The 144,179-nt window shown below is 42.1% G+C and overlaps 4 protein-coding genes and 2 pseudogenes across 4 annotated transcripts; all 6 read left to right on the forward strand.

Annotated features, from left to right (window-relative positions):
• Positions 1–16,649: 16,649 nt before the first annotated feature.
• On the forward strand, positions 16,650–17,859 carry LOC117270679 (trace amine-associated receptor 1-like; annotated as a pseudogene).
• Positions 17,860–31,606: 13,747 nt separating this feature from the next.
• Positions 31,607–32,599, forward strand: LOC117270680 (trace amine-associated receptor 1-like). Its single transcript, XM_033648416.2, has one exon. It carries the CDS (start codon positions 31,607–31,609, stop codon positions 32,597–32,599), a length of 993 nt encoding a protein of 330 aa, XP_033504307.2.
• A 10,552-nt stretch (positions 32,600–43,151) lies between these two features.
• Positions 43,152–50,492, forward strand: LOC144466482 (trace amine-associated receptor 1-like; annotated as a pseudogene).
• Positions 50,493–60,900: 10,408 nt separating this feature from the next.
• On the forward strand, positions 60,901–61,893 carry LOC144466501 (trace amine-associated receptor 1-like). The gene has a single exon (XM_078173564.1). The coding sequence runs from the start codon at positions 60,901–60,903 to the stop codon at positions 61,891–61,893; it is 993 nt and encodes a 330-aa protein (XP_078029690.1).
• A 20,231-nt stretch (positions 61,894–82,124) lies between these two features.
• Positions 82,125–83,117, forward strand: LOC144466502 (trace amine-associated receptor 1-like). The gene has a single exon (XM_078173565.1). It carries the CDS (start codon positions 82,125–82,127, stop codon positions 83,115–83,117), a length of 993 nt encoding a protein of 330 aa, XP_078029691.1.
• Positions 83,118–103,346: 20,229 nt separating this feature from the next.
• Positions 103,347–104,339, forward strand: LOC117270681 (trace amine-associated receptor 1-like). The gene has a single exon (XM_078173566.1). It carries the CDS (start codon positions 103,347–103,349, stop codon positions 104,337–104,339), a length of 993 nt encoding a protein of 330 aa, XP_078029692.1.
• The last annotated feature ends 39,840 nt before the right edge of the window (positions 104,340–144,179 follow it).

Consider the following 144,179-nt stretch of genomic DNA (forward strand, 5'->3'; position numbering starts at 1 on the left):
TGTTGGTGTGTGTCCGTGTTCAGTGTGCCACTGTGCAGAGCCTTCAGTCTTCATATTTAAATAATCAACCCCACCTACCATACCATACCTAGCATAATTAATACAAAGGTCTCTTGTCCAATCAAATGGGATAACACTATTCTGTTTGCATGTGATATGAGTAATAACACGCGCACACACACACACACACACACACACACACACACACACACACACTGTGTTCCTTCTAAAATCTTGGAACGCCTCATACTACAACTAAAACGTATATCCCCAAGAGTAGAGTGAATACTTAGGATAGACCAGGCCAGTTTCCGTAAAGGCTGCAGTACAGGGGAAAAAGTACTGGCCCTAACCACCTACATCGAAAACGGCTTTGAGAGTAAGCTCAAAACAGGGACTGTGTTCCTTGACCTCACAGCAGCCTACGATATGGTCTGGCGTAAAGGCCTCCTGCTGAAACTCAGGAAAGTGCCCCCTGCCTGGGCAACAGCCACAATCCAAACTCTGCATGTATACTGCCAGATATTAATACATACTTTCAACATATTGTACCACAGTAGCCAGAACTATAACTATAATATTATTACTTTCAATAATGTTGTTGTAAGCTACTGTCATTACCTGCATCTCTCTCTCTGTCTCTCTCTCTGTCTCATTGTGTCATACGGATTACTGTTAATTTATTATGCTGATCTGTTCTGTACGACATCTATTGCACGTCTGTCCATCCTGGAAGAGGGATCCCTCCTCAGTTGCTCTTCCTGAGGTTTCTACCGTTTTTTTTCCCCGTTAAAGGGGTTTTTTTGGGGAGTTTTTCCTTATCTGCTGCGAGGGTCATAAGGACAGAGGGATGTTGTATGCTGTAAAGCCCTGTGAGGCAAATTGTGATTTGTGATATTGGGCTTTATAAATAAAATTGATTGATTGATTGATTGATTGATTGATTGATTGATTGACTTGGGACAGACAATAAGTGCATGGAAAACACAGAAAAATGGGCTTCCTCAAGGTTCAGTTCTCTCCCTGACCCTGTTCAACATATACACAAATGACCTGCCCATCACCAGATCCCACAAGTTCATCTACGCTGATGACATCTGTTTGGCAACCCAAGCTACTGACCTGGCCTCTTTGGAGCAAGTGCTCAATGAGGACCTTGCAAAACTGGACCAGTACTGCAAAGCCTAGCGCCTACAACCAAGCCCAGCAAAAACAGTCTCTAGTATTTTCCATCTTTGAAACTCAGAAGCTGCCAAACAATTGGACTTGCAAACTTGCAAGTCATATTCTGTAGCAGAATACTGTGCCCCTGTCTGGTCCAGGTCACCCCACACACACCACATAGGCACCCAACTTAACTCCACTATGCAAATCATAACTGGAACTATTCGTTCAACACTGCTCCCCTGGCTCCCTGTCCTATCTAATATACTCCCCCCCAACATCAGACGAACTGAACTCACGTATAGGATGCTCCAAAAGGTCAAAGACTCCCTCCATTTACCAATCCACACCGACATCTTCAACCCACCACCTGCTCGTCTCCGATCTAGACGACCAATTTGGAAGGACCCCCCCACCCACTGACTTTGATGCACTGTCTGCCTGGGTGACTGAATGGGAATCCAGAGACATCCCAAACAAACATCTAGTGTCAGACCCGACTCAACCAGTCTCCGGCACCAACCTCTTATGGAGACAGTGGTCCACCTTGAACAGATTTAGGACTGGTCAAGGTCCCTACTTGGCCAGCCTTAACAGATGGGGGAGCAGCTTGAGCCCAATGCTTGTGGAGAGGTGCAAACCATGGAGCGTATTATTGAAGCCTGCTGTCTCCAAAGACTAAGAGGAGGTCTAGTCTCCCTTCCACAATATAGATCAAGAGGCTACTGCTTGGCTTGAGAAATTTGCATTCGCTAAATTAATAAAATAATACACTAACTGTGTGTGTGTCCCCTTAAGTCTGATTTATAAATTTTAATGTAACTTTTTAAATGACATATATGATATACTCCACTGTATGCCGATGTAATAAAAGTACCTAAGTACCAGAGAGTGGGGAAAAAAAATTGATACAGCATAGTCTTGCAATATTTTGTGTGGCAATATTGTATCAATATACAGACGCCGAGTATCAATTTTTATCTTTTATTTATAGTTATTCATTTATATATCTATTCAAACTTTATTTAACCAGGAAGTCCCATTGAGATCAAAGGTAGCAGCCAATATAAACACATTTAAAATGCAACAAATACAATATAAAATACAAAAATCCACAATAAAACAACAGCTATTCAAACATAGTGGCCTCTCAAGAAAAATATGTACATGTCTCTGTCACCAAACTCTTTGATGAGTTTGGTGACTCATCATCTATGATGCCCTTAAATTCATTGATGGATAAAAGTGTTTCTAATTTTAGATCTTTCTGGAGATTGTTCCATGTCCAAGGTGCATACTAGGAAAATGCAGTTTACCCAGATCTGTCAAAACCCAGGGTACATTAAAAAGCATCCACCTGGAATAGCGTAGCTGGTAACTACCAGAGCTAACACACCAATGGGTGCAGAGTTAGTTTGCCCAATATTGCTTTAAAGATAAAAATAAACCAGTGCTGTTTTCTGTAAATGGTCGAATATGTCCAGCTCACCAAATCATAAAGAATACATGATGATGAAGTGACTTTGCATTTTTAATTAAAAGTAGAGATGCATGATATACTGGATCAAGGCTATGTAAAATGGAGGAGGTTGCATGCATATACAATATGTCACCGCAATCAATCACAGACAGAAAAGTGGCTTTCATGAGTTTTCTTCTTAGAGCTGAAAGTAAAACAAGACTTGTTTCTAAAATAAAAGCCTATTTTTACTTTAGCTTCTTAACTAGAGTAGCAATATGTGTATTAAATGAAAGCTTGGCATCTATCCATATACCCAGGAACTTGTATTAGGACACTCTTTCAATGGATTTACCATCAACTACAAGCAACTGTGAGTGAGCTTTTGAGAAGACCATAAACTTTGTTTTCTGAGCATATAAAATCTATTCTAAACTCAGCAGAGCAGTTGGTAATGACTGAAATGCAGTCTGAAGCTCTTGCACTACCTGCATTATAGAGGGGGCATGCATGTAAATGATAGTGTCATCCACATATAAATGTATTTTTGTTGGAATGTCTTCACCCAAATCATTAAAAAAAACAAGAATACAAAATAGGCCCCAAGATGGAACCCTGGGGGACACCTTTAGTTGTCTGAAGAAATTTCAATTTATGGCCTTCTGCATAAACACATTGAGTACGATCTGTGAAATAATTTTGGAACCAGTGTACAGCCTTAGGTCAAAAAGAAACATTCTTTAGCTTGTTTAGGAGTAGTCTGTGGTCCACTGAAGCCAAAGCCAAAACTAAAGTTTGGAAATCGGGCGGTAATTGATCAGCTCTGAGGGGCCTCCACCTTTAAGTAAAGGGAGAACATAGGCAGCTTTCCAAATTTTAAGAATGGAGTTAGAGAGAAGACTCAAATTTAAAAATGAGTAATGGGCTCAACAATAATATCTGCTGCCACCTTTAAGAGATAAGGATCAAGATTGTCTGGACCTGCAGACTTTCTGTGGTCATTGTCTCTCAGAGCTCTACAAACTTGTAAAACTGAAATAGGTTTAAAATGAACAGACTAGATTTTCATCAGCTGCAGCATTGGCAGAACGTAGAACCGATTTATTTACATTTAAGGTATCAAATATACCCAACAAAGCCCAAATAAAATGTTCATTAAACTGAGTGACCATGGCAGCTTTGTCCTTTATTTCATCTGAGCCAAACAGAATTTGTTCCGGGAGGCTTGAGCCAATATGTGTACCATATAAAGATTTAATTGATTTACAGAATTTTGAGGGGTTATTTAAGTTCTCTGTAACTGACTCAAAACTCTGATTTGGACTTTCTAATCATGAAGGTACACTTGTTCCTTAGGGTTTTAAATTTCGTCCTGTCAGCAGAGGAGTTTGAAAATCTAGCTTAGGCCCAATATTTATTTCTTAAACAAAGCATTTCTGAGTGACTGCCTGAGAACCAAGGATTGTCCCTACTGCTGACCCTAATTTTCTTAATAGGAACATGTTTGTCAAAGATAGACAGAAAAATGAGTGAAAGTATTCCCATGCCAGTTCAACATCCAAAATCGGAGTAACTCTGCTAGTAGTTCAAGTCATGCAAAAAAAAAGAAAAAAAAAAAGAAAATGCTCTTCAAAACCTTTAAAACATCTTTTAAAAATGAAACATCATTTTACCTTGGAGATTTTTGTACTCCTGATACAAGCACTTGCACAATGATCACTAACATCATTGCAAAATATGCCAGTGAAGGTGTATCTATGGGATGTATTTGTTATAATTAAATTCTGCAAGGTAGATTTATTTTGTGCCCTAGGATTTGGCTGGGTTGGTTCATTGATGAGTTGCACAAAATCAAGGAGTCGCACAGTTCTTTAAAACAATCTGAGTTTCCAGAAAGCCAATCCCAATTTAAATCACCCATAAGAATGAATTCAGAGTCATATTATTTCATGTAGGATATCAGAAATCAAATGAAGAGCATCTTTGAAGCAGGCGGGGGCCTATAGCAGCCACAGTGATATAAGAATCCCTTAATACACCCACTTTAATGGCCATTATTAATTTTTGGATACACATTTTAATACAACTTTTGTGCTAGAACAATAAAATCAATTGCCTTTTCAGTCCACTAGATGGTGCTGTTTTTTCCTAGTGAGGTCAGCAGGGGTCTTAGTAAGCAGCATTTGGCAGGAAATTCATGAAAACAAAGTTGGAGGCACGAGGAAGAAATTAGAAATGCACAAAAAAATAAAAAATAAATAAATCAAACGTCTGGACTTATTTGGGATTTTTTTAGGAGGACTTGGATATGACACATGCAATTTCCAAGCAGTGTCATATGGGAATAAAATACTCTGGGAATACTACAAACATGAGGGCTCACCTCACACCATCCAGAGATAGCGTTAGCCACTGATGGCCAAGCTAACACTAAACCTGCCCCACCAAACAATCAACCAGGGGCATTGCTAGGAGTTGAAAACATCCGGGGCTTTAGCCCTGAAGTGGTAACAGTTTTTTACCTGGGGGTCCGGGGGTTTCCCCCTCATGAAAATTTTGAATAATTCCCTTTTAAACACGTGACTTTGACGTATTTTGACAAAGAATTTTGTCAAAGAATGAGCACTTGTCTTCTATTGGGCTGCTCAAATTGTTGGTTAAAAACCCATAAGTCCCCCAACTGGGGGACTTTGAGAATGACTTTGCAAACACAGAGTGAAACAACGCAGTAATCACGAGGAATATAGTGAAGCTGCACATCAAATTAAACAGCAAACCTGGGCTACAATGTTGTATAAACCCTTTTTACATGCCCCAAACACAGCTCATACAACAACTAAATAAACAACAACAAATCAAACACCATACAGCACCGATATCCTGACCCACTCGGCATATTTCGGGCTCTACCTCGATGCCACGTTATGCAAAACACATGCTGTTCATCTCAAATGAAAGCTGAGACGCCACCATTTCCGCACATATCTGCCAAAGCACGCTAAACCAAACCATCAGAGAGCTAGAGGCCAAAGAACAACAACAGAAATCTTTTCACCAAAATATATTTGTAATATTTCTCTTACCTTGTTGTTTTTGCCATGAAAAGCTCATTCTGCCGGTAAACATTCCTGGTAGATGGACATGTTGTGTTCAAATGAATCCGAGCGAACATGACAGGCTTTAGGTTCCGGGGGAAAAACTGGCACCTCCCCCACAACGGCGTTCTGCTGACTCTGATTGGCTTACAGTACTGTCAATCTCGTTTTAGTGGATATAGCGTCATTCTATTGGCTCTAACGAATCAAACGAGGTGTCAATCACTCAAATCGACCAATCCGTTGCGGAGATAGAGCCTCCAAAGCACAGAAGAGAAAATCTGCTTCACATTTAGATGGTGTGTATGTGGTCAGTTTGGAGTGGGAAATACATGACAAAAACGAAACGGACAGCTGTATGTGTACAAGACTAAAACATGGCGACTTTGTGCTGGCCACCAGTATGCACAATAAATACACTTGTAATACAGAGTAGCCTGCTGCCTCGCGCGCATCAGATTCAAGCTAACGTTAGAAGAAAAGGTGGGGCCCCTACTAAGGGGGTTTCAGAGCTGCGGAGCTACAGAGGTGCCGTTGCACTGGGAGGTTTAGGATGGTTGTCATTGCAAATGTATCTTTACAGCAGGAAGGGTGCCGTTAACCCCATGGGCCCGAACGATGCATAGTGCGTCCAAATTCACACCTGTTCTTCTCTGTTGATTTTCTCCGCGACCGTGCGTCATAGCGAGAAGCCACACATATCACATGAAACAGCAGAATCATAGCTTTCCGACAAGACCAAGCACCAAGCACAGTCCAATGTTTTCACAGCGAAAAAAAAGACAGTTACAATAAAATGATGTATAACAGAGCTTTCATGCAGCTTTGCACACACATTACTTTTAGATGGATTACTCGCAAATGCAGGCTCACACAGAAAAGCCATGCATATCACATGAAAGCGCAGGACTAGAGCTTTCCAGTGACACCACACACATCATTGTGCTGTCATCCCATCATGCTATAAATACAGATTGATTGTCTACAAAATAAAAACCTGACGAATTTCTTTACAGTCCATCTTGTTATCAGTCACTTCCTATAGTGAGGAATATCGTATCTTACCACGTCTTAGGCTTGCGTGTGTTTCTCCCTGTCTATCCACATTGTAGTCCGGCTTTCAAGATGCAAACATCTCCATAGTGTCCAGTGACACTGGACACTCATCAAACTTTGTATGACAAGACCAGCGTACTTCACCCAATGCCCAAAATGTCCCCCCAATATATATCTGAAACTGAAAAACAACAACAAACTTTGTTTACTGCAAACAAAGTGGCAAATATTATCTTGGAGGACATCATTGCATGTTTCTTTCAGATAAAACACATTTTTGACTTGTGAATGAGTCAATGGAATTTCTTGCAATAATGAAAAAATACTGGCAATCATGTCCGCCTGGCACAAACCACATGTTTTGGACAACTGTGAAGTGACAGAATGTCCCAGCATCATGGTTCTTATATTGCCAGATTCCAGAGAGTCTCCCCTCTTCATATATGGCAGAATATGTCAACTTCCAACTTGCTATGCTGAGATACATGTAAAAATGTAAGAATTTAGTAACACAGATTTGTTTTTTTCATTGATATAAAAATTAATATAAAATACAGGCACATAGAAGGTCATGGAATGATGGCAAATCTGGTTAGCCCAGATTATCCTGAAAAAAAAAACAAGATATAGCATGTGTATGTAGCCTTTATAATGACTGTGATATGAGTTTAAAAGTAAAGGCAGTAAAAATACCCCAAAAACGCCTAGGGCCCTGGACTTCAAGATCAGTGGATTTATATGTGACTGTAATGGCACATTATCTCCCAGAGGACTGCTAACAGCTGTCTCACACTCTCCAAGAGCACCATATGAAAGTAACACTGGAGCAAACATTGCAGACCTCCTGCAAAATTCGGCACAAGAATCTGGAATCTGGAATCTGGAAACTGTTGTAACAGACAAAGCTTCTAGGATGATAGTTGCCATTCAGTTAGCGGGATACCTGCATGTGAAGTGTTTCGCTCATGTGCTTAATCTGGCCTCATAGAGGGTGTTAAATCTGGCAACAGTTCAGTCTGTCAGGTGTGTGCAGCATTTCTGACAGGTTTTATGACGGTGTTGGTCAATCATATTTTGCTGCCATAAAAATGATTAAAGTCAGATGAACAGACTGAAAACTTTGTATAATGAGATAAAACTGATGTTGACAAAGTTTTCCTTTGGGGAAATAATTTCAAGTTGGAAAAAAGGTAATAAATCACAAGATATTGCAATATATTTTATTGCAGTACTGCAATAAAAATTACTGCAATACTACAGAATACACAATATCACAATACTGTATCATGACCTAAGTATCGTGATAATATCCAATTGTGGGTCCTCTGGTGATACCCATTCCTACTAACTACTGTACCAATGTAAAATAAAAGTAACACTCAGCATAAAATGTCATTTATCACCGGGCCCAATTCCTCAATTAGCCTAAGATCATCTGCACTGCCTCCCCAAACAAAAAATAGATCATCAGTGTACCTCCAATAATACTTAATAAATCGAAGATAAGGGTTATGATTGTAAATAAAGTCCAACTCAAATTTCCCCATAAATAAATTAGCATAATATGGAGCCATCGGTGAACCCATAGTGGAGCCATGATGTTGGAGATAATATTGATCCTGAAACTTAAAGTAATTTTTTTTTGTCAAAACTTCTTTAGACAAAGACAACAAAAATTCAGCAGAGGGGTGCATTTCAGTTCTTTGATTAAAAAAATATTGCAGAGTATCCAAACCATCTCCGTGAGGTATGCTAGGATACAGACTGTTAACATCCATGGTGCACAACAAATCATTACATTCCAACTGGCAGTCATTCAGCTTGTTCAGAAAATCCGTAGTGTCTTTAAGATGCGAGGGCAGTGTGTAAACCAAGGCTTTAATATGAGAGTCCACATATTGGGAGAGTGGCTATGTGAGAGATCCCATACCAACACACTCTCATTCCAAGTCATCATATCCCCAATTTGTCAGTGGCCTTTCACATCCATATATTATCCTGTGTGTTTCCCTCCTGTGTTATTACCTGTCCGCATTACCCCTCCTCCCTTGTGTATTTAGTCCTTGTGCTGCCCTTTGTCTGTTGCCAGTTTGTTCCCAGTTGTTTCAGTGTATGTTCTAGCCATTTCCCCCAGTGTTTTCTCTGAATTAGACCAGATGTTTGAATTTTTGACCCTGCTTAAACCTTCTGCCTTTGGATTACTTTGTTAGTGTTTTTGGACTGATTATTTGTGCACTGGCCTCTTTTTTAGTTGTTTTTTGAGTTCTGCATCTGAGTCCTTTCTTTGTTGGCTCCAGTCTGAAATAGGTAAAAAAGCATGTGGTTAGGTTTAGGCAACAAAAGCACATGGTTAGGTTTAGACAACAAAAGCATGTGGTTAGGTTTAGACAACAAAAGCTTGTGGTTAGGTTTAGGCAACAAAAGTACAGGGTTAAGTTTAGACAACAAAAGCATGTGGTTAGGTTTAGGCAACAAAAGCACAGGGTTAGGTTTAGACAACAAAAGCATGTGCTCAGGTTTAGGCAACAAAAGCATGTGGTTAGCTTTAGGCAACAAAAGCACAGGGTTAGGTTTAGGCAACAAAAGCATGTGGTTAGGTTTAGGCAACAAAAGCACATGGTTAGGTTTAGACAACAAAAGCACATGGTTAGGTTTAGGTAACAAAAGCACAGGGTTAGGTTTAGGCAACAAAAGCACATGGTTAGGTTTAGGCAACAAAAGCACAGGGTTAGGTTTAGGCAACAAAAGCATGTGGTTAGGTTTAGGCAACAAAAGCATGTGGTTAGGCTTAGGCAACAAAAGCACAGGGTTAGGTTTAGGCAACAAAAGCATGTGGTTAGGTTTAGGCAACAAAAGCACAGGGTTAGGTTTAGACAACAAAAGCACAGGGTTAGGTTCAGGCAACAAAAGCGCAGAGTTAGATTTAGATAACAAAAGCACAGGGTTCGGTTTAGGCAACAGAAGCATGTGGTTAGGTTTAGGCAACAACAGCACAGAGTTAGGTTTAGGCAACAAAAGCTTGTGGTTAGGTTTAGGCAACAAAAGCTTGTGGTTAGGTTTAGACAACAACAGCATGTGGTTAGGTTTAGGCAACAAAAGCACATGGGTAAGTTTAGGCAGCAAAAGCATGTAGCCAGATTTAGGAAACAGAAGCATGTTGTTAGGATTAGGCAACAAAAGCACATGGTTAAGTTTACAAAGAACCATCCTGATATGGTTCAACATTCAACAGGCATTCCGGGTGAATGTCTGGGAATTGTTGGACCCATCCACCACCCCTCCCACCCAACCTACAGTATATGGACTCTCTGGTTCCTTATAGAAGCAATTCAACCTGATGTTATCCAGCGCCATAACAGGTGCCGTCCAGCTGTGTTATGAACTGATACTGCCTGTCTGCATATCTAGTGCTGCAACAAGTGCTGTCTGACTGATTGGCAGTGTGACATAACACCAAAAATGGTTACATCCGACTGCGTGACATACTGACGCTGCCTGGCCTATTGTACTGCTGCAAATGGTGGTTTTTAACATTAGGGGCTCTAGTTTCCCGGCGCAGCGCAGGGTGGCGCAGGGTGGCGAACCCCGCGCAGAGCTAGTTTCGAGCAGCGCAACCCGAGGCGCGCTCAGTTTGGTAGTTTGGCAGACCGAGGTGCGCTGAGATGGGTGTGGTGGGAGCGCAGCCGGTGTAAGCCGAAGTTTGGCTGACCGGCGGGCAGTGTGCACACGTCACCAAAACCTCACAGGCAGGTTTCCAGAATATCAGGCACATTAATAATGCAATAAATAGCCACAAAACCACTATTCAATGCAACTATCTGCAATCAGCACATAAATGTATCTCTATATCGACTGTCCCATCACATTTGATGTCAGATCAAAGGGGATTGGCACCGTTTGGCACGTTTGGCACGCTTGGCACGCGAAATGGAAACCCAACCTGATTTGATTAAACAGCTGCAAACTAATGAGTTCACGTCCCTCTCAGCCAACCACAAACAGCCACAACATCAGATAGGGAGTATATATTCAGCATCTGTCATCTTAGAAAAGTCAAAAGAAAAGAAACAGAGTGAGACTGCGAGAGAGAAAGAGAGAGCGCGCGCACGAGAGAAACACATCATTGATTTACAGTTGTGGTGACCTCCTCCCAGGCTACCTTTGCATCATCAGCCCGTAGAGATCTGCTCGCAGTTCCGTATATTCGGACACTGCGAGCTTGGACCTCCCGGACCAAAACATCAGTTTCCTCCTGGGAGAAGTTTGGCCGTCTGACACTGCTGCTCTCTTCTGCCATGGCGAATTGAGTAAACTCTCATTACGCCTTCACGTGGCGCATTTAAGGGCGAGGAGAGGGGCTCATTTGATTGGTGTGATGTGTGTAAAACCCACTCCACGCCTTCTCTCCTCCCTCTCTCCAACTTGCACAGGTAGGAGGGACGGAGGTGGGACAGACGAGTAGCTGCGCCAGCGCGCACGGTGTGCCAAACTTGCAAAATCCGCCTGGCCACACCCAGTTGGTGAAGCGCAGGTGCGCTGCACCCCCGCCTCACCCGGTCTGCGAAACTAGAGCCCTAGGTGTCTGACGCCAAAGTCACTGACAAGATGGTGGTATTCAACAACTTCAGAATGAGAGAGGGCTAGGGGGACAGGTAGTGTAAGCTGGGGAGGGGTGAACGGGAGCATCGCCATCAAATCTGTTGGAGAACAGATCAAACATGTCAGCCAAGTCCAGGTTCCCTGTTATCTGCTTGCAGCGAATGATACTTTGCATCGCTCTGTTGGACTTTTTGTTCCAGCTTCCTCTTGTAGCAGTTTCTGCCCTGCTCAAAACTCCCTTTTGATTCTCTCTGAACCTGTTTCACCTTCTCCCTGTGCCTGTTTCTCAAGGTCCTCTTCTCATCATTAAAGAGGACCTTGATGTCTCTGGTGACCCAGGGTCTGTTGTTCGGAAAACAGTATACAGCCTGTGGTGGAACATTATTGTTGTTGATGTACCCTGTTATACAATCCCTGAGTATATTACACAGAACATTCATGTCTGTTGTTTCAGAGCCACACTGTATGATTTTCCTGTGATCATCTCACCAAAGTTTTGCAGTTGAGGCAGAAGTGGGATCAGGTTGTGGTCCCATCTTTAAAAGGGGAGGGAGGGCTAAAGAGCTGTATGCCTTCTGAACAAGGGAATACAAGTTCCACAGCATTCCTTTCGCACCTCCCCGTGCAATTCCCGTCAGCCTGTACTGTCTGGAAGCTGTCTGCAGACACTCTGGAATCAAAAATGTTTTTGTATAACAACATCTCTGTGAAACACACAACTTCGCTCTCACAATACACTCTCACTTCTTGCCAGTGCTGCTAGGTTGTCCATCTTGTTATCCAGTGATTTCAAATTTCCCAGCTTACATCTTCTTTATCTTCTCTCAATGTTGCAATCCTGCACTTCAACTCATGTGTCTCCTCAAGTTCTTTTTAGGTCTCTCCCTTGCCAAAACGCTTGGTTGAAGTGACAACAATAGAACCAATCCTGAGGGAGCAATCTTTTTTGGCAGAGAACATGGCCACAGACTTGGAAGTGTCAAACTCTCATACCGATTAATCCACAGTCGACTGCAAACTGCCTCAGTGTGTGGTGAGGGTCACAGTCTGAAGCCAACAGAACCACATTTGGCAAAGAGAGAGAAGGGAGGAAGCACAAAAGCAGAGAAGCACTGCTCACAGCTCGCACAGCTTTCACAGCTCTCACTCTGGAGCCACAAGGTGGCTTGTAGCAATGACCTGGTGACCCCTACTCAGGTGGTAGCTGCCACACGACTCCACATAGTGACATTGGTGTAAGTCTCATGTCCAACTGCTCCTCCTGGATCTGAGCTTCAGCAACTGGTTGGAACCTCCTATTCAGTAATACAAGCCCCACTGAGGCTTAGATCAGGCAGGACATTTCTCCTAATCACCCTCCTCCAGGTTCCTCTATCGTTGTCCATGTGAGCACTGAAATCCCCCAGAACAACATAAAGGGTCAAAATATTTCTGTATGACTGCATCAACAACTGCCGCCGTCGGGTGCGTATCATACCACCAGGGGCAGTGGCTCTGTGCATCAGTGTCTGACCCCAAGATCACTGACAAAATAGTGGTATTTGACAAGTTGGGAGCGAGAACAGTCTGGTGTGTACATAGTCTGTCTGCACTTGGACCAAAGAAATTTTGCTCCAGTGGGTGAGTCAGTCCACCATTAAGCTGCTGACCTGAGGAGTTTGTACCGTAGTGATGTGCGGGTTGACCCAAAGCACATACAGTCCTGCTCACCATTATTGGCACCCATGAAGCTAAATACGTAATGTGGAATATCTCCTGAAGAAAATTAATCAAGTGAAACAACTTTTTTCTATAGAAAACTCGTGTTTGATACAAAAGAGCAAATGATAAACAACAATTTAAAACAATAAACAATGGGATGAAAAAATTGAAAAACTTAAAGCTTGCTGTGACACTGGTTTTGGCACCCTTTGCTATAAATCAGTATGGAAATACATTATGACTCACCTGTGGTAAATTACAAATGAGAATCACCTGTGATAAATTGTCTGTGCTCATGTGACATGAATTAGCCAATGAACGATGACTTCCGTGTTTAAAAAGCCACCTATTATTCCCTGTTCCTTTGTCACAATGGTGAAGACAAAGGAGCTGTCTGAGGACATCAGAAGTGCTATTATTAGCAAACACAAGATCTCCAAAGGGTATAAGACCATCTCCAAAGACCTTGGTATCCCTGTTTCAACAGTGCGTAATGTTATTAAAAAGTTTGCCAAGCATGGAACTGTCAAGAACCTCCCTGGACGTGGGAGGAAGAGAAAAACTGATGAGAGAAGTCTTCGAAGGTTGGTGCGAATGGTGGAAAAAACACCACGTCAAACATCCAAAGACCTAAAGGCCAACCTGGAACAGTCTGGGGTCATGATTTCAACAAGTACCATACGCCGCACACTAAACCAAGCAGGGCTTTATGGGCGAAGGCCAAGGAAGACACCATTGCTGAGGAAAAGACATAAAAAGGAATGACTGATCTTTGCTAAAGAGCACCTGGACAAACCACAATCCTTCTGGGAAAATGTTCTGTGGACAGATGAAACAAAAATAGAGGTTTTTGGCAATGCACACCAACAGTTTGTTTACAGACAGTGCAATGAAGCCTATAAGGAAAAGAACACCCTACCAACAGTTAAGCATGGTGGAGCATGGATCCATAATGCTCTGGGGCTGCTTTGCTGCATCTGGTATTGGAGGCCTTGACGGTATCACAGGAATCATGAAATCAGAGAATTACCAAGAGATTTTAGAGCGAAATGTCCTACCCAGTGTAAGAAAACTTGGTTTGAGTCGAAAATCATGGGTCCTCCAGCAAGACAAAGACCCAAAGCATACATCCAAAAGCACGCATGAATGGTTGAAAAGGAAAAAATGGACTGTTTTAAAATGGCCAGCAATGAGTCCTGATCTCAATTCGATTGAAAATCTTTGGGGTGAGCTGAAATCTGCCATTGGGGAAAAGAACCCTGCAAACGTTCAAGAGCTTGAACAAATTGCAAAGGAAGAGTGGGAGAAAATACCAGCTGAGAAGTGCAAGAATCTTATAGATGACTGCAAGAAATGTTTGGAGGCTGTCATCGCTGCCAAAGGGTGTGCAACCAAATATTAAAGAGGGGTGCCATTACACATGCGTTTTTTTTTCTGTTTCTCCTTTGAAATTACAATATGTAAGTTGTAAAAACAATTTTCTTTGTTAAATTACTTTGGACCTCCAATTTAAAGATCCTGATGATATAAATTTGGTACATTTCCATTTCTTTCTGAAGATATTGTACAGGTTATGCAAAAAATGAATGGGTGCCAATAATGGTGAGCAGGACTGTAGGTTCCACAAGCTGACCCACGGGTTGGATGGTTCGGGTAAGCTCTTTGATGATATTGCAGGTTTTGGGCAGACGGGTCATAAAGTGCCTAAGCAGCATTCAGAGTAAGTTATTAATACCTTACTTTACTGAATACACAGTGTAATGATCCAACTTCCATCTCCTCTTTCACTCTATCTGACTCTCTCTCTCTATCTCTCTCACACAGCAAGCAGCTTTATCATCAGCGCTCCTGTGCTCAGGCTTTCTGTTATTCGGTATTTGGAGGAAACCCTTTTCAGCTGTATCCTCAATCTAATTCTTTCAGTCACTAACTAAAGCTCATGACCATAGGTGAGGGTCAGAACATAGATAGACGTGTAGACTGAGAGCTTTGCCTTTTGTCTCATCTTCTTCTTTACCATGACAGTCTGGTGCAACACCTGCATGACTGCTGATGCCCTACCAAACTGCCTGTCCATCCCATGCTCCATTTTCCAGCATTTTCCAGTTGAAAGCCATCCCCTCAGACTTGTACTGGCTCTCATCGCAACTGCATAACACTCAGCTGTGAACTGCCCAAGTGTGTGCTGAAGTCCACAGTCTGATGAAGTAAATAGAACCGCATCCTCTACAAAAGCAAGATGTAATTCTGAGGTCCCCAATGCTGACACTCTCATTCCCCCAGGCTGCCATTGATATCCTGTCCATGAATATCCCAGACAGATTCCATCATAAAGGACAACTCCGGTAGTGCCATCATGGTAAAGAAGGAACTGAGCCAAAAGGCAAAGCTCTCAGTCTACCAGTCTATCTATGTTCCAAACCTCACCCTTATTAAATGAATAAGATTGCGGATACAAGCAGCTGAAGTGGTTTTCCTCCATATGGTGGCTGAGTTCAGCCTTAGACATAGGGTGAGGACCTCACACATCTAGAGGTATCTTGAAGCTGAACCTTCAAGTCGAAGGGGCCACTTGTGGTGGTTGGGGCATCTGATCAGGATGCCTACTGGACACCTCCTGTTAGAGGTTTTCCGGGCTCATCCAACTTGTCAGAGTCCCGGAGGTATACCCAGAACATATTGGAAGGGTTTTATGACTCATCTTGCCTGTGAAGGCCTCGGTATCCCCCAGAAGGAGCTGGAAAATGTAGCTGGGGAGAGGGATGTCTGGAATACCTTGCTTAGCTTGCTGTCCCAGTGACTCATTCTAGATAAGCAGATAAAAGTGGATTGAATGGACGGATGGTGTGATGTTACTAGAATCCAATAGCTTTATTGTCATTGTACAATACTTCGTACAACGAAATTTAAAGTGCAAACTTTCAAAGTGTCCCAGACTATAAAAAAAACAATATGCAAAAATACAATAAATAATAAAAAAAGCACAATAAAAACAATAAATAAATAGTGACACTCAGAGGAGATCTCAGTCTATGGCGCACACAGCCCACATTTTCATTACTTCAGTGCAGAGTTCAGTTCAGTGATGGCTCTGGCAAAGAAGCTGTTCCTTAGCCTGTTTGTTTTTGCCTTCAGTGTCCAGAAACATCTGCCTGAGGGCAGACACTCTATAGTGTGCACAATGAATGTACTTCAAACATCTAATATTACAATGCACTGCATACTCTAATGTAGCTCATATGACGGCTTTCACTCCTGTTCTTTATTTATTTATTTATTTGTTCTCTAATTTTGAGATATTTTGGGTTGGGAGTTGTCTAAATTGTGTCAATTTTGTCATTGTATCCTGGACTTATTTTCATAAAAAAATCTGAATAAAGAAATTCTTAAAACATTGTAATTTGAAATTGTTAAATCAGACTGAAGCACACACATATGATTAGTGTATTATTATTCATATCATTTACAGGCATCCCATATGATTGGACAAGATACCTTTGTAATAATTATGGTAATTACATTGCGGATGTTTATATAAATATCAAGTTTAAAGGTTCTGTGCAGTGACACAGTGTATGCGGAGACACACCATCACCAATGTGTCAGCTAACTGAAGGCCTATGGTATGAAAATTAAAAAACCTTTGTTATTTGAACTTAACATTTCTGTTTCTTACAAACATTGATGTTGTAGTTACACATGCTGAAACAGACATGCAAGTGTTTAGAAAATGTTGTAAATGCAATTGCTTAAATATGGAAAATTGAATTACAGGATTCTAGAAGCATGAGACCAGGCGTGACTATCAACGGGACTTACACTGTTCATGACGTGCATCCCTGCTATGAATTAGACAATACAACTTACGTTTTTACAAGCAATCCGTCCATAATATGTGTATTATTATATATTTTCCTTGGCTCATTGTCTGTTGCCACAATATGTGGAAACCTTCTTGTAATAATCTCCGTTATTTACTTCAAACAGCTTCACATCCCTACAAACTACCTCATCCTCTCTCTGGCTGTGGCTGACCTGCTTGTAGGAGTTTTAGCTTGTCCTTTCAGCATGGCATTCACTGTAACCTTGTGTCGGTATCATGCAACTTTATTTTGTAAAGTACGAGGAAGCGTTGATGTTACACTTAGCACAGCTTCAATTTTGCACTTATGCTGTATTTCTATTGACAGATATTATGCAATATGCCAGCCTCTCTCTTACAAAACAAAGATAAATAATCGTGTTATTGGGATTATGATCCTGGTGAGTTGGGGCATTGCTGCTTTAGTTGGGATTGGCATCATGGTTGCAAGTTTTTATCGAGGGAAATGTGGACAAAGTTGTTTAATTGATGCTGTATTATCAACCATTCTGGCATGTATTTTCTCTTTTTATATCCCAGTCATTGTAATGCTTAGTCTCTATCTGAGGATTTTCCTTGTAGCACAAAGACAGGCAAACAGCATCCAGAACACAACCTGTCAGAGCACAAAGTCTGTAGCAACTGTCAGTAAGATGGAGAGAAAGGCCACAAAAACTCTGGCTATAGTTCTGGGAGTGTTTCTCTTATGTTGGACTCCTTTCTTTTTTTGTATGACATTTCTTTCTTTTAGTAATGGTTCAGTGCCAATTCCTGTATTTGAAACACTCAACTGGATTACACTATCAAACTCAATGCTCAACCCTTTTATTTATGCTTTCTTTTACAGCTGGTTCAGGACAGCTTTTAAAATGATCATTTCAGGAAAAGTACTTCAAGGTGATTTTTCTAGCTCAAAACTCTAAACTTTAAATTTGTGTCAAGCAAGGTGAATTGGATTATACATTTGTCTACAGTTACATGCAAAAAATAAAGGCTTGCACAATTAAGATTATTGTCTCCTCTCCATGTACTCATTTCAAATGAAAAAAACGTTACAATAAGTTAAATCAACTTATATATGAATGTGAAATTGTTGAGAATAGTTGGAATTATTACAACAGATTTACACAATATGCATTAAACACATGATACAGTATAGCACAAAATTATTGTAGAACTTGACAATATATATTTGTAGCTTTTTTTTTTTTCTGGCTGTGACAGTCTTGCCAGATTATGTAATCAAGTTAATGCACTTCACAAATGAAGTTGTGGCCTTTCCATGCATGACAAGATCCCATAATGATGTCCTCCTTAATTGAAATGATGCTTACATAAAAACTATTCAGAACAAGAAAGTGTTTTAATGCCTGTACTACCTGATTTGTATTAACTGACCCACTGGTTGTAATAATTAATAATCTCTAAAAACTCATAAGTGTGGAAGATCACTAACAATTAAGAGGTAGGATCACATAAACATAATGCCAGCAAAAGGCACACTTATGATGTAAAGGATAAATGTGGGGTTTTATCCTACTAATATCATGACCATTTACCTAACATTCCATATGAAGCCATATTATAACACTAAATACAAATTGTTCATTTATTATTTTTGCTTATTTTATTGGTGCAAAAACACTGCATAGTGAGTTAACAGATTTAACAAGGATAGAAATAGAGATAAAAACCAAACAAGATCGAAAGTAGTCATAATAATTACAATTATTATCTATATGACTATCATGTAGTTAACTTGATTTATATCAGTGTAACAGCTGAATGCATCAGGGGAAATCTGTGACATATGACACACATTCATAAGGGTTACACCCCGCCTTTCCAAAAATAGACCTCCATTCTTCGTAATGGCGGGATTTCCCATTTTTTCTACAAGGCCCCACTATACCGAATATTGGGGACAACGCCCACAGTTTGTCAACAGGTGCCTCCAATCAGCCGCACACTCAATCACAGATCCGCTCCGACCAGCTTCCCCCTGCAACTATAGCTCCACTCGGCTTATTGTTGTCATGGATAGGCCTACATCGTTGCTTCTAGCTGGTGATATGCTGTGATAAGGCTTTAAAATTGTAGCCGTGGGTGTATGCTCATTATATCACAGTTAAGAAACAATCAGATTGACTGATTTCACCTTTCCATTTTATAAATGCATTTAATATATTTACTCCAACCAGAAGCCAGATTATCAGTAGTCTGTCTGACCAGAATGTGCGAGTGCGGCCGGGAGTACGGCCAGGAGTGCGGCCAGCAGTGGGGATTTCAGCACCACAGACAGCGCACGTAAAAAGGCTTGACAAGCGTCTCCTTTTAAATGTGCTGCTAGCGAAATTATACATAATAAATGAAGACAGTGACATATTTTCAATAAAAAACAATGAGTTGAACATTCGGAGTGGGGGGGTTTGGAGTGGGGGTGGTTCGGAAAGGCGGGGTTTCGAAATGGAGGGCTGTCCCCAGTCATAAGTATGATGGTATATGAAAGAATGAGTAAAAGGCATCACACACACCACTTGCTTTGTCTCCTTTGAGATGCAGGAAATCTGATCCCGAAAGATCAAATTTCAAATAAAACATAAATTCCCACACACACTTACCACCTCCACATTGATATCCTTAAGAAGCGTCAATATCTTGGTCACACTGACTTTCCTCAAGGTGACACAGTGTTTAAAACATCTTATAACAATATGAATATATTATAGTTCACAGCTGTGCTGGAGGTGTGCATATTTTTTCAAAGTTGATGGCAAATATCCAGTAAGACATAGTCCAAAAATACAATACAAAATTCCTGTCCCAGGACACTATATTTATCCATATAAATAAACAAAAACAAATACACCAATGAGATGATATGAAGGTCCATCTTTATGTTAATTAGTTTATATAATGGTAAGAAAAAATCTTATAAATGATTACCCAGGAACACTCCAGGTTTATGGCCAAAAGGTGTGAGATTCTCTAAAGCTAGGTTTATGTTACAGGGCTTAATACTGAATTGTGATTATTACTCCAGATCCCATTTCTCTGCCCTGACTGTTCACATCCATGTTTGAAGTGACCCATATCTGACATCAGTGTGAACACCCTGAAATGCCTCAAATTTAACCAATATTGTCACACACATGCACTTTGGAACAAGAAATCCCAAAGCAACATATCCTGTTATGGGAGCCAATCTGTCACACCCAACCTGTAAACATATCTGTTATGTATGAGTAAGATACTATTCTGTTTTACGACATTACGACATTTTACGTCAGGGTTGTTGAGCTTTACCAATGATGGTGGATAAACCGAGACGGTCCACTGCGAGTCAGTTTCCTGTATCAGTGTCACGTGGGGTTCGCGACCACCACGCCCCTTTAGGAGACTAACAGCAGGTCCTGAGTCCATTGACTTCAGTGGGAGAAATGAACGTGATTACAGATTATGGCCGATTCTTTGGCCCCATAGTCACGGAAGCAAATATTGGACCCATTTATCACAAGCCACATATCTTCAGAACATTCCGACACAAAATGGCAAAAAATGGCAAATTTCAGATGGACAAATCAGGAGAAAATTTACTTTGTTCAAGACCTGTCTCTGTCTCAACAACACACTCTCGCGAGATCTGGCAACAGATATCTCCTCTCTGGTGCTGAAATCAGTGCAGTTTCACCAAAGATACTGATTAAAAAAATATTTTTTTCCAGCGGACATCTTAGTTACAACATGATTGAGCTAGCAAAGCAGTTTTGTGTTGCTATGTGTGGTATTTATTCAGTTTTGGGAAATCACGATGTCTAGAAAGCATCAGTGGCTGCAGCTGACAGGGACAGCTAACAGCAGCAGCAAAGGTAACAGGACGTCATCTGTTAAAAGCCTCCCGTTGTCAGATACGACATGAAACTACTCCAGTTAGCTCAATCATGTTGTAACTAAGACATAAAATATTTTTTTCACGGACCGTTTATTTATTTAGCTTACGGCCAGTAAGGGTACACACATGTTGACAGAAGCGAGGTTGGGGATACTCGTCTTTGATTGGCGGTTCTCCATCGTCTTTGATTGGGGTACGGGGGACAACGCCTACTTAGGAGACCATTTCATACAATGGGAGTATATTGTAGGTGGGCCATCTTGTAGTAATCCAGTATCTTTGGCTTTACGTGTGTGTGTTTGTGTTGGCAGTACGAATGGCACAGCGAAGTAAACGGCAGGTATTTTTTCATGCAAGACTGAAGCCGAGTGAGACTCGTTATTCTTACACCACACAAGAATATAACATTTGGCAACGAAGATGGCTGAGCTTCCTTACCTCCACCGGTGCTGTTTTTGTCTGTCCCCGGCGACCCGCCGGTACTGTGGTCTGGATGGCTGGAGGATTTCAGCGTCTACCTTGAGGCCATGGCTTTGGACGACATCCCGGACAAGAGGAAGGTGGCGATGCTCCGTCATTGTCTCGGTACGGAGGGTCAGAGGATATTCAGAGCCCTCGGCTACGCGGAGACCTACGAGGAAGCTGTCGCCCTCCTCACGAACCACTTTGCCGGCAAGCAGCGGGTGATTCTCTGGAGGTACAGACTACAGAAGCGGCTTCAGCGGCCCGGTGAGTCCGTCCTGAGTTACGTCCTGAGTTATGTCACGGACCTGCGGGACCTGGCGCGTGCATGTAACTATGGTGTGCTTATTGAGGGTACATTGTGTGAAAAAATCAGAGAAAAACTGCTTTTGGAGCCGGATGACTTAACACTGGATGACGCTCTGGCTAAAGCCATGCAGGTTGAATCTGCGCTACAGCGCTCCACCATGTTGATTGACAGCTCTTGCCCCACCCACATCCACACGGGCTCTATCACACAATAGCTCCAACCTATGGAAAGTCAAGAGGGTCAAAACAGCCACGACTCAGATGAGTGTTTTTCCAGTGCAGCAAAACCGCAGGCAGGGAAACAGCCGTAATTATGTGACTTGCAGTAATCAATCAATCAATCAATCAATTTTATTTATAAAGCCCAATATCACAAATCACAATTTGCCTCACAGGGCTTTACAGCATACGACATCCCTCTGTCCTTATGACCCTCGCAGCGGATAAGGAAAAACTCCCCAAAAAAACCCCTTTAACGGGGAAAAAAAACCGGTAGAAACCTCAGGAAGAGCAACTGAGGAGGGATCCCTCTTCCAGGACGGACAGACGTGCAATAGATGTCGTACAGAACAGATCAGCATAATAAATTAACAGTAATCCGTATGACACAATGAGAGAGAGAGAGAGAGAGAGAGAGAGAGAGAGATGCAGGTAATAACAGTAGCTTACAACAACATTATTGAAAGTAATAATATTATAGTTATAGTTCTGGCTACTGTGGTACAATATGTTGAAAGTATGTATTAATATCTGGCAGTATACATGTGTGACAATAGTCATATGTGTATAATAACAGTAGAAGTATGACTAATGACTAATGATGGCAGCAGCAGCAGGAGGCATCTGGCAGGACCACTGCAGCAGCACAACCACACACGTCACGCTGTCCAGGCACCGCTGCGATATGAGTTAATCTGAGAGACAGTGGAGCACAAAGGCTCCGGAGAAGAAGCCGAGTTAGTGACATCCAGAATGGCCGAGTTAGCAAGATGCAGTAATAGAATACGAGAGAGAGAGAGAGAGAAGGAGAGAAGGTGCCCGGTGTATTATAGGGGGGTCCTCCGGCAGACTAGGCCTAAGTCAGCCTAACTAGGGGCTGGTACAGGGCAAGCCTGAGCCAGCCCTAACTAGCTTATAAGCTTATAAGCCTAACTAATAAGCTTTATCAAAGAGGAAAGTCTTAAGTCTAGTCTTAAATGTGGAGACGGTGTCTGCCTCCCGGACTGTAACAGGAAGATGATTCCACAGGAGAGGAGCCTGATAGCTGAAGGCTCTGGCTCCTGATCTACTTTTGGAGACTTTAGGGACCACGAGTAACCCTGCGTTCTCAGAGCGCAGTGTTCTGGTGGGATAATATGGCACTATGAGCTCACTAAGATATGACGGAGCTTGACCATTTAGAGCTTTATAAGTTAACAGTAGGATTTTAAATTCAATTCTGGACTTTACAGGGAGCCAGTGCAGAGAAGCTAAAACAGGAGAAATATGATCTTGTTTCTTAGTTCCTGTTAGTACACGTGCTGCTGCATTCTGAATTAGCTGGAGAGTTTTTAAGGACTTACTAGAGCTACCTGATAATAGAGAGTTACAGTAATCCAGTAACTGTGCATCCAGCTCGCATAAGACACGGGCTCCAAACTGCCCAGCCCGAGGACTAATATGCAGGAACTGTTTAAAGGCCAACCATTTTGCCAGAGTTTGTAGATCTCCTTCTGCTGCCCACCATTAACCATGTGACTTTTAAGACATGGACAGTGCAGCTCGGAGATGTGAGCCTTCCCTTGCTGGTGGACACAGGGGCGGCTGCGTCTCTCCTCAATCTCGGCACTCACAACAAGTTTTTTGCACACCTGCCACTGCAGCGGCCCTCCACTCCTCTGCTCGGATACGTCAGCTCAAGGATTGGGATTTTGGGCGTCCTCCAGATACAGGTGCGATACGGACCCAAGCACATTCCTGCATTTCCATTTCACATTGCGAAGCGGGGTGCCAGCATTAGGGTTCTCATTGCGTGACAACAGCGGCTCACCCATTCACTAAGTCATCTCCACCTGGGAGCAGATATGGCCAGCTCTATTTGATGGACTGGGCTGCCTCACAGCTTTTACACACAGGCCCCTCGTGAACACAGAGGTGCCCCCGGTCATACAGCCCCTGCACTGGATTCCCCTCGTGTTGAGGGATGAGGTCACAAAGGAGCTGAAGATGCTGTTGGAGGCAGGCATTATCGAGCCAGTCAACGCTGCCCCCTGGATTTCAAACCTTGTAATAGCAAAGAAAAAAAACTGGGGGGCTGAGAGCCTGTGTGGATCTACGGCATGTCAACAAGGCCATTATTCCAGATCGGTATCCCTTACCTACCTCAGAGGAGCTGACCACTCTCTTCTACGGCTCCACGGTCTTCACGAAGCTCGACCTGAGGCAGGGCTTTCTTCAGGTGCCCCTTCACCCAGCCAGCAGGGACCTGACAGCTTTCGTCACACATGCCGGGGTGTTCCGGTACACCCGGTTGCCATTTGGGCTTAACTCCGCCCCCAGCTGTTTCCAAAAGGTTATGACCACAATCCTTGCTGGTATCCCTGGGGTGACTGTGTACTTGGATGACATCGTGGTCCATGCCCCAGACAAGCAAACTCACGATGAGCAGCTCAACAGGGTGTTTGCGGCCCTCCAGAAGAACAATCTGACCCTGAACGGCTGCTGCCGCCATTGACTTTGTGGGGTTTCGCCTGTCAGCTAAGGGCATCACACCTCTCCTGTCAAACGTCGATGCCATACATCATATCCCTGAGCCCACCTCAGCTTCCCAGGTAGCCTCGTTTCTAGGCATGACGGCGTACTACCTCCGGTTTCTGCCCCATTATTCTCAGACCACCGCTCCCCTTAGCCACCTCCTCAAAAAGGAGGAGCCGTGGAATTGGACTGCAGCTTGCTCAGAGGCTTTCAGCTCACTAAAGGCTCAGCTCACCACACCCTCATCTTGGCCCATTTTGACACGTCCAGCCCCACCCTTGTCACCTGTGATGCCTCAGCTGGAGCGGTGGGGGCTGTCCTCTCGCAGACACAAAACGGCGTCGAGCGGCCGGTAGGGTTGGGTTGGTATGAGGAAAAAAAAACGGTCCGTTTTTTGTGAAAAACCGCATCAAGTTGGTAATACCGGATTTTCGCCAGTTGGGGGCACAATTGACTCATTTAAAATAAAAAACGACCTTAGGACAATAGAGTGACAGTAACACGTTGTTTCTTTTATTCCTTACAAATAAATTTGCAGGTTTAGCTTACTCAGTCAGTGCAAACAAGGGTTGCCTCCTTCGTCTGGCTCAAAGCCAAAGTGTTGCCATATTGGCACATTCTTTGGTTTCTTCGAGACATTATCGACTCCCCGTCACTGTTAAACAAACTCCTGGCTACAGTAGAGGCCTCCGCGCATGCGCAATTGCACCCCCTAGCTCAGTCCCTGCCCCACCCCCCTCTCTCTTCTGCTCACTGTGCGCTTGGCGAAGAGGCAGACACAGGTGCTCACAGACTCGGGTGTACTTTAAGCGGAGCGGACTCCACGAGGAATGTCCGCAGTCATTCGGGCTTCCATAGTCGAGCGCACTTCCGCGTTGTATTTTCCTGTAAAAATGTTGATGAAAAATCCCCGCGATGTGAAAAATGCATGCCGAGCAGTCTTTTGTGTGACACTGGTGCGCAGAGCGGAGTCCGCGTGGTTGTAAAATCTGAGCTTTGCACGCACAGGGCTTGCAGACGTCCACTTTTTAGTCCGGGCGGACCTCTGTGGAGTCTGCTCCACGTACGTTCCGCCATAAAGTGACATATGCGGTCTGGTCAGTCTCAAAACAAAAAACCCAGTCCAAGACGGAGTACCGAACCAAATTAGTATTGCCGAGAATCAACCCAACCCTAGAGGCCGTTTGCCTTTTCCTCCAGGGCCCTGAACCCCGCTGAGCAGAGGTATTCAGTCGGCGAACGTGAAGCACTAGCTTGTGTCTGGGTGTGCGAGAGGTGGCGCCTTTCTCTGTACAGCCGCCAGTTCACCCTCCGTACAAACCACCAGGCCCTCACTACTCTGCTGTCCGCCTTGGGCAGCGGCCACAGGCCCCTCCGTCTGCATAGGTGGGGGGAGCGGCTCAGGCAGTATGACTACCAGCTCAAGTTCACTCCAGGTAGTGGCAATGTGGTTGCAGACCTCCTCTCTCGGTCGATCGACACCTCCACTCCAACCATTTCTCCTGCCACCTTCGAGGAAGAGCCCGAGATCATCCAGCTGTTGCACGGGCCCCTGCAAACAGTGGTGTCATTGGATGAGCTGTGGCGGGAATCAGAACAGGACCCACTGCTGTCTACCCTGCGCACCTACATACGGACTGGATGGCCTCCACGGGTGCCTGAGGATCTTGCCCCATTTGCTAGGGTGCGACACAAACTCTCTGCTGGGGTGACTCTGTGTCTCCAGGGGCCTCTGCACTGTGGTCCCAAGTACCCTACATGCACGTATCATGGCAATGGCGCACAAGGGTCACTTGAGGATAGTCAGTGTCAAGCAACGATGCCGCGACCTAGTGTGATGGCCAGGTATCGACCGCGACATTGAGACCATGGTCAAAGACTGCGAGCCATGCCTCCTCAGTGGGAAATGCAGGCTACCGGCTGCGACGCCCCTGCAGCCTGTCCTGTGGCCATTCCGCCCATGAGAGCATCTACAGCTCGACATCTGTGGTGAAATCCACGGCCGAGGGGTCCCGCACCACCAATGCTGACTAGTGGTGGTATACGACCTTCACTCAAAATGGCCCTAAGTGACCCCAGCAGGTAGAGTCAAGTCATTATCGACATCTTGGACGGCCTGCTTGCACGATGGGGCTTGCCACTCACTATCACCACAGATAATGGACCCCAGTTTGTGGCAGCACAATTCTCGGACTTTCTCAGTGGGAAAAGGATTAAGCACATCCGCACAGCATACTTTCACCTCCAGGCCAACGGGGGGGTTGAACGTTTCAACCAAAGCCTGAAAAATGGAATCTGAGCACATCTGTTCCAGGGCTGCACATTTCAGACTGCGCTCAATCAAACACTCTTACACTACAGAGTGAGCCAGCATACAACAACGCAGGCTTCTCCGGCATCCCTCATGTTGGGCCGTGAGATGGACTTGCCACTGGGCAGACTCAGGCCCTGAGATGCAGTGGCACCTGAAACACTCAGCGGCCGAGATGCCGCTCAAGCAGCAGTGAGGGAAAAGCAGCGGGAGATGAAGCAACGTTTTGATAAGAAACACAGAGTCAAGAGCACCACTATCCAGGTGTTGGACTGGGTTCAGGCCCGTAGGCCCCAGCGATGCAACAAAATGGCATCTTTCTGGTCTCAGCCCCTTCAGGTGACACGTCAGCTAGGGCCGGCCACATTCATGCTGAGCTGGCATGCCAGCCAACTGCGCAAAGTACCTGTTTCTTCGGGGCCAGCTACGCCCCCACGCCTACACTGCTACCAGCTGCTGGTGTGGCAGACATGGACGGAACGGTTTTGAAACCCCCAAGACCCGTATTGCCAAGGGCCGTTAGGCCACCCGGGTATCCGCTGCAGCCACCAGCCGCACAGGGCCTCATCCCATGGTGGCGGAGGGCAGGCCACAGCGGGACTGGGCCCACACTTCACACTTCAAAGACTTTGTTACTACGTTTCATACATAAGCTGTTAACATCTCCTCCTGTTCTGTGAGAGACTGTTCTACTGTTACTCGGCTGTGTTGGGTTTTGAAAGGGGGGGGGGGGGTGTTATGTGTGAGTAAGACAGACACTATTCTGTTTTATGACATTATGACGTTTTACGTCAGGGTTGTTGAGCTTTCTGTGTGTGTGTTTGTGTTGGCAGTACGAATGGCACAGCAAAGTAAATGGCAGCTATTTTTTCATGCAAGACTGAAACCAAGTGAGACTCGTTACATTAACATTCTTACACCACACAATATCTTCATCAATGACCTGAACCGCACCTGTAAAGATATGTCTCAATCATCTGAACCCAACCCGTAAACCAGAGCTGAAAGTTTTTGGTCATGACCACCAATAATAACAACCTAAGTGCTGTTGGCTATATTTTATGTCATTTCCACTAAATGTCATCATATATAGCATGTATGTTCTGTTTTAAAAGTACAAACATATAAAGATACCAAATACTGACCCATCTTGGTAATGTCTTAAATATGATCTAGAGACCACAGCTAACCTATGTGGTTTGTTTAGATTTGCACACAACTGACCAGCACAGTGGTTTGTTTACATGATGTTACATGAATACACATTTAATGTAGAACCATAGATTTATGATAGGACACAATGTTAGGCCTACATATTTGCAGAGGGAAATAGTTTTCACCAGACATTATGACAGGAGTTTCCCTGTGCTCTCCATGTTTCCTATGTCTCCTCCTCCCCTCTGTGTGTGTGTGTGTGTGTGTGTGTGCATCTGTGTGTGTGTGTGTGTGTGTGTCTGTATTGTATATCCGTGTGTCCCTATGCATGTTTGGAGTGAAATATTTTTCCCCCCCTAAAATAAAAAGTCATGCCATAGAGGGTGTTAATGAATGCACTTGCGCACAATTATTAATTGGCCCACAAATATTTTAATACTGACATAAGGGAAGGTATTGGTAATGATCAAATATAATTAAAAATATAAATTTAATTAAAATAAGTGGTTGTATATCATGAGGTTATACATCATAGTAAAATCATGTGTTTTATTATTTTAGGATGACTTGGATGAGACAGCAGAGGTGTGGTCTTTACACATGATCAGGCTATCAAAGAACATTAATGTGCCAAGCGGCAGGCCTGCTGTCATGTATGCACTACCTGAGCTCTATGGAATGAGGGACTACCTTTCATCTGCCAATGATGGAGATCTGCAGCTATGCAGAGATGCATCCACCTTTCGCCAAAGTGTTCCATGTGACCAAGATGTGTATGACCTATGTAACATCATCATGACGGAATCACACCTGCTTATTCCAAGAGACCCTTTTGAGGCAATAGACTTATATAAACACTTAAGAGATGTGATTCTTGCGTCTCTGTGATCGACCTGATTTTCACATTCAAGCCGAGAGAGAGAGAGAAAACACATATGGCATTGACCGTGATGACAAGTAAAACTGACAACATGGTAGATCTTTACACTCTAGCGATGACATCATCCACTTTAGCTGCCAAGGTGCTGTACAATACATACCCATTGTAAAGTCTGAACATTGTAAAAAGATTTGATAAAAGTTTAACTGTGATTGTGTCAAAACAATAAAAGTTATCAAAAAAACTAAATACATGTTAAATGGCTGAATATTTTTTGAACTGTTTAAAGCAGCTGTGCGGAACTTTTTACCATTTATAAAACTGTCTCTAGTTCGTATCACCCCCTCTCGAAGATCCGCATGTTTATTTGAACCCAACAGCGACAAAAAGCCTTTCTCTATATGGCTATTTAGCGTAGCCTCGTGCGGGTCGGAAGGACAGCGGAAGTCAGCAAACCAGAATACGGCACCCGAGGCGGAAGTGATTCTGCTCGCCCGCAGCGGCCCGCAGCCATTAAACCATAGAAGGAGAAGGAGCCGTGTTTACAGAGAGTGTAAGTAAGTAAGCGGTATGCAACAGGCATTGCTGAACACATAACAGTTTTACCAGAGATGTATCTATAAGGACTTGGTTATACTTTTGAAGTCATGGCGGATAACGAAGGAGCACCATCTAAAAGAAAAAGAACAGAAGAAGGCTAAACGGGACAGTGATAGGGCTCGTGTAAACCTCGGTCGGGCATTCACCAAGTGGAGAAAGCTGAGAGAATTGAAAGGTTTTAAAACTGATCCCGAGTTGGCCCTTTTCGTAATCGACAGGTATGTAATTTTTGTTTTTATTTATAGAATATAACGCAACTTGTTTGACGTTTTTTCACTTCAGTACATGATGACATGGAAGTTGGAAGCAAGCTAAATGTAACGTTAGCTGATGTGAACCGCTTTTGTCTAGTAACGTTACAACAAACGCCACAAAATTCTGTGACTGTGACCATGAACACAAATATACAGCAGGCAGTTGTCCTTAGTTTATAAGAAATTCAGAGCTACACCAGAACATTTATGAACAGGTCTTACTTTACTTCTAACTTGTGTAACGTTAGCATGTTAGCATGTTTCCACTAATTACTCGGACTGACCTAACGTTAGTAGTGTTAGCTTTGCAAGCGAAGGCTGCAGGTAACAGCTTTGCTGTGTTAGAATTAGATCAGAACAGAAACACGACAGCAGAATTTACTGAATCATTTTGCTGTTTCCACTAATTACTTGGACTGACCTGACATTAGTTAATCCTCTCGCTCTCCAAAACAAATGCATGCCGTAATTGCCAGTTGCAGTCGAGATTTTACGACACCATGGTGTCATACCGCTTCAACCAAAGGGGCGCTACAATCAACGAAAACGAAAAGTTCCGCACAGCTGCTTTAACTATCACAGTTAGTTGTTTTACCAGGCTGCTCAGCACAGTTTTAAGGAAGCTAGTGGGTAAAACATCAAGTCAGCAAGTGGAAGAACTGAGACTGGGGACAATTTCTTTCAGTGTTTTGTCATTGACAGACCTAAATTCTGTCATACCTAACAAGTTACTTTGAGAAGACTACAATGATGGTACTTTATTCTTCAGCATCAAGGAGTTAATCACACATCTGATGTCTTGAACCTTGTTATTAAAAAAGGCTGCAACTTAGTTACATTTACTGGTGGAGACGAGTTCTGGTGATATTGGAACTTGAGGGTTAGTTAATCTGTCTACAGTAGCAAATAATACATGTGCGTTCTATTGTTTTGTCAGAGAAAAATATTGCCTTGCACTTCGCAAGGTCTGATTATAAATGCATAATATTTCTTTATAGATTTCAAAGTGCATGTGGAGCTTTGATTTACGCCATATTTGTTCTGCTTTCCGGCACTTCCTTTTCTGGACTCTTACAGAATGAGTGTTTCTCCATGATGCCTTTTGCCTTATTACTAATGAATTTCACCTTAACACTAGCAATGGCATCAATGACATTTGAAGGAATTCAACAGATCATCAAATAATGGCAGATTCAAATGTGATACTTTTCATGAAAAGTGTTTTGGTGCTCTCATTAAAGTACTTTTTTCAGCATTTGCTGATCCATGGACAATTTTGGGAGTTACTGACCGATCAGAAAATACACAGAAATCATGATAGAGCAATATCAAGCACAGTGACATCTGACATCTTAACACCTTTAGTAATGACAAGATCTAGAGTGTGTCCTCTATTATGTGTCGGCTCTCTCACATGTTAAGAAAGATCAAATGTGTCAAGTATGGCAGAAAGTTCTGTGGCATTTTTCTCACAGACATTATCCATGTGTATATTGAAATCATCTGTTATGACCTTCAATAATGAACTTCATTTCCATTTTAAATGACATATTCAAAAGATGAGAACTCACCAAATGATAGCTTCTTACAAAGAAATCTATCTCTGAAAAAGGCACAGACACCACCTTCTTTTTTGTTCTGCTGTGCTTCAAACGTCAAAGTGTGAATAGGATTTCCCATTCCATTTGGCGGAGGATCCAAACAAGATTTTAAAAGAATTCTCATCTATTGTTCTGTATGTTGCTCTGGCATCTAATATCATCACAATAAAAAGTCTCACTTCTGACTGGACAATAACAGAGTGTGTTCATTATGGTAATGAGATAGGGGTTGATAAAAACAGTGTGCACAGTGGCACTGTAATGAAGAACACCCATCAATACTGCAAACTATCTTGAGCATTTAAAAGGTACAGCAAACAAAATATTTTATTCCAGAGATTTATCATTGTAGTTTAACATTCATGAATATCAAAATATTTTAAGATAAACATACATCTTTCATGCATTAATGTTGTTAGTTCCTCATGGAAATTATATATTCCTAATGGACATTCTTACACGAATAAAGAAACATGGCACCAGAAGTCAGCCGCACTGATGTGAATGACATACATCCCTGTTATGAAATATATAACGTCTCCTACAGACTGACAAGCACTCCTTCTACAATATGTGTTTTAATATTTATTTTTCTTGGGTCATCATCTGTTGTCACAGTATGTGGAAACCTTCTGGTAATAATCTCTATCATTTACTTCAAACAGCTCCACACTCCTACAAACTCTCTCATCCTCTCTCTGGCTGTAGCTGACCTGCTTGTTGGTCTTGTAGTTTTTCCTCTCAGCATGGCCTTCTCTCTTAGCTCATGTTTACATTATGAACATTTATTTTGCAAAGTGCGAGGCAGCTTTGATAGAATACTGAGTGCAGCTTCCTTTTTCAATTTATGTTGTATTTCCATACACAGATATTATGCAGTGTGTCAGCCTCTGACATACAGAACTAAGATAAATGGTCGTGTTGTTGTGATCATGATTCTGGTCAGCTGGAGTGCTTCAGCTAGTGTTACAATTAGCCTCATAGTACATGATTTACATCAAGAAAGATGTAAAGAAAATTGTTTCCTTCATGTTTTACTAATAAACACATTCGGAATAATTTCCTCATTTTACGGACCAGTCATCATAGTGCTCTCTATCTACCTAAAGATTTTCCTTGTGGCACAGAGACAGGCACACAGCATCAGGAACACAACATGTCAGAGCTCAAAGTCTGGAACAACCATTAGTAAGAACGAGAGAAAGGCCACAAAAACTTTGGCTATCGTACTGGGAGCTTTTCTGATGTGCTGGACTCCCTACATGATCGTTTTTTCTCTTAAGACTTTGAATCCTGTGACAGTGTCATTTCCACTGTTTGAAACGCTGAACTGGTTGACACTATTGAACTCAATGCTCAATCCATTTATTTATGCTTTCTTTTACAGCTGGTTCAGATCAGCTTTTGGAATGATCATTTCTGGGAAAATATTTCAAGGTGATTTTGCTGATGCAAAACTACTCTGACATACACTCTAGAGTGCTGAAATAGTCTGTGGATGAACCAGTAGTGAGAAGAGGTCACACAATTAAGATTAAACCGTTCTTAACCTTAATCCATTGGATCTTTGGCTGTCATTTATTTAAGTACAACTCTATACTGTATTTTAACATGACACCAGATTTTTGTGTCAGTGCCACTTCCGCTGTTTGAAACTCTTAACTGGCTTGCACTGTCAAATTCAATGCTCAATCCATTTATTTATGCTTTCTTTTACAGCTGGTTCAGGTCAGCTTTCAGAATGATCATTTCTGGGAAAATATTTCAAGGTGATTTTGCAGATACAAAACTGCTTTGACATATTCTGTGGAGTGCTGAAACGGCCAACATACAAGTCAGTACTGATGAGATATAGCATATTTTTTTTCTTTGTTTAATCATGCAGTAGCAATTAAATATTAAGGTGTAATACTGACTGAGGTACAGAGGTGCATTATAGTGAGATGTCAGTTTATGCATCCATGTAAACAGCTTAAAGACACTATGTTTACATCTACATGTATAGGGATTTCAACAGCCACATTGGTCGTCTTGATGATTGTATAAGTGATGTGGATAATATTCCTAACAGAAATAACTTAGACAGCACCATTAATAACTATGGGGAAATATTAATAGATTTTTTGAGAGATGCAAAATGCTGTGTGATCAATGGGAGAATACCTTTTGGCAAAGATAACTTCACCTCGGTTTCAGTTAAAGGAAAGGCGGTAGTAGACTATATTATTGTTCCTCATGAATGTTTAAACATTTGTGATACATTTTGTGTTTTCACCCCAAATGAGTTTATTGAGAGATTAGGGGAAGAGGGATTTGTCTCTACTGGGTGATAGATGTAAATTACCCAATCATTCATTATTATGGTTAAAGGTTCAAGTAAGACCAAGCTTTGTTGAGGATGACTTATATCTACCACAGACTATAAAAGCAGTAACACAAAAACATTTCCCTGATTCATTTTTATCCTCTAGCCAATGTAACAACATTTTGCTTAACTTAAGTGTACAACTGGGAGGTATTAAAAATAATCAAAGGAGTCTGGATGCCTGGTATGATAGACTGTGTGGCTGTGTCCATTTAGAATTGAATAAATGTGTTAAAAAGAAATGTAATCCTCATAAAGGTTTTAGTAAAATCTACAAACCCTACTGGAATCAAGATTTGCAGACCCTATGGGACAATCTAAGAACAGCAGAGAAAAGATTTCTAAGATGCAAAAACGAAAATCTCAGGGAAGGGCTGAAGATAGAATTTAAGAAAAGCCAAATTAATTTTGATAAAAGGTTACGCACAGTGAAACGCAGTTTTAATAGAGGTCTGTTATTGCATATTGATTATTTACAAACCCATAACCCCCAAAAGTTCTAGAATGAAATCAATAGATTGGGTCCCAGAAAGTCTAGGGAAATCCCCATGGAGGTTAAACTCGAGAATGGTGAATATAGTTCTGTTTTAGGAGTAGTATTACAAAAGTGGGAAAAAGACTTCACAGATTTATTTTGTGGTTGCAGATGTTCTTTTGATGATATTTTTTTGAGTGAAGTAACTAGTATAAATGAGGTTATGGAAACTGAAATGAGAGTTGATGTAAATAATTGTAACTCATTTTTGAATGCAAATGTTTCTGTTGAAGAGGCAAAAAATGTTGTGGATAAATGCAAACGGGAAAAAAGCCTCTGGAACTGATGAAATTTCGAATGAAATGTTGAAGTCGCCGAGATTGTTTGATGTGTTATATGAGTTATTTCAGTCCTGTTTTGACAGTGGCATTATTCTGACACAGTGGCACACTGTTATTAAACCTATTCCAAAATCTTCAAAAAATGATCCCAAACTGCCACTCAGCTACAGGGGAATAAGCCTCATTAGCTGTGTCTATAAATTGTACTCTTCACTTTTAAATAACAGACTTGTAGACCATCTTGAGAGGACAGGTTTGCTTGTGGATGAACAAAACGGATTTAGACAATCCAGAGCATGTATTGATCATATATATGCAGTAACTTCCATTATACGTGCAAGAATTAAGTTGAATAAGTCCACTTTTGTTTGCTTTATTGATTTTAAAAAGGCTTTCGACTGGATTAATAGGGAACTCCTTCAGTATAGGTTGTTAAATTCTGGTGTTAATGGAAAGTTTTATTATGCCATCAAGTCTCTTTATCAAGCACCTGTTGCCTGTGTTCAGGTTAATGAATATACAACTGGATGGTTTCCTCAAAAATTTGGTGTGAAGCAGGGATATGTTTTGTCTCCGACATTGTTCTCCATTTATGTAAATGATTTTAGCTCTTCAAATTAAAGCATGTAATTTGGGAGTTAAAGTTGAAGATCAAACTGTAGGAATATTATTTTATGCGGATGACGTAGTTTTAATGGCGGAACACGAAAAAGATCTGCAGTTTATGCTGAACATTGTGGTGGAATGGTGCTGGAAATGGAGACTGGTGGTTAATGAAGACAAAACACAAATAGTACACTTTAGGCGAAAATCGCTGTCTAGAAGTCCAGTTGTTTTTAATCTTGGTTCAATAGTGCTGTCATATACTGATCAATATAAATATCTTGGTATGACACTGGATGAGCACATGACATTTAGAGATGCTGTTAGTGTGTTATCTCAGTCAGCAGGTAGAGCCCTGGGATCTGTGCTTAATAAAGTCAAATACTGTGGTAATCTGGGATTTCATACTTATACACGTCTCTACAGTTCATGTGTTTGTCCTGTGTCTGATTATGCTTCTGGTGTTTGGGGTTTCCGGGAATACTCAAGTTGTAATGCTGTGCACTATAGAGCTATTCGATCTTTTTTAGGAGTGCATAAATTAACTTCAGTTTTAGCTATTTGTGGAGATATGAGATGGGAGCCTCCAAACATCAGACATAAATGTGAAATGCTTCGACTGTGGAATAGACTTGTAAGGATGTCAATTCAGAAAACATAATATGTTTCTCAAGTATAAGGAAAAGTGGTCTGTCGATATATGGTATAAACCAAAATTACGAACTTACTGTCTCATAAAAAACTGTTATGATGTTGAAATGTATGTGAAGTATAATTTAAACAAAAGACAAAGATCATTATGCGCACAGTTACGTTCAGGAACATTACCCTTGGCTTTAAAGACCGGCAGGTTTAATGCCATTCCAGAGGAGGACAGACTTTGTCAGGTGTGTGAGCTCGGTGAAATTGAGAGTGAGGTCCATTTTCTGTTTTACTGTCTTGTTTATGAGGACTTGAGGGATGTACTTTTTATTAAAATGTCCTCTATGCTGATTTCTTTTGGCTGGACGAGTATGAGAAACTTGAGTTGTGTTTTAGAAAGGGAACCTTTTTTGTTGCAGATTTTATTTGTAAACGTGGGAGAGAAGGCAGAATATTCTGTTTAAAGTCTGAGCCGTAAAAGGGGATGTAATTATGTATGAAATGAAAAAAAAAAAAGAAAATAATAATAATAATAATAATAATAATAATAATAATAATGTACACTGCAACTGTACTTTCTTTTTGGTGTCTTATAAACCCATGAGGGTTGGGCACTTTGTGCATGACACGTAAATAAAAATAATCAATCAATCAATCATATAGACTATCTGAGTGTGCTTATTCCAACATATATATATATATATATATATATATATATATATGTATATATATGTATATATATAACCAAAATTACCATATAAATAGTACAAGTTGAACAATTTTGGAATTTTTGACATTGAGAAGAGGTTGGTGGAATCAGTCACTCTTGTGTAACATTAAATAGGCAGCTTGTATTTTCAAAAAGTATTTATTCATAATATAATAACACATAACATGATCTTACTAAGCAAAGTAAGTGTGTGTGTGTGTGTGTGTGTGTGTGTGTGTGTGTGTGGGCATATTATTTTTGCTGAAAGAATTATTGTATAGACATAATACAAAATACACAATCACGAACTTTCTCCTTGTCCATAATCCAAAACACTCCCTGGCCTGAACACATGCATAACCTACGTCTTTTTTTGAAGGATGCGATCACATGACCAATGGACTGACAGGAGTAGAGAAGAAAGTAGTCCAGAGCTGTCCAGTAAGGAGGCAGGTTGGGTGGTGGATAGGATTTTCCCCAGCAGACTGGTGTTCGGTATTGTACAAACTTTGAGTGAACTTTGAGTCATTTAAGCAATGTCCTCATGATGTTTCTTTTCCTAAACCTAACCACAGTAACTTTAATTGTCTAAACCTACCTAACTTCAGTAACTTTACATTAATTACATAACTTAACATTAATGAAGTTATGTCTTTCATGGAGTGTGAATTTGTATACATTTTAGTAAGATATATGAATCATTGTATGAGGATACATTGATGTAGATATGTGAAAGGTGCACTCAAAAGTTAGAGTGATGCTGTCACCCACCCTAAACCTAACCATATGTCTTTGTTCATGTCCCAGCGTTGGTAGCAACACCCCAGAACTTCAACAGCAGATACAGGAGGACGTGGCACGTAGTATGTGGACGTGAAAGACCACTGACAAAGTGGCAATATGTGTGAATTGGGATGAGAACATGTCGAGTTCCCCCAGAGCTAAAGTGAAGTCATGCTTCACCTCAAGGGCACCAATTATCATATTGTTTGTCTTTTTATCACTAGATTTTGACAAATCACACACTTATATTTGTGGTGTATTCTTTTGCTGAGGCATTTTAATGGCATTGCCTGCCTCTCCATGCGGAAATGTTCCACCAAAACAAGTTCACTCCAGAAACTATACTCATTGTTTGCTAATGACAACAAAAACATAATGCTGTATTGGCTATGATGCTGTATTCAAGCCAGTCTCAGTTGTGATACCAAACAGGGACAAATGAACACTTCTTTCCGCTGAAAATGCTGGCTGGGTACTGTTGTACGACAATTTGTTTGGGCTGGTTGGTCCCAAGGTCATCCACGGGTGCTCTTTCACAGGTAGCACTTAGGCTAGCAAGTGCAATCTGGCTGCTCACACAAGGAGGCTCTGGTTTTTGCTCTTCAGATGCAGCAGTGCTGGGGCCAGGCGCATTTGCTCCCTCTTCTGTAGATGGAGCTTGAGGGGGCCTTGAAGAGGCAGCACCGTGTAGCCACTTTCTTATATCCAATCAAAGTTCTTGGTCTTATTTCAGTCTGATAATAGCTTGCTTTCACTGTGAAAAATGGTAGCGCCGTCTTGCTCACTGACTGGGCTTTCCAATGAGCATATGTCTCCAGAGAGGACGTAAATATAACCAACAAATTTCATTTTTATTTTTTTTAAGTTCTTATTTCATTTACCAAAGATGATTTCACATTCAATATGATAAATTTAAAGTAATTCTTAAAATACAAAGTTTGGCACAAAAGCTTGGCCTGCTTGTGGGTGAGTGGAAGGGGGGCACAATAACTAGCATAGCCTGCAAATGCCCCTTATAATACCCTGTATAAGCCACTGAAAAAACAGTGACAGGTCCCCTAAAAACATAGAGGCCTCTAGTTTCCCGGCGCAGCACAGGGTGGCGAACCCTGTGCAGAGCTAGTTTCGAGCAGCGCAACCCGAGATGCGCTCAGTTTGGTAGTTGAGATGGGTGTGGCGGGTGTGGCGATCCAGCTTGACGCAGTGACAGTTTCGTGCCAAAAGGCTTCACCGAAGCGGCGCTAAAAGCTCGCCAGCTGAAACCAGGTCTACTGTCAGCGCAGGCGGAGCGCAGCCGGTTTAAGTGGAAGTTTGGCTGACCGGCGGACAGTGCGCACATGTCACCAAAACCTCACAGGCAGGTTTCCAGAATATCAGGCACATTAACAATGCAATAAACCACTATTCAATGCAACTATCTGCAATCAGCACATAAATGTATCTCTACATCGACTGTCCCGTCACATCTGATGCCAGATCAAAGGGGATTGGCACCGTTTGGCACGCGTAATGGAAACCCAACCTGATTTGATTAACACAGCCTGCAAACTAATGAGTTCACATCCCTCTCAGCCAACCACAAACAGCCACAGCATCAGATAGGGAGTATATATTCAGCATCTGTCATCTTAGAAAAGCCAAAAGAAAAGAAACAGAGTGAGACTGCGAGAGAGAAAGAGATAGTGCGCGCACATGAGAGAAACGCTGTCAACACCCGGGCCCGTCTGGTCTGGCTGCACGCGGGCTGCAGAGCTGCCCCCTGCTGCCCCTGGCTGTGCCCCCAGCTCATCCTCCTCCTCCTCCTCCTCCTGACAAGATGATCTTCAGTTTTATGTTCTAAAAGCTTTTTTTTTTAAATATAGCCTACATTTGCACTTGTAGGGCTATAAGTTTACGTTTTTAGTTCACAGAAGCTGGTTATTGTTGTGTTTGTGTCAAAATAAAGTTTATCAAACATTTTCACATCTTTGATTTTGTGATTTACATGTCAAAATGATCACAATTCAATTGGGAAAGACAAGTTCATTTTACAGGCTATGCATCATCAGCCCGTGGAGGTCTGCTCGCAGTTCCATATATTCGGACACTGCGAGCTTGGACCTCCCGGACCAAAAAATCAGTTTCCTCCTGGGAGACGTTTGGCCATCTGACACTGCTGCTCTCTTCTGCCATGGCGAATTGAGTAAACTCTCATTACGCCTTTGCGCGGCGCATTTAAGGGCGAGGAGAGGGGCTCATTTGATTGGTGTGATGTGTGTAAAACCCACTCCACACCTTCTCTCCTCCCTCTTTCCGACTTGCGCAGGTAGGAGGGACTGAGGTGGGAAAGAGTAGTAGCTGTGTCAGCGCGCACGGTGTGCCAAACTTACAAAATCTGCCTGGCCACACCCAGTTGGCGAAGCGCAGGTGCGCTGCGCCTCTGCCTCGCCCAGTCTGCGAAACTAGAGGCCATAGAGCCTATGTTTAATGGCACAAAAGCTGATGGACAAGTGGTGATAGGTTGTTAAGAAACATCTATGTTGAATGGCACAAAAACCGCTAGAAGGGTTAAGGGGTAGATTACAAACATATATAACTAACAGCGCAAAAGCAAGTGGAATAACAGCAACAGGCTTCTAAAAATCCTCTCTGTTTGATGGTATAAAAGGTGCTGGAAAAGCGTTGATGAGTCACTAAAAACACCCATATTCAACAGCATATGAGTCACTGGAAAAGCCGTTGCAGGTCACTAAGAAACATCTATGTTCAAGTGCACAAAATCCAGTGGAAGAACAGCAACAGGTAGATAAACGTTATCTACGTTTAAAGGTTTAGAAGCTGCCAGAAAAGCAGCGACAGGTCCCCTAAAAAACATGTAGGTCCTATGTCAAATTCCTATGTCAACAGCATAAAAGCTGCTGAAAATACTAAATACTAAATATGATAAGATAAGATAGTACTTTATTGATCCCAAACTGGGAAATTCTTATGTTACAGCAGCAAGCAATCAAACAGTATGTTGACATTAGAATATATAAATATATACAAAAAGAGTGGTACTAAATTTTAAATATACAAGAAATATACAGCAATAAAATAATATAAAGAATATCAAATTGCAGGAGTAAAAAGATCAAACTATATACACAACACAATCAGAAGAAAGGTAGAGGTTGTAAAAATGTGCAAAATAGCTACAAGTGTGCAATTGGATATTACCAGCAGTATACCACATACTGTACTACAGGTTGCTTAGAAACATCTACATCCATTGGCACAAAAAACGCTGGAAAAGCAGCAATAGGAAGATAAAAAAACATCCACATCTCATGGCACAAAAGCTGTTGGAAAAATTGGGGTGGGTCACTAAAAGCACCCACATTCAGCAGCACATAAGCTGCTCAAAAAGTTGTGACAGGTCACTAAGAAACATTTATTTTCAATGGCACAAAATCCAGTGGCAGAACAGCAAGGGGTAGATAAAGTATAAGGTATGCTGCTGAAAAAGTCGCGACAGGTCACCTAAAAAACACACAGGGTCTATTTTCAATGGCAAGAAAGCTGCTGGAAAAGCTGAGATGGGTTGCTAAAAACATCCATGTTTAATGGCATAAAAGTTGTTGGAAAAGTGGTGATGGGTCATTAAAAACATCCACGTGACACAGCACAAAAGCTGCTGGAAAAGGCAATAGGTTGCTGGAAAAGCTGTGACAGGTCACTAAGAAACATTTACATTCAACGGGACAAAGGCTGCTTGACGAGCGGCCATTGGTCATTAAAAAACACCAAATGTTGTTTGTTGGTCTCACAAAGTGGTCTGCCGTGGTTTGCAGCTTGACAGCTATCTCGCCAAGTTGTTGCACCAATTCCATCCACAGCCGACATTTTCTTCTGGTGACTGAAAATTATCTGTACCTGCCTACCCAATACACTTTTTTTCCCCAGCCTAAGCTGATGAAAACTTGTCTAATTCAAGTTGCCACACACACTCACACACACACACACACGGTGCATTGTGTGCTTTGTTCGCCTGTTGAACTTTGAAATCTCATGCAAAGAGATGCTATCATTGTGATGTGGTAGATGTAAAGTATAAAGGTCCTCACAGTGAGACATACGACCATGAACAACCATAAGGACTTCTGCATGGACAATCTTGAGGGTCCAGTTCCTTTTGTATTTTCGCTCACAATTCTTGGGGAGTCTTTAAACTGTACATTTTTGGATTTTGCCAGAACATGAAGAATATGAAAACTAATGTTTCCATTTTTTTTCAAACTCACTATGGTGGATTGTGGATTTTAAAAATGGTGAATGTTCAAAACACCTTTGTTGCTTAATGTACATTTTATTTACTCAGATACACACATAAACTAAAAACAATCACTTGGATATGAATTAATTGAATTGACCTCATAAAACATGTTTTTGGCTGTGACTCAAGAATTCATGTGCTAACATTTTGAACAAATGTCTAATAGGATAAAATGATGATATCCAAAAAGTCAAAGGTCAACTTCACTGTAACATCATCATGTTTTAATGTCATATTTCAAGAACAGAAGGGGAGACATTTGGTCAGACACTGAATTGGTGACTCTTGAAACTGTGCTGATTGTATAGATCTTGTGTGTGTGTGTAGCATCCCTGTTTTCACAGACATAGATGGAAACTGCAAAAAAACTTGACATGGGCACAGAGGAATACAAGCACAAGGTGATAATTCTAATTTCAAGTGATCATCTGTGAATTCAAAAAGTCGTTCTTCATCTTCAGCATCAGTGTCATCTTCATCCTGGCTTTTAGATCTTGAGTCCTGGTCATTCTTACATTGTTTACTGCAAAAGCAAAGGTCAGTGCATTGTAAATTTCTTGACCTACAGGGACGTCTTTGTGTTGAACAATCTCCTTGACATCTCATCATTTTGATGATGGCCTGAGGAGCTTGTAGTACATCGGTAGTTGTGGGTCTCAACTAGCCTTTATCATCCATTTAGCCATTCTGCAGAGGATTCAAAGGTACTTGCTGTCGAATGCTTGCCTGGCCTCAAACTCGAGCTTGCACATGTAGCTCCCCTATCAATAAGCTGTTTCAGCACATCCTCTATAGGTGGTAGCTTTTTTTTACTCTAAAAGGTGTTATCTCAGCTCTGAAATGTTTCTTTTGAGTAACAGGAAACACACAAACCTAGTCAAGCATTTCTGTTTTTCCTCTCTTGTGTAAAATTATCTGAAAGCATCCTCAGAACTTCAATGCAAATAGTTTTTGGAGATCCCCAACAAAGGCCCCTAGATAAGATGCAAATCAGTGTTGGCTCTGCACTCACAAAATTGGTGCTTGAATGCTAACTGTTCAAAGATGTGAGGTGAGATGTCGCCAATGCCATTCAGACACACCTCAGATATCTAGCATGCTGAATACCTGGACCTGTTTGGGACTGTGTCAGTGAGCTACAACCAGTGAGGGTGCAAGACACAGGTTAAGAACAGAGACAAAACAAAGGTGTGTTTGTGTGTTTGAGAGAAGAGAGAGAGCAGAGACCATTGAGCAATCCAGTTGGCTCACATCAGACTTTCCCCTCTGTATCTGTCATATGAGTTTTGCTGCTGCCCTGCCCTTTAATGAGACTAGTGGCAACCCTGAGTCTATTCATTCCAATGAAAAGTGAATGTGAGTACAGATTATGACCAAGCTACTGTTGTTTTACAAATTAAATCCACCACAGACTCAGAATTCACCGATGACATCGCTGAGAATTCACCGATGACATCGCTGAGAGGTGTCCTGGAAGGTGTTCTATCCTCTGTTTGGCTCCGCTGCATCACTGGGGGATGTGTTGAATTATGTTTGCATATATCAACCTCAACAAGACAGCCGCATGGTTGCAAGCAGAAACAGGACAGCACATTCATATTGTCACACTAGTCCTTATTTACCCTTAAGCACACACCTCTTCCTTTCCCTCTTGCAAGAGTTTTCTGCTCTGTCAGACAAATAGAAAAAGAGTCTGAATGATGCTGTCCATCTGTGCCTATCTTTTAGCTGTCAAGCAACTGACAACTGCTAACTGTTAACTTATCGTGTTTAACATTAGCTAGGTATGCCAACTAGTGGTTAACAATGGCCACTCAGGTAATCTTTGCTGTTGTTAGTCAGCTGCAAACACAGCACTGGTCACTATTTTGAAAGTCCAAGATGGCTGCCACAGAGGCTCCGGGAAAAAAAGGGAAACGTTGGTTGTGGGGTTTGTCACGCTCTGAACTTTCCAAAAATATATATTTTCTAAACTCCCCAAAGATTTTGAACAAAGGTTGAAAGCATTGTGAACATGCTGAGACTGCCATTCAACCCTACTATGAAATGGATAATTTCAATTACATACTGACAAAGACCCCTTCCATAAGATAAGATAAGATAAGATAAACTTTGTTGTCCCGCAAGGGAAATTCCTCTTGGGCAGTACAGTGCAAACAGCTGCAATATTCACATACATACATACAATCAACATCAACATAGACAAGTTGCCAACATAGTGCGCTGAGTGTGTTACAGTTGCAGACTACTGTTGCAAGAGTAGTGCAACCATTTCCCATGTTTGTAAGGTTACAAACAAGGGAACTACAGGTATAGCACTGGCCTATCTCAAAGTGCAAGTGAATGCATATAAAACAGATAAATACAGAGGTCAAATAAAAACACCAGTATACCAGTTAAAATTATATTAAATCAGTTGCAGGACCAAAGTGCAGATAAGAACAATACTAGATAAGAACAACAATAACCAGACCATTTACCAGATCCGCAGCAGTAAGCCTCCCCACTACCCTAGTTGGGGGAGGGAGGGGCTCTGCCACGAGAGGTGTTTGTTTGTTTGTTTAATAATAGAATGGAAGTGGGAATAAAGGACAATTTGAACTGGTTGCTCCTACACCTGCTGGGTCTGTAGCGCCTCCCTGACGGCAACAGCTCATACTCCTGAAAGAGAGCATGAGAAGGGTCACTCAGGATCTTATTTGCTCCCTTGACAACTGCTCAACTGTGTTTTATTATATATTTTCCTTATGTTATTGTCTGTTATAACAATTTGGAAACCTTCTTGTTATTGTGGCATGAGAGTGGAGAGTGGAAATGGATTAATTGGGCTTAGGATAATTTTAATCGTGCCGATAACGCCACCTGGGGGAATTTCGCCCCCAGGAAATTAGTTAAGGACGCAGGTCCGAATGCACCCAGACAACAGACGCAGATTTAAGATATAAAAAATATATTTTTATTTATACTCAGTTATTTTAAAGACAATTAAACAATTCAGTCAATAGCTCTGCCTATGCTGCAACATTGTAACCGCAGATACTCTTCAACCACAAGTACTTTGTCACATGAGTGGTGGACCCAAAAAAAAGAAACAAAGCAATCAAAGCAAAATATTTAAACACAAGGAAAACAAGCAAACACAAGAAAGCAAAGCAAATCATTTAGTAATACACTCAAAGAAAAGAATACATACAAAAGAATACAACGTACAAACCCAATCAAAATAATAAAAAAAGAAATTAATCAGAACCGCCGACTACATATGATTGGCACAGATGATGGATCACGTGTTCGAGCATACAGTGACATTGGGAACCAGCAAATTATAGCGCGTCACTGAAGAGGGGAGTAAAACAGAGACCCGTGGCGATTTCACAGCCACGACCAGATGTGAGCAAACTTTACTTCACCAGACACAGACAAGACAGCAGTAGAGTCCCGGTGAATGGAGCACCGCAGCGCACAGCCAGGCCCCAACGTGCCTGCAAAGCGCGCACAAAAACAATAAATATTACACACATGTTGAGAATACATGAACCACCTACCACAGAGCATCAGCACAGCCTCCAACAGAGAGGAGAGGGAGAACAGCGGGCCGCAGTTAAACGCTGCTGAGAGACCAGGAAAAGTAAAGTTAGTGGCCAGCTGGAGAGCTGAATTACAGCTGCTGATTAAGTGAGCCGACATACCTGAGGAGAGTGGACCAAACAGCACAGGCCAACAGCGCGGACAACTCTGGTCTCACACAGCCACAGCCAGCAGGCCAACACACTGCAAGGCACAATGAAGAGCAGGTGTCATGCCCAGAGACCGTATGATACCCCAACACTACCAGGTGAGACAGACTTACAATTTCGGAGAGGTGGAGAAGATCCGGCACATCAGCCACGTCAACCGTCACACGGTTCAGACCACACAAAGCGCCATGCCACACATGGACGCCAGCCCCGAGGGAGATGAGAGCAAACTGAACAAAGAGACACCTGAACAGCTATAATGCTGGCAGCTCCATCCTGCAATCAGCACCGCGGACCCACACACTCAAAAAAATAATTTGTTGGGTGAACATAAAAAAATTATGGAAAGTATTTCCACCCAATCATAATATGCTAATTTAGCAAGAAATTGTTTTATTGAGTGACATAAATGTAAATATGCTGGTTCAACATAAGGAGTTGGTGTTACTATAACTCAATTACAAGGGGTAAGTCCAACATAATAATCATTTGTTGGGTGAACATACAAAATTTATGGAAAGTATTTCCACCCAATTATAATACGCTCATTTAGCAAGAGACAGTTTTGTTGAGTGAAATTAATGTAAACATGCCGAATAAACATAATGTGTCAGCGTTACTGTTACTTAATTACAAGGGGTAAATCCAACATAACTTTTAAAGGTTAGTTCAACATGTTTACCCATGTTTGATTTAAGTGTGGGTGACCCAATTTAATGGGGTAGGTACAACTATATTTTAAAATGATAGAACACAACTAATTTATTAACAACACAACTAATTAATTGTGCTGATCAGACAAGACATATGTATGTTTGACAATCACAAATACTTTAGTTGAGAGTCCTTTCAGTCATGAAAATCAATAGTAATAATTCAAAAAAAGTCAATTCTGACATCAATATTTGTTTTAAACAATGTAAACATTTGTCATCCTAGTTTATGACAGTTGATATCAAGTTAGGAAAAAAAACACCTAAAAGCAAACAGGATTTCTTGAGATTGAACTTTATTGCCCATGAAGAGGCAAACATAGAAAAACATATGGCTTTACAAAAAAATTAAATACAATAAAAATAAAAGTGCATTCTTGTGCATCCATGAATTTGAAATAAAAATAAATGAATAATAAAATTCTCAAAATGTATCTGTATACTACAGAGCCCTCTACTTCAGTCTCATTTTAAATTCAAAATCAGATGAAACAGATTTACCTATTGTCATCTTTGCTTTTGTATGGAAAAACAGTCTGAAATACTCATTCACATGTCCTTGAAATTCAAACAAGGCAACGATTTGAAGCACTGTTAACACAGAAATAGATTAACAAGGAACAAAAGGCTTCTCCACATTTCTGCAACAATTGGGATCATTGGAACATAAAAACAGACTGTCATTTTAAAACACTAATATTGATTGAACGTAAGTAAAAGTAAATAAAAACATAAATATCATAGAGATTAAACAATGGATTTATTATTTTTTTTTTAAAATTAATTTTATTTAATTAACATAATGTGTGACCTATAATTGCATTTTCTTTTGTAAAAGAAAATGGGTCTGGAAACTCAGAAAATGAATAATTACTGTTAGTTTATGTCTATGTTTGTACATGTATTAATATTTGTAAGAGATTTATTTCTCTCACTCACTAAAATGAGTTGAGAAAATGTATTTATTAAAAAAATGTATTGTGTAATTTAGACCAGAGATTGATCAAATGTAGGACAGAGACACACAGAAAGAGAGTAACACACATACATAGAGAGAGAGAGAGAGGAAAGTGAGTGAGAAATGAGAGACAGGAAGGAGAATTTATAGGGAAGATGTGTGTTTGTGTCTGACCACTCACTAGTTGCTATGTAAACGAACACTTCTTGAAAATTTTGTTGCACTATTATAGAATTGCAAAGTGAACCATTACACGCAATCTAATTTTTTTTGCCATAAATAAAAAAGGATAAAAATCAAAGATACCCTGATTCACTTTCTTTCAAATGTTCAACGTTGATAGTTAATACATACATTGGTAGATGACCCTATACTGCAGTCACTCAGTTGATGAAACAAGTTTTGCTTGATGACAGAGGAAACTTGGTCTTAAATTTCTCTGATAAAAAGAGAGAGAGTAATCAGAGAGAGTGTACTATTTTCAAACTGTTAACACGAACATGGAGGACACTGGATTTTTCATCTGCTGTGTATACTATCACACATATTACAAAAATGCTAAAAAGAAAGCTGTGTGTATGTCATCTGGCCATTTAACTAACTCTGCCACAAATCTCAAGTCTTGCAAACACTAGGACACCCAGCCTCTACCCTTGCAGTCACAGCATGCTAAAAGAAAAGGAGAACATCAAAATAATAGTAATTTTAGTATTTTGATCATGACTAATCATGATTAATCACAGAGTAATATTGCTATTAATAAGTTACAAAAATCTAATAGTTTGACAGCCCTATTAAATACACATACAAACACTATACTAACTATGGTTAATCATGATTAATCACAAATGAATCGCACATCTTTATCTGCTCCAAACATACCTTAGAGTGGAATTTTTCCAAATAAATAATACTCTAATTAATTTGAGTGTGGACACATGCTCTTTTTAATTCCTATATTCAAATTAAATTAAAGTTTAAAGTTAAATTATAGATTAAGCTACACAGTGGATGGAAAATTATGACTACCAGTCAAAATGTATTTAAATAAACCCAATAATATCTCATTGAAAACAAAAAAAAAGACGTCAATAAATTAAATCATATTCCTGACTTTAAAATACAGAGTGAGGTTGTTTCAGAGTTTCGTGGCAAAGTAAGTTAAATTGTTAGATGACAACATATTAGAGTGATTCTATAATTAGGGGTACATTTCAGATAATGAAGGGAAAAAAACACAGTGTTGTTTCGCTTGAAATTCTATGTTTCTATAGTATATACTCATAGATTGTGCTAAATTCATTAATTGGCATGCTTAAGCTCTAACTGTTGTTTTTAGATGAAAACAAAACAAACAATGAAACAATTAAAACAAACATCTACTTCATCATTTTGTCAACCGTGTTACCGACAAAAGTTGTGTGTCTGTGTGTGTGTGTGTGTGTGTGTGTGCGCGTGTGTGTGCTAATACGAGCTAAGCACACGTGGAATATATCGCACTACGAAAACATTCAGTGACGAAATTAATCATTCAAAATCATAGAGCGGACAATAAAAAGTTATGTGACACTTCTGTAACGTTACAGTGGTTTATTTTTTAAGTCAATAGATGGTAAATGATATACCTTACCGCCTTCTCCAACTTTTCCGCCCTCCCGTCTCTGTCGTGTGTGGCGCCGCTCTGCCTTCTTCTGCAACTTCCGGAAGTAAAGTTTGTAAATGCACTCCCTGCTCGCACACTACTGCCACCTTCTGTTTTGGAGTTGTACACGCCATTTGATATCTTACCCAAAAAGCATTAGGTTCTGCCAGCATAACTGAATTTAGTAAATGTTAAGTTATTGCACATCATGCTAAAATAACATTACTTAATGATGTTCAACCACAAAACATGACTATATATGGTAGAAGCAACATGTTACACTTAGATTAATTTAGCAGACACCCAATCTGTTTTTTTTGAGTGCACCTGATGTGGATCAAGCAAGAGGGAGGGGGAAGGGATGGACAGGAGACCATCCTGCCACGTTATCATCGCTGTCCTTTATTTCCAACAGCTCCACACTCCTACAAATTACCTTATTCTTTCTCTGGCTGTGGCTGACCTGCTTGTTGGGATCATAGTTTTTTCTTTTAGCTTGGCCTTCTCAGTTAGCTCGTGTTTGTATCATGAGGGTTTATTTTGCGAAGTCTGAGGCAGTTTTGATATATCACTGAGCACAACCTCTATTCTGAACCTATGTTGTATTTCTGTTGACAGATATTATGCAGTGTGTCAGCCTCTGACATATAACATCAGAATAAACCATCGTGTAATTGTGGTCATGATCCTGGTGAGCTGGGGGGTTTCTGCTCTAACTGGAATTAGTGTCATAATTGCTGGATTAAACAATTAAAAATGTAATGAAAATCATTGAATTAAAGTTGATATAAAAACCACTGTTGGTCCCATTTTATCATTTTATCTCCCAGTGATCATAATGCTCTGTATCTACCTCACAAAGGGCTCTAGTTTCCCGGCGCAGCGCAGGATGGTGAACCCCGCGCAGAGCTAGTTTCGAGCAGCGCAACCCGAGGCGCGCTCAGTTTGGTAGTTTGGCAGGCCGAGGTGCGCTAAGATGGGTGTGGCGGCACAGCAGGGGGAGGTGTTGACAGATCCAGCTTGACGCAGTGACAGTTTCAGGCCAAAAGGCTTCGCCGAAGGTGCGCTAAAAGCTCGCCAGCTGAAACCAGGTCTACTGTCAGCGCAGCCGGTGTAAGCCGAAGTTTGGCTGATCGGCGGACAGTGCGCACACGTCACCAAAACCTCACAGGCAGGTTTCCAGAATGTCAGGCACATTAACAATGCAATAAATACCCAAAAAAACACTATTCAATGCAACTATCTGCAATCAGCACATAAATGTATCTCTATACCGACTGTCCCGTCACATCTGATGTCAGATCAAAGGGGATTGGCACCGTTTGGCACGTGTAATGGAAACCCAACCTGATTTGATTAACACAGCTGCAAACTAATGAGTTCACATCCCTCTCAGCCAACCACAAACAGCCACAGCATCAGATAGGGAGTATATATTCAGCATCTGTCATCTTAGAAAAGTCAAAAGAAAAGAAACAGAGTGAGACTGCGAGAGAGAAAGAGAGAGAGTGCGCGCACGCCCACAAGAGAAACACAACATTGATTTACGATTGTGGTGATCTCCTCCCAGGCTACCTTTGCATCATCAGCCCATGGAGGTCTGCTCACAGTTCCGTATATTCGGACCAAAACATCAGTTTCCTCCTGGGAGACGTTTGGCCATCTGACGCTGCTGCTCTCTTCTGCCATGGCGAATTGAGTAAACTCTCATTGCGCCTTTGCGTGGCGCATTTAAGGGCGAGGAGAGGGGCTCATTTGATTGGTGTGATGTGTGTAAAACCCACTCCACGCCTTCTCTCCTCCCTCTTTCCGACTTGCGCAGGTAGGAGGGATGGAGGTGGGAAAGAGTAGTAGCTGTGCCAGCACGCATGGTGTGCCAAACTTGCAAAATCCGCCTGGCCACACCCAGTTGGCGAAGTGCAGGTGCACTGTGCCTCCGCCGCGCCCGGTCTGCGAAACTAGAGGCCAAAGTCTGGAGCAACTGTTAGTAAGATGGAAAGAAATGCCACCAAAACTCTGGCTATTGTTTTAGGAGTTTTCCTTTTATGTCAGACTCCTTTCTTTATATCTCCTTTCTGCCTCTCATCAATGATTTAGTGCCGATTTCTGTGATTCTTTGAGTCTGAATCCCTCCAATATGGAATGACATTTAAGTCAATATTACATAAATACAATGAATGAATCTGAATGAATGAATCTATTATTTTCGTGTTTGGCTGTTTAGCACCTTTTGGGATTATTTAAACACATCTAGTGCCATCATGCTGACACTGAGGTTTCTACCATTTTTTCTCCCCGTCAAAGGGTTTTTTTGGGGGGAGTTTTTCCTTATCCGCGGTGAGGGTCCAAAGGACAGAGGGATGTTGCATGCTGTAAAGCCATCTGAGGCAAATTGTGATAAACAAAATTAATTGATTGATTGATGTTTGTGTGTATGCACTGAACAGCAGGGCAGAGTACCCTGTTTTCTTGGAGTCTCTGGGCGGTGTCCTGGAAGGGGTGCTGGCTGGGGACTTCATAATTCTTCTACGGAACTTCAATGCTAACATGGGCAGTGACAGAAAAGCCTGGAGGGGGTAACTGGGAAGAACGGCCTGCCTGACCTGAACCCAAGTGGTGTTTTGTTATTGGACCTCTGTGCATGTCATGGATTGGCCATAACAGACACCATGTTTGAGCACAGGGAGGTTCATAAATGTACTTGGTACAGATCTGTCAACTGATCACTACTTGGTGGTGGGTTGGACCAGATGGAGAGGGAAGCTGCTGGACAGACCTTGTAAACCCAAACATGTAGTAAGGATTAACTGGAAACATCTGGCTGAGGCCCTTGTGCATGAGGTCTTCAACTCCCACCTTCAGAAGAATTTCTCGTGCATTGTGGGGGAGGTTGGGGACGTGGAATCCAAGTGGTCCATTTTTAAAGCCTCTGTTGTGGAGGTGGCTGCTAGGAGCTGTGATCAGAAGGTTGTCAGTGCCTGTTGTAGCAGCAATCTGGTGAAATATAATCATCATCATTATCATCATCATCATTATCATGTCATCATTTCATTTCAGTGAAATTTCCCACTTCTAATTAGACAATAATAGTGTATTCATTATGGTAATGAGATAAGAGTTGATAAAAACAGTGTGCACAGTGGCACTGTAATGAAGAACACCCATCAATACTGATGCGGGAACTATCTTGAGCATTTAAAAGGTACGACAAAGAAGAAATCTTTTTCCAGAGATTATTATTGTAGTTTTGCATCAATGAATGTCACAATGTCACCATATTTTAAGATAAACATACATCTTTCAACCTGGTGGACATCAGCGGTGAGGGAGGCCACCAGGCTGAAGAAGGAGGCCTTTTGGGTCTGGTTGGCCTAGGGGTCACCTGAAGCAGCAGACAGGTATCGGTTGGCCTGAAGGGCTTCAGCTGTGATGGTTGGCAAAGCAAAAACCTCCCAGAAACCTGTGGGAGGAGTTTGGGGAGGCTATGGAGAAGGACTTTCAGTTGGCCTCAAGGAAGTTCTGGCAAACTGTTAGAGACCGAAAGAAGGGTAAGCAGGGCTTGTCTCATGCTGTGCTCAGCAAAGAAGGAGAACTGCTGACCCAAACAGGGGATATTGTTGAGTGGTGGAAGGAGCACTTTCAGGAACTCTGGAACCAAGCTATCATGTCCCCTGTGGAGGAGGCAGAAGCCTCTTCGTCTTTTGTGTAATAAAATATTTGGAAACAAAAATGTATGCTTTGGTGTACTTTTACAGAGTTTTGCAATATGTATAGCCTACCTACGTATCAAAATGTATAATTTTCAGCAGTTGGAGGTATAAATGCTCAGAAGTCTAGTGTGTTTCATTTTGTAACTTAAAGGCTTCAGAAAACATACAAGACACAATTTTAGTAAACGTCAGTTATCTGCATTATAAAAACCATCGTGGTGGCTCTAGGACAAGTGCACTTACATTGATCACTTCCATAAAATAAAACGAGAAATTGGAGAAGATTGAAAAAATTGTTAAAATTAAATTAGGGGACTAATCACATTTGTATTGTCTCTGTGTGTTTTTGAAGCTGACATGTCCTGACAGTCAAGAAACCCCCCCCCAAGTCTGTTGATTTCTGCCACATTGACGAGTGATTGCAACTGAGCGATGAAGCTATATCAAAGGGGCGAACCGAGCGACAGTGGAAAAAAACAGGTCCGGAGTGAACACAGCTTTAGAGTTTCTTCCATGGGGTGGTTGGGCTCAGCCGTAGAGACAGGTTAAGGAGCTCGGACATCTGGATGGGGCTCAGAGTAAAATCGCTGTTCCTTCACGATGAAAAGGGTTAGTTGAGATGGTTTGGGATCAGGATGCCTCTTGTGCGCCACTTGTTGGAAGTGTTCTGGGCATGTCCCACTGGTAGGAGGCCCCAGGGTAGACCCAGAACACGCTGGAGAGATTAAAGACATCATTGGCCTGGGAATGGCCTGGGGTCCCTCAGGATGAGCTGCGCTTGGCCTGCTGCCTCTGCAACCTGGCCCTGGATAAGCGGATGAAAATGGATGGATAAGATAAGATAAGATAAGATACACCTTTATTGATCCCACAACTGAGAAATTCCAGTGTCACAGCAGTCAAGGAGAAAGAGTCAGATTAAAAATTTCAAAATTTAAACTAATAAAACTTAAAACTTATAAACTAGGCATGCAAAATAAAGTACAAAAATACAAGAAACGGCGATAAATAATATTAATAATAATAATAATAATAATAATAATGAGAAGTGGATAATAATAAGCAGTGAATAAAAATGAGCAGTGGATTAAAGAGAGCACATCTAGTGCATGTGATTGTATGTGCAAAAAACAGCAAACAGCTGCGGTGTTTATAAAGTGTCCATAGTGTCCATAAAGAGTCCATGGTGCAGTTTACTGTGAGCAGTGCTGGTTATGTAGCCTGACAGCAGCAGGCAGGAAAAACCTGCCATAGCATGCCACTCCGTAAAAGATGGTGGCATCACACCATAGTGTCAAAGAAGGTCTTCAGGAGCGCCCCCTGCACTCCAAAAGACCTGAGCCGCCTCAGCTGGTAGAGTCTGCTTTGGCCTTTCCTGTATAGTGCTGTTATGTGATCAGTCCAGTCCAGTTTATTGTTAAGATGAACACCCAGGTACTTGTAAGATGTCACCATCTCAATGTCCTTTCCCTGGATGTCCACCGGTGTTGGGGGGAGGAGTCTGCGCCTGCGGAAATCCACCACCAGCTCTTTGGTTTTCCCCGCATTGATCTGAAGGTGGTTCCTCAGGCACCAGTGAACAAAGACCTGGTTCAGTTCTCTGTATTCCCTGTCGTTCCCATCTGTGATGAGGCCAACTATGGCAGACTCGTCAGAGAACTTCTGCAGATGACAGGTGGGGGTGTCGTATGAAAAGTTGGAAGTGTAGAGGGTGAAGAGGAACGGTGCCAGCACCGCCCCCTGCGGGGCCCCCGTACTGCAGACAGCCAAGTCCGATACACAATCCTGGGTCCTGACATACTGTGGCCGGTTAGTGAGGTAGTCCAGGATCCAGGATGTGAGGTGATTAGCCACCCCTATGTGCTCCAGTTTGTCCCTCAGAAGTGCAGGCTGTATGGTGTTGAAAGTGCTGGAGAAATCAAAGAACATGATTCTCACAGAGCTTCCAGGCTTCTCCAGGTGAGAAAGAGTTCTATGCAGGAGGAAGATGATGGCGTCGTCCACCCCAATGCCAGGCTGGTAAGCAAACTGCAGCGGGTCCATTGAAGGGCCTACTGCGGGGAGGAGACGAGACAGGACCAGGCGCTCCAGAGTCTTCATGAGGTGCGATGTTAATGCCACCGGTCTGAAGCTGCTGAAGTCCTTGGGGTGCAGAGTCTTGGGCACAGGTACCACGCAGTATGTCTTCCACAGCTGTGATACTCTCCCAAGCCTATATAAACTATACTGCACAGTTGGTCTGCGCAGGACATCAGGAGCCTGGAGCTGATGCCGTCTGGACCCGCAGCCTTCCTCGTCTTTATCCTCCTCAGCTGATCTCGCACCTGACAGGTAGTGAAGGACAAGCTGGAGAAGGGGGGGCTGTGTGCTGGGGGGTGGAGATGATGAGGTGGGGGGAGGCGTGGGGGGTGCTGAGATGTCCGGGGAAGCGGGGGTGGGGGAGGTGTTGAAGCAGTGTGCCAGGAGTATAGGTGGGGGTAAGGTGAAGGTGAGGATGAGGGGGGTTGCAGCCGTGATGTCTGGGCCAGGGGAGGGGCAGACTGATCAAATCTATTGAAGAACAGATTTAGATCATTCACCCACCTCTGGTCGCCTCTGGCCTGGGAATCTGGCTGTTTGTGTCCTGAGATGGTTGTCAGACCTCTCCAAACTCCGCTGACATCACTCTGCTGCAGCTGTTCCTCCATCTTCTTTTCATATCCTTCCTTTCCCCGACTGATGTTTCTCCGTAGCTCCTTCTGCATGGCCTTCAGCTCCTCCTTGGTTCCAGAGTTAAAAACTCTCCGCTTCCCTTCAGGAGAGCTTTTATATCTGGAGTAATCCAGGGTTTGGTGTTGGAGAAGCAGCGTACAGTTCTGGTGGGTATAGTGCTTAGTTTATGTAGTCCGTAATACATGATATCAGACTGTCACTGTCCTCCCCATGGGAATCGCTGAGTACCTCCCACACAGTGGCCTCGAAGCAGTCCCTCTGGGCCTCCTCGGCCTCATCAGATCACCTCTTCACAGTGCAGGTGGTTGCTGGTTCCCTCTGCACCAGAGGTCTGTAGACAGGCAGAAGTTGAACCAGGTTGTGATCAGCTCTTCCCAGGGGGGGCAGGGGGGGATGAGTGGTATGCCTCCTTGGTGTTGGCATAAAATAAATCCAGTGTTATATTGTCTCTGGTGTGGCAGGAAACATACTAGTGAAGGTGGGCAGGGTGGTGGATGGACAAGCGTGGTTGAATTCCCCAGAGATTAGAAGGAGGGCCTGAGGTTGCTGTGTTTGCAGCCTACTTGTAACAGAGTGGAGAATGTCACAAGCAGACTCAGCCTTTGCAGACGGGGGGACATACACTGCTACCATAATGACATGAAAAAACTCCCTGGGTAGATAATATGGTCTCATGCCAACAGCCAGCAGCTCAATGTCCCTGCAGCAATGCTGTTCCTTGATAGTGATATGCCCAGAGTTACACCATCTATCATTCACAAACACAGCCAGCCCTCCTCCTTTACTCTTACCACTGTCCACTGTCCTGTCATGTCTGATGAGCTGGAATCCATCCAGCGCGGCGATCGTGTCCGGTACTTCTGCGTTCAGCCATGTCTCTGTAAACACCAGCATGCTGCTCTGCCGGTACTCCCTCTGATGGCGAGTCAGCGCCGACAGCTTGTCCATCTTGTTGGGGAGTGATCTTAGTTCCCCATGACGACGGACGGGAGGACAGGTTTGTACAGTCTCCTCTGGTGTCGGCGCTGCACTCCGGCTTGACATCCCCATCTCCTTCTCCGCAGCTCGCGGGAAATATCGTGCCTCTCCTCCGGCCGCACCGCGGTGTGACGAAGTGCTAACAGCTGGTCCCGGGTGTAAACAGTGGAGCCACGGCTGGGCACTGGGTCCCCGCACACGATCATGTCCTCAACTTTATTTATTACTCAACTCAACTTTATTTATAGAGCACTTTAAAAACAACCACAGCTGAAACAAAGTGCTGTACAAAAATAAAAACATAAGACAAACAATAAAACAATAAAACAGTAAAAGAAGAGTCTCACGCTGGATTAAAAGCCAAGGAGTAAAAATGGGTTTTAAGACTGGTTTTAAAAACGGACAGTGAGGGGGCCAGTCTAATGTGGACAGGTAAATCATTCCACAATTTGGGAGCCGCCACAGAAAAGGCTCTATCCCCTCTGAGCTTCCGCTTAGACCTCGGTACATCCAGGAGCAGCTGATCAGCTGACCTGAGGCACCAAGCAGGAGCGTAGGAATGAAGCAGCTCAGAGAGGTAAGGCGGGGTGAGACCATTTAAAGATTTAAAAACAAATAAAAGAATCTTAAAATGAATTCTAAAGTGCACGGGCAGCCAGTGGAGGGAGGCCAGAATGGGCGTAATGTGTTCCCTCTTACATGCTCCAGTTAAGAGCCGAGCAGTGGCGTTCTGAACCAACTGGAGACATGCGAGGGAAGACTGGCTGACTCCAAAATAAAGTGCGTTACAGTAATCCAGCCGGGACATGATGAAGGCATGGATTACTATTTCAAAGTGCTGTTGTGCAAGAAAAGGTTTAACCTTTGCCAGCTGCCTAAGGTGAAAGAAGCTGGACTTAACCACTGCACCAATTTGACGCTCCAATTTAAAACCACTGTCCATCTTAAAACCCAAGTTAGAAACTGTTGGCTTCACATATAGTGCCAAGGGGCCCAAATCAACAGGGGGGGTATCACAAGAGTTATTTGGACCAAACACCATCACCTCTGTTTTCTTTTCATTGAAATTTAAAAGGTTTAAGGCCATCCAGGCTTTAATGTCATCAAGACATGACAGAAGCGGTTGTACGGAGAAAGCATCTCTCTTCTTCAGCGGCACATAAATCTGACTATCATCAGCATAACAATGGAAGGAGATGCCATGCTTTCTAAGAATGGAACCCAGAGGAAGCAAATACAATGAAAAAAGCAGGGGCCCTAAAATTGAGTCCTGTGGAACCCCATATGACAGAGGAGCAGAGTGGGACTCAGAACCAGCAAGGCTAAAAGCTTATGGGGACAACACCAGAAGACAGACTGCTGTTAATGATGGCAAGGACCAGCTGCCCTATACTAGGGAAGATTTCTTTGAAAAAGTGAGGAGGGACAGCATCACAAGGGGAACCTGATGGCTTGATATGGCCAACCACATCTTCTAAAAGTGACAAGGTCACAAGCTCAAATTTATCAAACACAGCCTGGCAAGGGACAGAGACAGAGGGGTCAGAGGCAGGCGCTGAAATGAGAGCCCTTGTGTTAACAACCTTGTCTATGAAAAAGTGCAGGAAGTTATTGCATCGCTCAGGGGATGCTTCCAATCAGACAGACTGCGGGTGCAGACTGGTTTTGAATAACACACGAGGGTTATGGCTATTTGACACAATGAGGTTTGACAAGTATTCTCTTTTGACTTCCTTAATAGTGTTCTGATAACGGTGCCAACAGTCCTTTAAGATTTGGAATGAAACATGAAGCTTGTCCTTCTTCCACCTGCGTTCAGCTTTGCGGCACTCCCGTCGAACTGCACGAGTCCTGTCACTGAACCAGGGCTCGGGTTTCACTTTAGGCTGCGTTGTTTTTAATGGAGCCACAGAGTCCAGAATGGTTCGGCATGAGGAGTGGAACCAGGAGCTGAGCTCCTCCGTGTCAGCAGACATTGAGTCAGAGGAGGCACAGAGCTGATCGAAAGCAGCAGAGAACTGACCAGCAGTGGAAGGGTTAAAAGTCCGACGGCGCTGAGCAGGAGCGCAAGATTTAACTGCAGTACAAGAAAAACCAACTTCAAACAATACGGGCATATGATCAGAAATGACATTTTCACAGATCTCCAAGTTAAACACAGACAAACCATGAGAAAGAACGAGATCTAATGTATGACCATGTTCGTGTGTGGGACGAGACACACACTGCACCAAATTAAAAGAGTCAATAAGGCTTAAAAAGTCCTTCACCAACGGCTTATCAGGACAGCACATATGAATATTAAAATCCCCAAGAAAAAGGACACGATCGTAGTTTGGCATGATTTCAGCCAGAAAATCTGAAAAGTCTTTCACAAAGTCCTCATTGTACTTGGGGGGCCGGTAGATGACAGCACACATCACTGGGTCAGAGCGACCCACCTCAAATAAAGTCGCTTCGAAGCTGGAGAAAGAAGATGACACAGCGCACTGCTTACATTTAAAGTCATTTTTATAAACAGTCGCCGTTCCTCCTCCACGGCCTGACGTCCGCGGGGAGTTAAAATAAGAACAACCAGCCGGTAACAGTTCGACAAGAGCGCTGCACTCACCAGCACCGATCCAAGTCTCTGTCACACAGAGAAAATCCAGGCCACGGGAGCTGAAGAAATCCCTCAGGATAAAAGTTTTGTTTGCCAGTGATCTGGCATTTACCAGGCCAATCCTGGCAGGAGACGGGGCCTATGTTTCGGCGGATCGGGGAGCCCGGAGCAGCGCCTTCAGGTTCCAGAGATTCACCCCGCACTGAGAGAGCCGGGGAGAGCAGGGGCGGCGGAGCCGGAATCCCTCAACCAGACCGGTGACAGGTACCAGGCAGGCGTCGATCGGGTCCAGGAAACGTCGGGGCACAGCAAAGGGAAAGGATAATCCATGTCCTGACCGGGAAATGGACGAAGATCGTGCCAGGCAGACCTTCAGCTTCACCAGCCGACCGCCGCGTTTACCGTGGCGACGGAGAGAGGCCCGGTAAAGGTGAGTCGGGATTTCAGACAGGAGCGGGGGCAGAGTTTTCTGTCCACCGTGATCAAATATACTTAGATCTCTGACATTATGTCTCAGATCTAAGAGGGATTGGCGATCATACACCAGCAGAGACTCGATCTGTACAGTGCCAAGGATCAGAAACAACAAAAATACCAGCCAAAGTGGGTGCAGCAGACGGCCAGCCATACACACCGGCGCCATCTTTTTTATGTCCGTGGAAAAACAGGAGAAAGACCGCTATAAAGAGAGCAGTCTTAATCTCCATAACAAAACAAAACATAAGTGCTAGCTAGCTAACTGAAAAAAACTCCAAATAAGAAAGTTAAATGAAAAAGAAATTGAAGAAAGCTCAGCGGTGAGCAGGAGCTGCTGTAACAGGCGTCCACACTGGGGGCGCCATCTTAGTCTTTTGATGAATGGATGGATGACATTTATGAACATACACATGGCCTACAATCAAATCTGAGTTTTCTGCGCCGTTCATGATTTACTAACATTTCATGAATGAGACCTGGCACCTTTAATTCATCTCATCGCTTGTGTTGATATCAGTGAAGGAAAAAAAAAGACTTGTGTTAGCCAGCAGCAGGGCAACAGCTTAAAAACTGTGACATCCTTCCTCGGCCTTCACCACTGTCAGATCTTCCATAAGGCTGGCTGATGGGGGGCTGACATGGAAATATTAAAGCCAGTGGTGAGGTCTGTGAATGCATCACCAGTGACTTGGAAAGTTCTGAGCTGTGGTGAGGTTTATTGAACAATCATTGCCAGCATGGAAAGTTTCCAATTGTAGTGGGGTCCTTGAATTCATCATCTTCGGCTGACCTGCAGCTGAGAGTGTGCCATTGTGTCTAATCCTCTCATCTCCTGTGGAAATTTGGAGTGAGAATTAAATGTGTTTATTTGTTTTATGTTAATCAGAGCCACCATACAGTGTGATGTGAACTATTTAAGACCATCACACAGTGCATGACGTGATAAAGGGGTACAGCGCTGTGAAGCCACTGATTAACAGTGATTACATTTGTGTAAGTGCTTTATCCTTCGTCCTTTGCCCTCTTCCTCCTTTACAGGAGCTGGGCTGTGTGTGTGTTTGCTTTGCACAGTCATGAAACCTCATCTGAAAATGGTCTTGCGAGCCCAATTCAGTGATGGGGAAACTGAGGAGGTGGAGAGAAGAGTGGAATATGCTCTTGAGGAATGTAATTTTTTATAATCAAAACATTTTTCTCACTGCCAACATGAACATCAACACCAACAAATAGATCATTGCAGCCGTGTGCCTTGGCAATCCAACTTGTGGGATTAGTTCATGAAGTTCTCTTTATGTATGTTTGAATTATCTGTCTTGCTCTAAATTATTTACAATAGGTACTGTGTAGTGTAGTTTAAGTGCTGTGTAGTTTTAACACTTGACAACAACTACTAGAAGGCTTTTTTGGGTTTGATTCTGCAAGAGACTGTTACACCGAAATTAAGTTTGTTCTACAAACCATTTGTCACTACAACTTTAGCAGCTGCTATTACTGTGAAATAGCAATTTCTTTTGCATCATGACATCATCATGATATTACTGCATTGGGTCTAACCTGACATGAACTTGTCAGAGTGGCCCTATTCTTACAAATATCATAGCCAGTCTACCAAGAGGTGAATTGGATTTTCCATTCCATAAAATAATTCATAAAGGACTGAAAAAAAAAAAAAAAATTCTCATATACAGTTCTGTATGTTTGTCTGGTATCTAATACCATTACAAAGTCCCACTTCTGATTGGACAATAATAGAGTGTAGTCATTATGATAATGAGATAGGGGTTGATAAAAACAGTGTGCACAGTGGCACTGTAATGAAGAACACCCATCAATACTGCAAACTATCTTGAGCATTTAAAAGGTACGACAAAGAAGAAATCTTTTTCCAGAGATTATTATTGTAGTTTTGCATCAATGAATGTCACCACATTTTAAGATAAACATACAGCTTTCATACTTAAAATGTTGTTAGTTCTGAATGGAAGCTGTTTATTCTTAATGGAAATTCTTGCAGGAATAAAGAAACATGGCACCAGAAGTCAGCCGCACTGATGTGAATGACATACATCCCTGTTATGAAATATATAATGTCTCCTACAGACTGACAAGCACTCCTTCTACAATATGTGTTTTAATATTTATTTTTCTTGGGTCATTATCTGTTGTCACAGTATGTGGAAACCTTCTGGTAATAATCTCTATCATTTACTTCAAACAGCTCCACACTCCTACAAACTCTCTCATCCTCTCTCTGGCTGTAGCTGACCTGCTTGTTGGTCTTGTAGTTTTTCCTCTCAGCATGGCCTTCTCTCTTAGCTCATGTTTACATTATGAACATTTATTTTGCAAAGTGAGAGATAGCTTTGATGTAACACTGAGCACAGCTTCCATTCTGAATTTATGTTGTATTTCCATAGACAGATATTATGCAGTGTGTCAGCCTCTGACATACAGAACTAAGATAAATGTTAAAGTTGTTGTGGTCATGATCCTGGTCAGCTGGAGTGTGTCTGTTTTAGTAGCCATTGGCTTTCTAATTCCAGGATTAAACCATGAAAAATGTGACGATAATTGTTTTATTGATCTTCTACTTGCACAAATTGTGGGACCCATTTTCTCATTTTACCTCCCAGTGATCATAATGCTCTGTATCTACCTGAAGATTTTCCTTGTGGCAGAGAGACAGGCACGCAGCATCAGGAACACAACATGTCAGAGCACAAAATGTGGAGCAACTGTAGGTAAACATGAGAGAAAGGCCACCAAAACTCTTGCAACAGTTATGGGAGTTTTTCTGATGTGCTGGACTCCTTTCTTTCTCTGTTTTACTTTTCAGCTTTTGGATAATGTGTCAGTGCCACTTCCGCTGTTTGAAACTCTTAACTGGCTTACACTGTCAAATTCAATGCTCAATCCATTTATTTATGCTTTCTTTTACAGCTGGTTCAGGTCAGCTTTCAGAATGATCATTTCTGGGAAAATATTTCAAGGTGATTTTGCAGATACAAAATTGCTCTGACATATTCTGTGTGCTAAAATAGTCAACAAACAAGTCAGTACAGAAAAAAAATTGCCCAACAATTAATGCAACCACGTAAAAGGCTTAAGCACACTATGTGAACATCTACATGTACAGTATATTCTGGGTGTGTCTTTTCCAACACTTGCTGGAACAATATGATGCTTTCATCAAGGGAAATATTTAACATGATATTGATCTTGTTTGAGTTTATAGACTGTTTTTAGCAAAAAGGGAAGTAGCAAAAATGCATCTGTGATATCAATGAGTGAATTTTTACAAACATCTAAAACTAAGCACAAAAAGTAAGGAAATTTGTGTTTGGTAGATTATTTCTTTGTTGTAACAATGCTCCTTGGCAATAAATCTTATACCGCTGGAAAGCCCGTTTATTTCCCTTTTAAATGGTGCCACGTAAGGAACATGCATTAGCAGCAGAGCTGAGTATGTGGGTTGGGTCCATGAAAAATTTGTCAAATCTTCTCTGCCATTCTTTTGCTATTGACACTTGTTTTGAGCTTCTTGTACCTGTGAACATGGGCCCTGCTACAGTGTCAGTTGGTGTCTGCTCCAAGAATCGGCATTCCACTTTTGACTGATCTGGATAGGGCCCATGCGATAGGGCAACTTTAAGTTGGTGTTCCGCACAATCAAGTTGCGGCATTATTTGGAGTGAGCCCTAGTACCATCTGCAAACTGAAGACCAAGTTCCATATAAGGAGTAGGGCTGTGACGGTATGTATTTTTTCTCACAGCACTGACAGAGTGACGTATCACTGCGGTATGGCAGTGATACGTCACAGCAATATAAGGCTAAATAATTATTCTGTTGTTAAGTTTTTAGCACGTCTCTGTCCATGCACACGTGCTTGCCAGAAGCTTCTCTTATCAGATTTGTGTTATAATAAACATTTCTTTAAGTAAGATTAACTGAGGCTCATCAAGTTATTTTTTATCAAAATGATGAGAGTACAGAGGGTGAATGTGACCTGACCTCCAAATATGATTTCGAGCAATGATAGCCAATACTTTATAGAGAGTTATATTAGTGCCAAAATGCCATCATCATATGTATTATGGAGAAGCAGGGCGCTGCTGCTGACACTGTGTTTCACCTCTTTTGGCATGTCTATTTCAGGGCTCTCAAGTCTCACGCTTTGAGAGTGTGACACAGCATTTTAACATTTTCACACTCTCATCCGCCACATCTGGTATTTCTCACGCATAAAAAAATGATTAGGGTAAGGCCCACCAAGTTACATCGCTGTATATGTAGTGCAACGTGTTGCAAGACGCTGTGGGTACCGCAGAGCTCAACAAGCGCTTGCCACGCTCCAGCCAATAAAAATAAGACACAGCTACCCACCAGCCAATCAAAAAATAACATACAGCTACCTATCAGCCAATTAGAAAATTGCATTGCTGTATCCGGGTGAGATACAGGTTATCTGACCGCAGCAAGAAGAGGGTGCACACACACGGCAGGGGTGCCTTATCACATGTGTACAGTAAGTCATCTCATCATTTGATTTTGTAGCCTACTGAATGAAATTAGGAAAACAATGAGAGCTTATCTCAGGGTATATCAGCTTTTACCTAACAGTTTGACAAGACTGCATGTGAACTTTAGTCAACAGAATCCCTGTGAACAGAGTGCTGGTGGTTTAGTGAATAGAGCAGATGCCTTATATATATATATATATATATATATATATATATATATATATGGCTTTTGCCGCAGCGGACCGGGTTCTGTGGCACCTGGCTGCATGTCACTCCGTCTGCCCTCTGCTGGCTAAAAGAGGGGATGATGAATCCAAACCTGCCCGGTTATACATTGATAAGGGTGGACGGGGACAATACACTATCACGGAAATCAGTTGGTGGTGGCATGTGTCTTTTTGTTGACAATCGATGGGCCACACAGTACACTGTTCGGGAGAAAGTCTGCACCCGCGATTATGAAATCCTGGTGGTATCTTTTTGACCCTTCTACTTGCCTAGAGAACTTGGCCAGATCAACATCATATTACCCTATATACCTGGACCAGACTTTGACGGGGTGGCAGCGAAGATTGCAGAAAGCTACAACAACGCGCTTGTAGCAGCTATTTGTCCTCAATTTAGTGATCAAAAATCAAAATATCAAAAAATAGATTAAGACAAAATCAAATCAAACGGATCAAACAAACAATGGCCTTTGCCGCCTCTCTTGCCCTGGTAAAAAACCATAAACCCTCCCACGTGCCTGGCTCACCTACACCTGCACACCCATATATGTAGATTCACCTAGTGCGCCCCAGCTACCCAGTACCTTCAAAATAAAAGCATTAATAAGTACTCAAATTAACTCAAACAATACTAAATATTATAAGCAAACTAAAGGTGTATTCTTCAGAACTAAACAACAAAAAATAACTAAATAATTAGTGATTAAATATTACAAGAATAACAAATAGCTCCAACAGCGCTATCCCTATCAGCTGATCAACCTGCCTTCATTCTGGGGGACGTTAATTCCTGTGACTTGTCTAATCATCTGCCCACATTACAACAGTATGCAGATTGCCTGACCCGTCTGACGCGCACCCTGGATAGGTGCTATGGCAATTTACCCGATGCCTACAAATCCATCCATCGGCCAGCCCTGATAAAGTCCGATCATAACGTCATACATCTGCTCCCACATTACAGGGCAAAGCTGAAACGGGAGAAGCCAGTGACTAAGGATATACAGATATGGTCAGATGATTGTAAGGAGGAACTGAGAGACTGTCTGGAAGATACGGACTGGCAGATCTTTGACTCCTGTGATAACCCACATGATTTGACAGATACTATCACATCTTATGTAATGTTCTGTACAGAAACAGAATATTTCCAAATAATAAGTTATGGATAACCAGTGACTTAAAGGATTGTATAAATCAGAAAAAAAAAATATGCTTTTGTTAATGGGAATATAGAACTTCTCAAAGAGAAGAGATGTGAATTAAGAGCTAAATTGAAAAAAGCAAAAATAGAGTGCAAGGATAAAGTAGAGAAACACTTTTATTCTGGCAATGCTAAAAGAGCATAGGAAGGTCTAAATCAAATGATGGGGAGGGAGGCAAAGCAGAAACATGCCCCTGTGACCCACCTTTCTCCATCCTGGGCTAATGAATTAAACTTATTTTATAGCTGATTTGATAAGACAAATTTCTGTACTGAGCGGAATGAAGTGTCTAATTCTATCCCACAATATGTTCCACTGACACTCGCACAACATGAAATTGCCTCAAGTCTGGCATGTATAAAACCCAATAAGGCACCCAGGCCTGATGGCCTCAGAGGCAGAGTGTTAAAAGATTGTGCTATGCAATTAAAAGGAGTTTTGACTAAACTATTTCAGATCCTGCTTGACTCGTGTACAGTACCCAAAATTTGTATAAAATGCATAAAGTGCATGGAGAGAGTTTTAAGTAGACATATGACAGCTACTACATCGAACAGCCTTGACCACCTACAGTTCACATATAAAAGTAAGAGGGGCAGAGATGATACGACTGTAACCTTGTTCAACAAAGCATTTACAAGCCCCCACACACTACGTTAGAATTATTTTTATTGATTTTACATCTGCTTTTAACACCATGCAAATACATATCCTTTTGCAGCGACTCATCCATCTATGGGTTAACACTAGGACCGCCTGGATTACAGCGCCCCTCCAAGCGCCGCAACGATCTGCCAGACCGTTATATGTAACTTCATTGTTTATGCTGCCCGTGTGCTCAGAAGCACACAAAAAATGCAGTTTTGAGTAATTTCCGAGAAGTTATGATAGAATAAAAAAATATTAGAGACTATAGAATAGGACTGACAACCTCTCCAATGTCTCATGTCAATTAATTAACACTATTTGTCGGCTTTTTATAATGCCTTTTTTTTCTTTTTTTTCTGCTGCGCTGCTGCTGCGCCGTGTCTCCAGTTGAAAGTGGTGATTTGCTAAATACATTCTACAATAATAAATTAGATTAACTTTTGGTCTATAATATTGTTGGCTATATTACACATTTTAATAAAAAAAACTTTAAGGGCCAGTGTGTAAAATGGGTTGAAAACAGTGACATCAGTGGTCAAATTCTAGATTGCAGGGCTCACTCGCTCACCCCTCCCGTCGGGTAAATGACGGTGGCCTTGTAGGGACAAAAAGCCTTGCGCACAAGTTTTTCAGGAGTAGGTCTATCTAGCGACGAGGTGAATGTTTATTTAGAAATCTAAGCCATGTTACGATATTGTAATGAATCACTCACGAGCAGGAGACCAGAGAAGCGTTCGGGAAAAAGGCCAGTTTATTTGAGCACTCCAAAAACTCCGGTAACACTCCAGGGGGTAAAAGACTCCGTCCCAAACTCTGACTCTTCTAGCGTAACAGACACACTTCATAACTTTACACACATACTCGTTTACCATACAGAGTGGGGACCCCCCCCTCTCTCTGCTCTATCTCCAGCCCGCACACTGACTGACAGCGTAGCCGGTAAACAGAGCTCAGCTGTTTATTTAGCCTAGCGATATCTCCGGACTATAGTAGCTGCAATGGACGACTTTGAACGAGATTTTGAAGAGTTTCTTGTAGCGGACACAGACCCAGAGCCATACCTGTTTGAGCCGGAGCATACAGATGAGGAACTCCATGTGTTTGATGCTGAGCGGGCGAGAAGAGAGGCTGAATGCACAGAATGGGATTCGGTGCTACCATCGCTGGGGAGATATATCATCAGGAGGAAAAGCGCAGCAGAGAATGCATCACAAGGAGTGAAGTTGCGTCTTCTTTTCCTCGCAGATGACGGTTCGGGTTCATTCTCTCCTGTTGCGTGGTAAGTGTGGTCCATTCGCAATCTTAAAACTAAAAAAACTTTCCACTACTCTCTATCGACGAACTACTAACACTCTCTGCTGTTTCCTCCTCCTTCTTCCTTCCTTCCGCTGTCTTCGTTGGTTTATTTATACACGCGAAACGCATTCTCTGGCTGGCTGGATTGTCCACTCGGGCTGCCTTACATACATGGCGGCGCAAGATGGCGACCTCTCTAAAGCAAGGCCCTTGATATATATATATATATATATATATAAACGCATAATTATAAGGCTACAAAAACCAAACGAATTTTATTTTATAGCAATTATACACTTGTATAAACATATTAATGGGTAGAATATTCAGATTCAGATTCAGATTGACAATAAACCATGCCAAATATTACACACTGGCCCTTTAAGAATAATAGAAATAAACACCGAAATAATTAGTGGAAACTTTTTTTATTGATACTCCTCCTCTCTGACATACTAACACACATACACACACACACACACACACACACACACACACACATAGAACACGCGATTGAATGAATGAATGAACATTAATTAGGGATGAAAACACAATTGGAAAACAACAACAACAACAACAATAAGGCAATATGGGCACTGTCAAACTATGGAACTATGTACAAAGATGACAAAGAGAACTCAGAACATAACAGACGCATTGGTGAACAAACAATGAGCACGAACGGCATCTAATGAGGCAGACACCCTGGGCAAAAGCTGTCAACCCTTGCAGTGCACTTCCCACACACACAGGGCGCTTGCATCCCTGACAGGACAGAAGGTGTCAAATTTATCAAAATGTATAATTTTCAGTGGTCGGAGGTATAAATGCTCAGAAGTCTAGTGTGTTTCATTTTTGTAACTTAAAGGCTTCAGAAAACATACAAGACACATTTTTAGGAAAAGTCATAGGAAGAGAAGCTTGTAGGTTTTATCTAAACAGAGTTATTTGCATTATAAATAAACAGAGTTATTTGCATTATAAAAACCAACGGTCTGTTAGACCGTCTTAGCGGTTCTAGTGCTAATGGTGGCATTATTCATTGAATCAGAGATTTCCTCTCAGACCGCCCACAAAGAGTCCTTGTAAATGGTATTGTCTCAGATGAGATCGTATTGAACACAGGGGCACCACAAGATACAATTTTTTCACCCTCTCTTTTCTCTGTGTACACAAATGAGTTCAATATTGATCATGCATACTTTCGTTTATTTAAAGGGGAAGTTCTGTTTTTCACAATCTGGACCTTTTTTCTGGCATTAAATACAGTTGTTTACTCACCCAGATAAGTTTGGTGTCATTTGGAGTCCTTCGGAAGATATTTAGATCTGCTAGAGCCGTGTACATCCATAGTGGGAATGATCGGGGCACCGACAATGAGGCTCTAAATAACACATTATCTGCCGCAAAACTCGTTCATTTCACCAATATGTTTTTCTGAATCGCTAGAGTTGCTTGTCATCATCATCCAGGTCAGTTATACTGACCTACTAACCTCTGCAAAAAAAAACACAGAGGCAATTCGTAAAGACAATCCTCTTTACCACCGAAACGTTCACCTTTCTGTTTCTCACTTTTTGTCACTGAGCACTACGTAATAATAAATTCACGTTTTGCATCAGAAGTGCCTCTGCTTTTTGTGCAGTGTGCGGGCCGTTCTACACAAGCGATGAGAAGAAACTAAAGAAATGTAAATTCTCATAGTTATTTACTTATCAAGCGACCAAATTCAAGGAAAATAAACAATTTATGGATGTGTGTAGGCTACTTACTCAATCGAAAGTTGCCCGTTCGGTCCTGCAGGCTTTGGCTGGGTCTTCCAGTTTACTTTCGGGACATGAAAAAAACAGCCCGGTTGATCATAGAAGTGAAATCCTCTGTAGTTGTGAGACAGTCATTTCTGGAGACATCCAGACATGTATCTCCTGGCCTCAAATCCCACTCGGAGCAACAAAGGCATTCCTCCTCTGTTGGCATAGTGGAACATTGTCCACAAGAACACCACCAGTTAGCATCTATTCTCGGACGTGCAGCGGTTTGTTGTTCTCTGGCCAGTTGTTCCTCTCTCTGCCTCCGCATCCTCCTTTCAAAGAGCTCCTCATCCGTATACTCTGGCTCAAAACGGTAAGGACGTCCATCATATTCAAAGTCGTCGTCCACAACCTCAAAATCTGACAAATATTCAGCCATGTTTCAAAAATCTAACAGTAGCAAATTCCAGCTGTAAACAGAGCCGTGCTATGGGTGTGCGGCGGCGCGCGCACCTGGATGACATCATCCAGGTCAGAGGTTAGTAGGTCAGTAAAAATGACCCAGATGATGATGACAAGCAACTCTAGCGATTCAGAAAAACATATTGGTGAAATGAACGAGTTTCGCGGCAGATAATGTGTTATTTAGAGCCTCATTGTCGGTGCCCCAATCATTCCCACTATATGGATGTACGCGGCTCTCGCGGATCTAAATATCTTCCGAAGGACTCCAAATGACACCAAACTTATCTGGGTGAGCAAACAACCGTATTTAATGCCAGAAATAAGGTCCAGGTTGTAAAAAACCGAACTTCCCCTTTAAGTACACAGATGATATGGCCTTGGTTGCTCTCCTGCAGGAGGGCGATACAGAAAGAGAGAATTTGTATTTTAACTATGTGAAGAGCTTTCTAAATTGGTGTTCAACCAGCTCCTTAGAAATAAATGTCTCAAAGACCAAGGAGCTAATCTTACAAAATAACAAAAATATAATGAAGCCAATAATCATCAATGGACAAATGGTCGAGATGGTTGATGATTTTGAATATTTGGGCACATACACTGCCTGGCCAAAAAAAAAGTCACCACCAAAAAAAAGGTCATACACTCTAATATTTCGTTGGACCGCCGTCTTTAGCTTTGATTACGGCACGCATTCGCTGTGGCATTGTTTTGATAAGCTTCTGCAATGTCACAAGATTTATTTCCATCCAGTGTTGCATTAATTTTTCACCAAGATCTTGCATTGATGATGGCTACTTACTGACCGCTGCGCAAAGCCTTCTCCAGCACATCCCAAAGATTCTCAATGGGGTTAAGGTCTGGACTCTGTGGTGGCCAATCCATGTGTGAAAATGATGTCTCATGCTCCCTGAACCAGTCTTTCACAATTTGAGCCCGATGAATCCTGGCATTGTCATCTTGGAATATGCCCGTGCCATCAGGGAAGAAAAAATCCATTGATGGAATAACCTGGTCATTCAGTATATTCAGGTAGTCAGCTGACCTCATTCTTTGAGCACATACTGTTGCTGAACCTAGACCTGACCAACTGCAGCAACCCCAGATCATAACACTGCCCCCACAGGCTTGTACAGTAGGCACTAGGCATGATGGGTGCATCACTTCATCTGCCTCTCTTCTTACCCTGATGCGCCCATCACTCTGGAACAGGGTAAATCTGGACTCATCAGACCACATGACCTTCTTCCATTGCTCCAGAGTCCAATCTTTATGCTCCCTAGCAAATTGAAGCCTTTTTTTCCGGTTAGCCTCACTGATTAGTGGTTTTCTTAAGGCTACACAGCTGTTCAGTCCCAATCGCTTGAGTTCCCTTCGCATTGTGCGTGTGGAAATGCTCTTACTTTCACTATTAAACATAGCCCTGAGTTCTACTGTTGTTTTTCTTCGATTTGATCTCACCAAACGTTTAAGTGATCGCCGATCACGATCATTGAGGATTTTTTTCTGGCCACATTTCTTCCTCGAAGACGATGGGTCCCCACTATCCTTCCAGTTTTTAATAATGCGTTGGACAGTTCTTAACCCAATTTTAGTAGTTTCTGCAATCTCCTTAGATGTTTTCTCTGCTTGATGCATGCCAATGATTTGACCCTTCTCAAACAGACTAACATCTTTTCCACGACCACGGGATGTGTCTTTCGACATGGTTGTTTAGGAAATGAGAAGCAACTCATTGCACCAGTTGGGGTTAAATAACTTGTTGCCAGCTGAAAGATAATCGCCCATGCAGTAATTATCCAATAGGAGGCTCGTACCTATTTGCTTAGTTAAATCCAGGTGGCGACTTTTTTTTTGGCCAGGCAGTGTACATTAACAGCAGTCTTACATTTCAAATGAATACAGATCACATTTTTAAAAAATGTTCACAACGCCTCCACTTGCTACGCAAGCTCAATAATTTTGGAGTGAGTCAAACTATTTTAGAAACAGTATGAGCCTGGTGGAAAGTATTTTATCATTTAATATGATTATGTCGTATGGAAATCTGAACATTAAATGGAGAAACAAACTGCAGAAAATAGTGAGCGTGGCCTCCAAGATCTTAGGGAAGCCACAGAAGCAGCTGAGTAGTCTGTACGTGAATTAATGTGAATATGTGTTGATTGTATACTGTATTGCAAATGCAGTCATAATTTTTCATATTTTCTATTCTCTGCTCCACAGTGTTTTATTATGTTTTGTGTGTCCTCTTGCCTTGAGACATGTCAATGGTGGAACCAAAGACAAATTTCCACTCTGTGGACTGTAAAGTTTTCATATTCGTATTCGTAAGCTGAGAGATGGATAGAGTACGAGGGTCATAAGGACAGAGGGATGTCGTATGCTGTAAAGCCCTGTGAGGCAAATTGTGATTTGTGATATTGGGCTTTATAAATAAAATTGATTGATTGATTGATTGAGTACAGCACAGCATCTTTCCCCGCTCCATCCAAGGACTGGTACTTTAACTGGTACCACTGGGAAAAACAATATTACACCATTACAAGCTTAGCAGGACTGTCAGCCTTTATCAATGTATGTGTTATGTGTATTGTTATGATGTTTTCACTAAGTTATTGTTGTGATCTTTTTTGTAGTTATGTCATTGGGTAGATGGCTCCTGCAAAGCTTAGCTGATTTTAATTTGGTGTGCTTTACACAGTCAAAGTGTTGCATGCAACGAAACATCCTCCGAGCTAATCCGGCGACCTACATTATAAATCTTTTTTTATTTATTTATTTTTTTATATATACTTTATTAATCCCAGAGGGGAAATTCAATTTTTCAGACTGTTTGTCAATTACACACAGGTCCGAACACACACATGCACAAACTGGACCTATACATGCACTAAGTGGAGAGATGTCAGAGTGGGCTGCCCATGACAGGCGCTCTGAGCAGTTGGGGGGTTCGGTGCCTTGCTCAGGGGCACTTCGGCAGTGCCCAGGAGGTGAACTGGCACCTCTCCAGCTACCAGTCCACGCTCCATATTTTGGTCCAGATGGGGACTTTGACAGGCGACCCTCCAGTTCCCAACCCAAGTCCCTATGGACTGAGCTACTGATTTACACACATTTACACAATTTGGCTTTCAATTTAGCTACACACAAAGAGGAGACGAGGAGAAGAGAAGAAGTTTCCGCAAGGCAGCTTTATTTGTATAGCACATTTCATACACAAGGCAATTAAAAGTGCTTTACAGATCAATGAAATATAGACATAATAGAGCATACAGAAAAGAGACAAAAAAGATACACAAGGTAAAATCAATTACTACTACTAATAATAATGATAAATTTTTTGTTTTTAATAAATGCTTAAAGACACTTTACAGTTTTTAAAAAATCATAAAATAGAGCTAAGTCAGAATAAAAAACAGCAATAAAACAGTATAAAACACACAAACTTATACATTAATAGCTAATTTAAAAAGGTGAGTTTTGAGCGCGGTCTTGAATGTTGTGTGTGCAGATACAGATGGGTTTGGGGAGTAAGTTCAAGAGGGATGGGGCAGCGATGGAGAAGGCCCTGTCCCCCCAGGTTCGGTGCTTGGTCCGTGCAGGTAGTGAGAGGAGATTTCCTTTGGATTAGCGGAGGTCACGGGAGGGGGTGGGTTGGTGGACTAGGTGTGTGAGGTAGGAGGGGGCCTGGTTGCTGAGTGCTTTGTGTGTGAGGAGGAGGATTTTGAACTGTATGTGATGTGTGATGGGGAGCCAGTGTAGGTTTTGGAGGATGGGGGTGATGTGGTCTTGGGAGCGGGTGTGGGTGAGCAGGCGGGCAGCGGAGCTCTGGATGTATTGAAGTTTACTGAAGAGTTTGAATGATGAGCCATAGAGGATGCTATTGCAATAGTCCAATCTGGATGTGATAAATGCATGGGTGAGGGTTTCTGCAGCAGAGAAGGTGAGTGAGGGGCAGAGACGGGCGATGTTCTTGAGGTGGAAGAAGGCAGTCCTGGTCATGTGATTGATGTGGTGGTCAAACCTTAGCTAGCTATCGAGGATGATTCCTAGGTTGTAAGTGCAGTTATCGAAGGTGAGGCAGAGGTTGTGGGTGGCTTTGGTGCGGGATGTGGGGTCAATGATGATTATGTCTGATTTGTCACTGTTCAGTTGGAGATAGTTTGTTTGCATCCATGATTTTATTTCAGTGAGACAGTTGGTGAGTGTGGAGTGGGTGGTGTTGGTAATGGTTTTGGTGGAGATGTACAGTTGGATGTCATCGGCGTAGCAGTGGAACTGGAGGCCCTGAAGACGGATGATCTTGCCAAGGGGGAGCATGTAGAGGATGAAGAGGAGAATACCAAGCACCAACCCCTGGGGGACACATTGGGACAGGGAAGCGGTGGGGGAGGTGCAGTTGTTTATACTGATGAACTGGTGTCGGTTGGTGAGGTAGGAGTGAATCCAGGAGAGTGCTGTGCCGGTGATGTGGAGAGATGATTCCAGTCGGGAGAGCAGGATGGAGTGATTGATGGTGTCAAAGGCTGCTGTGAGGTCAAGGAGGATGAAAATGTTGAGGTGTCCGGAGTCTAAAGAGAGGAGGAGGTCGTTGGTGACTTTCAGGAGGGCTGTTTCAGTGCTATGTTTTGAATGGAAACCGGATGGGAAAGTTTCGAACAGGTTATTGGAGGTGAGGTGGGTTCTGAGTTGTGAGGCGACAGCACATTCCAGGATTTTTGACAGGAAGGGGAGATTGGAGATGGGGCGGAAGTTACTTGGATTGTCAGGGTTTAAACCAGGTTTTTTGATGATTGGTGTGATGGCAGCCAGTTTGAGGGTTTTGGGGACGGAACCAGAGCTGAGGGAGGCGTTAATAACACCAATAATGAGTTGGGAGATAACAGGGAGGCAGTCCTTAATGACTGTGGATGGTATGGGATCCAGAGTGCAAGTGGAGGTTTTTAGTCCGGTCATGATGGTTTTTAACTGTGCTGGGGATACTGGAGAGAAGTGGGACAGGGGCTGAATGGTGATGGGTGGTGAGGCAGGTGGGGAGATGGGAGGGATCCTGGAGGTGTTGAGGTTACTGTAGATGGTGTTTATTTTTGTTTGGAAGTATGTTAAGAAGGATTGGCACTTTTCAGTGGTGAATGATGAGGAGGTGTTGTCATGTTGTTTGAGGAGGTTTATGGTGGAGAACAGAGCCTTGGGGTTGTTGGAGCCAGAGTGGATGAGGTGAGAGTAGTGGGTGGACCAGGCAGCGTTGAGTGCATCTTTGTATTGTTGTAGGTGGTCGGTGTAGGCTAGGAGGTGAACTGATAAACCGGTTTTCTTGCAGAGTCTTTCAAGTTGTCGTTTCCGGGTCTTCATTTGGCGAAGTGCGGGGGTGTACCAAAGGGCAGAGTGAGTGAATGAGACGGTTTTGGGGGCGAGCTGATCCAAGCAGGAGGAGAGTGTGCCATTGTAGTAGTTTACCAGGTCAGCAGGGTCATCAGACGGCGGGGAAGGTGAGGCAGACAGACAATGGGTGAGTGAGGCTGAGAGAGCTGAGGGAGAGAGGGATTTAAGATTTCTGAAAGTTATGGTCCGGTTGTGTTTTGTGGTGGGGATAGGGATGTCTACGTCCATAGTGATTGCCAGGTGGTCAAAGATGTGTTGATCGTGGCCGGATAACTGTTGAATGTTGAGATGAGTGGAGCAGACCAAGTCCAGAATGTGACCACGGTTGTGTGTTGGGAAGTTAATGTGTTGGGTGAAGTTGAGACATTGTAGCAGTTCCAGAAATTCTGTGGCAGGTTTATTGTCTGTACTGTCAATGTGTAGATTGAAGTCACCCAGGAGGAGAACAGATGGTGAGATGGCAGATAACTGGGTCAAAAAGTCAGCAAGATCAGAGAGGAAGGAGGGATGTGGCTTGGGCGGGCGATAAATGATGGCTGTGACCAGAGGACAGGGACCAGAGAGTTTGAAGGTGAGGTGTTCAAATGACGGGGCAGGAGGGATTTTTTTTTTTTTTTTTTATTCGTTCATTTTTTTATCAGGGACCATGTACAGAGAACATTGGACTCAACAGAGTAAAGATGCACTGCACCAGATTATAGCTTTTTAGCTAGTTTCCATCTGCAGTCCCTGAGGCAGGCAAAAGAAGAAATAACAACGGAAAAATTAAAATATTACAAAGAGACATATAAAAAAGACAGACTGAAACGGTACAAGAAAATAGAGTGCACTGAAATCCATGGGACAACGCACACACAGCGTCCAAAGTGCAAGTGCTCACAGTTTCAGAAAACAGTCATACAAGGTGCACATGCCCATACAGAGCGCACAGTGCAATGAGGCAGATAGAACACCCACGTCTCATTTGGTCTTCATGTAATCTGTACATAAAGTGCATGGTGCAAGATGAAAACAAAATAATCACAGGTCATATAAGCAACAGATCTACACACTAAAATAGGAGACACATACAGGGTACCTATACCAATATGCAATGGAACAGTAACTCGATCGACCACTTATGAAAAGAAAAAGAAAACAGGACAGCATACCTCGACAGCAGAGTACCTACTCAATGCTTACAGGTTTGGTTACTTAAAATCTTTTTTTTTTTGCTTCTCTAGAGAAGGCTTCATAATTAGCACAGATTTTCAAATCTGTTGGAAGATTATTCCATTCCTTTATAGCTTTATATGAGAAAGTTGTTTGTGCAAAAGCAGTTTTACGTTTGGGAATACAACACTGCCACCTAGAGGTACTTCTCGATACCCTGCTCATCTGTTCAGAGGTCAGCTGAACAAAGGGTTTGAGGGGTGAAGGTGCAGTGTTTTGAATGATTTTAAAAACCAGACGTACATCTGCATACATGATCATGTTATCAAAGTTTAGCATCTTATGTTTGTTGAGTATGTGGCAATGATGATACTGTCGTGTTTTCTTATCCAAAATTTTAAGAGCTTGCTTGTACAGTGACTCAAGGGGCTTCAGGGTTGTCTTGTTAGCTTGGGACCAGCATGAGATACAGTAGTTAAAATGTGACATAATCATGGCATTAAAAAAGGTTTTGGCTGTTTCCATCGTAAGTGAATTTCTGATACATCTGAAATTTGCAAGGTTGTATTTCAGAGTGCGGCTCACCTGTTTTATGTGTTTGAGAGTGGAATCCAAAATGATACCCAGGTATTTAAATTCAGTTACAGTAGTTAATTTTTCTCCATTTACAGTTATGTAGGGATAGTCCTTGTGCTTTTGTTTGTTGGTGAAAAACATGGTTGCTGTTTTCTTAACATTTAAAGTGAGACATGATTCATTTAGCCAGTTAGAGACTTTCTCCATAGCGACTGTTAACTTGGCAGCCACTTGGTCTGCATCCCTCCCATGCGTGTGGATAACCGCATCATCCGCGTACATTTGTATGTCTACATCACAGACTGACGGGAGGTCGTTTATGTACAGAGTGAACAGTAGTGGGCCTAGAATCGAACCTTGTGGCACCCCTACTGTGCAAGCTCTTGTAGGCGATATGAAACCATTTATATGCACACATTGGGAGCGACCAGAAATGTATGATTTTAGCCAGGTCAGGGTATTCGTGGACAATTTATACTGTGTCAGCTTTGAGAGGAGAATTGAATGATTAACCGTATCAAAGGCTTTGCGCAGATCTAAGAAAATTGCCCCTACCACCCCACCTTTGTCAAGATTCAGTTTGATAGTTTCAAGAAAGTGGCAGCATGCCGTTTCGGTTGAGTGATTTTTCCTGAAGCTGAACTGCATGGGATGCAGCAGGTCTTTGGACTCAAGATGTTCTATCAGCTGTTCCGCCACCACCTTTTCCACAGCTTTTGACAGGACAGGGAGTATACTGATAGGCCTATAATTGCTAATTTCTTGTTTATCTCCTGATTTGTATATGGGAGTTAAAATAGCTGATTTCAGAGCACTAGGAAAGGTGCCTTCCTGGATAGATTGATTTATCAACTTTGTTATTGGGGTGGTCAGGTTGTCTTTATACTTTTTGAGGAAGACAGTGTCTAGGCCATGAATATCCTTAGTCCTGGAGCTTGACAGAGATGAAAGGATTTTACATAGCTTTGCCTCATCTGTGGGCTGAAGGTTTAGATCCCTTTCATGGTTTATTATGATCTGATCAGGGTAGATTTGTGAGAAGTTGTGACTCAGTTCCTGAACAAACATAATAAAATAGTCATTAAAATTGCTGGCTATATCTAGGCTGTCTGAGATATGTGTACCATTTAGTTTAAGCTGCATGACTTCACTCTTTGAACATTCCTTCCCCGTGAGTTTGTCAATACTTTTCCAAAGCTTTTTATTGTTCCCTTTTGCATCTTTAATTATCTCCAAGAAAAAGTTTGCTTTTGCTTTCCGAAGTTGCATCGTGACTTTGTTTCTGAGGCTTTTGAAGATCAGGCGATCTGTACTTAGACCAGATTTTAGGAATTTTTTAAGGGCTGAGTCCCTTTTTTTCATGAGGTTCCAGAGTGTGTCATGCAGCCATGGTAGCTCTTGTGTTACCTTGTGTTTGCATTGCACAGTTGTTGTATATTTTAAGGTAATCGGTTTAATTGTTGCCATTAGGTTGTCACATGCCTGTTCACAGTTTATATCAGAAGTTATTTCATCCCAATTAACATGCCTTAATTCGTTTTCATGGAGATGGAGATGGTGGTTGTTTTGATATTGTTTTCTGCAGATGGCAGCAATGCCACCTCCCCGGCCTTCTGTATGGGGTTTGTCCATTGTAAGTGTATCCTGTAGGGGTGGTTTGGTTTAATGAGAAGTAGTCCAGAGGTTTTTGCCAGGTTTCAGTGAGACAGAGAAAGTCCAGGTTATTGAGAATGAGACTTTTGTTTTTGAGGATGCGGGTGTTGAATATAGCCAATTTGTGTTTGACTATGAGGACCTGGGAAGTGGAGATTGACCAGATCAATATGTCTTGTGCTGGGTGGAGGGGGGCGCCTGCATCTGATGATGGTATAGATGAGAGAAATAACAGGTTGTAGTTGTAATGACTGGTGAGGCCGAGGAGGGGAGCTAGAGGGCAAAAACGAGCAGCGAGGTGCCAGTGGAGCTTTGGAAGGAGAAGAAGAGTGAGTGGTGGGGGTGTGGCAGGTAAACAGTCGTTCACGTGTAGCAGTCTGGACGGCTTGTTGCACGTTAGCCATTAGCATGCGGCTACCCTGCCCATTTGGATGAACGCCGTCAGCTCTGAGAAGGAGGAAGCGGTTCCAGAACAGATTAAAATTGTCTATGAAGTTAATATTGTGAGTGAAGCAGGTGGACTGTAACCAGGTATTGAGGCTGAGAATCCTTGAAAAACCTTCTGCTCTGCAGGTGGCGGTGGTAATCAACCTGGAAATAAAAACAGATTTCCCACAGCTGGTTAAAAAGTTTAAAAGGTCCTTAAAGTCATTTTTTGTCAGTTCAGACTCTCTACAAGCAGTGTCATTGGAGTCAACATGAACAACCACTCGTCTTATGGAGGATGGAAGAGAGCACAGCAGCACCGGGAGTGTTCTGAGTATGACGGGAACTGTGGACCCAGGGAAACAGTGTGAGGCAGCATTGAAAAAGCACATTTTCAACACATTTCTGATTATTGAGTCTCCAGCTATTAATGTGGCTGGGGAGAAGAGTGAACGAGGAGGTGACGACTGCTGGTTCAAACTGCCTGGGAGAGTGGAGTCTGAGTCAGCGCTGTGAGAAGGGGACGTGGAGTGAGGACGGACCAGGTTGGCGGAGGGGACAGCAGCAGTTGGGCCAGGAGAGGGATTCCCCGACACTGGCTCCGAGCGGGGAGGAATCCCAGAGCGTTTGGGCACGGCCTCTTTCAGGAGCTTTTGATTGTGTGATTGAATGGAGGAAGCTGGCTTTGATGGCGGAGGAGAGTTGTCATTTTTAAGTGGCGGAAAATGATCCTCATTCAGGATGGAAAACATATTGGACACCCGGAGGGGCTGAGACGAAGGTGAGCTGTGTTGAGGCTTTCCATCTCATGTACTTTCCGGACATTAGTCCACGATTTCTCCCGACGGGATCTGGGAGTGGGAGTGAAGTTAACCAGAGCCTTGGGCTTTGCTCCTAACCGGGACCAGTGAGCTGTAGCTGTGATGGCTGCGCTGTTCGGAGACGGGAGGGGGACAGTTGAGTATAGTTCTCCCATAGATGTGGAGTTAGCAGCAGGACCCAAAGCGACGACCATTGAGTCCATGATCTGCTCCTCTACCCTCAGCTGGTACAGCATGGACATCCTCCCTTCCAGCTTGCTGATCCTCTGGCTCAGCTGGTGGCAGCTGTCACAACCAGGCGAGGTGAGTGGAGGCATGTCACAGTGGGGTTGGTGGAGGTTTTCTGGGGAGGAATAAACACAACTGTGGGCAGTAATGGAACTGAAAAAGGTGAAGGGTCATAGTTGTGGTGGTAGCTGTAGGCTGGTGAGGTAAACAGAGACAGTAGCACAGGGTGAGACTTACTCGTGAGGGCTCCACAGAGGCAGCCCATGGTGGAGAGTAAATTCGATTATAAGGCCGTACACACAGGTCAGAGTTGGTCAACGAGACTTACCAGCGCAAGCCCAAATACTGGGCCTGGTGCGTTGGATCGGCCTCCGGTAAGCTGTGTTGGTGGTCTTCCGTTAGCCCAGTGCTAATAGTGGTTACGCCGTCTGCTGTTTCCCCGCGTGGTACAATTAAACATTCCACGTTTTCTTCAATTTCTTCAATTTTCTTCAATTACTAATTGATTTACAATAAAAAAAATCATTAAAAATATCAAATGTTCAGACAAGAGGTGCAAAGATATGGAGATTATTTAAAATGATTTAAAATTTAGTTTTTAAATAAGGTTGCAGTCATTACAGGGTGGACTAGGCAGTGTAAAATAGGAATGTTTTTAGCTTTGACTTAAAAGTGGTCAGAGTCGGGGCTTGACGAACATCATTTGGGAGGTTATTCCTGGTTTGTGATGTATTTGGGATGGTCGGTGCACCAGCCTTAGATAAGGTAACCAGTATAAGGATTTTAGAACTGGAGTAATGTGGTTATTTCCTAGTTTGTGTCAGGACCCTAGCAGTAGCATTCTGAATCAGCTTCTTTTGAATGTCCTACAAACAGTCAATTGCAGTAATCTAATCTACTGGAAATAAAGGCGTGGGTGAGCCTTTCAAGGTCTTGCTTTGACCGTATTACTCTGACTCTAGCAATGTTTTTTAAATGGCAGTAGGCAGATGACATTACACATTTGATGTGGCTGTGAAAATTTAAATCTGAGTCCAGGATAACACCAAGGTTTCTAGCTTGACTCTTACTAATAAGAGAGAGGAATTTGAGGTGAGAGCTTACATTCTCTTTCTTTCAGTGGTCCAAAGACAATTATGTCTGTCTTATCTCTGTTGAGTTTGAGAAAATTTTGACACATCCAATCATTTATTTGCTCAGTACAGTGAAACAGGCATTCTACAGATCCATAATCACCTGATGAAAGTGATTTGTATATTTGTGTGTCATCTGCAAAATTATGGTAGGCTATTTTGTATGATTCGGCCTAATGGAAGCATAGGGGAATTAAACAAGAGGGGTCCCACAATGGATCCCTGTTGGACCCCACATGCCATGGCCATCTGCTCTGACTAGTAGTTACCGATCGAGACAAAGTACTTGCTATCATGAAGATATGACTTGAACCATTTAAGGACAGTTCCAGAAAGTTCGACCCAATTTTCTAGTCTTTATAACAAAACTGTGTGGTCCACTTTGTCAAAAGCAGCACTTACATCCAGCAGCAGAAAGTTGCTAAATTGCTGGTAGACGACCTCCGATAACCTTACTTAAGAACGTTAAGTTTAAAATAGGCTGATAGTTGTTCAGTACAGAGGCATCAAGACTGCTCTTCTTTCGGAGAGGCTTGATGACTGCAGTTTTCAAAGCATTTGGAAAAGTGCCAGATTGGAGGGAGACATTAACTATCACAGTTAGTTGTTTTACCAGGCTGCTCAGCACAGTTTTAAGGAAGCTAGTGGGTAAAACATCAAGTCAGCAAGTGGAAGAACTGAGACTGGAGACAATTTCTTCCAGTGTTTTGTCATTGACAGACCTAAATTCTGTCATACCTAACAAGTTACTTTGAGAAGACTACAATGATGGTACTTTATTCTTCAGCATCAAGGAGTTAATCACACATCTGATGTCTTGAACCTTGTTATTAAAAATGGCTGCAACCTCGTTACATTTGCTGGTGGAGACGAGTTCTGGTGATATTGGAACTTGAAGGTTAGTTAATCTGTTTACAGTAGCAAATAATACATGTGCGTTCTATTGTTTTGTCAGAGAAAAATATTGCCTTGCACTTCGCAAGGTCTGATTATAAATGCATAATATTTCTTTATAGATTTCAAAGTGAATGTGGAGCTTTGATTTACACCATATTTGTTCTGCTTTCCGGCACTTCCTTTTCTGGACTCTTACAGAATGAGTGTTTCTCCATGATGCCTTTTGCTTGTTACTAATGAATTTCACCTTAACACTAGCAATGGCATCAATGACATTTGCAGGAATTCAACAGATCATCAACATGATCTGAAATTATGGCAGATTCAAATGTGATAGTTTCCATGAAAAGTGTTTTGGTGCTTTCATTAAAGTACTTTTTTCAACATTTGCTGATCCATGGACAAAGGCACAGACACCACCTTCTTTTTTGTTCTGTCATGCCTCAAACGTCAAAGTGTGAATAGGACTTCCCATTCCATTTGGCAAAATAAAAGGATTCAAACGAGATTTTAAAAGTATTCTCATCTATTGTTCTGTATGTTGCTCTAATATCATCACATTAAAAAGTCCCACTTCTGATTGGACAATAACAGAGTGTGTTCATTATGGTAATGATATGGGGGTTGATAAAAACAGTGTGCACAGTGGCACTGTAATGAAGAACACCCATCAATACTGCAAACTATCTTGAGCATTTAAGAGGTACGACAAACAAAATATTTTATTCTAGAGATTTATCATTGTAGTTTAACATTCATGAATATCAAAATATTTTAAGATAAACATACATCTTTCATGCATTAATGTTGTTGGTTCCTCATGGAAAATATTTATTCTTAATGGACATTCTTACAGGAATAAAGAAACATGGCACCAGAAGTCAGCCGCACTGATGTGAATGACATACATCCCTGTTATGAAATATATAACGTCTCCTACAGACTGACAAGCACTCCTTCTACAATATGTGTTTTAATATTTATTTTCCTTGGGTCATTATCTGTTGTCACAGTATGTGGAAACCTTCTGGTAATAATCTCTATCATTTACTTCAAACAGCTCCACACTCCTACAAACTCTCTCATCCTCTCTCTGGCTGTAGCTGACCTGCTTGTTGGTCTTGTAGTTTTTCCTCTCAGCATGGCCTTCTCTTTTAGCTCATGTTTACATTATGAACATTTATTTTGCAAAGTGAGAGATAGCTTTGATGTAACACTGAGCACAGCTTCCATTCTGAATTTATGTTGTATTTCCATAGACAGATATTATGCAGTGTGTCAGCCTCTGACATACAGAACTAAGATAAATGTTAAAGTTGTTGTGGTCATGATCCTGGTCAGCTGGAGTGTGTCTGTTTTAGTAGCCATTGGCTTTCTAATTCCAGGATTAAATCATGAAAAATGTGACAATAATTGTTTTATTGATCTTCTACTTGCACAAATTTTGGGACTCATTTTCTCATTTTACCTCCCAGTGATCATAATGCTCTGTATCTACCTGAAGATTTTTCTTGTGGCAGAGAGACAGGCACGCAGCATCAGGAACACAACATGTCAGAGCACAAAATGTGGAGCAACTGTAGGTAAACATGAGAGAAAGGCCACCAAAACTCTTGCAACAGTTATGGGAGTTTTTCTGATGTGCTGGACTCCTTTCTTTCTCTGTTTTACTTTTCAGCTTTTGGATAATGTGTCAGTGCCACTTCCGCTGTTTGAAACTCTTAACTGGCTTACACTGTCAAATTCAATGCTCAATCCATTTATTTATGCTTTCTTTTACAGCTGGTTCAGGTCAGCTTTCAGAATGATCATTTCTGGGAAAATATTTCAAGGTGATTTTGCAGATACAAAATTGCTCTGACATATTCTGTGTGCTAAAATAGTCAACAAACAAGTCAGTACAGAAAAAAAATTGCCCAACAATTAATAAAACCACGTAAAAGGCGTAAGCACACTATGTGAACATCTACATGTACAGTATATTCTGGGTGTGTCTTTTCCAACACTTGCTGGAACAATATGATGCTTTCATCAAGGGAAATATTTAACATGATATTGATCTTGTTTGAGTTTATAGACTGTTTTTAGCAAAAAGGGAAGTAGCAAAAATGCATCTGTGATATCAATGAGTGAGTTTTTACAAACATCTAAAACTAAGCACAAAAAGTAAGGAAATTTGTGTTTGGTAGATTATTTCTTTGTTGTAACAATGCTCCTTGGCAATAAATCTTATACCGCTGGAAAGCCCGTTTATTTCCCTTTTAAATGGTGCCACGTAAGGAACATGCATTAGCAGCAGAGCTGAGTATGTGGGTTGGGTCCATGAAAAATTTGTCAAATCTTCTCTGCCATTCTTTTGCTATTGACACTTGTTTTGAGCTTCTTGTACCTGTGAACATGGGCCCTGCTACAGTGTCAGTTGGTGTCTGCTCCAAGAATCGGCATTCCACTTTTGACTGATCTGGATAGGGCCCATGCGATAGGGCAACTTTAAGTTGGTGTTCCGCACAATCAAGTTGCGGCATTATTTGGAGTGAGCCCTAGTACCATCTGCAAACTGAAGACCAAGTTCCATATAAGGAGTAGGGCTGTGACGGTATGTATTTTTTCTCACAGCACTGACAGAGTGACGTATCACTGCGGTATGGCAGTGATACGTCACAGCAATATAAGGCTAAATAATTATTCTGTTGTTAAGTTTTTAGCACGTCTCTGTCCATGCACACGTGCTTGCCAGAAGCTTCTCTTATCAGATTTGTGTTATAATAAACATTTCTTTAAGTAAGATTAACTGAGGCTCATCAAGTTATTTTTTATCAAAATGATGAGAGTACAGAGGGTGAATGTGACCTGACCTCCAAATATGATTTCGAGCAATGATAGCCAATACTTTATAGAGAGTTATATTAGTGCCAAAATGCCATCATCATATGTATTATGGAGAAGCAGGGCGCTGCTGCTGACACTGTGTTTCACCTCTTTTGGCATGTCTATTTCAGGGCTCTCAAGTCTCACGCTTTGAGAGTGTGACACAGCATTTTAACATTTTCACACTCTCATCCGCCACATCTGGTATTTCTCACGCATAAAAAAATGATTAGGGTAAGGCCCACCAAGTTACATCGCTGTATATGTAGTGCAACGTGTTGCAAGACGCTGTGGGTACCGCAGAGCTCAACAAGCGCTTGCCACGCTCCAGCCAATAAAAATAAGACACAGCTACCCACCAGCCAATCAAAAAATAACATACAGCTACCTATCAGCCAATTAGAAAATTGCATTGCTGTATCCGGGTGAGATACAGGTTATCTGACCGCAGCAAGAAGAGGGTGCACACACACGGCAGGGGTGCCTTATCACATGTGTACAGTAAGTCATCTCATCATTTGATTTTGTAGCCTACTGAATGAAATTAGGAAAACAATGAGAGCTTATCTCAGGGTATATCAGCTTTTACCTAACAGTTTGACAAGACTGCATGTGAACTTTAGTCAACAGAATCCCTGTGAACAGAGTGCTGGTGGTTTAGTGAATAGAGCAGATGCCTTATATATATATATATATATATATATATATATATATATATGGCTTTTGCCGCAGCGGACCGGGTTCTGTGGCACCTGGCTGCATGTCACTCCGTCTGCCCTCTGCTGGCTAAAAGAGGGGATGATGAATCCAAACCTGCCCGGTTATACATTGATAAGGGTGGACGGGGACAATACACTATCACGGAAATCAGTTGGTGGTGGCATGTGTCTTTTTGTTGACAATCGATGGGCCACACAGTACACTGTTCGGGAGAAAGTCTGCACCCGCGATTATGAAATCCTGGTGGTATCTTTTTGACCCTTCTACTTGCCTAGAGAACTTGGCCAGATCAACATCATATTACCCTATATACCTGGACCAGACTTTGACGGGGCGGCAGCGAAGATTGCAGAAAGCTACAACAACGCGCTTGTAGCAGCTATTTGTCCTCAATTTAGTGATCAAAAATCAAAATATCAAAAAATAGATTAGGACAAAATCAAATCAAACGGATCAAACAAACAATGGCCTTTGCCGCCTCTCTTGCCCTGGTAAAAAACCATAAACCCTCCCACATGCCTGGCTCACCTACACCTGCACACCCATATATGTAGATTCACCTAGTGCGCCCCAGCTACCCAGTACCTTCAAAATAAAAGCATTAATAAGTACTCAAATTAACTCAAACAATACTAAATATTATAAGCAAACTAAAGGTGTATTCTTCAGAACTAAACAACAAAAAATAACTAAATAATTAGTGATTAAATATTACAAGAATAACAAAAAGCTCCAACAGCGCTATCCCGATCAGCTGATCAACCTGCCTTCATTCTGGGGGACGTTAATTCCTGTGACTTGTCTAATCATCTACCCACATTACAACAGTATGCAGATTGCCTGACCCGTCTGACGCGCACCCTGGATAGGTGCTATGGCAATTTACCCGATGCCTACAAATCCATCCATCGGCCAGCCCTGATAAAGTCCGATCATAACGTCATACATCTGCTCCCACGTTACAGGGCAAAGCTGAAACGGGAGAAGCCAGTGACTAAGGATATACAGATATGGTCAGATGATTGTAAGGAGGAACTGAGAGACTGTCTGGAAGATACGGACTAGCAGATCTTTGACTCCTGTGATAACCCACATGATTTGACAGATACTATCACATCTTATGTAATGTTCTGTACAGAAACAGAATATTTCCAAATAATAAGTTATGGATAACCAGTGACTTAAAGGATTGTATAAATCAGAAAAAAAATATGCTTTTGTTAATGGGAATATAGAACTTCTCAAAGAGAAGAGATCAAAGAGTGAATTAAGAGCTAAATTGAAAAAAGCAAAAATAGAGTGCAAGGATAAAGTAGAGAAACACTTTTATTCTGGCAATGCTAAAAGAGCATAGGAAGGTCTAAATCAAATGATGGGGAGGGAGGCAAAGCAGAAACATGCCCCTGTGACCCACCTTTCTCCATCCTGGGCTAATGAATTAAACTTATTTTATAGCTGATTTGATAAGACAAATTTCTGTACTGAGCGGAATGAAGTGTCTAATTCTATCCCACAATATGTTCCACTGACACTCGCACAACATGAAATTGCCTCAAGTCTGGCATGTATAAAACCCAATAAGGCACCCAGGCCTGATGCCCTCAGAGGCAGAGTGTTAAAAGATTGTGCTATGCAATTAAAAGGAGTTTTGACTAAACTATTTCAGATCCTGCTTGACTCGTGTACAGTACCCAAAATTTGTATAAAATGCATAAAGTGCATGGAGAGAGTTTTAAGTAGACATATGACAGCTACTACATCGAACAGCCTTGACCACCTACAGTTCACATATAAAAGTAAGAGGAGCAGAGATGATACGACTGTAACCTTGTTCAACAAAGCATTTACAAGCCCCCACACACTACGTTAGAATTATTTTTATTGATTTTACATCTGCTTTTAACACCATGCAAATACATATCCTTTTGCAGCGACTCATCCATCTATGGGTTAACACTAGGACCGCCTGGATTACAGCGCCCCTCCAAGCGCCGCAACGATCTGCCAGACCGTTATATGTAACTTCATTGTTTATGCTGCCCGTGTGCTCAGAAGCACACAAAAAATGCAGTTTTGAGTAATTTCCGAGAAGTTATGATAGAATAAAAAAATATTAGAGACTATAGAATAGGACTGACAACCTCTCCAATGTCTCATGTCAATTAATTAACACTATTTGTCGGCTTTTTATAATGCCTTTTTTTTCTTTTTTTTCTGCTGCGCTGCTGCTGCGCCGTGTCTCCAGTTGAAAGTGGTGATTTGCTAAATACATTCTACAATAATAAATTAGATTAACTTTTGGTCTATCATATTGTTGGCTATATTACGCATTTTAATAAAAAAAACTTTAAGGGCCAGTGTGTAAAATGGGTTGAAAACAGTGACATCAGTGGTCAAATTCTAGATTGCAGGGCTCACTCGCTCACCCCTCCCGTCGGGTAAATGACAGTGGCCTTGTAGGGACAAAAAGCCTTGCGCACAAGTTTTTCAGGAGTAGGTCTATCTAGCGACGAGGTGAATGTTTATTTAGAAATCTAAGCCATGTTACGATATTGTGATGAATCACTCACGAGCAGGAGACCAGAGAAGCGTTCGGGAAAAAGGCCAGTTTATTTGAGCACTCCAAAGACTCCGGTAACACTCCAGGGGGTAAAAGACTCCGTCCCAAACTCTGACTCTTCTAGCGTAACAGACACACTTCATAACTTTACACACATACTCGTTTACCATACAGAGTGGGGACCCCCCCCTCTCTCTGCTCTATCTCCAGCCCGCACACTGACTGACAGCGTAGCCGGTAAACAGAGCTCAGCTGTTTATTTAGCCTAGCGATATCTCCGGACTATAGTAGCTGCAATGGACGACTTTGAACGAGATTTTGAAGAGTTTCTTGTAGCGGACACAGACCCAGAGCCATACCTGTTTGAGCCGGAGCATACAGATGAGGAACTCCATGTGTTTGATGCTGAGCGGGCGAGAAGAGAGGCTGAATGCACAGAATGGGATTCGGTGCTACCATCGCTGGGGAGATATATCATCAGGAGGAAAAGCGCAGCAGAGAATGCATCACAAGGAGTGAAGTTGCGTCTTCTTTTCCTCGCAGATGACGGTTCGGGTTCATTCTCTCCTGTTGCGTGGTAAGTGTGGTCCATTCGCAATCTTAAAACTAAAAAAACTTTCCACTACTCTCTATCGACGAACTACTAACACTCTCTGCTGTTTCCTCCTCCTTCTTCCTTCCTTCCGCTGTCTTCGTTGGTTTATTTATACACGCGAAACGCATTCTCTGGCTGGCTGGATTGTCCACTCGGGCTGCCTTACATACATGGCAGCGCAAGATGGCGATCTCTCTAAAGCAAGGCCCTTGATATATATATATATATATAAACGCATAATTATAAGGCTACAAAAACCAAACGAATTTTATTTTATAGCAATTATACACTTGTATAAACATATTAATGGGTAGAATATTCAGATTCAGATTCAGATTGACAATAAACCATGCCAAATATTACACACTGGCCCTTTAAGAATAATAGAAATAAACACCGAAATAATTAGTGGAAACTTTTTTTATTGATACTCCTCCTCTCTGACATACTAACACACATACAAACACACACACACACACACACACACACACACATAGAACACGCGATTGAATGAATGAATGAACATTAATTAGGGATGAAAACACAATTGGAAAACAACAACAACAACAACAATAAGGCAATATGGGCACTGTCAAACTATGGAACTATGTACAAAGATGACAAAGAGAACTCAGAACATAACAGACGCATTGGTGAACAAACAATGAGCACGAACGGCATCTAATGAGGCAGACACCCTGGGCAAAAGCTGTCAACCCTTGCAGTGCACTTCCCACACACACAGGGCGCTTGCATCCCTGGCAGGACAGAAGGTGTCAAATTTATCAAAATGTATAATTTTCAGTGGTCGGAGGTATAAATGCTCAGAAGTCTAGTGTGTTTCATTTTTGTAACTTAAAGGCTTCAGAAAACATACAAGACACATTTTTAGGAAAAGTCATAGGAAGAGAAGCTTGTAGGTTTTATCTAAACAGAGTTATTTGCATTATAAATAAACAGAGTTATTTGCATTATAAAAACCAACGGTCTGTTAGACCGTCTTAGCGGTTCTAGTGCTAATGGTGGCATTATTCATTGAATCAGAGATTTCCTCTCAGACCGCCCACAAAGAGTCCTTGTAAATGGTATTGTCTCAGATGAGATCGTATTGAACACAGGGGCACCACAAGATACAATTTTTTCACCCTCTCTTTTCTCTGTGTACACAAATGAGTTCAATATTGATCATGCATACTTTCGTTTATTTAAAGGGGAAGTTCTGTTTTTCACAATCTGGACCTTTTTTCTGGCATTAAATACAGTTGTTTACTCACCCAGATAAGTTTGGTGTCATTTGGAGTCCTTCGGAAGATATTTAGATCTGCTAGAGCCGTGTACATCCATAGTGGGAATGATCGGGGCACCGACAATGAGGCTCTAAATAACACATTATCTGCCGCAAAACTCGTTCATTTCACCAATATGTTTTTCTGAATCGCTAGAGTTGCTTGTCATCATCATCCAGGTCAGTTATACTGACCTACTAACCTCTGCAAAAAAAAACACAGAGGCAATTCGTAAAGACAATCCTCTTTACCACCGAAACGTTCACCTTTCTGTTTCTCACTTTTTGTCACTGAGCACTACGTAATAATAAATTCACGTTTTGCATCAGAAGTGCCTCTGCTTTTTGTGCAGTGTGCGGGCCGTTCTACACAAGCGATGAGAAGAAACTAAAGAAATGTAAATTCTCATAGTTATTTACTTATCAAGCGACCAAATTCAAGGAAAATAAACAATTTATGGATGTGTGTAGGCTACTTACTCAATCGAAAGTTGCCCGTTCGGTCCTGCAGGCTTTGGCTGGGTCTTCCAGTTTACTTTCGGGACATGAAAAAAACAGCCCGGTTGATCATAGAAGTGAAATCCTCTGTAGTTGTGAGACAGTCATTTCTGGAGACATCCAGACATGTATCTCCTGGCCTCAAATCCCACTCGGAGCAACAAAGGCATTCCTCCTCTGTTGGCATAGTGGAACATTGTCCACAAGAACACCACCAGTTAGCATCTATTCTCGGACGTGCAGCGGTTTGTTGTTCTCTGGCCAGTTGTTCCTCTCTCTGCCTCCGCATCCTCCTTTCAAAGAGCTCCTCATCCGTATACTCTGGCTCAAAACGGTAAGGACGTCCATCATATTCAAAGTCGTCGTCCACAACCTCAAAATCTGACAAATATTCAGCCATGTTTCAAAAATCTAACAGTAGCAAATTCCAGCTGTAAACAGAGCCGTGCTATGGGTGTGCGGCGGCGCGCGCACCTGGATGACATCATCCAGGTCAGAGGTTAGTAGGTCAGTAAAAATGACCCAGATGATGATGACAAGCAACTCTAGCGATTCAGAAAAACATATTGGTGAAATGAACGAGTTTCGCGGCAGATAATGTGTTATTTAGAGCCTCATTGTCGGTGCCCCAATCATTCCCACTATATGGATGTACGCGGCTCTCGCGGATCTAAATATCTTCCGAAGGACTCCAAATGACACCAAACTTATCTGGGTGAGCAAACAACCGTATTTAATGCCAGAAATAAGGTCCAGGTTGTAAAAAACCGAACTTCCCCTTTAAGTACACAGATGATATGGCCTTGGTTGCTCTCCTGCAGGAGGGCGATACAGAAAGAGAGAATTTGTATTTTAACTATGTGAAGAGCTTTCTAAATTGGTGTTCAACCAGCTCCTTAGAAATAAATGTCTCAAAGACCAAGGAGCTAATCTTACAAAATAACAAAAATATAATGAAGCCAATAATCATCAATGGACAAATGGTCGAGATGGTTGATGATTTTGAATATTTGGGCACATACACTGCCTGGCCAAAAAAAAAGTCACCACCAAAAAAAAGGTCATACACTCTAATATTTCGTTGGACCGCCGTCTTTAGCTTTGATTACGGCACGCATTCGCTGTGGCATTGTTTTGATAAGCTTCTGCAATGTCACAAGATTTATTTCCATCCAGTGTTGCATTAATTTTTCACCAAGATCTTGCATTGATGATGGCTACTTACTGACCGCTGCGCAAAGCCTTCTCCAGCACATCCCAAAGATTCTCAATGGGGTTAAGGTCTGGACTCTGTGGTGGCCAATCCATGTGTGAAAATGATGTCTCATGCTCCCTGAACCAGTCTTTCACAATTTGAGCCCGATGAATCCTGGCATTGTCATCTTGGAATATGCCCGTGCCATCAGGGAAGAAAAAATCCATTGATGGAATAACCTGGTCATTCAGTATATTCAGGTAGTCAGCTGACCTCATTCTTTGAGCACATACTGTTGCTGAACCTAGACCTGACCAACTGCAGCAACCCCAGATCATAACACTGCCCCCACAGGCTTGTACAGTAGGCACTAGGCATGATGGGTGCATCACTTCATCTGCCTCTCTTCTTACCCTGATGCGCCCATCACTCTGGAACAGGGTAAATCTGGACTCATCAGACCACATGACCTTCTTCCATTGCTCCAGAGTCCAATCTTTATGCTCCCTAGCAAATTGAAGCCTTTTTTTCCGGTTAGCCTCACTGATTAGTGGTTTTCTTAAGGCTACACAGCTGTTCAGTCCCAATCGCTTGAGTTCCCTTCGCATTGTGCGTGTGGAAATGCTCTTACTTTCACTATTAAACATAGCCCTGAGTTCTACTGTTGTTTTTCTTCGATTTGATCTCACCAAACGTTTAAGTGATCGCCGATCACGATCATTGAGGATTTTTTTCTGGCCACATTTCTTCCTCGAAGACGATGGGTCCCCACTATCCTTCCAGTTTTTAATAATGCGTTGGACAGTTCTTAACCCAATTTTAGTAGTTTCTGCAATCTCCTTAGATGTTTTCTCTGCTTGATGCATGCCAATGATTTGACCCTTCTCAAACAGACTAACATCTTTTCCACGACCACGGGATGTGTCTTTCGACATGGTTGTTTAGGAAATGAGAAGCAACTCATTGCACCAGTTGGGGTTAAATAACTTGTTGCCAGCTGAAAGATAATCGCCCATGCAGTAATTATCCAATAGGAGGCTCGTACCTATTTGCTTAGTTAAATCCAGGTGGCGACTTTTTTTTTGGCCAGGCAGTGTACATTAACAGCAGTCTTACATTTCAAATGAATACAGATCACATTTTTAAAAAATGTTCACAACGCCTCCACTTGCTACGCAAGCTCAATAATTTTGGAGTGAGTCAAACTATTTTAGAAACAGTATGAGCCTGGTGGAAAGTATTTTATCATTTAATATGATTATGTCGTATGGAAATCTGAACATTAAATGGAGAAACAAACTGCAGAAAATAGTGAGCGTGGCCTCCAAGATCTTAGGGAAGCCACAGAAGCAGCTGAGTAGTCTGTACGTGAATTAATGTGAATATGTGTTGACTGTATACTGTATTGCAAATGCAGTCATAATTTTTCATATTTTCTATTCTCTGCTCCACAGTGTTTTATTATGTTTTGTGTGTCCTCTTGCCTTGAGACATGTCAATGGTGGAACCAAAGACAAATTTCCACTCTGTGGACTGTAAAGTTTTCATATTCGTATTCGTAAGCTGAGAGATGGATAGAGTACGAGGGTCATAAGGACAGAGGGATGTCGTATGCTGTAAAGCCCTGTGAGGCAAATTGTGATTTGTGATATTGGGCTTTATAAATAAAATTGATTGATTGATTGATTGAGTACAGCACAGCATCTTTCCCCGCTCCATCCAAGGACTGGTACTTTAACTGGTACCACTGGGAAAAACAATATTACACCATTACAAGCTTAGCAGGACTGTCAGCCTTTATCAATGTATGTGTTATGTGTATTGTTATGATGTTTTCACTAAGTTATTGTTGTGATCTTTTTTGTAGTTATGTCATTGGGTAGATGGCTCCTGCAAAGCTTAGCTGATTTTAATTTGGTGTGCTTTACACAGTCAAAGTGTTGCATGCAACGAAACATCCTCCGAGCTAATCCGGCGACCTACATTATAAATCTTTTTTTATTTATTTATTTTTTTATATATACTTTATTAATCCCAGAGGGGAAATTCAATTTTTCAGACTGTTTGTCAATTACACACAGGTCCGAACACACACATGCACAAACTGGACCTATACATGCACTAAGTGGAGAGATGTCAGAGTGGGCTGCCCATGACAGGCGCTCTGAGCAGTTGGGGGGTTCGGTGCCTTGCTCAGGGGCACTTCGGCAGTGCCCAGGAGGTGAACTGGCACCTCTCCAGCTACCAGTCCACGCTCCATATTTTGGTCCAGATGGGGACATTGACAGGCGACCCTCCAGTTCCCAACCCAAGTCCCTATGGACTGAGCTACTGATTTACACACATTTACACAATTTGGCTTTCAATTTAGCTACACACAAAGAGGAGACGAGGAGAAGAGAAGAAGTTTCCGCAAGGCAGCTTTATTTGTATAGCACATTTCATACACAAGGCAATTAAAAGTGCTTTACAGATCAATGAAATATAGACATAATAGAGCATACAGAAAAGAGACAAAAAAGATACACAAGGTAAAATCAATTACTACTACTAATAATAATGATAAATTTTTTGTTTTTAATAAATGCTTAAAGACACTTTACAGTTTTTAAAAAATCATAAAATAGAGCTAAGTCAGAATAAAAAACAGCAATAAAACAGTATAAAACACACAAACTTATACATTAATAGCTAATTTAAAAAGGTGAGTTTTGAGCGCGGTCTTGAATGTTGTGTGTGCAGATACAGATGGGTTTGGGGAGTAAGTTCCAGAGGGATGGGGCAGCGATGGAGAAGGCCCTGTCCCCCCAGGTTCGGTGCTTGGTCCGTGCAGGTAGTGAGAGGAGATTTCCTTCGGATTAGCGGAGGTCACGGGAGGGGGTGGGTTGGTGGACTAGGTGTGTGAGGTAGGAGGGGGCCTGGTTGCTGAGTGCTTTGTGTGTGAGGAGGAGGATTTTGAACTGTATGTGATGTGTGATGGGGAGCCAGTGTAGGTTTTGGAGGATGGGGGTGATGTGGTCTTGGGAGCGGGTGTGGGTGAGCAGGCGGGCAGCGGAGCTCTGGATGTATTGAAGTTTACTGAAGAGTTTGAATGATGAGCCATAGAGGATGCTATTGCAATAGTCCAATCTGGATGTGATAAATGCATGGGTGAGGGTTTCTGCAGCAGAGAAGGTGAGTGAGGGGCAGAGACGGGCGATGTTCTTGAGGTGGAAGAAGGCAGTCCTGGTCATGTGATTGATGTGGTGGTCAAACCTTAGCTAGCTATCGAGGATGATTCCTAGGTTGTGAGTGCAGTTATCGAAGGTGAGGCAGAGGTTGTGGGTGGCTTTGGTGCGGGATGTGGGGTCAATGATGATTATGTCCGATTTGTCACTGTTCAGTTGGAGATAGTTTGTTTGCATCCATGATTTTATTTCAGTGAGACAGTTGGTGAGTGTGGAGTGGGTGGTGTTGGTAATGGTTTTGGTGGAGATGTACAGTTGGATGTCATCGGCGTAGCAGTGGAACTGGAGGCCCTGAAGACGGATGATCTTGCCAAGGGGGAGCATGTAGAGGATGAAGAGGAGAATACCAAGCACCAACCCCTGGGGGACACATTGGGACAGGGAAGCGGTGGGGGAGGTGCAGTTGTTTATACTGATGAACTGGTGTCGGTTGGTGAGGTAGGAGTGAATCCAGGAGAGTGCTGTGCCGGTGATGTGGAGAGATGATTCCAGTCGGGAGAGCAGGATGGAGTGATTGATGGTGTCAAAGGCTGCTGTGAGGTCAAGGAGGATGAAAATGTTGAGGTGTCCGGAGTCTAAAGAGAGGAGGAGGTCGTTGGTGACTTTCAGGAGGGCTGTTTCAGTGCTATGTTTTGAATGGAAACCGGATGGGAAAGTTTCGAACAGGTTATTGGAGGTGAGGTGGGTTCTGAGTTGTGAGGCGACAGCACATTCCAGGATTTTTGACAGGAAGGGGAGATTGGAGATGGGGCGGAAGTTACTTGGATTGTCAGGGTTTAAACCAGGTTTTTTGATGATTGGTGTGATGGCAGCCAGTTTGAGGGTTTTGGGGACGGAACCAGAGCTGAGGGAGGCGTTAATAACACCAATAATGAGTTGGGAGATAACAGGGAGGCAGTCCTTAATGACTGTGGATGGTATGGGATCCAGAGTGCAAGTGGAGGTTTTTAGTCCGGTCATGATGGTTTTTAACTGTGCTGGGGATACTGGAGAGAAGTGGGACAGGGGCTGAATGGTGATGGGTGGTGAGGCAGGTGGGGAGATGGGAGGGATCCTGGAGGTGTTGAGGTTACTGTAGATGGTGTTTATTTTTGTTTGGAAGTATGTTAAGAAGGATTGGCACTTTTCAGTGGTGAATGATGAGGAGGTGTTGTCATGTTGTTTGAGGAGGTTTATGGTGGAGAACAGAGCCTTGGGGTTGTTGGAGCCAGAGTGGATGAGGTGAGAGTAGTGGGTGGACCAGGCAGCGTTGAGTGCATCTTTGTATTGTTGTAGGTGGTCGGTGTAGGCTAGGAGGTGAACTGATAAACCGGTTTTCTTGCAGAGTCTTTCAAGTTGTGGTTTCCGGGTCTTCATTTGGCGAAGTGCGGGGGTGTACCAAAGGGCAGAGTGAGTGAATGAGACGGTTTTGGGGGCGAGCTGATCCAAGCAGGAGGAGAGTGTGCCATTGTAGTAGTTTACCAGGTCAGCAGGGTCATCAGACGGCGGGGAAGGTGAGGCAGACAGACAATGGGTGAGTGAGGCTGAGAGAGCTGAGGGAGAGAGGGATTTAAGATTTCTGAAAGTTATGGTCCGGTTGTGTTTTGTGGTGGGGATAGGGATGTCTACGTCCATAGTGATTGCCAGGTGGTCAAAGATGTGTTGATCGTGGCCGGATAACTGTTGAATGTTGAGATGAGTGGAGCAGACCAAGTCCAGAATGTGACCACGGTTGTGTGTTGGGAAGTTAATGTGTTGGGTGAAGTTGAGACATTGTAGCAGTTCCAGAAATTCTGTGGCAGGTTTATTGTCTGTACTGTCAATGTGTAGATTGAAGTCACCCAGGAGGAGAACAGATGGTGAGATGGCAGATAACTGGGTCAAAAAGTCAGCAAGATCAGAGAGGAAGGAGGGATGTGGCTTGGGCGGGCGATAAATGATGGCTGTGACCAGAGGACAGGGACCAGAGAGTTTGAAGGTGAGGTGTTCAAATGACGGGGCAGGAGGGATTTTTTTTTTTTTTTTTTATTCGTTCATTTTTTTATCAGGGACCATGTACAGAGAACATTGGACTCAACAGAGTAAAGATGCACTGCACCAGATTATAGCTTTTTAGCTAGTTTCCATCTGCAGTCCCTGAGGCAGGCAAAAGAAGAAATAACAACGGAAAAATTAAAATATTACAAAGAGACATATAAAAAAGACAGACTGAAACGGTACAAGAAAATAGAGTGCACTGAAATCCATGGGACAACGCACACACAGCGTCCAAAGTGCAAGTGCTCACAGTTTCAGAAAACAGTCATACAAGGTGCACATGCCCATACAGAGCGCACAGTGCAATGAGGCAGATAGAACACCCACGTCTCATTTGGTCTTCATGTAATCTGTACATAAAGTGCATGGTGCAAGATGAAAACAAAATAATCACAGGTCATATAAGCAACAGATCTACACACTAAAATAGGAGACACATACAGGGTACCTATACCAATATGCAATGGAACAGTAACTCGATCGACCACTTATGAAAAGAAAAAGAAAACAGGACAGCATACCTCGACAGCAGAGTACCTACTCAATGCTTACAGGTTTGGTTACTTAAAATCTTTTTTTTTTTGCTTCTCTAGAGAAGGCTTCATAATTAGCACAGATTTTCAAATCTGTTGGAAGATTATTCCATTCCTTTATAGCTTTATATGAGAAAGCTGTTTGTGCAAAAGCAGTTTTACGTTTGGGAATACAACACTGCCACCTAGAGGTACTTCTCGATACCCTGCTCATCTGTTCAGAGGTCAGCTGAACAAAGGGTTTGAGGGGTGAAGGTGCAGTGTTTTGAATGATTTTAAAAACCAGACGTACATCTGCATACATGATCATGTTATCAAAGTTTAGCATCTTATGTTTGTTGAGTATGTGGCAATGATGATACTGTCGTGTTTTCTTATCCAAAATTTTAAGAGCTTGCTTGTACAGTGACTCAAGGGGCTTCAGGGTTGTCTTGTTAGCTTGGGACCAGCATGAGATACAGTAGTTAAAATGTGACATAATCATGGCATTAAAAAAGGTTTTGGCTGTTTCCATCGTAAGTGAATTTCTGATACATCTGAAATTTGCAAGGTTGTATTTCAGAGTGCGGCTCACCTGTTTTATGTGTTTGAGAGTGGAATCCAAAATGATACCCAGGTATTTAAATTCAGTTACAGTAGTTAATTTTTCTCCATTTACAGTTATGTAGGGATAGTCCTTGTGCTTTTGTTTGTTGGTGAAAAACATGGTTGCTGTTTTCTTAACATTTAAAGTGAGACATGATTCATTTAGCCAGTTAGAGACTTTCTCCATAGCGACTGTTAACTTGGCAGCCACTTGGTCTGCATCCCTCCCATGCGTGTGGATAACCGCATCATCCGCGTACATTTGTATGTCTACATCACAGACTGACGGGAGGTCGTTTATGTACAGAGTGAACAGTAGTGGGCCTAGAATCGAACCTTGTGGCACCCCTACTGTGCAAGCTCTTGTAGGCGATATGAAACCATTTATATGCACACATTGGGAGCGACCAGAAATGTATGATTTTAGCCAGGTCAGGGTATTCGTGGACAATTTATACTGTGTCAGCTTTGAGAGGAGAATTGAATGATTAACCGTATCAAAGGCTTTGCGCAGATCTAAGAAAATTGCCCCTACCACCCCACCTTTGTCAAGATTCAGTTTGATAGTTTCAAGAAAGTGGCAGCATGCCGTTTCGGTTGAGTGATTTTTCCTGAAGCTGAACTGCATGGGATGCAGCAGGTCTTTGGACTCAAGATGTTCTATCAGCTGTTCCGCCACCACCTTTTCCACAGCTTTTGACAGGACAGGGAGTATACTGATAGGCCTATAATTGCTAATTTCTTGTTTATCTCCTGATTTGTATATGGGAGTTAAAATAGCTGATTTCAGAGCACTAGGAAAGGTGCCTTCCTGGATAGATTGATTTATCAACTTTGTTATTGGGGTGGTCAGGTTGTCTTTATACTTTTTGAGGAAGACAGTGTCTAGGCCATGAATATCCTTAGTCCTGGAGCTTGACAGAGATGAAAGGATTTTACATAGCTTTGCCTCATCTGTGGGCTGAAGGTTTAGATCCCTTTCATGGTTTATTATGATCTGATCAGGGTAGATTTGTGAGAAGTTGTGACTCAGTTCCTGAACAAACATAATAAAATAGTCATTAAAATTGCTGGCTATATCTAGGCTGTCTGAGATATGTGTACCATTTAGTTTAAGCTGCATGACTTCACTCTTTGAACATTCCTTCCCCGTGAGTTTGTCAATACTTTTCCAAAGCTTTTTATTGTTCCCTTTTGCATCTTTAATTATCTCCAAGAAAAAGTTTGCTTTTGCTTTCCGAAGTTGCATCGTGACTTTGTTTCTGAGGCTTTTGAAGATCAGGCGATCTGTACTTAGACCAGATTTTAGGAATTTTTTAAGGGCTGAGTCCCTTTTTTTCATGAGGTTCCAGAGTGTGTCATGCAGCCATGGTAGCTCTTGTGTTACCTTGTGTTTGCGTTGCACAGTTGTTGTATATTTTAAGGTAATCGGTTTAATTGTTGCCATTAGGTTGTCACATGCCTGTTCACAGTTTATATCAGAAGTTATTTCATCCCAATTAACATGCCTTAATTCGTTTTCATGGAGATGGAGATGGTGGTTGTTTTGATATTGTTTTCTGCAGATGGCAGCAATGCCACCTCCCCGGCCTTCTGTATGGGGTTTGTCCATTGTAAGTGTATCCTGTAGGGGTGGTTTGGTTTAATGAGAAGTAGTCCAGAGGTTTTTGCCAGGTTTCAGTGAGACAGAGAAAGTCCAGGTTATTGAGAATGAGACTTTTGTTTTTGAGGATGCGGGTGTTGAATATAGCCAATTTGTGTTTGACTATGAGGACCTGGGAAGTGGATGGAGATTGGCCAGATCAATATGTCTTGTGCTGGGTGGAGGGGGGCGCCTGCATCTGATGATGGTATAGATGAGAGAAATAACAGGTTGTAGTTGTAATGACTGGTGAGGCCGAGGAGGGGAGCTAGAGGGCAAAAACGAGCAGCGAGGTGCCAGTGGAGCTTTGGAAGGAGAAGAAGAGTGAGTGGTGGGGGTGTGGCAGGTAAACAGTCGTTCACGTGTAGCAGTCTGGACGGCTTGTTGCACGTTAGCCATTAGCATGCGGCTACCGTGCCCGTTTGGATGAACGCCGTCAGCTCTGAGAAGGAGGGAGCGGTTCCAGAACAGATTAAAATTGTCTATGAAGTTAATATTGTGAGTGAAGCAGGTGGACTGTAACCAGGTATTGAGGCTGAGAATCCTTGAAAAACCTTCTGCTCTGCAGGTGGCGGTGGTAATCAACCTGGAAATAAAAACAGATTTCCCACAGCTGGTTAAAAAGTTTAAAAGGTCCTTAAAGTCATTTTTGTCAGTTCAGACTCTCTACAAGCAGTGTCATTGGAGTCAACATGAACAACCACTCGTCTTATGGAGGATGGAAGAGAGCACAGCAGCACCGGGAGTGTTCTGAGTATGACGGGAACTGTGGACCCAGGGAAACAGTGTGAGGCAGCATTGAAAAAGCACATTTTCAACACATTTCTGATTATTGAGTCTCCAGCTATTAATGTGGCTGAGGAGAAGAGTGAACGAGGAGGTGACGACTGCTGGTTCAAACTGCCTGGGAGAGTGGAGTCTGAGTCAGCGCTGTGAGAAGGGGACGTGGAGTGAGGACGGACCAGGTTGGCGGAGGGGACAGCAGCAGTTGGGCCAGGAGAGGGATTCCCCGACACTGGCTCCGAGCGGGGAGGAATCCCAGAGCGTTTGGGCACGGCCTCTTTCAGGAGCTTTTGATTGTGTGATTGAATGGAGGAAGCCGGCTTTGATGGCGGAGGAGAGTTGTCATTTTTAAGTGGCGGAAAATGATCCTCATTCAGGATGGAAAACATATTGGACACCCGGAGGGGCTGAGACGAAGGTGAGCTGTGTTGAGGCTTTCCATCTCATGTACTTTCCGGACATTAGTCCACGATTTCTCCCGACGGGATCTGGGAGTGGGAGTGAAGTTAACCAGAGCCTTGGGCTTTGCTCCTAACCGAGACCAGTGAGCTGTAGCTGTGATGGCTGCGCTGTTCGGAGACGGGAGGGGGACAGTTGAGTATAGTTCTCCCATAGATGTGGAGTTAGCAGCAGGACCCAAAGCGACGACCATTGAGTCCATGATCTGCTCCTCTACCCTCAGCTGGTACAGCATGGACATCCTCCCTTCCAGCTTGCTGATCCTCTGGCTCAGCTGGTGGCAGCTGTCACAACCAGGCGAGGTGAGTGGAGGCATGTCACAGTGGGGTCGGTGGAGGTTTTCTGGGGAGGAATAAACACAACTGTGGCCAGTAATGGAGCTGAAACAGGTGAAGGGTCATAGTTGTGGTGGTAGCTGTAGGCTGGTGAGGTAAACAGAGACAGTAGCACAGGGTGAGACTTACTCGTGAGGGCTCCACAGAGGCAGCCCATGGTGGAGAGTAAATTCGATTATAAGGCCGTACACACAGGTCAGAGTTGGTCAACGAGACTTACCAGCGCAGGCCCAAATACTGGGCCTGGTGCGTTGGATCGGCCTCCGGTAAGCTGTGTTGGTGGTCTTCCGTTAGCCCAGTGCTAATAGTGGTTACGCCGTCTGCTGTTTCCCCGCGTGGTACAAGTAAACATTCCACGTTTTCTTCAATTTCTTCAATTTTCTTCAATTACTAATTGATTTACAATAAAAAAAATCATTAAAAATATCAAATGTTCAGACAAGAGGTGCAAAGATATGGAGATTATTTAAAATGATTTAAAAATTAGTTTTTAAATAAGGTTGCAGTCATTACAGGGTGGACTAGGCAGTGTAAAATAGGAATGTTTTTAGCTTTGACTTAAAAGTGGTCAGAGTCGGGGCTTGACTAACATCATTTGGGAGGTTATTCCTGGTTTGTGATGTATTTGGGATGGTCGGTGCACCAGCCTTAGATAAGGTAACCAGTATAAGGATTTTAGAACTGGAGTAATGTGGTTATTTCCTAGTTTGTGTCAGGACCCTAGCAGTAGCATTCTGAATCAGCTTCTTTTGAATGTCCTACAAACAGTCAATTGCAGTAATCTAATCTACTGGAAATAAAGGCGTGGGTGAGCCTTTCAAGGTCTTGCTTTGACCGTATTACTCTGACTCTAGCAATGTTTTTTAAATGGCAGTAGGCAGATGACATTACACATTTGATGTGGCTGTGAAAATTTAAATCTGAGTCCAAGATAACACCAAGGTTTCTTCCTTGACTCTTACTAATAAGAGAGAGGAATTTGAGGTGAGAGCTTACATCTCTTTCTTTCAGTGGTCCAAAGACAATTATGTCTGTCTTATCTCTGTTGAGTTTGAGAAAATTTTGACACATGCAATCATTTATTTGCTCAGTACAGTGAAACATGCATTCTACAGATCCATAATCACCTGATGAAAGTGATTTGTATATTTGTGTGTCATCTGCATAATTATGGTAGGCTATTTTGTATGATTCGGCCTAATGGAAGCATAGGGGAATTAAACAAGAGGGGTCCCACAATGGATCCCTGTTGGACCCCACATGCCATGGCCATCTGCTCTGACTAGTAGTTACCGATCGAGACAAAGTACTTCCTATCATGAAGATATGACTTGAACCATTTAAGGACAGTTCCAGAAAGTTCGACCCAATTTTCTAGTCTTTATAACAAAACTGTGTGGTCCACTTTGTCAAAAGCAGCACTTACATCCAGCAGCAGAAAGTTGCTAAATTGCTGGTAGACGACCTCCGATAACCTTACTTAAGAACGTTAAGTTTAAAATAGGCTGATAGTTGTTCAGTACAGAGGCATCAAGACTGCTCTTCTTTCGGAGAGGCTTGATGACTGCAGTTTTCAAAGCATTTGGAAAAGTGCCAGATTGGAGGGAGACATTAACTATCACAGTTAGTTGTTTTACCAGGCTGCTCAGCACAGTTTTAAGGAAGCTAGTGGGTAAAACATCAAGTCAGCAAGTGGAAGAACTGAGACTGGAGACAATTTCTTCCAGTGTTTTGTCATTGACAGACCTAAATTCTGTCATACCTAACAAGTTACTTTGAGAAGACTACAATGATGGTACTTTATTCTTCAGCATCAAGGAGTTAATCACACATCTGATGTCTTGAACCTTGTTATTAAAAATGGCTGCAACCTCGTTACATTTGCTGGTGGAGACGAGTTCTGGTGATATTGGAACTTGAAGGTTAGTTAATCTGTCTACAGTAGCAAATAATACATGTGCGTTCTATTGTTTTGTCAGAGAAAAATATTGCCTTGCACTTCGCAAGGTCTGATTATAAATGCATAATATTTCTTTATAGATTTCAAAGTGAATGTGGAGCTTTGATTTACACCATATTTGTTCTGCTTTCCGGCACTTCCTTTTCTGGACTCTTACAGAATGAGTGTTTCTCCATGATGCCTTTTGCTTGTTACTAATGAATTTCACCTTAACACTAGCAATGGCATCAATGACATTTGCAGGAATTCAACAGATCATCAACATGATCTGAAATTATGGCAGATTCAAATGTGATAGTTTCCATGAAAAGTGTTTTGGTGCTTTCATTAAAGTACTTTTTTCAACATTTGCTGATCCATGGACAAAGGCACAGACACCACCTTCTTTTTTGTTCTGTCATGCCTCAAACGTCAAAGTGTGAATAGGACTTCCCATTCCATTTGGCAAAATAAAAGGATTCAAACGAGATTTTAAAAGTATTCTCATCTATTGTTCTGTATGTTGCTCTAATATCATCACATTAAAAAGTCCCACTTCTGATTGGACAATAACAGAGTGTGTTCATTATGGTAATGATATGGGGGTTGATAAAAACAGTGTGCACAGTGGCACTGTAATGAAGAACACCCATCAATACTGCAAACTATCTTGAGCATTTAAAAGGTACGACAAACAAAATATTTTATTCTAGAGATTTATCATTGTAGTTTAACATTCATGAATATCAAAATATTTTAAGATAAACATACATCTTTCATGCATTAATGTTGTTGGTTCCTCATGGAAAATATTTATTCTTAATGGACATTCTTACAGGAATAAAGAAACATGGCACCAGAAGTCAGCCGCACTGATGTGAATGACATACATCCCTGTTATGAAATATATAATGTCTCCTACAGACTGACAAGCACTCCTTCTACAATATGTGTTTTAATATTTATTTTCCTTGGGTCATTATCTGTTGTCACAGTATGTGGAAACCTTCTGGTAATAATCTCTATCATTTACTTCAAACAGCTCCACACTCCTACAAACTCTCTCATCCTCTCTCTGGCTGTAGCTGACCTGCTTGTTGGTGTTGTAGTTTTTCCTCTCAGCATGGCCTTCTCTTTTAGCTCATGTTTACATTATGAACATTTATTTTGCAAAGTGAGAGATAGCTTTGATGTAACACTGAGCACAGCTTCCATTCTGAATTTATGTTGTATTTCCATAGACAGATATTATGCAGTGTGTCAGCCTCTGACATACAGAACTAAGATAAATGTTAAAGTTGTTGTGGTCATGATCCTGGTCAGCTGGAGTGTGTCTGTTTTAGTAGCCATTGGCTTTCTAATTCCAGGATTAAATCATGAAAAATGTGACAATAATTGTTTTATTGATCTTCTACTTGCACAAATTTTGGGACTCATTTTCTCATTTTACCTCCCAGTGATCATAATGCTCTGTATCTACCTGAAGATTTTTCTTGTGGCAGAGAGACAGGCACGCAGCATCAGGAACACAACATGTCAGAGCACAAAATGTGGAGCAACTGTAGGTAAAAATGAGAGAAAGGCCACCAAAACTCTTGCAACAGTTATGGGAGTTTTTCTGATGTGCTGGACTCCTTTCTTTCTCTGTTTTACTTTTCAGCTTTTGGATAATGTGTCAGTGCCACTTCCTCTGTTTGAAACTCTTAACTGGCTTGCACTGTCAAATTCAATGCTCAATCCATTTATTTATGCTTTCTTTTACAGGTGGTTCAGGTCAGCTTTCAGAATGATCATTTCTGGGAAAATATTTCAAGGTGATTTTGCAGATACAAAACTGCTTTGACATATTCTGTGGAGTGCTGAAATGGCCAACATACAAGTCAGTACTGATGAAATATAGCATATTTTTTTCTTTGTTTAATCATGCAGTAACAATTGAATATTAGGCTGTAATACTGACTGAGGTACAGAGGTGCATTATAGTGAGATGTCAGTTTATGCAACCATGTAAACGGCTTAAAGACACTATGTTTACATCTACATGCTTGTTCCAACACTTACTTAATTACTTTATGAACTGAGTTATTAATTTGGAACTCTGATTAATAAAAAAAATAAAATAAAATATATATATATATATAACCAAAATTACCACATAAATAGTACAGGTTGTACAATTTTTGAATTTTTGACATTGAGAAGAGGTTGGTGGAATCAGTCACTCTTGTGTAACATTAAATAGGCGGCTTGTATTTTCAAAAAGTTTTTATTCATAATATAATAACACAAAACATGATCTCATGTGTGTGAGTGAGTTAGGCTGGTTCCCGCCCACTCAACTGAGTAGGCTTGCATCTCTGGTCTGGCATACTTCAATGAATTTGCGATTTATCTCGTCCAAATGATGGAGGGACCAATGAACGCCAGGGGTCTAGCGATTAGCCAATCAGCGCCACGCTGATGTCAAGCTGTACGCCGGTGGGTAACTGGTGAGGATAGCAACAATGGCGACCGCTACAGATCCTACAGACCACATTAACGATGCTATCGAGGTATTTTGCCACTACTCGCGTTAATGGAGGACCATATTAAGGAAGCTGCTAAACTGGATTTAACGGCGATGTAGCTGGGCGTGTGCGACGACGGAGACATTTTAAATGGGCAATGCTCGCTTATTTTCGGCACCCCCGAGGCATGGATACTAATGACGTCAGATTCTGGGTGAGTCGTTGATCTCTACTGATTGGTTAGGGAAAAAATCAAATTCCCTCCCCCTTGTAAAGCGCCTTCAATGGAGGCCATGTCAGACTGAAGGTTCTGGGAGCTTCAATCTGACGCTCAGGCTATGAGTGAGTGAGTGAATGAGTGAGTGAGTGTGTGTGTGTGTGTGTGTGTGTGTGTGTACATGATTTGTGTAGGATAGCGGCGTCAGGATAGACACGGGGGATAGTTAATTTGTGTGCAAGATCTTGTGTTTGTGAAACATGAACTAACTTCGACTGGTGGTGAAGGCACAAATGTTGATGTCACCCTGTAAGCCTCACTACAAAAAGATCACAACAATAAAACTCAACTCAGTGAAGAGTGTTCAGCTACTACTCAATCCTATTACATGTACACTGAAAAAGTTAAACAGTCTTGTTTTGCTTTGTGGATTTCAGTTAACGTTATCAAGGCCCACTTATTTTGTTACCAGTCAATGAATGGAAGAGGAAAAGGGGTGTCCAAGAACTTAGGGGGTTTGTTCAGGTTGAAAGTTAAACAATTAAATGCTGTCTGTCTTCCGCCCCATGAGGGGGGACAGGGAGTAGAGCTTAGAGTCTCTGCCCGAGCCCGAGCCCGGCCCAATGGCATGTTTGGGATTGAATGAGGTGTGGGGTGCGAGTGTGACGGGGATGAGGAGGGCTGTGTGAGTGCGCGTGCTGGTGTGTGTATGAGCAAGCTGGAGGAGAGAGCAGCAGTGCACAGATGGAGTTACAGCTAAGTTCTTGTTTTGTTGGTTGTTTTGGTGTGGTTACGGCCAACAGTAACCTGTACTGTTTAGTAATAAACGGTGGTTTAATTGCTGAATAACTGCGTCATCCTTTCCACACGTCCAATGTTGCAACATTGTGCGCGCACAGCCCTTCACCACCTGGATCCTAAAATAAACACCTGTTTTATTACATAATCATGCTTCGTGTTGCGCCATTCATTAAGAGCCTATATTTCTGTCATTCAAATAACAAGAATTGTGGTTTAATACTCTTAATTATAACAGCCAACTTATTGAAAAATGTCGGGTTTAAATCGGGCTCGGGCCCATAATTACAGTTAATTGGGCAGGCTGGGACGTCCCGGACATAACGTGCACGGGCTGGGGCCGGGTCGGGCTGGATTTTTTGGGCCCGATCTAAGCTCTAACAGGGAGGCAAAATTGCATCTGCTCTGCCCAGTTCGTGGGGAACCAGAAAGTATGCGGAGTATAACCCCTTTGTCATGAGTGGGCATAACAGCTGCTGAGAGGTAATCAATCTCGTCCTGGAAGGATAGGTTCACCTCCTTGATGCCCATGAAAGGAAAATGGAACATGGTAGAACTGGATAGAATACCCTAGTCACAGTCCATCCATTCTGTTAATGTGCAGTCATCGACATGCCCCATAAAACTTAGTCAGGGGACAAGCAACCAGCTGTAGGGTGGCAGCTAAAAAGCTCTGCTAACCTGTCTCCGACCCTAACTGCTGCCAGACCCTCCATAAACAGAAGGCTGGCTCTAAGCATGCTGATTTGGAAAGGGCCTAGCCAGTGGTGAGATTAGATTGGGTTTGATTAGATTAGATTAGATTAGATGCCCCTCATTGTCCTTGTGGGAAATTCATTCTGCTCAGGTCAACACAACACAAAACCCCACTCATTTTTATTAATGGAGCAGCATATCTCCTGCCAGAGGGAAGCATCTGAAAGCAGGATTTTGTTTTTCATCCTGACAATGTGATGTCATTTTGTGGTGGAAAGGTACAGAAGAGGAGTTGTTGGATCTTGTTGGATCATAGATTTCTTAACACTACTAACCCTAATGTCAAATTTTCCCTTGAGTACAGTAAAAGCCGTATAAACTTTCTTGATATTACTATTAGTAAGGATGATACTGGCTGTCTTCCCACTTCCATTTTCAGGAGGGATATCCATAAGAACTCGATATTACATGCCAGCAGCTTTCATTCCAGTTCTTTGATCAACTCCATACCATTTGGTCAATTTCAAAGATTCCGTAGCATCTGTGACAATGATGCAGATTTTCAATGTAAGAGCAGAGAGATGTTCAGCCGCTTCAGAGAACAGGGTTTCTCTCCCAGGGTATTACTGTAGATACAGCCCTTTCTAAGGCTAGCTCTCTAGATCGAGAAGATCTCTTTACTAGGAAACCTAAAGATCTTAAAACAGACAAAGTCTACTTCTTTACCCGCTATAGGACTGAGGCACTGGGTATACGTAAAATAACACAAAGCAACTGGGATCTTATTCTGTGTGATGACACCTTACGTTCTGTTTTCCCAGACCCCCCTGTGTTTACGTTCCAGAGAGCACCTACCCTGGGAGATAGATTTACCCGAAGCTACCTTCCTGCTGTGAAGGAACCACATACATGGCTGCCCAAGATGCCCCTTGGCACCTTCCCATGTGGTCACTGTAAGCAGTGCGATACAGGTGTAGTGGTTAAATCTAGAGGTTTTACACATCTTATCTCTAAGAAGGTTTTCACAAATAACCACTTTATTAATTGTAAAACCACTCACATTATATATATTCTTCGTTGTTCCTTTTGCGATGCCTTCAATGTGGGTCGTACTAAATGGCGTTTGCAAGATCGGGTAGCTGAACATCTCTATGCAGGCCGAAGGAATGATCTTGATTATGCTATAGTGAAACTCTTCCACGAGATGCATAAAGGCAGATCTCTGTCTTTTACAGCTTTTGGCATTGATCACATCCCTTTAACAGCCCACAGAGGGGATACAGAGAAAGTCCTCAACCAAAAGGAGAGTCGTTGGATTTCCACACTTGGGGCTTTGACATCCCCAGGCTTGAATGATTCAGTGGATTTTGTGTCTTTTCTGTGATGTGTATATATATACATATATATACATATATATATATATATATATATATATATATATATATATATATATACACATATATTTATACAACAGTTAGTTCTGGCCCTGCAATCTGATTGGTCGAGAGACAGTAAAACCGTGACAATATTGGAGTACAACATCATGGTTATTTCACTGTGTATGTATCACTCCGCCTCACAGCTGATTGCAATCAACAATCAAATCAAAACTGATGGTTAGTGTCAGTTAGGTCAGCAGTTGTGTTGTAGGCTAATTAATTCATCCACTGTCAAACAGCCAAAAATATGGATTTATTTCCTAAAATAAGTTTTGAATTGAACTATGAATGGTCATCAGAGGAAGATGAGGGAGAGGAGAAGCTGAATCCATCTGAACACACATCCAGGTTTGTCAGTGTTTCATCAGCGGAGCTCAATGACTTGGAGAAAAGCAACATACTGTCAGATCAGAAGGCAGAGTTGGCTGTGCCTGTGAAGCGACAGTCCACCATGCAGTCACCAGAGACTTATTTCACCGGCTGCACAATTAATGGAGATAAATGTGTATAAAGAGTAAGTGCCTGGCGCACCATGTCTGCGTTACATAGCAACGGTGACAGCGGAGTCCTGAGGGAACTATTTTTGTTGGCAGAAGACAAATAAAATGCTTAAATTATCTATTTTGTCCTCATTTTTCAACATTTCTTAATCAGCCTTGCTTATTTAACTGTTGTATAAAAGCAATATCACACTCGAGCTCGTGATGTTATACTCGTATATCGTCACGGCTGTGATTGTCTTCGGCATCACAGCCAAACAAACACCTGCAAGGCAGAGCATAATGCTAGCTCAGTAGGTAAGGTTTGGTTTCCCAACCGGGAGACCATGGTTCAAATCCCAGTAAGAAAACCAAATATATATATATATATATATATACATACATATATATTTAAGCAATATCACGAGAGGGAGTGATGTTATACTCACAATATAAGAGTATAACATCACAAGCTTGAGTGTGATATTGCTTAAATATATATGTATGTATATATATATATTTCTTTGGTTTTGGTGTTCTTACTGGGATTTGAACCCTGGTCTCCCGGTTGGGAAACCAAACCTTACCTACTGAGCTAGCATTATGCTCTGCCTTGCAGGTGTTTGTTTAATTCTGTACTTGTTTATTTATTCGCCTTTTTGTTTTCTGTATTGCCATCTACTGGTTTTACTAATTTGTTTCTCATCCTTTCTTCAGGATCTATTCTATGGGGTTTTTCCTGAGCTCTATTTGTGCCACAGGTGTGGCTGATCCATGTAATGATCTTCACCTGTATATATATATACATGCCTTGTGACCTGTTCTTATCCTATTTGCCCTGACGAAGGCCAACTGAGGCCAAAACATGTTGGCAACTTTTATCTGTTCTTTATGAACTAGCCTCTTTAATAAACCTTTTTAATTGCCAGAGTGCCTTGGACCGCCTTTTCTTCTTTTTCCTCTGAAAGCAGGTGCAGAGGTTATGTGTCGAGTCCCTCAGAATCTTACTCGCTTTTTTCACAGTTCTCTAGTCATAGAGCTGCTGGAGGGTCAAGCATTGTTCCCACAGAGTTTAGACCCTCTGCAGTTTGGCCTTGTTTTTCTCTCAGAGCCCGCTACACCAAGCCAGAGAGGAGAAGGTGAATAGACTCTCTATATGCCAGATGTAAAAGCTGTCGAGGATGGTAGGGGCCACATTCAGTTGCCTCCCCAGGAGGTAGATCTGCTGCTGGCACTTTGTGAAGATGACTCGTGTGTTGTTCATCATAATCCAAGATACTTGTGGCTGCTAACGCTCTCTACAGCCTTCCCACTGAGAGTCTTCTGTGGGACAGGATCTGTCTTCCTTCTGAAATATAATCCACCATTGTCACTTCTTCTTAGATGCCCGCATGGTGACCAGCTGCGGCCCATATCAATTAAAATTGTGTGTCACTCTTGCCTGGCGAGATCTCCTTTTAAACTGTAGTGTTGTTATTATTGTCTTTCATGCCGTTGTAAGTAGACTACTCAATTAGGTTCGGGAACCGGCACCGTGCCGGTTCTGTGTCAGTCGAAATGTGCTATTTGTGACTCCGGGCCCAACTCTGCCACTGACTGGCCAGTCTGACATTCTTCATAATACATAAAGAACGTTAGTGAAACACATAGGCCTCACAGAAACAAGCGTTTGTTTGGGGACTAGTTAGTGGTCACGTTACTCGTTCCACAGGCGACGGACTCCGGACACATACAGTAAATACACCGGTTGTGAGTAACTTTTAATATACTTGAGTCTTTGTGACTCTTGTCCCCTAACTAACGCTTGTTTCTGTTTCACTAACAATATTTTCACCTGATTAAGTCACATCCCATTATTTCCCGTTATTTCCTCTGTAAACCTAACGTAACAGCAGCCTACAAGCATGCTGTGTCAATAAATCAGCTCAGACACTGTTAGAAATGTAGTATTTAGCCTAATAACATCATGCTACAGCAGTAATAACGTCAGCTTTAGTCAAATGGCTGTAGCTCTCCCAGTCAATGTCATAAAGTCTGGACACATTTTCCCTGTACACTGAAAAAAATTATTTTTTGGTCTTGTAATTATAACCTTGATTATTTGTTTAAATTTTACAAGGAAATATTATTTCAGTGCTTCTACTTTAAAATGTCACCTTTTATTCAATGTGTTAATTGATGTTTATTTGTAATTATGTATCCTCATTTTGATACGTAAATATTATCCATCACTCCAAGTAATATTAACTTAACAATTGTATTGACTGCAGGGGCGGCTGGCCAATAGAGGGCGATAGGGCGCCGCCCCTCCTTGAGCCACAAAAGAAAAGAAAGATGATGATAATAAATGTATGATTATCATCATCATTATTGTCATACATACACACAATATGTTAATTATTGCCCATTACATTTCTTTTTACACACCTTCTCTGCTCTCCCTTCCTCTTATTCAAAAGCCCGTCACTGATCAATAAAGTATCCAATCATATGTGGAGATGAGGTCGAAAATAAACTAACGTTAAATACAATCAAATCCCTGGCGTGTCCTGGAAAGTAACATTAGTTATAGTAACATTAGCTAATATTACAACTACGGATACACTACTAGTGTAGAACTCAAAGTCTCTAGCACGCTAACGTCAGCTGTGTAAATCAGCTTCACTTTCATTATACAGTAAAAGATGAGGGCCACATGTGAAAAACATGAAAGAAAGAAAAATAAAAAAAAGAATACGTACCTTTCTGTGTTGCCTGTCCCGGCTCCAACTTTCCTCCAAACATAACTTTCTTCTTCTTGCTCACTCATCTGTCTCTCGGGTGGAAGCTCAGCACTGCCCCTAGAGGCCTGGAGCACTACTGTTGTATGCGTTTTCCCGTTGCATTTGTTTTCTCATATACAGCGCGTTTCTCTATGAACAGTGCGTTTTTATATTTGCAGCATTTTCCCTTTGCATTTGTTTTCTTATGCAGCGCGTTTATCTATGTACAGTGTGTTTCTGTATTTGCAGGGCGCTTCCATATATGCATTGTGTTTGTCCTTGTTGGCCACCGTACTTTACCGTCGGAAACTCATTTTTCCGATTATTCCGACATCACATGAGGCAGCACCACTGCGCAGCGGTCACATTCAAGATAAACATGGCTAACGTTTCCAGCTGATCCAAGAGGTTTTTTAACCCTATAGGTTAAAAAGGAACGACGCATCCAACTCACACCTGTTCTTCACTATTGATTTTCTCCGCGACCGTTAGCGAGAAGCCACGCATATCACGTGAAACAGCAGAACCGTAGCTTTCCAACAAGGCCAAGCACTTGTCGGTAGTCCAATGTTTTCACAACGAAAAAAATGATAAAGTTACACTAAAATTATGTATAACAGAGCTTTTATACAGCTTTGCACACACATTACTCTTGGATGGATTACTCGCGAATGCAAGGTCGCACAGAAATGCCACACATATCACATGAAAGCGCAGAACCGGAGCTTTCCAGTGATACCACACACATCATTGCGCTGTCATCCCATTACACCATAAATACAGATCAATTGTCTACAAAATAAAAGCCTGACGAATTTCTTTACAATCCATTATACAGATCTTGTTATCAGTCACTTCATATAGTGAGGAATATGTGTCTTACCATGTCTTAGGCTTGCGTGTGTTTCTCCCTGTCTATCCACATTTGTAGTCCGGCTTTCAAGATGCAAATATCTCCAAATTGTCCAGTTGACACCCCATCAAACTTTGTATGACAAGACCAGCACACTTAACATGTAAACCATCCCCTATGTGTAATATTCCTCATACCGCTTCTGATTTCATAGAATTTTTCACCACTAAAATCGACACCATCAGAAAAGCAATATCCTCTCTCCCATCTCCCACTCAGAACATGGCGGTTTCATACAACCTGTCTTCACCTTGCAAACTCACTCACTTCGAGACAATTTCTGATGAAACTCTTTCTAAACTGGTTTTCTCCTCCAATTCCACTACCTCCCCACTGGATCCTATTCCCTGTAAGTACATTAAGGACCTCTTCCCAATTCTTAGCCCACTACTACTACATATAATTAATAGCTCTCTTACCACTGGAACAGTACCTGCATCTTTTAAAACAGGCGTAATCAAGCCACTACTCAAGAATCATAACCTGGATCCTGATGTGATCAATAATTACAGACCAATTACAAATCTCCCCTTTCTTTCAAAAATCCTAGAAAAAGCAGTAGCCCAACAACTCACTGATCACCTCTCCTTCAATAATCTATACGACCCTCATCAATCTGGTTTCAGAAAATTCCACAGTACGGAAACCGCACTGACAAAAGTGGTCAATGATTTACTACTCGCCTCCGATTCCGACTCAGCTTCAGTATTGCTGCTACTAGACCTCAGCGCAGCGTTTGATACACTTGATCACCATATTCTACTACACCGTCTAGAAAACTACATAGGACTCACCGACTCCGCTCTCGCCTGGTTCAAATCCTACCTTACAGACAGATCTCACTTAACTGGTTCTATCATTTCACAAAGCCCCTGTGTTAGAAATCTTGGTATTTTATTCGATCCTAATCTCTCCTTTGAAGACCATATTAATAATATAATAAAAACAGCATATTTTCACCTACGTAATATTGTCAAGATTCATCCCATTCTCTCCATGAATGATGCAGAAACACTGGTTCACGCTTTTGTCTCATCCCGATTAGATTATTGCAATACACTTTTCTCTGGCTTACAAAATTCAGCCATTAGGAAACTATAACTTGTTCAGAATACTGCTGCCAGGATATTAACCAGAACCAGAAAATGTGACCATATCACCCCTGTTCTCATTTCATTACACTGGCTCCCTGTACACACTAGATCGGACTTCAAGATTCTGCTTTTAACTTATGAAATATTACACGGACTTGCACCATCCTACTTATCATCTCTACTTACTTCACGTTCATCAATCAGGCCTCCACGATCCCATAATGTCGGTCTCCTATCCATCCCCAAAATTAATAAATCATTGGCAGGTGGTAGAGCCTTCTCATACCGAGCCCCTCTCCTCTGGAACCGCCTTCCCACTCAAATCCGTGAAGCCAACACAGTCGATTCCTTCAAAAGTAAACTCAAAACACACCTTTTTGTATCTGCCTTTAACATCACATAGTCTGTCCTTACATACGACATCATGGTTATCTACTACTACTCAGTAATTGTGCGCATCAATTTATGTTTAGTTTTTTATAAGTGGCAATGTTATTTTTGTTTTGTTTTCATTTTGTTTTGTTTGTTTATTTTGTTCTACATAGTTATTTCACTTGTTTTTATATATTTTATTTATTGTTTTATTTGTAATTTGCTTACGTGTTTTTATGTACAGCCCATTGAGGCATTTTTTTTGTGATTTTGGGCTATAATAAATTTTGACTTGACTTGACTTGACTTCACCTTTGCGCACCCAGACAACTGTAGCCTAATTATGCATGCGTGACAGGGCAGTAGTCACCATATACATTGAGGGGGGCACGTCCCCCCCCAATATATAACTGAAACTGAAAAACAACAACAAAAAACTGTTCAGGTCAGGTCAAAGAGCAGCACGGAGCACATCATGTCGACAAGAAAACATCCAACTGCAAACAAAGTGACAAATATTATCTTGGTGGACATCATTGCACTTGGATGACTGTTTTTCTATGACCTTAGATGTAAATATTGCATGTTTCTTTCAGATAAAACACATATTTGACTTGTGAATGAGTCAATGTAATTTCTTGCAATAATGAAAAAATACTGGCAATCATGTCTGCCTGGCACAAACCACATGTTTTGGACAGCTGTGAAGTGACAGAATGTCCCACCATCATGGTTCTTATATTGCCAGATTCCAGAGAGTCTTCCCTTTTCAGATATGGCAGAATATGTAAACTATGTCAAAATGTAAGAATTTAGTAACACAGATTTGTATTTTTTTTCATTGATATAAAAATTATTATAACATACAGGCACATAGAAGGACATGGAATGATGGCAAATCTGGTTAGCTCAGATTGTCCTTAACAATCTGAGCTGAACCACCACCATTTGTGTGGGCAAATTAGTCTGTTGATGACCACAGTGTTTTGTCAATCATTGTAGAGCCAAATTAATTCAAATTTACCCATTGAATGGGTCACCTCAGCCATCATCACACCAATTGCCCCCCCTGAGAAATTTGGCAGGAGCCGCCACCGATTGACTGTAAAACCTGACAATTTTACTTGGATAATAGGAGGTAAGTCTGCAATCTTGTGCATGCTCAGCGGGTGACGTCAGAGTGTGTGTACTTTTGACTTCAGAGGCAAGTAGCAACAACAGGACTTCTGGACAGCACACTTAGACTTTTAGGATTGTTTGGGTGCTCATTTGATGAGAACATTCATGGATGTGGAGCCTTGGGGTATTTTATATGCTTAATTATACAACAGTTAGTTCCGACCGAGTAATTTGATTGGACGAGAGGCATTCCATGAGTGCTGATATAGAGTATAACATCACTGGGACATGTAACAGTAAAATCACTCCGCTCACAGGTGTTATAAATATAAATACAACCATTATTTAACCAACTGTCACACTCGCTACATTGACGTAAACTGACACTATAGCGTTACACCAAGAAGATGTATTATTACTGATGAGGATGAGGGAGAGTGGAAGCTGAATCCGGCCGTGCCAACATTCAGATTTGCCAACGTTTCATCAGCCGAACTGGACGAAGTTACACAGTTGCAGATCAATGTAAATACAAAGCAGCTTGTGAGTTCCTGGCGTGTGTGCTGCGTTGCCTGGCAACAGACTGGGGGAACTGTTTTTTTCCGCGGAGCTACATAACATATTTAAATAATTTATTTCATCACCTTTTGTTAACATTTCCTTACTCAGCATTGCTGTTTAAGCTGTTGTTGAACTGTTGTATAAAAGCAATATCACACTTGAGGTCATGACGTTGTACTGTATATCGTCACGGCTGTGACTGCCTGCGGCATCGTGCCTATGACCGAATCACACACTGTTGCCAACTCCTCAGTAAGAAAAGTAGCTATTGGCTGTCCTAAAAGTCGCTAGAAGTCGCTAAATGATATCATCGCCTAATTTGCATAATTGCCCATATGCATGTAATTGTAATGGCTGCTGTAGGAAAGAGGAATAACGTCGTGGGAGAGACAAAAATTGAGTAAAAAAACACCCTGAATATGTTTAGAACTACAAATGAACCTCCTTTCAGTGTTTTATATTAGACAAAGACAATTTTACATTTACATCCCGCCCTGACTGTAAACCTAGGTCGGGATCAGCCAGTGGCGGTTCCGCGCATGCGCGATTCACTTGCAGTCTGGACGTGGAGGGGTTAACATCTCCTGCCCTGACTGCTGCTGGGAGGGAGGACTGGGCCGTCTGTGAGTGCTTAGGGGCGAGAGAGGAGCCCATGACAGCATCCGCTGCTTGTTGAGAAGAATAAGAATGATACGTGCTCTCACAACAAAGTCTCCAGAAGTCTTCAATAACATCAGAAAAAATTGCTAGATTTGTCGCTAGTCGCCTTTTTGAAAAAGAGTCGCTAGAGGGGTCTGAAAAGTCGCTAAATATAGCGACAAAGTCGCTAAGTTGGCAACACTGGAATCACAGCCGTGACGATATACAGTACAACATCACTCCCTCTCGTGTGATACTGCTTAATTAACTTTTTATTTTTCTGTTGGCTCGTCAGCTTAAGTCAGTCAATGTTCATGTATTGAAGCGTAATCCGTTAAGCCTGTTAACCAGCTAAGGGCTCTTCCTGCGTCCGTGGACCGCTTCTGACTTGGACTTGATTCATACTTTTGCGGAGGTTTGCGGACACAGACACATTCTGGGCACACAGGTAATCAGGGCTGCCGCTATGCTAACGCAGGCATTGTCTGACATTGAAGCTTGCCAAGCTAAGTTGCTATCACTGCAGTAACGTTAAATGCAGTTTGTTAGTGAAGCAGTGATGGCACAGTTGACTTAGAAGTTAGTATAAGAGTATTTACTCATTAATGACTGTGATACAAATGCAGTCTGATTTATTTAATTTTCGTTATTAAAACTCGCATGTTAATTTAAAACAGTAATGTCAATGGTTCATTTAAATGTTTTGAAAAGGAAATGTATTAAAATAAGTATGTTACATGTATGTTTAAAAGAGGAATATATTGCAATTACAAAGGGGTGCTACAAAGATAAATACTAATTGGAAAGCTGCTAAAAATATAAATAGTGTCTTATAAAGGTAAATAATTTAATTTGTGTTATTTAAAAACAGATTGTGAATGAGCAATGTGGTTTTCGTCCCGGACGCGGAACCGTGGATCAGCTCTTTACCCTCGTCAGGGTGCTGGAGGGGGCATGGGAGTTTGCCCAACCAGTCCACATGTGTTTTGTGGATTTGGAGAAGGCTTACGACCGTGTCCCCAGGGGCATCCTGTGGGGGGTGCTCCGGGAGTCTGGTTCGCGTGGCTGGCAGTAAGTCGGACCTGTTCCCGGTGAGGGTTGGACTCCGCCAGGGCTGCCCTTTGTCACCGGTTCTGTTCATAACTTTTATGGACAGAATTTCTAGGCGCAGCCGAGTGGTGGATGGTGTCAGGTTCGGTGACAGGAGGATCTCGTCCCTGCTTTTTGCGGATGACATGGTTCTCCTAGCTCCATCGAACAGTGACCTCCAGCTCTCGCTGGGACAGTTCGCAGCCGAGTGTGAAGCGGCTGGGATGAGAATCAGCTCCTCCAAGTCTGAGGCCATGGTCCTCAGCCGGAAAAGGGTGGATTGCCCACTCCAGGTCGGGGGGGAGGTCCTTCCTCAGGTAGAGGAGTTTAAGTATCTCGGGATCTTGTTCATGAGTGAGGGTAGGATGGAGCGGGAGATTGACAGGCGGATTGGGGCGGCGTCAGCAGTGATGCAGGCGCTTAACCGGTCCATTGTGGTGAAGAGGGAGCTTAGCCAGAAAGCGAAGCTCTCGATTTACCGGTTGATCTACGTTCCAACCCTCACCTATGGTCATGAGCTCTGGGTAGTGACCGAAAGAATGAGATCGCGAGTACAAGCGGCCGAAATGAGTTTCCTCCGCAGGGTGGCTGGGCTCAGCCTTAGGGATAGGGTGAGGAGCTCAGACATCCGGGAGGGACTCAGAGTAGAGCCGCTGCTCCTCCACATCGAGAGGAGCCAGTTGAGGTGGTTCGGGCATCTGGTAAGGATGCCTTCCGGACGCCTCCCTGTCCAACCGGGAGGAGACCTCGGGGCCGCCCCAGAACATGCTGGAGGGACTACATCACCCGGCTGGCCTGGGAACGCCTCGGGGTTCCCGCGGAAGAGCTGACGGAAGTGGCTGGGGAGAGGACTGTCTGGGCTTCTTTGCTGAGGATGCTGCCCCCGCGACAGCAAAACAGCATTTCAAGAGTGTGCCTTTTTGTAAGACTCTGCTATAGATGGTGTTTAAATTTGTTCAATAAATGTCTTATAATAAGACATGATTACGTAGTCATATTTTCAAATTTCCAGTCAACTTTTAACATTGATGTAATGTAAGGCCGTATGGAATCGCAGTCAGTTGCTGGCCTGTGTCAGGCCCCTGTCACTAAAAACACGCATGGTTGGCGGGGGGCCACCCTGCCACCGGGCATAAGTTTTCTGGGAGAAATCCTAAGTAAGTCTGATAATTTAATGATGTTCTCTAAATTCTGTTTTTATGTTGTGTGTTTACTATACATTATATTTACAAAAGTAGTGGTACACCAGTGCAGTCTAATGCAATCCAATTCAACAGCTCTGCCATAAATTATGTTTTTTACAAAGCTCATACATTTTCAGTTATTGTTGACATTGTCAGAAAGGTGATAATTCTACTTTATGTTTATTATTGAGGTCATAGCAGTGGTGTACTGGAGTGCATTATATTATTTTAAAAATATGTTTTTCAAATGAGATAGAAAATAGATCAAAAATAGAGCTATCTCATTTGAAAAAAAAATATTTTTGAAGGTATTTTTTATACCTGTGATATTTGTTTTTTTGGCACTTTACTGTAATATACTTTGTGATTGTTTTTTGTTCTTCTGTATTCGCCGTGTTACACTTCTTTTCCAGTTAATTTAGGTCCCTTCAGTAGGATTCACAGCCTACACCTGAAAACTACAATCCCCAGAAGGTGGTGTGGTCTCTAACTGAGCGTGCACAGGTGTCCTGCATACTGCTGATGATTAGAGCAGGAGTGACATGTTCTTAACCTGCCTGTTCATTGTGTGTGTTGTATGCTCTGATGAAGGTCCAAAAGCTAAGCAATAAATGTGAATTTTAGTGCAAATTTAAGTGTGCTTTTCATCATTTTTTCATCGTGGACTTTTTAGTTGTTTTTCCAGCACCTTAACCAAGACTTGGCCGGGTTGAGCGGTGGTCCTCCCTCCATTTCTAAACTTCTTTAACTTAACAGACAAAAAGTCTCTTCTCATCTTATAGTTGTTCAAAGGGGTTGAGACTGGCAGGCAGGCTCCGGCCTCTGCGCTGTGATTGGCCTTGCCAGCTGTCTGTCTCAGGCTGATGTCCAGTAGGAGCAGTTCACTGTCACTGGTGGGACATTTCACTCCTCCCCTCCTGTACCTTTGCTAATTTAAAGTTTAAGTTTCTTTAATTGCTTTCTAGATAATTAATGAAGCTTGGAACATTTCTAATGCTTCCATATTTATCAACGTGGCGCTGTCTGCTATTGAATGGTACCAAACACACATCGTCTGCAACAGGATATTACCAACTTATAAATAAGTGGTCAACAGACACTACTAATTCAGATTTAAATGTTATGGTGGTCATGTTATAATATCATATATATATATATATATATATATATATACATGTGTATGTATATGCACTGAAATAGAAAGAAAGGTGAAACATAAAATTACAATCAACACATGTTGGTTCCTGGAATCCGCATTTCTGTCTGTCCTCCTAAGGAAAAGACAACTGCAGGAAAAGGTGGGTGTTATCACATTAACATACACACAGACGTCTGCACCATAGGGGTCATGGTGTCAGAGTGGCATCTCAACTTGAATCTTCTTCCTGGATAACACCAACACCAACATGTTAAATAATAAAGTTGCGTTCTCCTCTTTAGTTTATTCAATGATTTACATTTGAAACACATTTCAGACCATGTGGCTGAGTCTGTCTCTTTGTTCGTTTCCAGAGTTTGTGACATGTCGTAAACTCTCCAGCCACATCTGGTGATGTGGGGGTTATTGAGAGCTTATCAGTTGAGTGAAGGTCTATCTTTGAAGTGACCCAGTGGTTGGTCAGCCATTCTTCTCTGATGTCAGGATGCTGAGTAAAAGTCCATTAGTTTAAATCCAAAATAAACAGGCTTGATCACCCTATAATGTATATGTTTATTTTCCAGGTGCCACAACATGAGACGGTTGTGTAAAATACAGTACAGGCCAAAAGTTTGGACACACCTTCTCATTCAATGCGTTTTCTTTATTTTCATGACTATTTACATTGTAGATTCTCACTGAAGGCATCAAAACTATGAATGAACACATGTGGAGTTATGTACTTAACAAAAAAAGGTGAAATAACTGAAAACATGTTTTATATTCTAGTTTCTTCAAAATAGCCACCCTTTGCTCTGATTACTGCTTTGCACACTCTTGGCATTCTCTCCATGAGCTTCAAGAGGTAGTCACCTGAAATGGTTTTCCAACAGTCTTGAAGGAGTTCCCAGAGGTGTTTAGCACTTGTTGGCCCCTTTGCCTTCACTCTGCGGTCCAGCTCACCCCAAACCATCTCGATTGGGTTCAGGTCCGGTGACTGTGGAGGCCAGGTCATCTGCCGCAGCACTCCATCACTCTCCTTCTTGGTCAAATAGCCTTTACACAGCCTGGAGGTGTGTTTGGGGTCATTGTCCTGTTGAAAAATAAATGATCGTCCAACTAAACGCAAACCGGATGGGATGGCATGTCGCTGCAGGATGCTGTGGTAGCCATGCTGGTTCAGTGTGCCTTCAATTTTGAATAAATCCCCAACAGTGTCACCAGCAAAACACCCCCACACCATCACACCTCCTCCTCCATGCTTCACAGTGGGAACCAGGCATGTGGAATCCATCCGTTCACCTTTTCTGCGTCTCACAAAGACACGGCGGTTGGAACCAAAGATCTCAAATTTGGACTCATCAGACCAAAGCACAGATTTCCACTGGTCTAATGTCCATTCCTTGTGTTTCTTGGCCCAAACAAATCTCTTCTGCTTATTGCCTCTCCTTAGCAGTGGTTTCCTAGCAGCTATTTGACCATGAAGGCCTGATTGGCGCAGTCTCCTCTTAACAGTTGTTCTAGAGATGGGTCTGCTGCTAGAACTCTGTGTGGCATTCATCTGGTCTCTGATCTGAGCTGCTGTTAACTTGCGATTTCTGAGGCTGGTGACTCGGATGAACTTATCCTCAGAAGCAGAGGTGACTCTTGGTCTTCCTTTCCTGGGTCGGTCCTCATGTGTGCCAGTTTCGTTGTAGCGCTTGATGGTTTTTGCGACTCCACTTGGGGACACATTTAAAGTTTTTGCAATTTTCCAGACTGACTGACCTTCATTTCTTAAAGTAATGATGGCACTCGTTTTTCTTTAGTTAGCTGATTGGTTCTTGCCATAATATGAATTTTAACAGTTGTCCAATAGGGCTGTCGGCTGTGTATTAACCTGACTTCTGCACAACACAACTGATGGTCCCAACCCCATTGATAAAGCAAGAAATTCCACTAATTAACCCTGATAAGGCACACCTGTGAAGTGGAAACCATTTCAGGTGACTACCTCTTGAAGCTCATGGAGAGAATGCCAAGAGTGTGCAAAGCAGTAATCAGAGCAAAGGGTGGCTATTTTGAAGAAACTAGAATATAAAACATGTTTTCAGTTATTTCACCTTTTTTTGTTAAGTACATAACTCCACATGTGTTCATTCATAGTTTTGATGCCTTCAGTGAGAATCTACAATGTAAATAGTCATGAAAATAAAGAAAACGCATTGAATGAGAAGGTGTGTCCAAACTTTTGGCCTGTACTGTATGTAGCTTTAAATCAGACAAAAGGATAGAATTGTTAAAACACTACAGGCTAAAACATGGAAATGGTGGCTGCAGCCAGTCCATCCCTTGTCTTCACACTGTTTGCCCTAGTTCATTTAAAACATTCAATGCTCTTCGGACCCATTTGACCCGACAGCATGTGGAGTTGGTGACACAAAGGAAATTCCTTTCATTTAGTTGTCAACTATGCTGCTCTGGTTCTTTTAATTCAGAGAGGCAATATTTTGAGTATCTTGGCTGCATGTGTCTTCAAAAACTGCAACTTCAGTACAAACATTTATTCTACCTTTGCTACTCATAGACACAGGAAACACACTTCATATTCACTTGAAGACTTTAAAACTGAAGTTAGGCCTGTCACGATAACAAATTTTGCTGGGCGATTAATTGCGTCAGAAATTATTGCGATAAGCGATAATATTGCGTATTGTGCTTTTAAGACCATTTTTATTATTGTTGTAATTATGCTGTTTTTAGACCATTTTTTAAATTTATATAATCATAATAAAGGCATATTGATGCAAGTACACCCTTTTAAAGAGAAATAAACATTTATTTAACAACAATATTTAGGAATGCAAAAAAGAAAATTTAAATATCTGAAATAACACGTAAAAATATCGAAATAAATAAATACAAAAAAATAGACTCTCAGTCTCTCACTCTCAGATGTGCAGTTAAGTTGGTCATATTCGCTCTTTTTGTTGAGATGGTTTTAGAACAAACCCGGCACAGCGGCTCTTCCTAATTACTGGGCTCCCCTCTGTCATTTAAATCCAAAATACTCCCACACAGGGGCCGTGGCATTTGGTTTAGGAACAAGTTCCCTGTCTTTCTCTTACGCTCAACTAGGGTTAGGTCAGTTCTCGGTAATACCAATTCCGTTCGGTACTCCGTTTTGGACCGTTTTTTTTTTTTTTTTGAGACCAACCGGACCGCGTACTCGGGCGGAACGTACGCGGAGCAGACTCTGCAGAGGATTTTTCACAGACATTTTTACACGGAGTCCGCTCCGCTTATAGTACGCCCAAGTCTGTGGGCACCTGTGTCTGCCTCTTCGCCAAGCGCACAGCAAGCAGGAGAGAGAGGGGGGTGCGGTGGGGCGGGGACTTGAGCTAGGGGGTGTGAGTGTGAGTGTGAGTGTGAGTGCGAGTGCGAGTGTGAGTGCGCATGCGCCGAGGCCTCTACTGTAGCCTGGAGTTTGTTTAATAGTGACGGGAGTCGATAATGGCGGACAATTCAGTCTCAAAGAAATCAAAGAATGCGCCACTATGGCAACACTTTGGCTTTGAGCCAGACGAAGGAGGCAACCCTTGTTTGCACTGATTGAGTAAGCTGCAAAATTTATTTGTAAGGAATAAAAGAAACAACTTGTTACTGTCACTCTGTTGTCCTAAGGTCGTTTTTTATTTTAAATGAGTCAATTGCACCCCCAAGTGGTGAAAATCCGGTATTACCTACTTGATGCGGTTTCTTACAAAAACCAGACCGTTTTTTTTCTCATACCGACCCAACCCTACGCTCAACTCTCTGTTTTCTTGTTCACCTCGTCTCCCCCTCAGGAAGATCACACTGTGTGTGTGTAGCCCATAGCCCTGCCTCCCCCACAGAGACAGACACTCGATGACAAGAGCTTTCCCCCCATTCAATACGCTAATGAACCAACTCACCTGGCTGCCAGACGATGTACGGCAGTGAACGCTCTTGTCATCCAGTCTCTTTGGTGGAGAGAGATGAGGAAAACAAACACGCATGAATATGGCAATTAATCACAGCCGGAAAAGTTATCGTCTCCCTTTTAATTTACCGTGCAATTAACCGAATTATCACATATCGCGACAGGCTTAACTGAAGTCTTAAAAAAACACCCTGAGCCCAGTGTTGCTCAGGATGAGACCTACGTGGATGATGACCCCGAGCCTTTGGGTGAGGAACCACAGGAGTTGTCTCAAGACATAAAAGAGAAGTTTGGCCACCTCTTTTTGAAATTGGAGAGCACTTTCAATGTACCAAATAAGTGTATTGACAAGATAGTAGATGAAATTCAGTTCATATCCTGCTGTGCATCTGGTCCCGTTTTAAGAGATGTGGTTGAGTCCACCTTGAAAAGCCATAACTGTGATCTGGATTCAGCTGTTATCTCAGATTTGGTGAAAAATCTTTGTGAGTTACACCCAGTAAGTAGGCTACAGCTTTGGGGACAGACGGGCCTTTCACTACTTCATACAAGAGAAGACAATTCATGAAGAAACATTTTTCAGTTGTTGAACCAGAAGAGCACATACTTGATGAAAAGAGAGGGGAAAACACTCCAGTACATCCCAATATTGCAGTCCTTTGGTGCAAGTCTTAATAATAAGACTATTCAAGAAAAGGCACTTGGATATAAAAGAAATTCTGAAAATGCTTCACAATACCGAACACTGCGTGATGGATCTCACTATCAGAAAAACAATTTTTTTCTCAGTAGAGGAGGGCAGAGTTAGTCTCATTCTGTACATTGATGACTTTCAATCAATCAATCAATTTTATTTATAAAGCCCAATATCACAAATCACAATTTGCCTCACAGGGCTTTACAGCATATGACATCCCTCTGTCCTTATGACCCTCGCAGCGGATAAGGAAAAACTCCCCAAAAAAACCCTTTAACAGGGGAAAAAAAAATGGTAGAAACCTCAGGAAGAGCAACTGAGGAGGGATCCCTCTTCCAGGACGGACAGACGTACAATAGATGTCGTACAGAACAGATCAGCATAATAAATTAACAGTAATCCGTATGACACAATGAGACAGAGAGAGAGACAGAGAGAGAGACAGAGAGAGATGCAGGTAATAACAGTAGCTTACAACAACATTATTGAAAGTAATAATATTATAGTTATAGTTCTGGCTACTGTGGTACAATATGTTGAAAGTATGTATTAATATCTGGCAGTATACATGTGTGACAATAGTCATATGTGTATAATAACAGTAGAAGTATGACTAATGACTAATGATGGCAGCAGCAGCAGGAGGCATCTGGCAGGACCACGGCAGCAGCACAACCACACACGTCACGCTGTCCAGGCACCGCTGCGATATGAGTTAGTCTGAGAGACAGTGGAGCACAAAGGCTCCGGAGAAGAAGCCAAGTTAGTGACATCCAGAATGGCCGAGTTAGCAAGATGCAGTAATAGAATACGAGAGAGAGAGAGAGAAGGAGAGAAGGTGCCTGGTGTATTAGAGGGGGACCTCCAGCAGACTAGGCCTAAATCAGCCTAACTAGGGGCTGGTACAGGGCAAGCCTGAGCCAGCCCTAACTAGCTTATAAGCCTATAAGCCTAACTAATAAGCTTTATCAAAGAGGAAAGTCTTAAGTCTAGTCTTAAATGTGGAGAAGGTGTCTGCCTCCCGGACCGTAACAGGAAGATGATTCCACAGGAGAGGAGGTGTGTAGTCCTCTCGGGACATCCCGAAAAAAGCACAAAGTCACATCTGTGTATTGGGTGTTGGGAAACATTCCAGCACAGTTCCGCTCAACACTGGCATCTGTTTATCTAACTATTCTGTGTAAGGCAGAAGACACTAAGCAGTTTAGATTCCAGAGAGTCTTAGGGCCACTATTAACAGACCTTCAAGGCTTGGAGAAAGATGGTCTTTTGGTTCCAGGTTTAGGAAAAGTTATCAAAGGGACTGTGGTCAGTGTGGTAGCCGATAATCTGGGGGCCCACTCCGTGGCAGGATTTGTTGAAAACTTCACAGAATCCTACATCTGCCAGTTTTGTCTTGGGGAGCGATCTGACATTCAGTCCAAAGAAGTAAGATGTGGGGTTTTTCAACAAAGAACTAAAGAACAGCATAAACTGCATGTTCAGACGGCTGTGTCTAGTCCAAATCACACTCCCTGCTATGGTGTGAAAAAACTGTGCACTGCCTGAAAAACTTGATCATTTTCATGTAACGTCTGGTTACCCTCCAGATGTTTTACATGACCTCCTTGAGGGCATTGTTGCAGTGGAATTGGCTTTGTCATTTGATATCTTGATCAAGAAGAGATATTTTTCTCTCATGGAACTCAATAATGCCATTCGTCAATTCCCATATAAGTGGAACGATAAAACGAATTGCCCTCATCTAGTCCATGGTAACTTTGCCAAACGAAGATCAGTGGGAGGCAATGCACATGAAAATTGGTGCTTGATGCGTCTGCTGCCTCTAATAATAGGTTTAAAAGTACGTGAACATGAGCCTGTATGGCAGATGCGGATGACACTGAAAGACATTGTGGACCTTGCCATGTCTCCAGTCCATACAGAGGAAAGCATTTGTCATCTTGAGAGCATAATTTCAGAGCACCAAAGCAGATTCCTTGAAGCTTTCCCGCAACAAAAGCTCATACCTAAGCACCACTTCCTGGAGCACTATCCCCAGCACATTCATGAATTTGGCCCTGTGGCTGCCCTGTGGACAATGAGATTTGAGGCTAAACACAGCTTCTTCAAGAGTTGTCAGGCAAACGGGCTGTTTCAGGAATATTTTGCTGTCCCTTGCAAACAAGCACCAGCTCATGATTGCATACCATGAATCACATGGTGTCAGATCATCACTCTCAGTCACAAAAACAACAGAGGTCTCTTTAGATGTTCTTCAGGTTGACCTAAAAGACTTGGTGAAGTGCAGATTCCCAGCTGTCACAACAGTACATGTTGCTAATAATGTGTGCTTTTTAGGCACCAACTATGCAGCTGGAATGTTGGTGTGTTGCGGTTCCACTGCAGGATTGCCTGATTTTGCAGAGGTGTTGCAGATAATGTTGATTTGTGATAAACTGACCTTTTTTGTCAGACTACAAAACACATGGTACAATGAACACCTTAGCAGCTATGAGTTAGAGAACACAGGCGGTGTGCAGTTACTTGAACATGGAGATCTAAAAGATTTTTATCCGTTGGCTGCATACACTCTAGCAGGATGACGATTGGCAACCTTGAAGCACCACATTTGCCTCTCCTTTTAAAGTTACTACAAGGAACTTTTAACTGGCTCTGAAACAGTCTTTGATGTGTACTGATGCCTCTATATGATGTACCTCAGCAAATGAGACCATCAGAGAGAAGATTGGCTAGTTATTCTAAATGTCTGCCACCAGGTTGGATTCCCTGTGAAAGCAGATGAAATGTTTTACGGCACACAGATCAGAAAAGCCTCTATTTAAAGGTGCTACAAGGACAAGGGGAGGACATTTCTGTGTTTGATAACATTAAAAGCAAAGTTATACTTATTGTCAGTGTCCCAACTCATTGAGAGAAAAATTACACTAGGACAAAAGTTGTTGCACCAATTTGAGTATGATTTATTTCATGTTGATTCATTCCTTTTTTCTGTAGCTTCTGCCTGTTGAGATGGGTACCCCAACAAAGCTGTGGATCATTTTGGAAGATGATCACATTCGCAAACTGTTTCTACCTTTAGACATCCTGTTACAAGACACCTAACTAAATTCCTCTTTGATAAAGCTAGGGCTGGCTCAGGCTTGCCCTGTACCAGCCCCTAGTTAGGCTGACTTAGGCCTAGTCTGCCGGAGGACCCCCTATACACCGGGCACCTTCTCTCCTTCTCTCTCTCTCTCTCTCTCTCTCTCTCTCTGTCTCTCTCGTATCCTATTACTGCATCTTAGTAACTCGGCCATTCTGGATGTCACTAACTCGGCTTCTTCTCCGGAGCCTTTGTGCTCCACTGTCTCTCAGATTAACTCATATCGCAGTGGTGCCTGGACAGCGTGACGTGTGTGGTTGTGCTGCTGCCGTGGTCCTGCCAGATGCCTCCTGCTGCTGCTGCCATCATTAGTCATTAGTCATACTTCTACTGTTATTATACACATATGACTATTGTCACACATGTATACTGCCAGATACTAATATATACTTTCAACATATTGTACCACAGTAGCCAGAACTATAACTATAATATTATTACTTTCATTAATGTTGTTGTAAGCTACTGTCATTACCTGCATCTCTCTCTCTGTCTCTCTCTCTCTCTCTCTCTCTCTTTCTGTCTCATTGTGTCATATGGATTACTGTTAATTTATTATGCTGATCTGTTCTGTACGACATCTATTACATGTCTGTCCGTCCTGGAAGAGGGATCCCTCCTCAGTTGCTCTTCCTGAGGTTTCTACTGTTTTTTTCCCCCGTTAAAGGGTTTTTTGGGGAGTTTTTCCTTATACACTGTGAGGGTCCAAAGGACAGAGGGATGCTGTATGCTATAAAGCCCTGTGAGGCAAATTGTGATTTGTGATATTGGGCTTTATAAATAAAATTGATTGAACTGATTGATTGATTGATTGATTAACGTCATGCCTGACTCGTTACCTGACACTCCTAACACTGGTCATTGTAACTTTCAACTAAGCTTCATCATTTCCCTGTGGCATGCAGTTGGACTTGAACGTATGCCTCACTTACCTAATGTGTGTAGATCTCTGAGCTGCCTAGGGGATAAATGGGTTACTCAACCTTCATCAGACCCAACCGCTACTATAGGCGGCCACCCCAGTCGATGGCCAGGCTGGGCCAGCACGAGCAGCGTTGTTGTGAGGTGTGTAGTGGCATTCCTGGATCAGTGGATTTTGTCTCCGGATTTCTGAATGTCTGTCAGAATCTTCTGCAGAAGTGTAGCGTGGCGTGGCGTGGCAGTCTGTCGGCATCAGTCTCTCCCTGCTTCCTAACTCCACCCCTAACCATAAACCTATGTCTCCTAATTATGTGCTATAACACATCCCCAGTTCACTTCAGGACCTTAATGATGTTATTCAAGAGACATTTCATATTCCGAAGGCGTTTAATGTGATGTATCAAGACATAGATTTTGGTGGCCAGTTTTTCACTTTAAGCTCCATTGAAGAAGTACAAGTCAAGACAAGGCTACACCAAAGCTTGTATTTACTCAACCAGTTGTCCTAACTCTCAGTCCTGTGGAAGTATCAGATGTTGAATCCTCAGTACCAGTACAGTTTTCTGATACAAGCTCTGGCCACTCATCTGGATCAAGGTTAACTCCCTGATAACAAGAATCTCTGGAGAGGGTTCACCCAAAGGCATCAAAAAGCAAAAGAAAGCTTAAGTTAATTACCTGCCACCACTGCCACTTGGTGAGACAGAGGACTCTTTGGAGAAGGAGAGAGTGGATTTGTTGCAGGCGGTGCTATTAAGAGGCTATAGGGGAAGCTTAGCTTCCCCAAAATTGTCACAGAAAAAAAATCCCCAAATAAAATCATGATTTTAATTTTATTTTTATGTTTCAAATTTTATTTTAGATGAGGTTAGAGAGACATAAAAACGCGCACTTTCAAGGTATTATTGTTATTGATATTTTTTAATAAATATATGAAAGATGGTATTTGATAGGCGCAGGCTATCTGTGTCATTTCGTACGTAGCCTACGTAGCATAGAAGCTAACGGTTTCGCCTCGCTAGCTATTCACGGACAGCAGCATGATGAAGAGAAAGCAGCAGAAAAGTGACATTAGACATTTCTTTAATGTCAAAATAAAAAATGACCGTCTGGATCCCTCAAATGAAACCCCTCCGGATCTTACCCAGGGTCCCGTGCTGGAGGACGTTGAGAGCTGCAGTAGCACTTTAGCCGACCAGGCTCCTACCACTTCCCGGCGCCTTCCAAGCTCCGACACCGGCCACCTCCCTCCTGACACCGGCCACCTCCCTCCCGACACCGGCCACGGTCCAGACACCAGCCGCCTCCCTCCAGACACCTGCCTCGGTCTACACACCAGCCGCCTCGCTCCAGACACTGGCCTTGGTCCAGACACCAGCCGCCTCGCTCCGGACACCTGCCTCGGTCTAGACACCAGCCGTATATAAATAAATATTCTTCAACCATCTCCATCAGTGCTGATCTTGCCCATGCCGAAATGGTCATGGTGAAAACGATTTTACCCAAACTTCACAAAAGTGCTTAAATTGGCACTGTCTCTTCCTGCTGGGACGGCAACGTGTGAGCGTGCATTCTCAGCGATGCGCTGGGTCCGCAACTGGATGAGGACAACTATGGCCCAGCAGAGACTGTCATCTCTTTCGCTTCTCTACATCGAGAGTGACATAACTAAGAGGATTAAGCCTGAGGAAATTGTTGACAAATACGACACAAAGGCCCCGCAGCGACTGTTGCTTCATTAACGTAAGAAAATTAATTGATTACTAATTAATAATTACTTCTGGGCTACAACAGCAAAATGAGCAGAGAATTAATGGAATTATTCTGCCACGACATCTCAGTTTGATGAACATCAGTAATACTATAGGCCTATGTATCTGCCTGTGGTTAAAGGTTTTTTTTTTTGTTTTTTTTCCTGTCCCGTAGCTTCCCCATATATCCTGCCCTAGCGCCGCCTATGTGCAGGAAGTAAAGAAGAAAAACAGTGAGAAGATCATTGGTGAGAAAATGGAGAAGTCTTTCTCCTATCGAAGAATGGAAGTTGTCCAGCAGTGCCCTGCAGTCCAAGACCTCATGGAGAGATGGCCTGCGCTGTTCTGTGAAACTCAGTTAAATCCAGTTCTTGTGTTTCTTTACCTGATGCTTGGATTGGTGTGTTTATAGGCTGCAAGAATATTAGTAAGATACACTTTGCAAGATTATGAAGTCCACCATGCAAAAACAGCTGTATCACACTACATTAATTTTAGGAAGGTGGACTGAATAATGTAGCAACTAAGTGTATGTTTTGTTGAAACAGTTTAACAGAAGTATTGCTTAAAATTCATGGTCATTTTGAAGACTATAGATAGTATTGCTGCTCAGTAGTATTGTATTACACTGGGAGGACTAGTGTATTGTTTTAGCAAGGTGGGTTGTCATGATCATGTTGTGTTTTTTTATTGTCAGTTGTTTCAGATCAAAGAGGAGTTCAGAAGAATCACAACAATTCATCTGGAGTGAACCTTTTGGTCAAAATTGGACAGTTCCTCTACCAAACTCCTGGAGATATTTCAGACAAAGGGCGGGGTCCCAGGCACAAAAATAAGGCTTATGCTGGATTTACTCAGCCAGGTAAAGTATAATTGTTGTTGAGCTCATAAACACGTAGGATAACCGTTGACACTTCAGCTCATTTGACCAAAGTTAATATATTTGTTCTCTGCAATAAATACACTTCTGTCTGTGTAACAGCAACATGCTGAAGGCAGAAGAGATGTCATCATCCGCTGCTTGATGGAGTTCCTTGGAGAGTCTGCAGAGGAACTCATCAAAGACTTTGAAATTTTGAAAATTTGTGACTTTGTTATTATTATTCAGACCATATTAAATTTGTCTGTTCTCCAACATAATAAACTAACTCTTATATTTGCATGTTAATGTATTTCTAGGTAAGTAACTCATACCACTATGTGTGGGGGGAAAAACTTTTAAATTCATCAACTTAAATTGGCATTTAAGATACATGACTGGTGCTGTATCTGGAATGTTTAAAAAGCAAACACTTTACCTTATTCCATTTATTCATTTATGTCAGTGTATTTCTCAATCATTCTTAGTATACAAAGGCAATGGGGGGGCTGAGCAAGTAACAAAACGTGTAGCTCAGCGTGTGACGTAAACAGTGACGTTGGAGGGAAGCCGCGGCTGGTCAGTCCTTCGGCAACTCTCTCATAAGTCGGCCTGTCCTTCACCTTCCCCGTCATCTGACGATTAATGGCCTCTTCCTTTGCGAGGACAAGGAGGGCGCACAATTCCTTGTCTCCCCAGTTGCTCATCTTTACAGTGTCTTGCAGGTTTGCGTTTCCCTCTTGCTACTAGCTGCTCATTCCTGCTATCAGCTGTTTCCTGTTTATCCACCGCCAGTGGGTTGCATGTGCGGCGTCATCAACAGCTCCTCCCACAAGTCATCAATAGCCCCTCCCGGGGTAGAAGGCCACTTCGTTCTTTTTAAACCAAAAAGGTTCCGCCAATATGTCTACCCTACAAGGTGGAAAATTGGGCACCTCGGATCAACTCGCCAATCCAGCTCTGTGTGTCTAAACGCTCGCAGCTTGCCGGCAAAACGGCCCAACATCCGCGGAAAATCTGGCAGTGTAAAAGGGGCTTAAGTCAAAACAAAACAGTGCAGCAAAATGATTTTTTTTCTTCAAGAGTCTTTGAGGATTCTGAAAATACCAAGTGTTTTTAACAACCTGAACGATTGTTACCTCTGTGACCCGAATGTACACTAATACATGAAAGGCACAAAGTAGGGTTAACTTGAACTGAGAAAGATGTGAAAAGAAATTCACTACATAATAACTTAGTCTTAATCAATGTAAAATTAAATTAAGTAAAATCAGTACTTGTGTAAATGCTTACCCCACATTTAACCAATGTCTTGCTCTGAGCATCTTATGTCTGTTGCATTATTGTATAAGTATTACTAAGTATTAGTATATTAGTATAAGTACTAAGTATTAAATGGCCACTTTAATTAGCCAACCCAGTGAATCACTTCTTGCATACTCAGGAACTTTAAGAAAATATCTATAGTATATTGACTTCTGGGCGGCACGGTGGTGTGGCGGTTAGCACTCTCGCCTCACAGCAAGAGGGTTGCCGGTTCGATCCCGGGCGTGGGAGCCCTTCTGTGTGGAGTTTGCATGTTCTCCCCGTGTCAGCGTGGGTTCTCTCCGGGCACTCTGGCTTCCTCCCACAGTCCAAAGACATGCAGATTGGGGACTAGGTTAATTGGTAACTCTAAATTGTCCGTAGGTGTGAATGTGAGTGTGAATGGTTGTCTGTCTCTATGTGTCAGCCCTGCAATAGTCTGGCGACCTGTCCAGGGTGTACCCTGCCTCTCGCCCGATGTCAGCTGGGGTAGGCTCCAGCCCCCCCGCGACCCTCAAGAGGATGAAGCGGTTAGAAGATGAATGAATGAATGAATATTGACTTCTGAGCACTGATTCACATGTTTTTGACAGGATGTCAGCAAAGAAGCCATCAAAGATGACCATGTTCATCATGTCTTGAAGATCTTTGTCGCCCATGGAAATGCTGCACAGGAAGGCCACACCCCTGCCCATGTGTTGATCATCATCAAGGGAAAAGAGGCTCTTGATGATTGTAAAAGTATGGCAAAGGCTTGCCTTCTGCTCATAGGCTTTATCTATGCAATGAACTTGAGTTACCCACCAAAGTTGAAATACACATTCGAAGTGTTTCAGAAGCTCTTTCTTAAGCTTGACATCCTGAAGATGTCTCCCAAAATCAGGATTTTGCACAACAAACTTCTATCATGAGTGTTTCCATGCAAGTTTCTGAACCAACTGCATTGTTTAACTTGCGGTTCGGAGGAAATACTTGGTGGCTAGTAAGAAAAACTAGTTAAAGAAATGTCCTGTTTCAAATGTTGAGCCTGAGCCCAGTTTATATGGTTACAAGTTTGTATATTCTGTTATGGTAACTGGCACATGGAAGCATTGCTGGTTGGGGTGATAAACCACATTGTGCAGTCAGTACCATGTCACTTTCTTTTAGTTATTTTAAAGGTAACTCCAACAATTGTATGTAAACATTCACATGGTTGCGTTTGGCTGATGGCTGGTGTTTTTTGCAGTTATTGCACTTTAAAGTGATACTTCTAGGCATTTCACTGGACATTTTCTTTGTATATATTCTCGTCAAGGCCCACTGAGATACAAAGCATCAGGGTCAAATGTCCCATTTAAAATGTTTGTCTCAGACCAGAGCACACAAAAAACACCAGCCATCAGCCAAACGCTGGCAATCTATTGAGTGGCTGGTTAGGTTAAGCACTTTAGTGAAAGTTGTTCTTAAATTCTAACTGGCAGCACTGTTTTGAAATGTATCTGGTAATGCCAACCAGAGTCAATATGTTGGAATACCGTAAGCAGTGACCTCTTGCACCAGTGTTGGCAAATAAAGGTGCTGTTTGAAAAGTTATTTCATGTTCTGTGTTTCTTACTTGTCATGCCCTCTGCTCCCTAGTCCCTCTCCCTGTGTTTCTCTCTCCCTGTGTGGGTGTGTGTGTGCAGGAGGCTGATTGCTGATGGGAACCTGGTGTGGGAGCCTGGCGGCACAGCTGCACTAATCAAGCCATCTCACTACTACTGCCTATTTAAGCTCCTGTTCCACACTTGGGCCCAGTCCACATGAGCACAGATATTTTTAAAACCAAACTTTTTTGGCCTCCAGTTTTTAAAAAATCTGTGTCCATACGAGCAGTGTAATAAAAATACCTCCGTCCACATGACACCGCAAATTCCACTATCAAGCAATGTAATGCACATGCCAAAGCAGTAGGTGGCGATATAACTCCTAACTGTAAGGCCATTGTAGCCAATCAGAAGGCAGTAAAACGTCATTACCGGAAAAAACAACAACAATCTCTCTTGTTACTACCAGTTCTGTTCCGCTTGTTTTGCAACCTGTTCTTACTCGCTTTTCTCTTCTGCCCAAGATCTCCTGCTCCAGTCTCGGCCCTGTCTCCAGTCATCCTCACACACTCCTCGGAATCTCCAATAAAACTCTTGTCAAACTGCCATCTGTCTCTGCCTTTGAGTCTGCCTGGTCCTAACATTACTGTTAAGTAAACTTTACTTAAGAATTTCCAGAGTAAAAATTACAAAGCATTTCTGTGTGGAAATTGTTACTGAGATTTTTTCAAGTAAATGTTACTGAAATAATGCTGAAATAAGAACTAGGTCCAGCCAGTTACAAGCTTAGAAAAAAACAAGTATTTTTGACAGAAATTTGTAAGTAAATGCAGTGGTAGTCTAAGAGTACATTTTACTGAAGAAGAGTGAGTAAAATTTACTGAAGGAGAATGAGTAAAATTTACTCATGAAAACAGAAATGTGCCAGTAAATTTTATAAGTATTTCTTGGTTAAACTTTATACTTTTTGGTATGTAGACTTGAGAATATCCTCAGTTAAATTTACTAGGAAAGTTTTTTTTTAAGTAAATCTCACTCCACATTTTTTTCAGTGTATGTTGACATGATAATGTTGTTTTCCATGCATATGGAAATGCTGCCCTTGAAAGATTTTGATTAGTGCAGTCCACAACCCAGAGTTCACCATATCTGCTCTAAAATATGAACATAACAGCAATAATATTTGTATAACTGTGTGTATTTGTTTTCAACATAGTGCATAGTGTATGCAATATGTTTTTAGATTTGTTTGGCAAATAAAGAATTTTTGCAAGTAAATAAGGTTGCACTAACTGAACTAATAACTATCTTATGTAGACATGGAGGAGGACCTTGAGGACTACCTTAGGTCCAGGCATGTTGCAGAAGAAGATATACGTAAACAGACTGAAAGCGGACAAGGTAATTACAGATATAACTTGTCATGAGAAATAGCTTTCAAATTGAATCAGAGATTAAATGTATTTTCAATAGAGGCAACTTTTTAAATTATTGCTTTCTTTTTAAGATTTTACTTAATTCAGAGAAATGTAAGGAATCTGGGGTTATTGTTTCTAATTCCAGATTGACCAAGCAGTCATCTGTATTATGACAGATGAGGAAAGAGCTAAATATATCTCTTCGTATGGTACTCGCTTAGCTGTGCTTGCATTTTGCAGACAGAAGGAAGCTACAGCTGACCAAGGAGAAGTTTTAGATAGAATACGCCAAAAGATTGCCTCAAGAAGAATGAAAAGGGCACGACCCCTTGGAGAACCAAGTCAAACATCAACTGTGCGAAATGTCAATCAAATGGCAAGAAATAACAATACTAATGCGACAAGACCCACACGTAGAGTTGAGGTGGGCTGGCTGCATTTTCAAAATGGTGACTTTCATCAAGTAAGGTCCACGAATGGAGGAGGAACCAGGCATCTAACACTGGACAAAAATACTACAGTTGCACAGGTCATGGAAACTGCTAAGGATCTGTTTTGTCCTGAAGGCCATTCACTAGAGGGATTTGCCGAGGCCTTTAAATTTGACATGCGAGACTTCAAGAAGCAGACTATACCAATGACTGCAACACTTGTGGAACTGTATGAAAAAACTAAAGTGAAAATGTCTTTGCACAGATGATTTAATGCATTCTATCTCAGATTCTACAGATGACAGTGAGAGTGATGAACAGGTAATGTATGTATGTGGATCTGAAATAATTTACATTTACTGGTGCCAGCTTTTGGAATGTGAACATGTCCAGAATTTATTAGTTGCATGAAAGTTATTATCTTTGGCCAAAACAACATTTTTAATCTTGGAATTGTGAGGGACATTTTGCACCTTTTCATTGATAAAACAATAATAAACACATTTTAATATCAGGGTACATTTATTTTGAAATTAAATACATGGCTACAGTACAGTAGGATACATACAGTTGCTTCAGAAAGGATTCAGATCCCTTCACTTTATCGTATTTGAAGTCTACATGATAAAGTAACACTGTACAATTGCCACACGATGCAATGTAAACAGTAAATACTGTATAAATCCAGAAAACAACATGTACAATGGCAAGTAAATATAAACTGTGAAACAGTTGTTTAAAGGTTAAAGAACTTTTCAAAAGTAAGTGTAACAGTTGCTTGTTCATTCAGTGACCAAAAATATGACTCAACTTCACAACATCAAGAACTGATTTGATGAACACTGGCAAATAGCACAGTAATGAACATGTTATAGGTAGTGTATGAAATTTGCATAATCAGTGATGCATCATTTGGTATAGGAATCTATTTTAGTTTATAACATAACTAGACTATTGCAACACGTGTGTATGTATTTACTATATTATCTTTAGGATGTGTAGCCCAAATAATTTAGAATTAAATTTACAGCGCAATACATTGCAAAAAGTGAAGGGATCTAAGCAATTTGTGAAGCAAAGGTATACTCTATATGTTCATTAAATTTAACTCCTTGTGCAAACTATCTTAGCTGTTCAGATCAGATTCTACAAATGCTTGTTTATGTTGCTTTATTTTGTTTGTTTGTCTGTTTGTTTGTTTTAACAGCATCCAAAAAGATTCAGACAGTCTAATCAACGCAACAATGGGACTTCGGCTGTGACAAATCCAGTGAAAAACACCACACCAGCACGAAGTCCACCGCAACCCTCTGTGACAAGTGATGATGATTTTGAATCCCTCAGTCCTTTGGCATCCACCACATCAGATGCAACAGAGCTCCAGGATCAAGCGCACTACCTCAGTGCAGATGATGTACAGTTGTTAGATCAAGTTCTACATTCAACACCAGATACAGCAGAGAATGGAGGCCCAGTGCATCACTCGATGGCAGATAATGATACTGAATACCTCATCACGATGTCAGAACTCCTAATAATTGTGGGAAACATCAATCAAAATGGTTGGTTGAACCCAAGGACTCCGTTGTGCACATTGGGCAACAGCCTGAAGATGATGATGGTGAACTTCCATCAACCCTTCTATGGACAGGAGAACATGCTGATGAAAGTGCTGCAGAGCCCTCACAAGTAAATTTCGTAGTAGATTATTTCTTCATTTATGTCCATATTTTTGTGTTGTTTTCAGATCCATTTAATACTTCCATAAAGCCACCAAGTAAGCCCCCTTGTTCTTTGTCTCTCCTTATTCACATTTCTTTGCTGGATCTTGACAAATATGTCTCTATATATATATGCTCACTGATTCACACCACGAATATTTTTTTAGTTCACATAATTAAATGCCCATAATGCAGTTGTAATTAAAAACAAACACAGTCATTGACAAGCCAAATGTTGGTTAGGATGTTGTGGTTAACCCTTTGCGCCCTAGGTGTTTTTGGGGGTATTTTTACTGCCTTTACTTTTAAGCTCATATCACAGTCATTCTAAAGGCTACATACACATGCTATATCTTTTTTCAGGACAATCTGGGCTAACCAGATTTGCCATCATTCCATGTCCTTCTATGTGCCTGTATTTTATATTGATTTTTATATCAATGAAAAAAACAAATCCTTGTGACTAAATTCTTACATTTTGACATGTATCTAACCATAGCAAGTTGGAAGAAGACATATTCTGCCATATATGAAGGGGGGAGATTCTCTGGAATCTGGCAATATAAGAACCATGATGGTGGGACATTCTGTCACTTCACAGTTGTCCAAAACATGTGGTTTGTGCCAGGCGGACATGTTTGCCAGTATTTTTTCATTATTGCAAGAAATTCCATTGACTCATTCACAAGTCAAAAATGTGTTTTATCTGAAAGAAACATGCAATATTTACATCTAAGATCATAGGAAAATAGTCAACCAAGTGCAATGATGGCCTCCAAGATAATATTTGTTTTTCAGTGTCAGTTATATATTGGGGGGCATTTTGGGCATTGGGGGGGGGGGGGACACATGTCCCCCTCAATGTATATGGTGACTACGGCCCTGTCAGCATGCATAATTAGGCTGCAGTTGTCTGGGTGCGCAAAGGTGAAGTGGCTGGTCTTGTCATACAAAGTTTGATGGAGTGTCAACTGGACAATATGGAGATATTTGCATTCGCGAGTAATCCATCCAAGAGTAATGTGTGTGCAAAGCTGTATGAAAGCTCTGTTATACATCATTTTAGTGTAAATCTATCTTTTTTTTTGCTGTGAAAACATTGGAATACCAACAAGTGCTTGGCCTTCTCGGAAAGCTACAGTTCCGCTGTTTCACGTGATATGCGTGGCTTCTCGCTATGACGCACAGTCGTGGAGAAAATCCACAGAGAAGAACGGGTGTGAATTTGGACGTACTATGCATCATTCGGGCCCATAGGGTTAAGGCACTATCAATTTCTACCAGCCATGAATTCACAGTAACTCACAGTTAAATCATGCTAACCCACACCACAGATCAGCAATGACAGCATGGTAGTTAGGCTTAAACTTTAATCCACTGAGGGTATGCCAAGACAGGTTAATAACTAGCATGTCTGTTGTTAAAATCCCAAAGAGACAAGATATGCATGTAAAGTTAGGATTGTGGACGATCTTCTGGACGTTTTCATGGACGCAAAAGTGATGGATATGGAACTATTGCTGCAGTCCAACAATGAGATGACTGATGGCAGTGGGGTTTCAAGAGAAGTATACACTGCTTTCTGGGAGCAGTTCCTGGAAGAATCTGAAGGGGAAGATGAGCGGGTGCCACGACTCAGAAGTGACTTTTCAGAAGCTCGGTGGCAAGCACTTTGAAGGATTTGAGCAAAGGGACTCATAGACCACGGTGTGTTTCCTGTGAGACTGTCAAAGGCTTTTATTCTGGCCTCTATCCATGGTGTTGGTTCCATAGATAATGCAGTGCTAATGTCATCTTTCTTTAAGTACTGCATTATCTATGGAACCAACACCATGGATAATGCAGTGCTAATGTCATCTTATTTTTAAGTACTTCAGATGCTGAGCAGATAACTGTTGAAAGGGCACTTCAGGGCACCAGGAGGAGAGTGCAAAAAGATGATTTGCTTGATCTGTACTCACAAATGGAATTATACAGTGTCCTTTCTGAGCAAAACAAAGGAAGCCATTGAAAAAATGGCCCACAAAGCAATGCTGTAACAACCCAAATACATAATCGAATGTTTTTCTCACAGCTTGAAAGATGTGCAGTTAAACTTACCAGATAAAGCTAGTGTGCTGTACTTGTACGAGTCCAAAAAAGCAACAAACAAGAAGGTGCCTGAAATGCTACACGCAGAGTGTGGATTTCTCTCTCAGAAAGAGCAGACAACATTTAATCACTTGCAGCGATACATCGGAAATGCAGAACAACGGAAGTTGGAGAGTTTTTTGCGTTTTTGCACAGGGTCATCTGTTCTTAGCACAGAACAAATCAAAGTAACCTTTAATGCTGAAACAGGGCTCGGTAGAAGGCCTGTTGCACATACCTGTGGAGCAGTAATTGATGTTCCTTGTACGTACAGCTCTTACCCAGAGTTTAGAACAGAGCTCAATAATGTCTTATGTGGTAACTTTTTTGCCATGGACATATTGTAAGGTGAGGTGTCAATAAGCGGTGCATTAACCTGAGAATCCTTACACTAGTTTCTATTTTCTTTACTGTATGTCGTTATACACCATGTGATATATTCATGCTTTTCCATGTTTCATTTCTGTAATCAATGTTTCTGATAAAAAATGTTCTAAAAGATAATGTGCAATGCCAGAGGTGTTGCATGTGGCGATGAACCACCAGAGAATAACAGAATCTGCAGCTACCTTGTACTTTACAGAGGTTTATAGTGTCCATTTGTTTTTTATATTTCTGGAAATAACTTTTACAACTGTTTGTACACTTGAAAAACAAAATGCACAGACTTGAATTAAGTGTGAATTCCACGGATTACGCACTCAGGTACACGTATGTGTGAGTTCCGTCATATACTGACAGGTTGTACCTTTTATACTGAATAGCATGCTAATCATATAACATATCTCAAATGTTAGGCTATTGCCTCATATGACATCTGATTCATGTCATTTGTTCTTCAGGTCCCAAAGAAACAGTTATTGCATGTATTGCACAGTAAATACAGACACATGTTGTTGCAATAATCTGTACTCATGTTATCAACTGAAATAGACTCCTACTGTACCAAATGATGCATACTGATCATGCAAGTTTCTGAAGCTACATTTAACTCATGCCTGTTCCATTTGAGTCATTTTTCTGTTCTCTGAATAAACAAGCGACTGGTGCGCTTCTCATTGACCTTTTTTTTGTTAAACCACTTTTAACTTTTAAAATTGTACAATATTCTATATTATGTTATTTATTACAAAGTATTCTTCCGTATGTTTTTTGGACCTTACTTCCACTTAGAGACTTCATTCAAACTTTAATGTCTCTCTCCAATCTGGCACTTTTCCAAATGCTTTGAAAGCTGCAGTCATCAAGCCTCTGCTAAAGAAGAGGGGTCCATGTCATTGGTCCGACAGCCCATTAGTTCGACATCCCATTAGTCCGACTGTCCGCGTTGCTGAACAGCTCGCAGCGGGCGTATGGTGCGCCGCGACCGGCTCTGGGTCAGCTGGGAAAGGCCTGAGGCGGAGCAGGCTCACGGCTTATGTGTTTGTCACTTTCTTTTTCATTTTAACCCACACCATGATCTTTTCCTGACCCTAACCAAGTGGTTTTTGTGCCTAAACCTAACCAGACCTTAACCAGAGGACATCTGCATCTCTGTTCCCCTCCAACACGTATTGCGTGACGTATTGCGGTAAGCGAGTTGTGTCATTTCCGGTGTTTCTGTGACAGTGTCTCTGTACTGCTCTGGTGAATTCTGCTAGCCTGCTTTCTCACCTCAGTTGCTTTAACGCTGCTTTAACGTCTACTTCAAGTCATAACCCACACTGGTTCTGTTTAAGCACTTATAGCTCTCCTTCTTTCTACGACTTTCTCGCTAATCTCTTAGCTGTTGTTTGCACGCTCTTAGCCTTGTTAGCTACTTTAGCTTAGCCATGGCTTCTCCTTCTCCTGCTCTTTCTTGCCCGGTGTGCCAAATGTTCAGTTATGCCTCTGCCTCCTTTAGCGACAGTGGTAATTGTAATAAGTGTAGCTTATTTGCTGCGTTGGAGGCGAGGCTTAGTGAATTAGAAGCGCGGCTCCGCACCATGGAAAACCATTCAGTAGCTGCCGTAGTTAGCCAGCCCCCTGTAGCCGGTGCGGAGCCACATAGCATAGCCTTAGCTTCAGCTAACTGTCCTCCGGTAACTCCCGTTCAGCCGGGAGGTTGGGTTACGGTTCGCCAGAAGCACAGCTCCAAGCAGAAGCCCACGGCTCACCACCAGCCTGTTCACGTTTCCAACCGCTTTTCCCCACTCAGCGACACACCCGCTGAGGATAAAACTCTGGTTATTGGCAGCTCTATTCTGAGGAACGTGAAGTTAGCAACACCAGCGGCCATAGTCAAATGTATCCCTGGGGCCAGAGCGGGCGACATTGAGTCAAATTTAAAACTGCTGGCTAAAGCTAAACGTAGATTCAGTAAGATTGTTATTCACGTCGGCGGCAATGACACCCGGTTACGCCAATCGGAGGTCACTAAAATTAATATTGCCTCGGTGTGTGAATATGCAAAAACGATGTCGGACTCCGTAGTTTTCTCTGGACCCCTCCCAAATCTGACCAGTGATGACATGTTTAGCCGCATGTCATCATTTAACCGCTGGCTGTCCAGGTGGTGTCCAGCAAACGATGTGGGTTTTGTTAATAATTGGCAAACTTTCTGGGGAAAACCTGGTCTTATTAGGAGAGACGGCATTCACCCCACTTTGGATGGAGCTGCTCTCATTTCTAGGAACCTGGCAAATTTTATTAGTAATTTAAATCCCTGACAACCCAGAGTTGAGACCAGGACAGAGAGTTGCAGTCCTAAACGCCTCTCTGAGCTTCTAGTTCAGTTACCCAGCCATAGTTTTCATAGTTTTATACAAACGGTGTCTGTCCCCCGACCACCTAAATTATTTAAATCTAAAATTAAACAAAGAGGAGTTGTGCATAACAACCTCATAAAAATTAAAACCTCTTCTGTGACAGAAAGACAAAACAGGAGAATTAAATGCGGACTGTTAAATATCAGGTCTCTATCGTCTAAAGCAGTGTTAGTAAACGAATTAATATCAGATAATCATATTGATTTACTCAGTCTCACTGAAACCTGGCTGTGTCAAGATGAATATGTTAGTCTAAATGAGTCCACTCCTCCCAGTCATAATAATACCCACATTCCTCGAGGCAGCGGCCGAGGAGGGGGAGTTGCAGCCATTTTTAACTCTAGTCTGTTAATCAGCCTTAAACCTAAACTAGATTATAATTCATTTGAAAGCCTCGTTCTTAGTCTTTTACATCCGACCTGGAAAACCTCGCAGCCACTTTTATTTGTTATAGTGTACCGTGCTCCTGGCCCATATTCTGAATTTGTATCTGAATTCTCAGAGTTTTTATCCAGTTTAGTTCTTAAATCAGATAAAGTTATTATTGTAGGCAATTTTAACATTCATGTCGACGTTGATAATGACTCCCTGGCTACCGCGTTTATCTCATTAATAGACTCCATTGGCTTCAGTCAGGGTGTACATGAACCCACTCACTGTTTTAACCATACCCTCGATCTAGTTCTGACGTATGGAATTGAAATTGATAACCTAAAAGTCTTTCCACAGAATCCCTTGCTATCAGATCATTATCTGATTACTTTTGATTTCTTTTTACTCGATTACACGCCACTCAGCAACAGTTACTATACTAGATGTTTATCAGATAGTGCTGTCACAAAATTTAAGGAAAAGATTACTTCGTCGTTAAATTCAATACCAATACCTTCAGTAACAGAGGTTTCCCGTGCCGACTTTAACCTCTCCCAAATTGATCATTTTGTTGATAGCGCCGTAGGCTCGCTGCGAACAACGCTCGACTCTGTAGCTCCTCTTAAAAAGAAGTTAACAAAGCAAAGAAAGTTTGCTCCTTGGTATAACTCTCAAACCCGTAGGTTAAAACAAATATCGCGAAAATTTGAAAGGAATTGGCGATTAACCAAACTGGAAGAATCTCGTTTAATCTGGACAGACAGTCTCAAAACTTATAAGAGGGGCCTCCGCAATGCCAGAGCAAACTATTACTCAGCATTAATAGAAGAAAACAAGAACAACCCCAGGTTTCTTTTCAGCACTGTAGCCAGGCTGACTGAGAGTCAAAGCTCTATTGAGCCTTGTATTCCTTTAGCCCTTAGCAGTAATGATTTTATGAGCTTTTTTAATGACAAAATTCTAACTATTAGAGGCAAAATTCATGACCTCCTGCCCTCAGATGGTAGGCCTACCTATCTAACCTCAAACACAGCTGTAGAATCTAATATATATTTAGATTGCTTCTCCCCAATTTCTCTTCAAGAATTGACCGCAGTGATTTCTTCATCTAAATCATCAACGTGTCTCTTAGACCCCATCCCAACTAGGCTACTTAAGGAGGTCTTTCCTTTAGTTAACACTCATATATTAGATATGATCAATATATCCCTATTAACAGGCTATGTACCACAGTCTTTTAAGGTAGCTGTAATTAAACCTCTCCTAAAAAAGCCCACCCTGGATCCAGAGGTGTTAGCCAACTATAGACCAATATCTAATCTTCCCTTTATGTCAAAGATCCTTGAGAAAGTAGTCGCAGACCAGCTGTGTGATTTTCTCCAGGATAATAATTTATTTGAGGAATTTCAGTCAGGATTTAGAGTGCATCATAGCACTGAGACAGCTCTAGTTAAAATTACAAATGACCTTCTGATTGCTTCAGACAAAGGACTCGTCTCTGTTCTTGTTTTATTAGATCTTAGTGCGGCGTTTGACACAATTGACCATCAAATTCTACTGCAGAGACTGGATCACTTAATTGGCCTAAAAGGTTCAGCACTAAGCTGGTTTAAATCTTATTTATCTGAT

The sequence above is a fragment of the Epinephelus lanceolatus genome, chromosome 13 (assembly GCF_041903045.1).
Source record: "Epinephelus lanceolatus isolate andai-2023 chromosome 13, ASM4190304v1, whole genome shotgun sequence".
Classification (NCBI taxonomy): domain Eukaryota; kingdom Metazoa; phylum Chordata; class Actinopteri; order Perciformes; family Serranidae; genus Epinephelus; species Epinephelus lanceolatus.

What these genes read in the sequence shown, in the direction of transcription:
- LOC144466501 (XM_078173564.1), top strand. Translation starts at nt 60,901, where the DNA reads ATGGCACCAGAAGTCAGCCGCACTGATGTGAATGACATACATCCCTGT.
- LOC117270680 (XM_033648416.2), top strand. Translation starts at nt 31,607, where the DNA reads ATGGCACCAGAAGTCAGCCGCACTGATGTGAATGACATACATCCCTGT.
- LOC117270681 (XM_078173566.1), top strand. Translation starts at nt 103,347, where the DNA reads ATGGCACCAGAAGTCAGCCGCACTGATGTGAATGACATACATCCCTGT.
- LOC144466502 (XM_078173565.1), top strand. Translation starts at nt 82,125, where the DNA reads ATGGCACCAGAAGTCAGCCGCACTGATGTGAATGACATACATCCCTGT.